The 144,179-nt window shown below is 45.7% G+C and overlaps 1 protein-coding gene and 1 pseudogene across 5 annotated transcripts; one reads left to right on the top strand and one right to left on the bottom strand.

Moving 5' to 3' along the window:
* The first annotated feature begins 13,078 nt into the window (after window positions 1–13,078).
* On the top strand, window positions 13,079–14,119 carry LOC131915646 (protein SGT1 homolog; annotated as a pseudogene).
* A 19,202-nt stretch (window positions 14,120–33,321) lies between these two features.
* Elovl5 (ELOVL fatty acid elongase 5) lies at window positions 33,322–136,096 on the bottom strand. Of its 5 annotated transcripts, XR_009380291.1 has the most exons (10): window positions 135,955–136,096; window positions 90,819–90,884; window positions 86,776–86,963; window positions 76,628–76,705; window positions 75,479–75,650; window positions 70,530–70,654; window positions 68,741–68,875; window positions 67,490–67,671; window positions 34,543–34,677; window positions 33,322–33,532 (listed from the first exon to the last, which is right to left on the bottom strand). XR_009380291.1 is itself a non-coding variant. In XM_059268261.1 (9 exons), the coding sequence occupies exons 2-8, from the start codon at window positions 90,874–90,876 to the stop codon at window positions 67,528–67,530; spliced, it is 900 nt and encodes a 299-aa protein (XP_059124244.1). In that variant the 5' UTR covers window positions 90,877–90,884; window positions 135,955–136,096; the 3' UTR covers window positions 64,515–64,623; window positions 67,490–67,527. The 5 variants fall into 5 exon arrangements, 4 of the variants coding, with proteins under 4 accessions (XP_059124244.1, XP_059124243.1, XP_059124245.1 ...); XM_059268261.1 differs by lacking the exons at window positions 33,322–33,532; window positions 34,543–34,677 and adding an exon at window positions 64,515–64,623; XM_059268260.1 differs by lacking the exons at window positions 33,322–33,532; window positions 34,543–34,677 and having other exon boundaries at window positions 65,800–67,671.
* Between the last annotated feature and the right edge of the window lie 8,083 nt (window positions 136,097–144,179).

The raw sequence follows: 144,179 nt of genomic DNA, 5'->3' as shown, positions 1-144,179 counted from the left end.
CTGATGTTCCACAACAGTGGTGCAGCCAGCTGTGGTGGGCTGTGGCAGAAGACAGGATGAGGGGAAGGTAAGAAGGGTAGAGGATCAAGAGTTTGAAGCCACAGCTTGGGCTGTTTTTAGCCGGGCATGGTAGCATGTGACGGTTGTCTGGCACTTGGGCAATTGAGGCAAGGTGATCAGGAATTCAGGAATTTGAGGCAAGTCAGCTTTGGCTACATAGTGAATTCGAGGGTAGTGTGGGTTATGAGAAACTCAGTGTTGAAAGAAAGGGGAGGGGAGGAAGGAAGAGGAGGGAGGAACAAGAAATAGAAAGGAGTGGAAAAAGGAAGTTGTTTATTTAGAACTTTTGGTTGGTGGGCACTGGAAAGATGGCTCAGCAGTTGGGAACACCTGGGTTCCGTTCCCAGCAGCCACACAGCAGCTCACAGCCATCTGTAATTCCAGTCCTAGGGGATCCAATGCCCTCTTCCGGTCTCCTCAGGTACCAGACACACATGTGGTACCCCGACATACGTGTAGACGAAACACATACATATAATGACAAAAAAACTTAAGCTGTGGTTGGTCTGTCCCTGCACACTTGCTTCCCAACTCCAAACACTTTTTTAAAACACTACAGTGGCGTTTGGAACCGTACTGGGTGTGGCAGGATGGTGGGGAGGAGACATCCAAGAACCAACGGCTGCAGCCTGAGCCAGAGCAGATGCGGAAGGAAGGGAAGCCAGCTGGCTCACGGCGGAGGTGGTGGACATCCCGGGTGGCAGGAAGGCCAGCTCTGAGTGAGACAAAGAACTGAGCAACCGGGTTTTACTCCTGCGCTTGTGTGTCCGGCAACAACCCCACCCCCGCCCCCTTTTTCTCTTCGGGAAATGAATAAGCTTTAGACTTGAAGATGTTTGGAATCTGAGGCCATAAGATGAAAGGAAGGACTGGGATGGGAACTCCGCCGAAATCAACCAGGTTAAATGTACGTCTGGTAATGAAACGTGAGGACCTCAGCCATTGCTATCCTGTGAACTTGTCCTTTGACACTTCCGGCTTTCCTGACGACACTGCGGCCCTGGAAAGAAGCAAGGATGGCCGAGGACTCCCAGGGAAGAGAGCATCTCTCTGACAGATGTTCAGCGTTCAGGAACGGTTTCATTTCCTCGACTCTTGAGGGCTTTTTGATACTGACCTGACTGCTGAAGTGGATGCCTCCTCATGAGAGGGTCACCTCCAGCAGTGAAGGAGAGAGGGAAAGTGGAAGGTGAGGGAAGGGAGAGCTACTGGGCCAGCCTTTGGTTTGCTGGTCACGTGACCCCGGGGCCTTCCAATCCTCCAGGGGGCATGAGATTAACACGCTCGCTGTTGCAGCCACTGACCACACGGTGGCACCCGTGTTCTGTGTGGTGACTCAGCTGCAATTCCTCCTGTGGCCATCGGGAGGAGAGCAAGAGCAAGCTGGGCTTCCTTAGGAGGCCGCAGTTCCTAAACTACTCCGCCTACAAATAGCTCCGCGGCTTCTGGGATGAGAGGAAGCAGGAAGCAAGTATTGGAGGGAGTCAAACATTAAGACGACTTTGTGTGTGGGGAGAGGGATGGGGAGTGGGGACGGAGTATGCCTCAGAGCATGTGGAGGCGAGAGAGCAACTTGTCCGGGTCATTCCTCTCCTACTATAAGCGGTCCCCAAGGATGGACTTCAGGTTTGACAGCAACTGTCTTTACCCGGGGAGTCATCTCTGTGGCTCCAGACAGGCTCTCTCACCGAATCTACCGCTAACAGGCTAGCTAGGCTGGCAGGCCAGCAAACTCTAGGACTTCTACCCACCCCTCTGGGGGCTGGCTCCCCGAGGATAAGAACTCAGGTGCTCAGGCCTGCACAGCAGACGCTTGGCCATGAACCCAGCCAAGATCATCCTTTGCATATGGCCTCCATACCTGTACCACAGCCTTGGGCCATCACTGTAAAACCATGTCCACAAATACCACCCCGTCTTGCCACAGCCCGGTCATGCTGACACTACCAGCTGAATTACACATATCTCCAATACGTCTCTCCAAAGGTCTCTGAACCCTCACCCTGTGGGTAGTCTTAACTTCCCACCTCACTGAATAAGTGAAGCCTCCAGTCAGCCCTTCCTCAAGTACACCGTCACATCACACTCACACGGCCAGCCTTCCTGTCCCTTGTAATAGATCAAGTATGGCTCCAGAGGGCACCCCTTTGTAAGCCTTGGATAAAAAAGAAAATACCCTCATCTCCATGGGAGCAGAGCTCCCCTAATTTATACCTTCTCCCCATGAGGATGCTGTCATTTCTGTTGGTTATCCACACTAACACACACACCCATTTTGTTATTCTGGCCCTTCGTTAGCCCCAATATTCTGTCAGCGGCCATCCCATTTCTTTCTTCCTCTTCTGACATCCCTGGGAATTTCCATGTTCGCTGCTAACTGCAAAGCTTTGACTGCTTTCTTGGATCCATCCCTACAACTAAGCTTTTGCTCAAATCATTCCAAAGAGACTGCAGGACCTCCACAGCCATGCCACAGAAACCCTCGGTCAGCATTGCCGAGCATTGCCCTTGTCCTGATCTTATCTACAGAGTGTGCTGCTCCACTTGTGGACTCCCAGGGCCCATCATCTGGCTCCTCCTTCTCTGCTTTACTCTATGGATTCTCCCTTTCCTCCCCAATCAATGAATGCCAGGTAGTCTAAAAGTCTGGTTCTCACACTCACATATAACCTCAGGCCTTTGGTGAGTTCCTTTGTCTCTCGAATACCACTTGGTGCCATGATTCCAAATTTATTTCTTGATCTAAAGCTTCTTCGTGATTTAACCTTCAACCACTCAACATCTCCACATGGTTGCTTAGCTGACGACACCAGAACTGACCCCTCCCACCTATCCCACTGCTCTGCCCCACTTCCTGCTGTAGTCTTTGGCAGGCCCCATCCTTCCTGTTTCTCAGGCCACACCCCATGTCTAATCCCATGGGAAATCTTGTTGGCTCCACCTTCAAAACAGCTCCGTCACCTCGCATCTGTAGGGCTTCAACCTGAGTCCGACAATCCAGCATCCAGTGCAATATTACAAAAGCCAGAGTGTTCCAAGCTCTGCTCGGGACTCGTACGTCCTTCCCTTCCATCAAAAGAGAAGCTCAAATTCCCAGAAAACCATACAAGACCTCATCAGGGTCATCCAATAAAAAGATAACATGACCCCCCCTCATTGCCATAGTTTACATTTCTTAGGAGCTATAATAATAAAGTCAAAAGAAATAGGTAAACTGAGGCTTTAAAGATGGAGGAAGAGGCCTCCAAGAGAGGTATGCACAGAAAATGAGATCTTCCCAGGAGAGACAGCAGCAGGGCCTTGGTGATAACCCAGTGTCACTGTGACATCACCCCGGGGTCATCCATTTTGGAATCCTGACATCCAGAACGCATTTCCTAAGGATGTCTTCCATTCATATAAGAGAAGATATTAATCATTGTCTTTTCTTTTTGGATTTATTAATTTTATTTTACGTGTGAATGTTTTGCCTGTGTACACGTGAGTGCACCACATGCATGCCTGGTGTCTCTGGAGATCAGGGCACTGGACTTCCTTGCACTGGACTTATAGATGGTTGTGAACCATTATGTGGGTACTGAGAATTGAGCTCTGCAAGAACAACAAGTATTTTCTTGGGGGGGGGGAGGGACTTTGAGACGGTGTTTCTCCATGTAGCCCTAGCTATCCTGGAACTTGCTCTGTAGCCCAGGCTCGCCTCAAACTCACAGAGATCCGCCTGCCTCCATCTCCAGAGTGCTGGGATTGAAGGTGTGCACCACCACCGCCCTGCAACAAGAGCTTTAACCACTGAGCTACCTCTCTAGCCTTAGTCATCACGCTTTAGTTACTTGGGTGAAGAACTTGGAGTCGAAGAGCACATGCCTTCTATTTGGGGCAAAACATAAGGATTATGTACACGGCTAACACCCAACTTAAGGTGGCCTGATATCAGTCACATACGACACGTAACTTTACAAAAAGATGGCACACGCAATCAATACTTTGGTGGCATTGTGCTGAGCTAAGATTAGATTGTATTACTAAAGTGAAAGGGGGGGGACGGGGGGACAGAAGTGCCCATAGGAGGTGGCTCTGCACTCTGCAGAGAGCAGCTGGTGACAATTTCTACTCTTAAGTAGGCAAAAACCCAAAACTATCCTGACAAACTAACTTAAAAAATTACTCCCCATGGGCGCCGGAGTGGCCCAACATCATCACGGAAAGCCTTGGTCCTTCAGGGAGAGCAGAGGCTTAGTAGGTGCCTGCAATCGGAGACCGAAAGCTGCCCTGGGTAACACAGACAAGGAAATGGGGAAATCAAGCAAGTTTCTCCCCGAAGACCAAGGCTTGGTGAGAAGGACTTTGCACACACCATAGAGAGCTCAGTCAACAGTGCAGTATGTGGTGATATATTGTGTCCCCCAATATATTGTGCATCCTAATAAACGTATCTGGGGGCAGACGACAGAACAGTCACTAGATAGACAGAGAAGCCAGAAAATGGTGGCCCACACGCCTTTAATCCTATCACTTGGGAGGCAGAGATCCATCCAGATCTCTGTGAGTTCAAAGCCACACTGGAAACAGCCAGGCATGGTGATTCATGCCTTTAATCCCAGGAAGGGATGGCAGAAAGCAGAAAGGTATATAAGGCGTGAAAACCAGGAACTAGAGTTAGTTTTTAGGCTTTTAGTAGCAGTTCAGCTGAAATCCATTCAGATGAGGACTCAGAGGCTTCCAGTCTGAGGAAACAGGATCAGCTGAGGAATTGGCGAGGTGAGATTAGCTGTGGCTGGTTCAGTTTTTCTGATCTTTCAGCGTTCAGCCCAATACCTGGCTCCAGTTTTGTTTTTATTAATATGACCTTCTAACAATTAGTTCTACAGCAGTAGGACGTAGGGCACAGGGAGGAAGCACCAGAGAAGACTAACTTTGAGAGTCGGATTCCTCCAGGCACTGCACTCAGAAGTAATCACTGAACTACCCTGTGAAGGGCAACCAGAGACCACTGTGGCTCATTTATAGATAGGCACGTATGCATGGGGATTAAATAATAAGCAGTTTTCAAAAGAAAAGAGAAATAAGTAAAATGTATTTTAATAATATTTTAAGGTCTTAAAGTTTTACTTATTTATTATTTATTTGTGCATGAAGACTAGTGTGACCTCTCTTCACTGGGTGGTTGGTCTGGAATACTCCATTCAAAGGCACTTGGACCAACTTAGCGACATCTGTGTCCTTTGCACACTGATGGGAACTCTGGCCAAGCATGTTCAGCTTGTTTTTCTGCATCAGACAGTGTGGCAGTTCGAATAGATGCAGCCAAGTGTGAGAACCCTGCTCTAACTTTCCCGGGTGATTCCAGTACAACTGCTAGGGACCCATCTTACCTTCAGACAGCCAATGAGGAAAAGGCAATTAATATGCTTTATTTAACCCAGTACCTCAAAAATGCTACTGTTGCCATATGAAACCCATACAAAAATAACAAACTTTATGCTTGCATTCATTCAGCCTTTCATTTTTTTTTAAAGATTTATTTATTTATTATGTGTACAGTGCTCTGCCTGCATGTATGCCTGCGGGCCAGAAGAGGGCGCCAGATCTCATTACAGATGGTTGTGAGCCACCATGTGGTTGCTGGGAATTGAACTCAGAACCTCTGGAAGAACAGCCAGTGCTCTTAACCACTGAGCCATCTCTCCAGCCCTCATTCAGGCTTTCAAGTGTGAAGTGCCATCTACTTGGAGCAGCCACACCTCAAGTAGCTGGAGCCATGTCTGGATAGAGGTCCCCGAGTTGGGTGGTGTGGCTGGAGCCCATAGTCCTCTGTGCATCTCTCAAGACGGCTCTCCCATGGCCCCCAACCTGGCTCTCTGCTCCAGCCTGCAGGCAAGCTTCAGCTTCATGGGTGTAGCACAGCCTGTCCCCTTGGTCTGCATGGCCTTTCCGTGGGTGCCCACTCAGTTATCCTTTTCATCTCCCCTGTCTGTGCACATGGCCAACTGATTTAGATGGCAGCCATTTCACTTCCCAAGTGAGCCTCAAGGTTCTCTTAACCCTTTCACATCCCCTCCCCTCCACACGCATCACCTCTGAAAGATCATATATTCCGTCATGGATCCTCTGCTTTCTCTCACCAGGAGACAAGTTCTGATGGCGATATGGGGCTAAAACCTACCACAGTGCCTGGTTCACAGTGTTCACAGTTCACAGTGTTCACGGGCACCCCGTGAACACTTCTAGACTGAATGGATTAATGAGAAAATCAATCCATCTTCCCAGAGGGTTTTCAGGCCAGGGCTTGGAGCCAAGGTTTCACATAGCACAGCAGTGGCAGTGACCTTGAAGTGGTGAAATGGGAGCCATTTCATCTACTGGCGGTCACTGTGAGGAAGGGCAAAGCAGCAGTCAAGGCAGGAGGTGTCCAGAGGCATGTGTGCAGACAGAGCTGTCCGTCACTAGGGCACAGCGGCCTAAAGGTTGGGGTTTGTCAAGAGAGACACTCAGATGGATTCCTGGGGACAGAGGGACAACAGCATGATAGAGGGCCAGCACTAGGAACAGGGGGCATGGTGGCGTCTCTGAAGAAAGTAAATAGGGCCCACGTGGTACAAGTGGGGCGGCTCTTCTTAGACGTCACGAGCATGGGGTGGCTCCATGGCTGCAGGAAAACAAAAAGATTACATTTTGTGATGTGAAACTAGCATTTAAACTTTTGTTTGTTCATTTGTGTGTGTGTGTATGCGCGCGCGCGAGCGCGTGTGTGTGTGTGTGTGTGTGTGTGTGTGTGCGTGCGTGCGTGCGTGCGTGCGTGTGTGTGTGTGTGTGTGTGTGTGTGTGTGTGTGTGTGAATGTGCATGTGCACATGCGCACATGTGTGAGTACAGATTCAAGTGCACGCCTAGCGGCCAGAGGATGGCTCTTGGGACTTGGTTCTCTCCCGCCACCTTGTGGGGTTGAGATGGAAAGGTCATCAGGTCTGGGTGTGGCATCTCCATCTGCTATGCCATCTCACTGGCCCCTCATAAAGTTTTATTAGCACTCAGCCATGCCTTTCAGGCACACATTGTCTGTGGCTGCTTTAGGCTATACTGACGGTAGAAGCCATATGCCCTACGTATTCCAAAACCCTTTACTCTCTGGCCCCCTAGAGACAGCCTGTTGCCCTCTACCACAGTTTCTCCGTGCTCCTCCAATCCTGCACCACCCCACTCATGGATGCCGTCTTATCTTGACCTTATCTCGCATCGTTATCTTTTGTCCTGTAAAGTCACCCCCCACTCATACATCAGAAGGCTTTTGTTTATCTGATTTTTAGGGGGGAAATAGGGGGTGAGGGTGGGGGGAGCAACAGGAGCATCTGGGGCTGGGAGCAGGAAGGGAAAAGAGAAAAGAAAACCTCAAAACACCCCTCCTTGACTGTCACCACCAGCAGACAGTATTCCCCTCACAGTAAAGCCCACCACCTTGCTAGACATGGTAGAGCATGCCTATAATCCCAGATTTAGAGAGACTGAAGGAGCAGGAATGGGCTCTAAGTCAACCAGGGTCACAAAACAAGATCATCTCAGAAAGCAGCCACAAATTCTGTCTCCTTTAAATCTCTGAAACCACCTTGTGGTGGTTTGAATGTAATTGGCCCCCATAATCTCATAGGGAGTGACACTATTAGGAGGTGTGGCCTTGCTAGAGTGGGTATGGCCTTGTTGGAGGAAGTGTGTCACTCTGGGGGCAGGCTTTAAGGTTTTAAAGTTTTAAGGCTTTAAGTATCCTGAGCACAGGCTTTAAGGTTTCCTGTGCTAAGGATACTGCCCAGTGTCTCGGTCGATTTCCTGTTGCCTGCAAGATATAGGTAGGACTCTCATCTATCCCTCCAGTATCACTTCTGCCTGCACTCTGCCATGTTCCCCATCATGACGATAATGGACTGAACCTCTGAAACTATAAGGAAGCCACCCCAATTAAATGTTTTCTTTATAAAAGTTGCCGTGGTCATGGTGTCTCTTCACATCAATAGAAACCCTAACTAAGACATACACCCACTTCTCTACCTATTCTGCTCAAGGTCAGAGTTCACAGGCCACCGTCATCCCTAGTCTTGGTCTATGAGCAGGCAATGTGTGACACAGCGGGCCGCTTTTTCTGCCTTAAACTCCCCAGCTCTTGAATTCCCTTTGACTCCACTCTCTCTGGGTTTTCTCCTACCTGCCAAACGTATTCTCTTTGCCCCTTTCTTTGCTCCCATATCCTTCTCTTAGAGTGGGAGGCCTTTGGGGGCTTTTCTGTGGGCTGACTCTTGCCGTCTCCTCCACCAGGTCCTTCTTCCTAAGCGCTTGCAAACCCATTTCTCTCACTGCTGGTTCACAGTCGATCCTCTCTGTCTTAGTCGTGGTTACTCCTGTGGTGCTGAAACACCATGACCAAGAGCACCTTGAGGAGGAAAGGGCTTGTTTGGCTAACCTATCCTGAATCACAAGCCACTGAAGGAAGTCAGGGCAGGAATCCAAACCTAACAGGAACCTGGAGGCAGGAGCTGATGCAGAGGCCATCAAGGAGTGCTGCTTACTGGCTTGCTCATCATGGCTTGCTCAGCCTGCTCTCTTATAGAACCCAGGACCACCAGCCCAGGGGTGTCCCACTCCCAGTGGGCTGGACCCTCCCACATCAATCACTAATTAAGAAAATGCCTGTAGGCCTCCCTACAGCCCCATCTTTTGGAGGTGTTTTCTCAATTGAGGTTCCCTCCTCTCAAACCACCCTAGCCTGTGTCAAGTTGAAATAAAACTAGCCAACACAGCCTCCATCTCTACGCCTCTATGGAGGTTCTCACTTCCTCTCCCTACTGCTTTGTGGGCCTCTCCACATCCACATCTAATAAACAACACAAAATCAACATTCCGGGGGAACCAAGCTCAGTGTTTGAGTACTACACTGCTCTCTCTCTCTCTCTCTCTCTCTCTCTCTTTCTCTCTCTCTCTCTGACAACATCTCCTCTGTCTCCTAAAAGGATCATGTCACTCCCTGGAAAAGAATATTTCAACAGAAGATGTTTTATTAGATTCCCTGGAGTGTAGAGAGCCCAAGGGTCTTCCTGGAAGGCTGAGAAGGGGTTATGAATTAGAAGATGAGCTGGAGAAATGACTTCCTAATGAAGAGCACTCATTGCTCTTCCAGAGGACCTGAGTTTGGTTTCTAGCACCCAAGTTTTTTAAAAATGGAGAGAGATCTAAGAACTAATTAGAAAATGATGACCGCCCAGGATCGAGTCGTTCCAGAATGGGTCCACATTAGAAGGTGCTGTGAAGGGCGAAGAAGGTGTAGGCAGATTGAATAAGACAAAAAGAATTGTTCAAAGGGCAGGTGAGGGAAGGCCAGGGGAACTGCTCCCTAAACTTGCTAAGTTAGTCACTGACTGATCCCAGCAGGAATTGTCTGAAGAAAGGAATCTCTTCTCCTAGCGTGTAAGGTCCGGATGTGGTGCTGGGCACTGACCTGGAGCCTCACGAGGCTCAGCATGTCTGCTCCATACAAAATAATGAAGAGTGTGATTTGATTACACAAAAGCTTCCTCATGGGCACCAAAACTTGCACTTCCCCTACTGTCTGTGTCCTGAAATATTCTTACTTTGAGTTGGGCAACCATCTGAAGACATAATATTATTCTAACTCAAGAGTCCACAAAAACCAGCAGCAAACTTTCTCTAGCCCTTCGGAAACTTTCTACAGACGACAGCTCTGGTTCGGTCGGAATTGCCCAGCCCTTTCTGGGCTTTGCATCCCACAGTCACCAGAGCTCACACGGCAGAATTCTCACCTGTCTCTCCATTTGCACAACCTGCCAGGGCCTCGGTTCTGTGTAACCAATGGACCGGCATTGTGGACTCTGCAGAATGGAAACTACTGGGCATCAGTGAGCCTGGAAGCCGGCTGACCAATAGGCATCCCCATCTGGTCAGGCAGGCGCAGAAGTGGATTCTCTCCTGGCTGACCCAGTTCCCGTAGGAGAAGCTCGAGCATGGTACATCTGTGGTGGCGGTGGGGGGCGCACTTGACTCAGGAGAGGTCAATGTGGAAGTTCTTCCAAGGTCAAGCGGGGGACCTGTGAGCACCCAGACTCAGTCAGCGGCCCCCAAGACTTCTGGCAATTGGATATCCAGACCCTGTGTGGAGTGATGACAATGAGCACAGTCTCTCCTTAAAGGGCCACACATCTAACATGGTGGCTGTGACAGAGGGATAGGGGACTCAGGTCTGGCCTGAGTGATGTGATGTGAAATTCTCATCAACCAAACTTTTTTTGTGTGCCACCACCGCCCCGCTCAACCAAACTTTCAAATGGTTTCCTAGAGCTATTTCTGTACTAAACACTGTCTCGTGGAGTGTGGTGTAGCATGCCTGTAACCTGGCACTCAGGAGGCAGAAGCAGGACGATAGTTGTAGAGCTCCAGGTCAGCTTAGTCTATGTAATGAGTTCCAGGCTAGCCAGGGCTACAGAGTGAGAATCTGTCTCAAATAAATAAAAATAAATACCCTAAATGTGCTTTTAAAAAAAGATTAAAAGATCCAAGTGCATCTGGCCCCATCAGTGCTGTAACAGAAAGCACTCGTTCCATAATGGAAATCCCAGATCCCCTCTCTCACCTGACTTTCTTCAGCTACAAGAAACCAGAGCCCCCTTCCGGGCTCAACTCTAGGCAGGCTCCTTTCTTCCCGTTCCCCGTTTCCCCAGCACCTGGCCATTTCTTCCGGGACCTCTCCTCAGCTCATCAAGCTGCAGACAGTACTGTGTCAGTACCTTCAGCTCCTCAAGCTGCAGACAGTACTGTGTAAGTACCTTCAGCTCCTCAAGCTGCAGACAGTACTGTGTAAGTACCTTCTTACAGCTCGCCTGCCTCCAGCCTGGCTGGTTAGTCAACTCTCAAACAGCAGCTAGGAAAACCCTTTTAAATGGAAACCAGGTCAAAACCCCCCATCTCCCCCACTTTCTCTCCAAGTGAAGTCCCTCTAAATGTGGCGGTTCTCAACCTTCCTGATGCTGCGACCCTTTAATACGGCTCCTCATGTTACAGTGACCCCCAGCCATACAATTATTTTCATTGCTACTTCATAACTGTAACTGTGCTATTGCTATGAATCATACTGTAAAGATCTGATATGTGACCCGACCCACAGGTTGAGAATCACTGCTCTAACGGCTTCCAAAGCTCTACTTGGTCTTGCCCTCAACACTTCTCACCTTTGACCAAATCTTTCTGGCCATCCTTTGTCTCAGTACAGCACACTGGCCTCCACTCTGCCTCTGGGATCAAAAAGGTCTGCCCTATCCTGTGCGCTGGTTGAACCCCTACCCATGATGCTTTTCCCTGGACAGCTGATGGGTTCACTTTATTTCATTCCAAATACTTAGCACTAAAATACCCTTCCCCTGACATTTGTTGAATGAACAGGTGAGTGTGTGTTGGCTGGAGAACTTCACCTCTGCATTTCCACTTCATCCCCAGTTGCTGACAGCCCCGTTAGCTCCATGTTACCTATCGATCATCGACCCTTATAAAGCCGAAGTTGCACAAATCACGTTATTAAGTTGAAAACCGAAGCCGGGGCTCAAGGTGTACATGGGACGATAAGACGATTTATTGCTTGCTAATCAATCAACGTTAGCAGACACACTTTGATCTGCAAAGGACATGGGACTGTGGTTTAGGGTAAAAATAAACAGGCCATGGTTAGGTAACTGCCCTAATTTGGTGCGTGTCCTGAAGAGTTCAGGATTCCAGCCCCTTGAGACAGATGACATGGTTTGCTAAAATGGAAATCTGAAGGAAATTCTCACGAGCCAAGGTGCTAGCAGGGAAGGGCTTCATTTCCCATTAACCCTTCCAGAATGTTTTCCCACCAGGCCCACGAGCAGTAAAACTACTGTTCGTCTTCTTTCATCAGTGCAGTCTGACTCTGTATCAAAACTCGAAGGACTCCAGCCTGCTCCGCCCTAGGACAGACTTGTACTAGTTAAATCAGCGCTGAAATGCCACAGTGGAGGCTGTCTTCCCAAGGGCAGACGAAATAAAAGGGCAGGGAGGACCCAGCTCAGGAATGCGGCTGCAGCACAGTCACCGGAAGGCAAGCAGACCAGCTTCGCCCTCACAGGCTGCGGTGCCCGCTCCGGAGCATCCTTTCCTCTCTCCTCCTTCCTCCCCCCTTAGCTCTGGGCTTCACTCTAGCTGTGAAAATTTCAAGGTGGTTTTGTTTTGGGTCTTTGTTGTTTTGTTTGTTTGTTTTTGAGGCAGGGTCGTACCTTGTAATCCAGACTGGCCTTTGGACTCATGGCAATTCTCCTTCCTTAGCTGCCCCAATACTGGGATGATGGTTGGGAGCCCCCATTACCAGTTCATTAACATATAATTTACTGGGCTGGATAAATGGCTCAGTGGATAATAGGGCTTGCTGTGCAAGCAATAGGACCTGAGGGCCCAACACCCGTGAGAAAAGGGGCCTTATGCCCGCCCAGGTACAGTGAGGGCCAGAGACAAGGTGGTCGCTGGGGTTTGCTGGTCCTCAGCCTAGATCCAGGTTCAGTGAGTCTCCAATGAATAAGGCAGAGAATGATAGAGCAAGACACCCAATATCTTCCTTGACTTTTGTGAGCATGTGCATGCATACACACACACACACACACACACACACACACACACACACACACACACATTCACACGCCACATATACAAAAATATAATTTTCATAGTGTGAGCCAAGCCAACTCTCTAGCCCTCTTTCTTGTTTTTGGAGACAGAGTCTCACTCTGTATCCCAGGTTGGCCTCAAATTCCCTATGTCTCCCAGGCTGGTCTCGAACTCATGGCATTCCCCCTGCTACAAAATAGTTATAGCTCAGGCCCCCTGCATAGGGCTATAACATGTTACTCTGTGGTTATAGAAGACAAGAACTAAAGAGAATGGTGGCCAGGAGGCAGATTGTTAAGAATTGGTAACCAGGGTAGAAAACGCTTGGGCCGAAGCTTTAGTGGCTCTTAGGGATGGCGGCAGCTGCAGCAGGACCTGCAACATCTCAGTGGTTTGCAGCAGGACCTGCAACGTCCCAGTGGTTTTTCCAGAGCTTCTCAGATGCTCTGATCGACAAGGACCCCCAGGCGGCGTTAGAGGAGCTGACTAAGGCTTCGGAACAGAATCCAGATGATGCGCAGTATTACTGTCAGAGAGCTTATTGTCACATTCTTCTTGGGAAATATCGCGATGGTATTGCTGATGTAAAGAAGTCTCTTGAACTCAATCCAAATAATCCTACTGCTTTCCTGAGGAAAGGGATGTGTGAATACCGTGAAAAAGACTATGCTTCTGCTTTAGACACTTTTGCAGAAGGACAGAAATTAGATAGTGCAGATGCAAACCTTGCAATCTGGATTAAAAGGTGCCAGGAGACTCAGAATAGATCAGAATCTGAAGTGTCTGCCTCTCAGAGAACTCAGTCAAAAATCAAGTCTGACTGCTATTAAACGGAATCTCAAGTAATCATTACACTTATGATTAAGAATATTCAGAAGAATGATGTAAATGTGGAATTTTCAGAAAAAGAGTTGTCTGCTGTGGTGAAACTCCCTTCTGGCGAAGATTACAATTTGAGGCTGAGGTTGCTTCACCCCGTAGTGCCGGAGCAGAGTACGTTTAAAGTACTTTCAACAAAGATTGAAATCAAAACGAAAAAGCCAGAGGCTGTGAGATGGGAAAATTTAGAGGGACAAGGAGATGAGACCACACCAAAACAGTCCACAGCAGATGTGAAGAAGCTGTATCCACCATCATCTCATTATACCAAGAACTGGGATAAGCTGGTTGGTGAGATCAAAGAGGAAGAGAAGAATGAGAAGCTGGAGGGTGACACAGCTTTAAATAAGTTATTTCAGCAGATCTACTCAGATGCTTCTGATGAAGTGAAATAGGCCATGAACAAATCATTTATGGAGTCTGGTGGTAGAGTCTTGAGTACCAACTGGTCTGATGTAGGTAAAAGAAAAGTTGAAATCAACCCTCCTGATGATATGGGATGGAAACAGTACTAAATAAATCAATTTGCTATCACAGTAAAAAAAAAAAAAAAAAAAAAAAAAAAAGAATTACACCCTGAAAAGAATAGAGAAAATGGCTGGCCCAGTGACGTTCGTCTTTAATCCCAGCGCTCTAAGAGGCAGCTGCGGGAAGGTCTCTGTGAGTCCAGGCTATCAAGAGCTACATAGTGAAGCCTTGTCTCCACCCCCCCCTAAAAAAAACCAAATAAATAAATGTATAAACAATTAAAAATAGAAATAACAACTATGGACTGGCCCAGCCAGATGCTCAGTGGATAGAGGTACTTACTGCCTACCAGACAATCTGAGTTCAGTCCTCAGTAGGTAAGGAAAGCACTGATTCCTGATGCCCACGCACATTCCATGTTGTATAACCACAACCATCACCACCCACAATAAATAAATAAATTTAATAAAAATAACCACGAGTAGCCAGGGATTAAAGGAGCATGCCTTTAATCCCATTACTCAGGAGGCAGAGGCAAACGGATCTCTGTGAGTTCAAGGCCAGCCTGGTCTACACAGCGAGTTCCAAGACAGTCAAGGCTACACAGAGAAACCCTGTCTTGAAAAAACAAAACCAACAACAAAAACCGTGAATGAAAGGAGGAGGGTGGCTGTGGAAAGGGACAAAAAGTCCTTTCTGAGCCCGTCATCTGGACACGATTAAATAAGGAAGGGAATGGCACTGATGAGCGACGGTATGAACAATTATGAGCAGTTATAGCAAAAAAGATTAAGGTCTAGGTTAATGAGTAAAATCTCCCTTTGAATGACATTGAAATCTTGCAAAGGTCATTTTCATTTCCAGATGCCATGACCTGGACCATGTCTGATCTGGCAGTACGGGACTCATCAGGTGTGGTGAGAAGGAAAAAAAAAAAAAAAAAAAGCAGTTAGCTGTCCAAAGTTTTCAGAACAGCCCCTGGGCAGAATAGCTAATCACACTGGTCAAAATGTAAAACTGTAAGAAGAAAAAAGGCGTTCTTGATTCCCAGACTGAACTCTGTCTCCCACCCAAACCCATTAGCCAAATGTAGTTCTTAGTGTTACGTCATAGTGGCCCCCACCCTGATCTGTGGTTCCGTTGTCTGTGGTTTCCGTTACCTGATGAAATGTGGTCTGAAAATGTCAAAGGGAAAGTTCTGAGCATAACCAACCCCACGCTTTAAGTTGCATTTTATTCTGAGCAGTGTGGTGAAATCTCTGTCCTGCTCTGACCTGCTGGGATATGCATCACTCCTGCTTCCTGTCCACCCCACCATGTACACTCTGTGCCCATTCGTCAGCTGGCAGTACCATCAGAGCATCACACCACCACAGTGCTGGTGTCTGGGTCTTGTGTCAACCTCAGCCTTGAGTGTCCACTGAGGGCTCGAACTCTCCCACCGAGGGACGTTTTAGGTAATGTGAGCTGTGAAGAGAGGACGTGACAGAAAGTGGCTATGACAGGGAGGCTGCTTTGCCTCTGTGGTAGGGGAGGCTTCTCCAGCTGACATTCTGCTGAAGTGTGAGTGTGATAGCAGCATCCGGGGCCAGGGAGAAGAGTGTTTGCAGAAGCACAGTGGTTCCAAAGCCAGGGAGTCTGAGGGACAGGAGGCCACTGCAGCTGAGGCCCGGTGTGGGAGATCCAGGCCAGGAAAGCAGAGTCACAGACCTTTGCTAAAGGTTTGGATACTACCTACCATCCATGGAGGCCACCAAAGGGGCAGTGACTGGCTATCACTTCTGTTGTTAGGACAGAATACAGGAGACTGTGGAATGTATGGACAAAGAGACTTATTTAGCACACAGTTCTGGAGGGTGGAAATCCAAGACCAGTCAGCCACATGTGGCAAGAGTCTCATGTTCCACTTTAATATGTGGAAAACCAAAAGGACCGTGGCATAGAGGACAGAGAGAGCAAGGAGCAGCCTGACCTTACAAAAACCCGCTCTCTCCGTGATGAACTCAGTCCCAGTGAGGAAGAGGTGCCAGAGGAGACTTCTCTTCCTTCCTTCAGACCATTTACCAGAGCTGCAGGGGCATAGGATGAGGGGTTGGAGAGCAGAAGAGGAGGTGGATCCCTGCGGCTGGAGCAATCTCACTGATGTGGAATGAAATTCTCTCTGTGAGGAGGAAAGCATGAACATATCTTCTTGGCAAGAAATGCTTGAGAGATTTCTGCAATACTCAAGGGTCAGATTGATCCTTCCTGAAAAGATGAGGACAGCAGTTTAGATCTGGAGACCAAAGAAACTTCGAGACAAGGCTGTGGGTTTCAGTGGGTGAGCAGCTATGGGTAGATACACGGGCCTGAAGGGCTTGTAGGAAAGGTGACTAAGCCTGCTTAGAAGTGACTGTTCGGACCTAAGTTGCTGGCAAATGACCCATCTTACCAGTGTAGACGTTTATTTACTTTCATTTTATTTGAATGAGTGATTTGCCTGCATGTATGTCTGTGTACCACTCATGTCCCACTGGATCCCCTGGGACTGGAGTTTCAGACAGTTGTGAACTGCCACGTGGGGTCCTCTTGCAAGGCAGCGGGTGCTTTTAAATGCTGAGCCATCTCTCCAGCCCAGTGTAGAACATTTTAAATAAGGTTTGCTTCCTATGGAACAATCAGAAGAGCCATGAGCTCTCAGGGAAGGAAACTGTCAATAAGACTCCAAGGTGTTTTAAGCTTGATCTCCAGGCCTGCGCAAGAGTGACAGCTGGGGAAGAGACTGGGGACACCACTGAGGGACTGTGGCTGTCTAAGCCGGTGTCCTTCCCCTGGGACTGTCAGAGATGGCCTGGCCTGCAGAAGCTGACACTGTTAACCGGCTCAAAGGTCAAACACGGAAGGCACTTTGGAGAAGCTGCCCAGGAGGGCAGACTCCCAGAATTTGGAAAGATGCATCCACAAGAATTCTAAAGGGAGGAAGTAGTGATTACTGCCCATCCCACACAGGTTGCTAAGGCTGGGTTATAATCACTCTGAGATCTCCCATTGCTCATTCACATATCCCTGTGGTATCAGCCACCAGATGTTCCAGGCCTTGTTGATGCACCCTGTGCCCCACTCTGCTGCAGAACACATTCCTCAGTAAGAGAAGCAGGACCAACGGGGCATGGATTCTCAGTCAACCGTGTGAACTTTCCCTGCAAATGGAGAAAGACTAGAAAGGAATGTGGAAGAATGAAAATATTTTCATCGGGACTGTAGGTTTCTATGCATCTGTAAAATCTGCATGAATCTTACTACTTATCTCAATTGAAGGTCAGAAAGTTAGTGTTGTTGTTTTGAAGCAGGGTATCATGTAGCCCAGGCCAAGAGGACTTTGGACTTCCATCCTCCTGCCTCTGTCTCCCTAATGCTGGAATTATAGGTCTTCCTACCACACTCAGTTTTCTGTGGTGCTGGGGTTTGAACTCAGGGCTTTATGGAAGTCAGACAAGCACTCTCCAAAATGAGCTACATCCCCAGCTCAGGAGTTCAGTGTTTCAAGCACTTGTTTACTAGCAAATGACAGCCTTAGTTCACCCTTGTCTTGGCCCATGTCTCCAATCCAGAAACTACATGTCTTGAACTAAGAGCATGATAGGGCCTGGGGTCCCCTCTACAGGAGAGAGTTGGCTAATTACCTCCCCAGCGGAGCCGGTAAGAGCAGGAAGATGGGTATAGTAGAGAGGCCCTGGGGTAAGAATCCAACCAAACTCTCTTCTGAACATGGGCAGGCCCAAGATCAACGAGGGAAGATCTGAATTTGTCCACTCTAAACGTCTTTAGAGGTTGGGCTGCCCTCTCAGGGCCCAGAGGGCTAAGGAGCTGAGACCTCTCCACTCAGGCCAACGGAGAGGCTGTGGAGGGCCCCGCTTCCTTCTTGTGCTCAGGTGGGCTCTGAAAACTGATCGGCCGGTTAAGTCACACAAGGAGAGTTTGTTATGCTCTTCGCATAACTCATGGTATGCTGTCTCAGCAAGTTCTCTCCGGGCCTCAGTGACCCAGCAGGGAAAGGCCTCATGGACAGCTAAGTGACCTACCAGTCAGAGGAAAGCCACTCACAGGAGACATGGCTTCAGTCCCCATGAGAACAGAACTGTGGGAAGAATCAAACAGTACAGAACCTAAGAGTGGGCAGGAGGGCTTAAGAGAATGCAAGTACAACACACACATGTGTATGTGCATATGCATGCACACACACAAACACATGAATGCACACATACTCCTTCCTAAGACCAAAACTCTTAATTTGTGAGCTAAAATATGAGTAAATAATTTGAAAGAAAAGATGGTCAGTGTTGAGACCCATACCCCAAGGTGTCACTGTTGTCGTCTTTTGAAACAGGGGCTTATACAGACCAGGCTGGCCTTGAACTCCTGATCCCCACCCCCACCTCTATCTCCCAAATGTTGGGATTACAAGTGTGCACCACCATTTTCCTCTTCCGGCTGTGGATAGCTTTCTGTATAAATAAAATTCTGTATAAATAAAATACAGTAGCCAGGCAGGAAGTATAGGCGGGACAAGCAGAGAAGAGAATTCTGGGAAGAAGAAGGCTGAGTCGGGAGATGCCAGCCTGCCATCCAGGGAGCAGCATGTAAAGGCAACAGGTAAAGCCATGGAACACGTGACAACATATAGATTAACAGAAATGGGTTGAGTTTAAGTGTAAGAGCTAGTCAGTGGTCGGCCTGAGCTAATGGCCGAGCAGTTTAATTAATATAATCTTCTGAGTGATTATTTTATAAGCAGTTGCGGGGTCCGTGGTACTGGGCAGGACTGGAAAAAACTTCAGCTACATCTTCCCTCCTCCTCCTCCTCCTCCTCCTCCTCCTCCTCCTCCTCCTCCTTCTTCTTCTTCTTCTCTCTCTCTCTCTCTCTCTCTCTCTCTCTCTCTCTCTCTCTAAGGTCTTTTGTTTTTGTTTCTTTGGCTTCAGTATTTTTGAGATAGGGTGTCCTGTAGGCCAGGCTAACCTTGTGCTCCCTGAGTAGATGAGCTTGGCCTTGAGCTCATGATCCCTGGTCTCTGTTTCCCTTTACACCGAGGTTCAAGGTGTGTCTTGAAATAGACATCCCTTACATTCTGGAAGAACAAAAATGGGAAAATGCCTCCTAATCCAGAGGGAAAAAAATACAAAGATATCAAAATAATGAATAAATATAATCAACGATTTTGAAGATGATCCAGGGGACCACCCATGTGAATAGCAGGTTCCTTAAAAATAATCCCTGAACTGGAAAAGCTGTGTACATTTCTAGGCAGAAGTAAAAAGAAGCAAATTCGTGTAAGACTTCAGTCAGCATACTGGTAGAATCTCCTCAGCCAACTGTGGAAACAGGAATGAAACCCAGGTGTTTGAGCCCCAACCCCAATACCCTCCAGGCTGGGAACAGCTATTTCCAGACAGTAAAGAGTCATAGGCTGTTACTCACACATGGCTTGGAGATCTCCTGTCTAGTCACAAAGAAATGGGAACAGAAATTTAAAACAGAATAAAGTTATTTCACAATGGCATGTGGTCAGAAGGGTAATGATGGAGTCCTCAGAAAAGCATAATTTCAACATAAAGAGGTGTTGTAACACAAATTGCTAAATGGTCTTATTAATAAAAAAAAAAAAAAAAAAAAAAAAAAAAAACCCGGGGCCAGGTATTGGGGTGAACACTGAAAGATCAGAGAAACAGAACAAGCCACAGCCAACCTCACCTCACCAACTCCTCAGCTGATCCTGTTTTCATGAATTCTCAGACTGAAAGCCTCTGAGTCCTCACCTCTGAGGGTCTCAGTTTTAATCTGCTCTCAGATTAAAGGAGTGCACCACCACCTCTCGGCTGGAAATCAGCTGTTTAAAACCTAGTGTTGAGTCACGTCGGTGGGTGAAAGTGGGCAGAATTTCTGTTTTCACTAAGTAGAAGATGATGGCACAAAAGGCGTTCTGAATCTGTCATTTTTATGGGAGACGATATAGCATTTATCTAAAAAAAACTGCTGCTATTCCATAGTCACAGAAAACTAACAAAATACGAGACTGTAGAGAAAGCAGAGAGTAAAAAATTACAGGAAACCATCAAGACACTGACAGGCCGAGAGAATGAAGTGCGGGGCTGGAGAGATGGCTCAGTGGTTACGAGCACTTGTTCAATTCCCTGCACCCACATGGTAGCTCACAACCATTTGTAACTCCGCTTCCAGGAGAGTCTGACACCCTCTTCTGGCTTCCACGGGTACCAGGCACACACATAGTACACATATGGACATACATATTTTATTTTTAAAATAAATTTTTAAAATATTTAAAAAGAGAGAACGAAGTACAATTTGTCAAAACTTGCAAAAACAAAAGGAAAAGAAAGGAAGGGGGCTGGAGATATGACTCAGGGGTTGAGAGCAGCCTGTTGCAGAAAACTGGGATTTGACTCCCAACCCCATAAGGCAGCGGACAACTGTAGTGTGATATTTTGTGTTCTGACAAATAAAGCTTGTCTGCAGATCAGAAGGTAGAGCCAGCCACTAGTTAACCGTAGAGGCCAGGCAGTGGTGGCACACACCTTTAATCCCAGCACTTGGGAGGCTCATGCCTTGAATCCCAGCACAATCAGGAGGTGGAGGCAGGAATGTAAGGCAGGTGGAGACAGGATCTTGGGCCCCTTTGGTCTGAGGATCCGGAGAGGTAAGAAGTCACTAGTGGTGGCTCCTTTGCTTCTCTGACCCCTCAGGTTATTACCTCAATATTTGACTCCTGGTTTTTATTGATAAGACTAATTGGGATCATGCTTCACACAATCATCCCTTTTTCCAGTTCCAAAGACTCCAGTGCCCTCCTCCAGTCTCTGATGGAACCAAGCACAAACACGGTGCAGAAACATTCATGTAGGCAAAACACTGTCACACATAAAATAAAATAAATACTTCCAAAATTTTAAGAGATGAGAAGAATTAAATAAATAGTAAACACAGTGACAGAAAAAGTTTAAATTTTATTCCAAGTAAAAGTCAAATTTTATTCCAAGTAAAATGAATGAAGCTATTAATAAGTTCTAAAAAAATATATTCCTGAAAACACCCCCATCTCTGTATTAGTTAAAAGCAAGGCAGTGAAGGGATGAGATAGCCCATGGGGCTATCTCCAGCATCCACACGGTGACTCACAACTGTCTGTGACTCCAGTTCCAGAGGCTCTGGCATCCTCTTTTGGCCTCCTTGAGCACCAGGCAGGCTCATGGTGTCCATTCATATATGCAGGCAAAACACTTCCACCCATTTTTAAAATAAAATCAAATAGATATGCCCAGGCCCTCCCACTGCAGGGCCCTTCTAAGCTTGGCTTGGTGTGATTACATAGTATACTTCCGCAACCAGCACGGCCTCTACACATTAAAAGTGCCTGTCCTGAAGAACGCTCCCAAATAATTCTGCCTCTGTTTGAATTCCTGATCATCCTTTAAATTTACCAAAGGGATGCTTTAGTGTTACTTTAGTAGGAAGTCAATCCTGAGACCTTGCTCCTCTTGTGAACTATGTCATACCCAGTGAAATGAGCTATCACAGGGTAGTGCCTATGCTGGAGCTCCAAGGCTGCCTGGGACAATTCCCCAGACATCCTCTCCTCACTTAGATGGTTCTTTAGATTAAATTTTATCTATTTTTGTTCAATCTCTCTCTCTGTCTCTCTGTCTCTCTCTGTCTCTCTCTGTCTCTCTGTCTCTCTGTCTCTCTCTCTCTTCCCCTGTGTGTGTGCGCGTGTGCGTGTGCGTGTGTGTGTGTGTGTGTGTGTGTGTGTGTGTGTGTGTGTGTGTATGCATGCAGGCAGACATATGTGTATGTGCTTATACAAGTGCATGCAGGTAAAGGCCAGAGGTCAACCTCAGATGTCATCCCACGGGTTGCATCTATATTGTTTTCTGAAACAGGGTCTCTCACTGGCCTGGAGTTTGCCCAGTAGGCTAGACTGGCTGGCCAGGGTGTCCCAGAGACTGCCTGTTTCTGCCATCTACCCAATTGTTGGTATTATGAGCATACATTATCACACCCAACATATGTGTATATGTGTGTGTGTGTGTGTGTGTGTATATATATATATATATATATATATATATATATATATATATATAGAGAGAGAGAGAGAGAGAGAGAGAGAGAGAGAGAGAGAGGAGAGAGAGAGAGAGAGAGAGAGAGAGAGAGAGAGAGAGAGAGAGAGAGCGCATCGGCCAGTTTCAGTTTTGGGAGGCAGAAACATTTCTGGAGCCCAGTTTCACACAATTTGGATACAGGTTTGATACCATGGTGCAGGTTTGAATGAGAATGTCCTCTACAGGCACAGGCATTTAAACATTCTGGTGCTGTTTGGGAAGCTTTAGGAGGTGCAGCCTTGCTACAGGAAGTACTCTACTGGAGGCTGACTTCATAATCTCACCGGCTTCCGTTCACTTGAGTTACAGGTGTGAACTCAGCTTCCTGCTCTGGTCACCACGCCTGGTGTCATGCCTCCCCAACCATGACGGCCTTTGATCCCTTCGGAACTGTAAGCTACATTATTGCTTTGGTTTGTGGTGTTTTATCACAGCAACAGAAACGTAAGTAAAACAACTACTGAACTAGACCTTGCTTTCATTTTTTAATTTTTTTTAATGTTGCTGGGACCTGGACATGCTAAGCATGTGTTCTGTCACAGAGCAACACCCCAGCCCAGAAGTGTTCACTTCAAAATGATAGCTGAGCACAGTGGCACATGCCTGTAATCCAAGCTAAATACTGAGTTCCAGGCTGGCCAGGCTTACATAGTGAGACTCTGTCTCAAAACAAAATAACAACAACAAAACAAAACAACAGAAACCAAGATGCTATCGCTTATGTTATTGCGTACAAGGGGGCCCACTCCTGCTGCAGTGCGTGTGTCCAGGTCAGAGGACAGCTTTATGATGTTAGTGTTCTCCTTCCGTCTTTACATGGGTTCGGGGGATTGAACTCAGGTCATTGGATTTAAACACAGCAAGCACTCTATACATAGGGCCATCTTACCATCCCTGTCTTTGTCTGTTTTGACATGGAGTCTCTCACTGTGGGCTGGCCTTGAACTTGTGGCAATTCTCCTGCCCCAACCTCCTGAGTGCTGAGATCATAGGTACTGTACCCCGCTGTCACGCATGCTTACAATTTTAAAAACAGATTGATAATCTATTAATCATTATTTGCTTCTTAAGACAGGATCTTACTGTGTGGAATTCACGATCTTTCTGTCCCAGCTTCCCAAGTTGCTGGAATTACAGGCCTGTACCACCATGCCCAGCATGGTAATAGATACTTCTAAAAACTCATGTTCCTGGCAGAACACTGGAGATTCTTTCCTCCGTGGTAGAAGAGACAGAAGTGTGGGGCTCAGTATGAGGTTTCTAGGTGACTGATGAGAGATTGGATGTCAAAAGACAGATTTCAAAGGCCTGGTACATAATCGCGTTTATTTGCCTCCAAAGAACTATCCCTTGAGAATTGTTTTCCTGATGACATCACATTGTTCTCGTCTTTCCTAAGTGTGCTTTCCCACTATAGTAACGCCTTTCCTATTTCCCACTGTATTGTTTGAGAACCTTGAATGCACAAGGCTCTGGCAGTGGGCATTAAGTCATATTCTGTCCTCTTTGGACGTAGGTTCTTGTGGTGAAGACAACTCCTCAAAGCTACAGACAACTCACAGTGAAGGAAATGAAGAATGGAGACGTGACGTGCCACCACGGCCCATGACAAACTGGAATTCAGGCCAGGTTGATCTTGGATGGTAGATGCTGGATGGCTGTAAATTTGGGGGTCGGGGCTCCTTTCCCTGGAGAAGTAGCGTCTACTGTCTTTTCTTTGGGCGCAGGCTCGTCCTTTGACTTGTGCTGACTAGTGGGACGCAGCATTGGTGAGGTTTGTGTGACTCCTGAGGCTGACCGCTAAAAGAACTTCAGGCCCTGCCTCTCCTGTTAGAATGGCCCCGTTCAAAGGCAGCTGTCACAGTCTAAGGCCACTGTGCTGAGGAAAAGAGAGGTTTGGTAATGCAGTGAGGACACAGAAAAGCCCAAGAGTGAGGAGACACAGAGTGAGACCCTCTGTGCTCTTCCGACCTGTCCCAGCCATCAGTGAAGTAAGTCAGGGGCCTCAGGGAACCTAACCAAAGCAGAAGTGCCCTTTGGAATGCTGCCTACATTCCTTGTTCATAGGAGCATGTAAAAAAGTCATGGAGTTGATATTCAAGTCATTACATTTTGACTATTTTACCCCTCAGCAGCAGCTAACCACAATGCTGAAGGAGGGTCTTAGTGAGGTTTGAGCTTTAGCAATCAGCAAGATTCTCAGCACAGCCTCAAGCAGTGGTTTCAGTTTTTTGTTTTTGTTTTTGTTTTTTGGGGGGGGTAGCGGGGACAAGGTTTCTTTGTGCAGCTTTTGGAGCCTGTCCTGGAACTTGCTCTGTAGACCAGGCTGGCCTCGAACTCACAGAGATCTGCCTGCCTCTGCCTCCCAAGTGCTGGGATTAAAGGCGTGCGCCACCACCTTAAGCTGTGCTTTACAGAGCCGTTGTTAAACTCGTAAGGAAGAGCAGAGGGAAGGGCTCTGACCACACGGTACCACAGGCGCCAGAAGCAACAGACAAAGATTGTTCACCTGAACAGTGGAGACCTTTGCGACTTGGGGTTGCAGTGACGGTATGATGGATTTGCAATACCTGAAAACAAAGGGATTTGAGGGCTGGGATAAGAGAACAAACACACAGGCAGCCTGAAGCATTCTCTGGCCAGGTAACCGGGTTTTCTCTCAGCCTGTGAACTTTCATCCTTCGGCTGCCCGGCTGTCATTTGACTCCAATTTCCTGATTTTCGGTGTATCATGTATACCTCCTCTAACCCTCCACCCCCACCCACCCCGCCAAAAGCTCAGCTACAGCAGAACATTGTATCAAGATAGAAGTTTCTATAGGACTCAAACCTCCACTTCTGCTGCTAGCCACACCACCTGCAAAGCCATGCCTCCTTCCTGAAAAGCCATGCCCAGTCCTGCAAGGTCCTGCCTCCCTCCTGCAAGCTGCACTAACCAGCCAGGAAGTCAGAGCCGGAGGAGAGTGCCTGCAGCTCCCTGTTAATAGTATCCACATCTGTTTGTGGTATGTTTACCATATTCCACTAAAAGGTTAATACTTTTTTTTTTTTTTTTTTTTTTAAGATTTATTTATTATGTATACAGTGTTCTGTCTGCACGTATCCCTGCAGGCCAGAAGAGGGCACCAGATCTCATTACAGATGGTTGTGAGCCACCATGTGGTTGCTGGGAATTGAACTCAGGACCTTTGGAAGAACAAGCAGTGCTCTTAACCTCTGAGCCATCTCCCCAGCCCAAGGTTAATACTTTTAATGAACCAGGAGCATCACATAAGGAAGGAAAAACAGCCCATGCCATTGTTGTGGAACTGGAGGCTCAGAAACTTTGCATTTCAGTGTAAGTACAAATTCACACTGCCATTCTGTGGTGATATTGTGCTCCCCAAAATATTGTGCACCCTAATAAACTTATCTGGGGTCAGAGAACAGAACAGCCACTAGATATAGAGGCCAGAAAATGGTGGCACACACGCCTTTAATCCTGTCACTTGGGAGGCAGAGATTCATCCGGATCTCTGTGAGTTTAAAGCCACACTGGAAACAGCTAGTCATGGTGACTCACACCTTTAATCCCAGGAAGTGAGCCTTTAATCCCAGGAAGTGATGGCAGAAAGCAGAAAGGTATATAAGGCGTGAAAACCAGGAACTAGGCTGGTTAAGTTTTTAGACTTTTAGCAGCAGTTCAGCTGAGATTCGTTCGGATGAGGACACAGAGGCTTCCAGTCTGAGGAAACAGGATCAGCTGAGGAACTGGCGAGGTAAAGTTGGCTGTGGCTTGTTCTGCTTCTCTGATCCTCCAGCATTCACCCCAATACCCAGCTCCAGGTTTGATTTTATTAAGACCATTTAAGATTCGTGCTACACCATTCAGTAACAGTAGCAAGAATGCTTGCTGAGCCTTCTAAAGAGGGATGGATTCTCCCTCTGGCCCATATCATGCAGAAAGGAAAGCCTGTGTTCTTAGAGGGCCTCTCTGGTGGAGGGCACACACATTCTTTCAGTTCAAGCCTCGCTTTGAAAAATAAAGTGTGGGGTCGGAAGAGTGTGTGTGCTATCCGCACACATCGCAGTTTCTGAAATGCTGAGCCCAGGTAAGTGCGACTGGCCATGTCCCCACAGTGTGTGTTGTTGGGCGCAGTGGCCTGAGAGTCCGAGGGCCTGAGTTCCGCTTGTAGTAAGAGCTGCAGCTTACTCGAAAACTTCAGAGCCCAGTTTCCATCTCTTTCACTGGATTGACAGGCTAGTATCTCATTGGGGATCCTAACATGCTGAGGACCAAAAGACAGGCAAGGAGGAGAAGAGCGGAGGGGATTTACCATGTGACCCTGGTCACTGGGGGTGCAATGCAGGCAGCAAGGTTTTGAAGGAGATGGAATCTGAGTGAGGGTTCTTCTGCATAAAGGGCACAGAAAACAGAAAGGATGTGCACAAGCTACCGGACACATGGGCTTTCCAGTTCTTCTTGCTCCTCTCGAAGCCCGTGCCATTACAAATGACGGTGGTGCGGGAGAGAAAGGCTGTGAACAAGGACTGACTGGGCTGCTCTTCTGCAGCTTCACCAACAGCTGGGTCAGAGCTGCCCCCGAAGCCCCGCGGAGCTGCCACTTAGCTCTGTGCCACCGAACTTGGCTGATGCGTGTCCTTTGGGACATGCTCAATTCTTTCAGCCTTTGTAGATATCCATCCCCCACCATCCCCACACCCGTTAGGATTGTTCTCGGCTCTGAATGGGAATGTCAGCCGCAGAGGGCAAAGGAGTCAAGCTATTAAGCACTCTGATCTTGCTTCTTGCAGACTGCTTCAGTTTTGGAGAAGGAATTATTTTTAGAATTCCTACTGGCTTTCACCCCATGTCCTGAGTGATTAACTCTATCCATCTCCTCGATGTTTAGCCCATCGCTCCTCCAGTCGCTCCCGGGGAAGAGAGCCCCCAGAGACTGAGATTTAAAAAAAATGAATTTCAAGCCCCCATCTCTCACCCACCCCCAATTAAGACTAATTCTTTCACCCTACAGCTTATTAGAGGCAGCAGCACTATGATGAATAATGTTTGCTTGTTGCTAGAAATTGAACTCCGAGTGTCACACCAGCTAAGCATGCAAGCTGATCTTTACTGTCAGACGCAAACCTTCAATAATGTTTAAAAGTCCAGTTTAACTCTTTCAGTCTTTAAAGTGGGTGACTTGGATGATTCTTCAAACAGATGATGGAGGTACTTGCCTGTGTCATCAAATACAGGGGCACAGGGGGTGTGGTGGTGTGCAGGTCTGTAATCTAGAACTCAGGAGGTGAGGGTGTTAGGATCATGAGTTTCAGGCTCAACATCCAGGGTTTAAAGTTTATGCTAAATTACTGTCTTAGTTAGGGTTTTCATTGCTGTGAAGAGACACCATGACCACAAAAATTCTTATAAGAAAAACATTTAATTGGGGTGGCTGGCTTACAATTTCAGAGGTTCAGTCCGTTATCATCATGGCAGAGAGCATGGTGGCATGCAGGCAGATGTGGTGCTGGAGCAGCTGAGAGACCTATGTCTTGGAGGCAACAGGAAGTCGACTGACTCTCTGGGTGGTATTCTAAGCATAGGAAACCTCAAAGCCTGCCCCTACAGTGACACACTTCCTCCAACAAGGCCATACCCACTCCGACAAAGTCACACCTCCTAATAGTGCCACTCCCTATGAGCTTATGGGGGCCAATTACATTCAAACTACCACAATTACCCTTGACTAATCATTTCATTTCAAGGGTGTGTGTGTGTGTGTGTGTGTGTGTGTGTGTGTGTGTGTGTAGTGTATGAGCATGCATGTGCAAGTATACATGCATAGAGGCCAGAGAGGCTGTTAGGTGTCTAGCTCTGTCGCTCTCCATTTCATTTCCTTGAGACAGGGTCTCTGAGTGACCCTGAGAGGGGCCTCTTGTTGTGTTGCTGCTGCATACACTGGGCTAGTTGTCTAGTTTCCAGATTCTCCTATCTCCACCTCCCATCTCACCACAGGAACACTGGCATAACAGAAGTACCATCGTGCCCCACTTTACGTAGGTTCTGGGCATTCAAACTTGGGTCCTCACACTTGCGTGGCAGTACACTACCCATTCTCAGCCCTATCTTTAAAAAAATGTGTGCACTTATTTTCACTTTGTGTTTGGGTGTGCATGTGTATGTGCCATGGCATGTGGAAGCCAGATGTTTTCTATTGATCCCATCTTAGTTTTTGAGACAAGATGGCCCAGTACACTTGGAACTCACTGATTGGCTGGATTGCCTGTCCAGTAAGCTCAGGGGATCTTCCCAACTCTGTCTGCCCAGCTCTGTGATCATAGACCCATGCTTCCATGCCAATCTGGTTTTATTATTGTTGTGGTTTTGGTTTTTGTTTTTGGTGAGTCGGGGAGGATTTGAACTCAGGGTTTGCACATCAAGCATGTTAGCAACTGAACCATCTCCCTGATTCTCTACTTTTGACTAATCTTAAAAAAAAAAAAAACCCACAAAAGTTGTAATGTTACCTCACCGAGTTCAAAACCTGTGGGCATTGTTCAGTTTTTTCTATTTATTTACCCACTGAGCCATTTCATTGCCCCTATTTTTTGGTGTTTTGAGACAGGTTCTTATTCTGTAACCTATGTTGGCCTGAAACTCACTGTTTACTCCAGGCTAGCCTTGAACTCATAGCAATCCCTCTGCTTCAGCCTCCCAAGGGCTGAGATTATAGTGTGAGCAACCACTCTAGCTTCAGATAATATTTCTTGAGAACAAATACATACAAATAGTTGTAGTGGGGGATATTTATATCTAAAACAAGGAATAGATTGTATGATTATAGTCAGTAGTTCTTAACACTGATTTATCTGATTAAACTTGTTATTTTTCAAAGAGATGTAACTATGGTGACTAGAAAAAGAACCATAAAGGAGTTGTCTTAGTTAGGGGGTTCTAGTGCTGTGAAGAGACACCATGACCACGGCAACTCTTATAAAGGAGTTATAAATGATCATCATGGTGGGACATGGCAGCATGCAGGCAGACATGGTGCTGGAGAAGGAGCTGAGAGTTTTAATCCAGATATGCAGTCAACAGGAAGTGAACTGAGACACTGAGCATGGCTTGAGCATATATGAGGTCTCAAAGCCCTCCTCCACAATGACACACTTCCACCAATACGCCCGTATCTACTCTAACAAGGCCCACACCTCCTAACAGGGCCACTCCCATCTGGGGGCCATTTTCTTTCAAACCACCACAGAGTATTGAGAATAAATGCAAAATCTCAGTGGGCCAGACAAAGTGGTACGCACTGTAAGGCTACCACCTGAGAGGATGAGACAGGAAGTTTCAGATCCAAGGCCAGCTGGGCTACATGGCAAAACCTGATATGAAAAATGAAATGACTTCAGTAGATCTGAAGTTGTGGATTTTCAATGAAAAATGGATGCATTTGGTGACACTCCTCAAACTGGCTAATATGCCCTAACACGCGCTGAGTGTTGAGGCCTGAGAGATGGCTCATCAGTTAAGGCTGCTCTTTCAGAAGACCCGGATTCAGCTCCCAGCACTAACATAGTGGCTCACAATCATCTGTAAGCCCAGTTCCAGTAGATCTGGCTCCCTCTTCTGGCCTCCTCGGGTACTACACAAATGTGATGCACAGACATACACGCAGATAAAACATCCATATAAATTTAAAAAATCTTTTTAAAAACTTGCACTGAGTGTGGTTATACCCAGCCTGGCTTGGACTGTCAGTCCTCAGGCCTCAGGTGCCAGGGATGCAGAGGGGTGCCACCATGTGGTTATCGAGGTGATAATGGTTACAGATTTAAACCAAAGGAGGCGGACATAGTGCTTAAGTAGTCGAGTGTCCTACATCTTACAGGCAATAGGACCTTGGCTATCTGTCACATTGAGTGAAGCTTGAGCAAAAGCGGCCTCAAAGCCCACCCCTACCATGATACACTTCCTCCAACAAAGCCACACCTACTTCAACAAGGCCACACCTCTTAGTAGTGCCACTCCCTTTGGGATTATGGGGGCCAGTTACATTCAAGCTACCACAGACCTTGTATAAAGGTTATCAAAGCTGGCTGTGACTCTTACTTGTTTTGTCTCCCACCAAATAACACCTCTGTTTGTGTTCAAGAAGAAAGAAATGTATGTCAAGAATACCTTCATCCTGATGCACAGGGCTAGGGCATGGTGTCAACACACACACACACACACACACATACACACACACACACACACACACACACACACACACACACACAATCTCTTCACTTCTCTAGGAAACTCAAAATAGAACTGTTGGAAACTCTTTCTTCAGCGATTCTCATGACCTCTGGACATACCAGAGCAGCCTTGGGCAAACTGCCCTCCATCCTTGGCTCCCTTCCTTTCATGACTTTGGCCTCTCCCACTGACTTGCAGACCATGGTCACAGACCTGCCTTTCTGGCTTCTCCCTGCTCCCTTTTCCTCCAGGTCTGTCAATCCCTGATCTGCCCTCCACATTTCATTCAGAGGCAACCACCCTTCCTACCAACCAAACCTTCCTGGACCGTCCTGTTGCTCAAGCTCCCACACATGCTGCAAGCACTTAACACCTCATGCATGCTCAGCATTAGAACACTGCATTCCCTTACTTAGCATTTCTTTCATCATAGTGCAAAGCCTGTCACAGAGAGAGTACACTGGAAGGATATATTGTTTCTAACCTTGTTTCCGGCACACACTGGCCTGATCATTGGCTTAGTCACTGTTCTATTGCTCTGAAGAGACACCATGACCATAGCAACTCTTATAAACCCTTATAAAGGAAAGCAATTAGTTGCAGCTCAGAGGTTCAGTCAGTTGTCATCATGGTGGCATGCAGGCAGACATGGTGCTGGAGAAATAGATGAGAGTCCTACATCTGATCTGCAGGCAGAAGGAAGAGAGAGACTCTGGAGGGCAGAGGACCAATTTAGATCCTGATTTGTGGCTATGAATCTCTATTTAACCCAGGAATGCTTTAAATTATTTTTACTGCATACAACAATAGCTAAGGGGCTGGAGAGACGGCTCAGAGGTTAAGAGCACTGGCTGTTCTTCCAGAGGTCCTGAGTTCAATTCCCAGCAACCACATGGTGGCTCACAACCATCTGTAGTGAGATCTGGTGCCCTCTTCTGGCCTACTGACATACATGCAGACAAAACACTGTATACTTAATAAATTAATAAATCTTTTAAAAAATAACTAAAATGGCTAAATGGTGATTATGTTTATTGTGTATATATCTTATCTTTAAAAATATTTTATTTTTTTTAACTGAGCGTGATGGCACCTGCCTTTATTCCCAGCACTGGGAAGGCAGAGACAGGGGGATCTCTGAGTTTGAGGCCATCCTGGTCTACAGAGTGAGTTCCAGGACGGCCTGAGCTCCACAGGGAAACCCTGTCTTGAAGAGACCAGTATCGTTTCTTTGAGAATTTCATAGATTTATATAATATCCACCTGCTTCCCCAACTCCTTCCAAATCTACCCCCATTTCCCTATCCTTGCAATTCCGTGTTCTTTTTTTCCCCATCCTTGCAATTCCGTGTTCTTTTTTTCCCCTTTCCCTCAAACGTTTGGAATTCAATCCGTGTTTCCAAATACACTCGGATGAGGAGCCTGCCATGAAGAGTGGTCATCTTACCAGGGGCCACATCCTCAAGGAAGATGACCTCTTCCTCTCCCAGCAGTATCAAGATCTAATAGTTCCTCAGCTGGGGTGGGAGTTCACGCCTACTCCCCACATCCACGCTGAGAGTGTCTACGGCTTGAGCTTACGTAGGTCTTTTTGGAGATTGTACCTTGGTCTGCAGCCAAGGCTGACTTGAACTTGCAATCCTCCTGCTCCTGCCCCTGCCTCTCAATGACTGGGATCCCAGGCCGTGCCACCCCTACCTGGAGCAGTGTTCAAAGTATTACAGTTCCATCTCAAACTCCTAAACTCCTCTCTTACTTCTTACAAGCCACCTTAGCAGATTTTGCCTGTGTCCCCTCCTTTAGGACGAGTGTCACATTTCCCAAAGTTCTAGCACATATTTGAAGGGGAAACTGTAGGACAGAGACCCACGGCACTGGCTGGTTTTGTGTGTCAACTTGACACAAGCTAGAGTCATCAGATAAGAAGGTGCCTCAGTTGAGGAAATGCCTCCTTGAGATCCAACTGGAAGGGATTCTCAGTGATCAGTGGGGGAGGGCCGAGCCCACGGTGGCCATCCCTGGGCTGCTGGTCCTGGGTTCCATAAGAAAGCAGGCTGAGCAAGCCAAGGGAAGCAAGCCAGTAAGCAGCACACCTTCGAGGACTCTCTATCAGCTCCTGCCTCCAGCAACCCGCCCTGCTTGAGTTCCTGTCCTGACTTCCTTCAGTAATGAACAACAGTGTGGAATGTAAGCCAAATAAACCCTTTCCTCCCCAACTTGCTTTTTGGTCATTGTGTTTTACAGCAACAATAGACACCCTAACTAAGATACCCATCAAATCAGCATCTTTTTGATGCCGTTTATTTTTTATTCTTATTCCACAGTCAAGTCTGGACTTGAACTTACAGTAATCCTCCTGCCTCGGCCTCCCTAGCGCTGGGATTTATACTGTGATCTACCACACCCAGCCAGAGTTGACATCTGAGACTGACTTTTGACACCTTTTAATAAACCAAAAATAAATAAACAAACAAACAAATAAATAAATAAATAAATAAATTTTAAAAAGATATTTAAGCTGAGCGTATGGAGAATGCCTATAATCTCAGCACTCAAGAGGCAGAGTCAGGTGGACCTCTGTGAGTTCAGCCTGGTCAGCCAGAGCTACACTGTGGACCCTATTCAAAAAGAGAGGAGAGAGAGAGAGAGAGAGAGAGAGAGAGAGAGAGAGAGAAGGAAGGAAGAAGTGAAAGAAAGAAAGAAAGAAAGAAAGAAAGAAAGAAAGAAAGAAAGAAAGAAAGAAAGAAAGAAGGAAGAAAAGAGAGAAAGGGAAAACTATTTCCGAAGACAGAAACTGCTGAAGTAGCCAAAGGCCCACCTCCACCCACCCTTCACCCCACCTCCTCCACCCACCCTTCACTTCCCACCCCCACCCCCGCACAGCTTGTCATGTGGACCCGAGTCTGGCACAGTCAGACCTGCTAGTCAGCTGGGAGAGAGAAAGGAACTATTTTAGAAAGATCCTCTCAGGAAACTTAGCAGGCGGCCTTTGAAGTATTGAGCCTAATGAACTCTTGAACTGGAGAGCGGACGTCCTGGTTTCTGTCGTCATTTGGAGAGCACTCAGTCTTGACAGTCCCTAAAAGTGGTGCAAAATATTGTTAGCTGCAATCTTGGCCTGTTTCGGTAAAGGAGATACATCTTTGCTTTAACCCTCATGTAATTCTCATGTGATAACCGTACACATTCATTCGGTGCAGTGTGCGATATTTAGCAGACAAATACAAGGTGCAGTGGTCAGACAGGATCATTGGTGTATCCATCATCTCAAATTTTATTTTTTTATTTTATTTTATATTTTATTTATTTATTTATTTATTTATTTTGGTTTTTCGAGACAGGGTTTCTCTGTGTAGCTTTGCGCCTTTCCTGGGACTCACTTGGTAGCCCAGGCTGGCCTCGAACTCACAGAGATCCGCCTGGCTCTGCCTCCCGAGTGCTGGGATTAAAGGCGTGTGCCACCACCGCCCGGCTTTTTTTTGTTTTTTTTTGTTTTCAATTTTTAAATAATCATTTCTTTGTGTTGGGAATTTTCAAAACTCTTTCTTCACTGAGTATGGTGGCACAGACCTGTAATCCCAGGACTTAGGAGATGGAGGCGGGAGGATCATGCGTTGGAGGCCAGCATAGTGAGACAGAGGCAGAGGGATCATGGGTTTAAGACCAGCACAGTAAGACAGAGGCAGGGGGATCATGTATTTGAGGCCAGCATAGTGAGACCCTGTCTCAAAACAGAACAAATCCCTTCTTTTCTACCTGCTTTGGAATGTATAAGTCATCGTTAACTATGTAAGTAGAAATTGGGCATCAGCACAGAATGTCTAGTTTGATGCCATTAAAAACAAATGTCTCTGTGTTAAGAGTAATTAGTATTTTCAAATGAGCACAAATAATTAGGACATTTACCTACAGCCATCAATTCTGTGTTCCAGACAACCAAGGCTGTGGATCTCGCATGGCATTTGGTATAGACCTTTCTGTGTGATGGGACACGCACTAAGACCCAGCGGTGGTTCAGTTTGCCTTTGTCACCCTGGCCAAGTCGCTTCACTGTGAACTTGGATTTCCATATCTACAAAGACCACTTACCTGATAAATGAGACAAATGTTTTTCTGGTGGCACTAAATGCCATTTAAATAGCCTTCCGATTGGGCTAGTGAGACGACTCAGCAGGTAAAGGGGCTAGCTGCCCAGCCTGAAGACCTGACTTCCATCCCCAGAACCTGTATGGTGGGAGGAGAGAACCGGATAACCGAAGTTGTCCTGTGATTTCCACCTCTAACCGAAGTTGTCCTGTGATCTCCACATGTGTCACACACACACACACACACACACACAGACACACACACACACACACACACACAGAGAGACAGAGAGAGAGAGAGAGAGAGAGAGAGAGAGAGCTATATAAAAATATATTTAAATGTTAAAAAAAGTTCTTCAATAGCCTCCCTGAATCTCAAAAGAGGTGAAAGTGCCTTCCCACCTTGGAAATTTCCGATCAGTAGCCACCAGCTGGCTGACTTGTCTGCAGTCTCCACTACTTGGAGGCCCTTGGAAGCAACAGGGCCACACGACTTTGACCCCGCTGATAAAGGGGAAGAGTGAGTGGTCAGATGTGCCAGCCCTCACCTGGCGCAGTCTCAGGAGGGAGGGTGGGCTGTGAGCAATGGTTCTAGGGAAAGACTCATTCGGGTTCTTAGCTCTTTGTGCAGAGCCCATCCCCTGCTCTGGCTCCTCTGCTCCTCTGGCACCTTCTGCCTGCTTACTTATTTCCCTTCTGGCTAACCACTTGCTCCTCGGTGGCTCCTATAGAAGATACTATACCTACGTCCTTCACCACCACCCCCAACCTTGTGTAAACATTCTGTGTCTTTAGAACCCGGATTTTGTGCAAGGGGACTCCAAAGCCCATGTGACTAAGCGAAGGATTCCCAGGCATCTGTTTCATGGACACACCTGACTGGTCCATTACACTCCAATGTTCCTACCCTACTTACTCCTAATTGGTATAGATGGCTAGGACTGCCCTCCCAGTCCATTGAGAAGCGTCTGGGAAAACTTACGGTGATATCTGTGCCACATGCCTGAATGCCATTACCACCTTTTAAAGATTAGAATGATAGGCTGAGTGAGACCAGCTGAACTGCCCAGATCCTGGGTGACAGGGTGTGCCGCTCAATGTACGACCCAGAGACCTGCTGTCTCCTGAGCTACCCTGACTTCAGGTTACCGTTGAATGGGAAGCCCAAAACATCTTCACATGGCTGGTGTGGTGCACTGCAGGAGCCGTGAGGACCGCCCACTTAGAAGTGCACTGGCCTGGTTCCGAGTCTCAGTTCTTCCACTTAGATGTTGTCACCGAGGAACAAATTAACTCAGAGCTTAGCGGCTCGAATACAGTGCCTCCACCACGGGAGCACATCCCAAGATGCCCATGGATGCTGGAAACAAAGGCTAGTACCAAACCTTGATATCTCACAAGTTTTGCTGTATACATATACCTAGAACGAAGCTTTATGTGTGAAGTACCCATAGTGAGGGACTCACAATCACTGCTAAGAAAGTAGAAAAATTGTACTGCTGTTATAATTATGAAAGCTATTTAAAATTTATGATTTTTTTTTAATTTCTGGAATGTTTCCTTTAACACTCCAGGGTCTTGGTTGACTATGAGAGAACAGGAAGGTGAGCCCACATCTCCTATAGAAATGAGTACATATTTTCTCACTTTCCATGGGCGGCATACCTGGGAATGCCTACAGTCAGCATCATGGGTCCAGTGCTGTCCTGTTCTGAGGTATCTGTCCTGTTCTGAGGTGTCTCCTGGAGCTGCTGCCATATGCAGGCTTGGGCATTGCCCCTGGGGCTTCTGCCAGGGTGACTTGTCCTGCTAGCTCATAGATGGGTGTTGGCTGTGGACGGAGGCCTCTGCTCCTCAACACATGGGTGTCTCCCCTGGTCTACTTAATTATCCTCCACCTTAAAATATAGGCTGTAGTATTATAGGTATACCAAGGCCAACACACCAAGAGGTGATTGCCCATAAAAAGATGGGCTTTACAGTTCAGTAGAGCACTTGCCTGGCATGCATGAGGCTTGGATCCCTCGTGCTACAAAAGAAAAAAGATAAAGTCACTACACCTCAAAGATCCCAAGAGGGGGAACATTCCAGGCCATGGGAGGTGGGCACTTAGAGAAACCCTAGGGCAGGCAGAAGGCAGTGGGAACAGGGCAGTACAGCTAAGCATGTCTGCTGAGGTCTCTGAGGGGAGAAATGATCAAGGCAGGGCAATCAGGTTTGGGATTGACTAGTTGGAGTAATTTCAGTGGGCTCTGGGGCATAAGGCTGTACTAGTTGACTTGTATACTGTCCTGGGATAAGTAGAGCAGAGGGACAGTGACCCAGAGTATAAGAAGGAGGAAGCTGGGATGTGGGTGCTGAAGTGGTTGGCTTGCATTTGAAAAGTGCACTCAGGGTTGTTTACTAATTCTAGGAATTAGCTAGGAGATGGGGGATGTGGGTGTGTGTCTCTCTAGGTCACCAAGGCTTTAGATACCAAAGTATTAAGTAATAAACAACAACAAAAATACAGTTAATACAGCCTTATGGCATGATGTTGACTCTGCTCAGAGAAAGCAAGGCAGAGAACAAGGTAGAACTATGGCCTCTGGGATCTGGGCTCAGCAGTCACACACTATGATACACAGACCAATCCTAACTCAGCATTGGGGGGTGTTCACCTGGCATGAATTCCCAAGACATGTGGATCTTTGGGACCATCCTGGAGGGTGAGTAGATATGTTTGGTAAGTTCCCTACATCCAAGACCCCATTTCCTCACGTGAAAAAGATAAAATAATATTTCTTGGTTGCAAACAATAGAAAATGATTTTGACTGGTGTGAATAAAATTTGGACAGTTCATCTACCAGAGGGGAGTCCATGTTCAAGGTCCATGCACCAGAAGGGAAGCCATGCCCAAGATCCTTACACCAGAGAGGAGGCCATACCCAAGATACATATACCAGAGAGAGGCCATGTCCCAGTTTCATGCACCAAAGAGAGGTGTGCCACAGGGGAGGTCATGTGCCACAGGGGATGCCATATCCAAGATCCATACACAAGAGAGAAGCCATGTCTGAGAGTAGAAGATGTGCAAGAGCTAAGTGAACAAGAGAAGTTGTGCAAGCAGAGAGCGGGAGACTGAGCTTGCTAGGGAACCAGTGTTGACATCAGTCGGCTAAATACCAGCTATTATCAGGGCTCAGCTCAGCCTGACCACTAAATAACTCTCCACCTTCTCTACCTAGAAGATCCCGTAGCAGCAGGAAGAGCATTGGCTCTATTTGCTTCCCAAGAACATAATATCCCTACATATCGATCCCATGGCACTCTCAAGAGGAAGAAACAAAAGTGTATGGAGTGCTGAGTGTGCTCAGTAATCATTAGGTATTTAATAGAGGGCAGAAAGCCGTCATCCTGGGCTAGAATACAGTGAGTTAAGATGTCTCAGGCTAGAGTGGAATGACGCCTCTCTCCTCCTGATGGTGCTCACAGCAATCAAATGCAAAGCATTCTGGGCAAGTACTCTCCTGCTGAGCCACAGCCTGACCCCACCGGTCTGACATCCAAGTTCTTAAATTGCTGAGATTTACACAAATCATAGGTGTACTTTCGCCTTGTTGCCTTGCCAACAACAATGGAGGCAGCAGGCAGGAGGTGACTGGCGAAGCAAAAGCCTGAATGACGGCTTCTTGCAAAACTGTAGATCTGGCTCCTTGGTACCCAGCATGAACTAAGATCAACCTCACCCTCCAAGTGGGTGGGGTTCCATTTGTGCTATTTCCTTTACTTTCATCTCAGTTTGAAGGGCCAAGATGTGGCAGCCCTTTCTTACCAGAAAGCCCCGGCTTTGTTAGCTGTGGGCAGGATGCATGGTTCGAACTGAGCTGTTTCATTCTGTGTTGACCTCTGTGGGTTTAACGCACTGAGGCTGATGTGTAACTTGGGCTCACGGTTCAGAAACTGTCGTGTGCACAAGGTCTCTAACTATGGTATTTGGTTTGCAATTTTTTGACATTTTGCCAATGTGAACATGACACCTGTTCGGGAAAAGCACACTTTGAATTTTGGTTTTTTTTTTTTTTGAATTTTGAATTTTCTTCCAATTAATACATCATTTTGCAACACAAGGCCCCTAACTGGACTAGTAATTCCAGCAGAGAGCAATGTGCTCTGCAGTGTACTGTCTTGCTGAGGTCTGATATTTGGAGGGTCAAGGACACTAAATTCATTTGTAACTCATCGTTTCTAGGTATCTGTAGTCAGATATATGGTGCATACCTATAAAAGGATGTTCGGCTACATGAAACAAATTTACGTATGATAGCTTAACCAGACAATAGTTAATTTTTCTCACATTCTCAAGAAGACCAAAAGCTGTCCAAGTTTGGTGAGATGACTCCACATCACCTGAGCTCGGCTTTTCCTAATGCTTCTACTCATCCTTGAAAAATGCCTAATGTCCTCCTGATTCCAAGATGGCCGCTGCACCTCCACATATAACCTCTGCACCTAAACAGGAAGATAGATGCAAGAAGCAGAAGAGAGGCATGTGTGAGTTTTCCAGGAAGATGCTCAACAGATTTGTATTCTCTCACTGGACAACACTAGCACATGCCCTCTTCAAGGGCAGTATGTGACCTTGACCATGGAGACATTCCAGCTTCACCCTCCTTGAATTTCAGGGCGGGGCCAGAGCAGGCAAGAAGCTCCACACTGGGCTGCGGCCACACAAAGAATTTGGAGTGCAAGGTGAGGCGCAAAAAGAAACATAACGTCTACATCCAAGGAAGAGCAGATTTGGGACTGTGATTTTATTGACTTTTTTGAGGGCCAATAAAAGAGCAAGAACCAGATCTGAGAGAAGGGACCCAGGTGAGCATACACCTGGACTTCACAGCCTTGGCTGCCAGCAAGCTGAGACAGAGATTCCATCCTCGGGTGGATCTGCTCTGTTTACCACAGCAGGGGTCTCAGCGTCCCTGGATCCCATCTATCCGACTCTGGCAAGCACCCTGTGCCTAGTCCGTGCTGTCCCAGGCTGTCCCTGGGGAGCTGAGGAATCTGGAAAAATTGCTTGCAGTTGCGATCCACCTGTATAGTCAAGGAACAGGCCAGGTGGGGGTGGGGTCTCACAGGCCAGAAGGTGGAGCTCGAGAGCCTGGAGAGGCGCTGTGCCTTGCAGGAGTTGGTGGGAGGGCAAGGCGCCACTAGGAGTGTCGAACTGATTTGCTCTCTTGAGTGTTCAGGGCAGCTCAAGGTCAGGAGAACTCTAGGACAGTCTGTTCAGGCTTGTGCTGTGGGTGGCTGCTATCTGTTACGCCAGCACAGATTTTCAAAGGCAAGTTCACGCTTGTTTGCAACTTAAACAGTTTGGTACCTATTCGCTTACATGGTTGCTGTATTTCACCTAGGTTAACTGCCTGTTCTCCTGACCCTTGAGTTGCAGAGAATGGAAAGAGGACGACAGCGGAGAGGCGAGGGCAAGCGGGCCATCTCCAGCCTGGACACCTGCTTTTATGTGATTTAGAAAAGCTGCAAGCCTGAGTGTCCCCTTGGGGAGTCAGTAGATGGCATCGGCTCTCCAGCAGTCCTGGGAGTGCAGAGAGTTTCAGTGGGCACCTTCAGGGTTTTGGGGGCAAGCTCCCTGTGAGGCACACAGCTTATTATAAATCCATGATGCAGGTTTACACACAAATGTCAATGTGGACAGCTTGGGCAACATGTACAAGCGCTGTGAGGCAAATGAACTTCCTGACTGGCAGAACTGGAATTCTGATGCAAAGCATGGTTAGAATACAAAGGCCTGGAGTTCCAAAGGGATGGAGATAGGTAACATTCGGAGGGAGGAAAGGCACAATGATCATGAAGCTAGGAGAAGCAAAACCCAATGGCCTCATTAGGTGCAGCCGGATAATTTCATTTACTGATAAATTTAGTGTGCGGGTGTGGAGGGATTCAAAGAGCTATACTTTTGCACATGAATGAAGATGTCTAAAAGCTGTCCCAGGTTTTAAACACAGATGCCCCAAGGTTGGCAACTACATCTAGCTCCGCAGATGTAAGCCATGAGCTGCTGTGTAAATGCCTGGCATTGGGTGCTGTGCTAAGAACTTCCTTCCTGATCCTGGAAGGCTGGACATGTTCCTCTTCTTCCTAGGCAGGCTAGGTGAGAGTGATCCTGCCATGGGACAGCAGGGGAGATTCTCAGGCAGGTAACAATCAGTACATGCAGATGTTCCTCAGCCAGGGAGTGTCAGAGACCTGTCACAGAGTGAGACGCTCAGAGCCTGGGGAGACACATCACGTATTTGCAGAAACAAATGGTGTTTCACACTTGGGAAACGCTCCTTCATAGCAGAAGAAGAAGAAAAAGGGGGGGAGGAGGAGGAGGAGTATATGAGCTTTGCGTTTGTGAGACGGGGTTTCATGGAGGAGAAGCTGCCCTTGAACTCCTGATCCTCCTGCCTCCACTTCTCAGGAGCTGGGATTATGTGTGCGTTGGGACAGTTGGCAATGTATGGTTTTTATATGATTCTAGGTTGTTAAAAACTGAAAGGAAATGGCCTCATTACTACTGCCCACTCCTGAGTGTTCTGTTTGAGTAATAACATACACACAATTCATATATCACATATTCACCAAAAATTAGTTAGGGCTTTCATTTCATTAAGTTGCTAATTATACTGTTATAATCAGTATTTTTGAGTCTTGGTTTATTCATTTTAAAACCTTTTTCCTATTTAGAAAAACAGCACCAAAAACAAAGAGAGGGTAGCAACTGAAATTGACGGTTTAATTCTTTTCCATTGTTCTGGCTTTGTTACTGAGGTGGAGTCTAAGGATGACCTTCAACATCCTTTGTGGCCAGGGCTGGCCTTGAACTTATTGATCTTCCTGCCTCTACCTCCCTAGTGCTGGGATTACAAGTGCTCATCATCATGCCTGGCTTAAAGCAGCTCTCCTTGAAACATCCTGGCCTTCCCTGCTGCAACAAAGCACCCGACCAAAGCAACCTGAGGGTTTATTTCGGCTCACAGTTGGAGAGGAAGTGCATCCCAGCAGGGTAGACAGGGCAGCAGGATGGAGGACTGCTGGTCACACTGCAGTCAGAAAGCAGAAGACAATTAGTGCTGGCACTTAGCTTGCCTTCTCTTTTATATTCACTCTAGGACCCCAATCCACGGAATGATACAGCCACAGTTAAGGCAGGTCTTTCCACCTCGGTTAACCTAGCTTAGACAATCCCTCACAGGCATGCCCAAAGTTTATCTCCTACATGACTCCAGATCATGTCAAGTTGACATTACCCAACACTATACTTTAAATTTGTGTGTGTGTGTGTGTGTGTGTGTGTGTGTGTGTGTGTGTGTGTGACTGGAGATCAAACCCAGAGCCTCACATGCTAAGCAAATGCTCTACTACTGAGCAACATCCCAAGTACCTGTATAATTTATTTTTAATTGACAGAGATAGGGTATAGTGTGATATTCCAATCCATGCACACAATGTATAATGATCAGAACAGGATCCTTGACATATTTATCATTTAGATGTTTACTGTTACTTTATGACTGGAACATTAAAAGCCTTCTCTGCTAGCTATTTTGAAATATATACTTATCAAAGACTGGACATGGTGGCACATGTCTGTAGTCCTATCCCATAGGACTTGGGAGGTGGAAGCCAAAGGATCAGGAGTTCAAGGCTAGCCTCAACTATATAGTGAATTTAAAGTCAGCCTAGAGTACATGGGAACCTGTTGCAAGATGGAGGGGGGAATGGGGAGATGGCTCACTGGTTAAGAGCACTGGCTACCCTCTCAGAGAACCTGGGTTTGATTCTCAGCATACACATAGTGGTTCACAAACATTTTAAACCTCTAGTTCCAGGAGGATTCAATGCTTCTGACCTCCATGGGCACCAGGCAAGCACATGGTACACATATACATACAGGCAAAACACTTGTACTTATAAAATAAAAACAATAATTAAAAAAAGAGGTGGGGAGGGAGATGGAGAGGAGGAAGGAAAAGAGAAGAGAGAGAGGAGCAGGTTCAGGAGAGCTAAAGAGCAGGTATGTTTTCTCTCTCTCTCTCTGTATACACACACACACACACACACACACACACACACACACACTATGGAACATTAGAATCTATTCCTTTTGTCTAACTGTACTTATGTTCTCATTAAATATCCCCTAGGTCTGCTAACCTATTTTCTACATGTCAACATTTAAAAAAAATTATGCATATGAGTGTATCCGTGTGTGCAATGCAAGAGAAAGCCAGACACACTAGATCCCTTCCTGGAGGAGCTAGAATTACAGGCAGTTGTGAGCCACCTAACGTGGGTGCTAGGAACCAAACTTGTGTCCTCTAGGAGAGCAGCATGTGCTTTTAACTGCTGAACCATCCCTCCAGCCTTACATCTTCTTTTTTAAGCCTTCACAGATCAGTACACATGGTATTCAGCTCACCCCAGGTAGAATAGCTATTATCAAACAGAGAGAAACTGCATGGGGGAATGCTGCTCCATGGTAGAGCATCCATTCAGCATCTACAGGGACATGTGTTGAGTTCCCAGAACCCATCTCCCCACCAAAGATCCAAACTCAATAGTAACAAATACCAATGTGAACAGGGAGAGGGGGAACCCTTATATGCCACTAGTAAGAATGTAAATCAGGGCTGGAGAGATGGCTCAATGGTTAAGAGCACTGGCTGTTCTTCCAGAGGTCCTGAGTTCAATTCCCAGCAACCACATGGTGGCTCACAACCATCCGTAATGAGATCTGGTGCCCTCTTCTGGCCTGCAGGTGTATATGCAGACAGAACACTGTATACATAATAAATAAATAAATCTTTAAAAAAAATGTAAATCAGTGTGGACATTACAGAAAACTGTGAGAGGTGCATTAAAAGCTACAAATAGGGCCACCATTTGATCCAATCATCCCACTACTGGGTGTACAGTCAAAATAAATGAAAATTAACATATTAAATAGCTGTTCTGTGATGTTTATTAGACTACCTCAAATTTGGAAATGAATCATGAGTTTTTCATAACAAGTATTATAGTTGGGTTGCATATGATATACTTTCGTTGTGACAGACAACAAGATCATTTAATTTTACCCTTTAAAAAAAAAATACACGTGTAGGTGTTCTGCCTGCATGTGTCTGTGCACTACATGTGTGCAGTACTGGCAGAGGCCAGAAGAGGGCATCAGATCCTCTAGACCTAGAGTATGGATGGCTGTGAGTTGCCATGTAGATACTGGCACTCAACCTGGGTCCTCTAGAAGAGCAGTCAGTGCTCTTAATCACTGAGCCATCTCTCCAGACCAGATACTTTAACCTATGTGATCTGTTTTATCGTTGCTTTGTTTTGTTTTTATCCTATGTCATTTGTACCATGATTTCCAAAATCTTTTAAAACCCTTTTGTAAAGAGTTTCTATGTTTCATGTGTACCACGTGAGAACCTGGTGTATAAGCTTCCCATCACTGTGACAATTCCCCAAACAACTTAAGACAGGGATCTTCTTTTGGCAGTTTCAGTTGTTTGAGTCCGTGGTTGGCTATGTTGGACCTATGGCAAGACAGAACAGTACGGTGTGTGGAGGAGGCTGCTTACCGCATGGTGGCCAGGGAGCAATGAGTGATAACGTGCCTATGCTGGGAAGCTTCCTCCTCCTCATTTTCTTGCACCCAAGTACCCACTCTGTAGGATGATGTGGCCACATCCAGAGTGAGTCTTCCACTTTAGGTAATCCTCTCTGAAAATGCCCACACAGACATACCAGAAGGTATGCTTTACCAACCTAAGTGTCTTTAACCCAATTACGTTAGCAATCAAGATTAACCATCACACATGTACACACACTCAAGAGTGGCAAAGCTATAGTCCCAGCTGCTTGGAAGGCTAAAAGCAAACGATCACTTGAGGCAAGAGTTCAAGGCTAAAGCCGGGCGGTGGTGGCACACGCCTTTAATCCCAGCACTCGGGAGGCAGAGCCAGGCGGATCTCTGTGAGTTTGAGGCCAGCCTGGGCTACCAAGTGAGTTCCAGGAAAAGGCGCAAAGCTACACAGAGAAACCCTGTCTCGAAAAACCAAAAAAAAAAAAAAAAAAAAAAAAAGAGTTCAAGGCTAGACTAGGCAACATAGTGGAGTGTTAACAACAGCAAAGCCCAAATAAATGGCAAAAAGACACATAAACTATTGTCAACATTCTATAGTGTGACTCTAGAACTGTAAGGTGGAACATGAAGAGAAAGGACCTGTGGCCTCCAGTCCAACAGGGAGGAAGGTTTGGGAAAGCTTAGAGCCCCTGATGCCCTGGGCTTCCTCATGCTCCACTATCTGTATGGCATCGGCAGGAACCACAACCTACCAACCTTTGCAGCATAGATGATATTTACGTTTTTTGTTTTGTTTTGTTTTGTTTTTTGGTTTTTCAAGACAGGGTTTCCCTGTGTAGCTTTGCGCCTTTCCTGGATCTCGCTCTGTAGACCAGGCCGGCCTCGAACTCAGGCCGCATGCCTCTGCCTCCCAAGTGCTGGGATTAAAGGCGTGCACCACCAGATATTTACCTTTTCTTTGGAGAAGACAGGGCCAAAGACACAGACATCCCCTGGGTTGTTCAGGGTCAGGGGCTACACTGTGCAAAAGCTGGGTGCCAAGAGACAGAGGTCTTCTGAAGCAAGAGGTCCAGGCTTTATAAGGGACAAGGAGATAAGAGCCAGAAGGATAGGAGAAAGAACTGTGGATCCAAGACAGAGGAATGACAGCTAAGTCATCAGAGAAAGGACTTGGGACTCTGAGACAGCAGGGCTGTTGGTACCTTGAGTTTAGGCGTCAGGTACTGTGGAAGAGTTTTCTGTTGTCTTAAGCCACAAAGTCGGGGTTGGGGATTTAGCTCAGTGGTAGAGCATTTGCCTAGCAAGCGCAAGGCCCTGGGTTCGGTCCTCAGCTCCGGGAGAAAAAAAAAAGGAAATTAAGCCACAAAGTCTGTAGTATGGCCGTCTGAGGCCGTTGGGGTCGGTTATGACCGTCACCAGTGATGAGTACTTACCAGGCCTGACTGGGCAGCCACTCTGCTATGGACGTGCTACAAGCATTATCTCATTAAAACCTTGTAACTGCCTACTGGTGGGTGTCATCATTATGCTTAGTTTACCCATGATGAAATAAGTTTTCAACAGGTCAAAGGGCATGACCACATGGCCAGTAAGTGATAGAGGCGTGGTTTGAGACCAGTATGTCTGACTCCAAAGAGGACCTCTCATCACCCATGAAAGCTTCCCTGCCTGCCTGGTCACATCTTGTGAGAAGCAAAGCCCATGGTTGCTTGTGGTTTCTTGCCAGTTGCTTTATAGTCTTTGTTCCTCTCCTTAGAGAGGCCCAGCTCTTTTTAAGCTTTGATTACACTTACTTGTGTGTGTGTGTGTGTGTGTGTGTGTGTGTGTGTGTGTGTGTGCTGGTGCGTGCATGCCACGGCACTCTTGTGGAACTCAGAGCACAACCCACAGAAGTCAGTTCTGTCTCTCTACCATATGGGCCCGAGGGATCAAACTCAAGGCGTCAGGCATGGTGACAATCACCTGAGTCATCTGCCCACCCAAGGTCTAGCTTGCCAAACACCTCTTCTCTAGCCTCCGACTCTTTACCATCACACGAGATATGAGACATAAATGACAATCAAGCATCTTTTTAGCTCGGGGGAACACAGGAAAATGATTTTCTTGCTATAAAGTGGTTTCCTTTTTGTATTTGAGATGGAGTTTCATGTAGTCCAGGCTGGCCTTGAGCTCAGTCCTCCCTCTATCTCCTAAGTGTAGAGAAGGATTTTCTAAGGGCACACACAGTTCTCGGCGTCTCCTGGGCCTCTAGGTCATTTGGGCTTATCTGCAGATTCAGCCAAGGTGAATCAGAAATCTGGGGAAAGCAGCTGCCCTTGCAAAGGGCAACAGGAGGTGGATTTTGCTGGTAACCGTTTTTGCTGATTTTGAGTTTGTGTGAAGACTAGCTCACTGTCACAGGGGAAATATTCGGGGGGGGGGGGAGCTTGTTTTCTTAAGATTTAAAATGTAAAATGTTCTCTGAGCTTAGGAACCTCCCAGAATATTAACCCTGGGCTCTGGCATGACTTAGGAAGCCAGCGTTTCTTTCCGTTCTAGTTACACCCTGTCCTTCTGGGACAGAAGAGACTGTTCTCTTCGTTGACAAGCTCAAAAACTCGTGTGTGTGTGTGTGTGTGTGTGTGTGTGTGTGTGTGTGTGTGTGTATGATGTGTGTGTTGTGCATGAGTCCTGGATAAGGCGGTTAGTTTTGTTAATCTTTTATTTCATACAAAATCTACAACATCACTTTACAGGCGGAAACAAGGCGTCTCGGTGAATTTAAAGGATTTTCTCTAAGATGATTCAATCACATACGCTAATATAAATGCTGTGCGAGTCCTTATGAAAACCCAACCATTCTATTTAGTGAAAACCAGAACTATTATACAGTGAGTTTTGAGGCTAATTTTAAAGCAAGTCATGTGTCCTTCCCCTTGATCTGACCCAGATACAAGGTAGGGATTCCACCTTGTATGCAAAAGCCCAGGTTAGTCAGAAGGCTCTGCACGTGCGATTTGGTTGATTACAGGAACGCACCCCTTATTTTCCAGTCTCCGTGGCAATGCTTCCTCCCCTGGGTCCCCCCCATGTGGAGGAAGCACAGTCCTCAGCCTGGACTGGCCCTACATCACCTGGCATCCAGGACCCAGGCTTCCAAGGCAGTGAGATGCTAACCTAACCTCTCACTGAGACCCTCTGAACTGCACCAACCAAAGGCTGTGAAGAAGGCTGAAGCCATGGTTGAGTATCTGGAGGACTGATCGGGAAGAGAGCAGACAGCACTGGGGCTACCAACCATCCCAAAGGCAGCCTAGCTGAGGGGCATGTGTGCCGACAGAGGGCATCCGCCTAAACACCCCCAGTTCCATTCTGATGGGCTCCTTTTCTTTTCTGTCCAAGGTTGCTTTATACCAGTTGGTTGCAACCTATGGGTCTTGACCCCTTTGGGGGTCAAACGACCCTTTCATAGGGGTCACCTAAGACCATCAGAAAACACAGATATTTATGTTACAATTCTTCGTAACAGTAGCGGAATTACTGTTTTGAAGTAGCAATGAAATAACGTTTTGGTTGGGGTCATCATAACATGGGGAACTGTATTAAAGGGTCGCAGCATTAGGAGGTTGAGAAACCACGGCTTTATACAAATGAAAGGATGTTCTTCTCCCACCCCAACCTTTTCTCCGAATTAAAATCTGCTCTGGGGAGATCTGAGTTCAGCTGCACTATGGAGAGCAGCTGCTTTCTGGCAAACTTGCCTTTGAGGATAATCTGCACCTGAAGCTGGAAACCGTAGTCACAGCCCCCTGCAATATAAGGGGCCAGGGAAGATGGGCAGGTGGTAGGACTTGATCTGGGGTAGGAGTCCTAGCCAGCAAGAAAGCCAGGGGTTCAGCAGAATAAGAAAGGGAGGAAAGGAAGATAAATGACATGGAAGCAAAGAGCAGACAACCACAAGAGCTCATGCTGGAAGCTATCTGTTTCTTCAAGAGAAAGACTGGAGGAAGCATGGAGGCAAGTTACATTTATTTACAATTACATTCATCCATCTATGCATGCCTCCCTCCATCCATCTTCTTATCCATCCATCCATCCATCCATCCATCCATCCATGCATCCATCCATGCATCCATCCATCTACCCACCCATGCAACATCCATCAATCCACCCACCCACCCATCCATCCATCTACCTATGCCTCCATCAATCTATCTATGTATCTTCCTTTTCTATTGCTGTGATAAAACACCATAAACTTCTTTCAAAGTGTGTCTAATCATACCATATAATAGTGCACCAGCTTTATGTGACTCTTGGGATTCTAAAGTTTTTACTGGCCCTTTAACTATAAACAAGAGTACATGTGCATCCACTGCCTTTTGTTTTTTTAAAGATATAAAGATGTTCTCAGCCAGTCAGTGCTTGGGCCTTTGATTTGAGGACATTGAAAACAGAGGAAAAACAAGCTAACAGACACGACCTCAATTTCTGCTGGTCTGCTGGAGAAGGAAGAGCTGAGGCTGCCGGTTTTAAGTCTCTGAGAGGGCTGTTTCCTGCTTGCTGTCAATTCTGTTCTTTCCTAGCTCAGCTCTTGCTCTGCTTATCACCTCTGTTTCTGTTGTCGCCTCCCAGCCTCCTTGTCTGGCTTTCCCTACTGAACACACCTTCCTGCCTCCTGAAGCCATTAGCAATGCCTTGTGTCCCCGTAAACCCCCCCCCCCCGTCCCCCCAGTGACTGAGAAGGTATTTCTAAGGGCATCTAATGAAGGCTTCTTGTTACACTATCTGAGGTTGTGTCCACGACCTTTGACAAATCCCTGCACCATTTTGCCTATGGGTCCATTTTCATAACAAGTGACCCTGGGAATAATCTTGAAGATTAGTAATGACAGGACCTTTGGATTTCTTTCGGCTCTCTCTCTACAGGGTCTCGTATAGCCCAGGCTGGCCTCGAGCTTACTATGTAGTTGAGGATTATTCTGAACTCTCAATTCTCTGGCCTCTGCTTGAGGGTTGGGATTACAAGAATGCATCAGTATTCCATTTTTATATGCTGTGGGGAATAAAACCTAGGGGTTTGTGCATGCTGGGTAAGCACGCTACCCACAGCCACATGCCCAGCCTGTGGCATTTCTTACTGGATTGAGTTCCCATCCTCCAAATCTCTATTTTCTTCCTATCAGGGGTTGTTTTGTGATTCTAACAACTGAAAAGATCTGGGATGAAAACCATTGCCAAACTACAATTTGAGAAACAGATGATAGAAGTAATAAAAGTCAATAAACCTCAACTGGGTATCTGAACATCAGTAACGTGCCCCCCCACCACCACGCCACCTCATTTGCTGCAGGTTCCAAAAATAGTTTCCAATGCTGTTCTTCACCTTCACAATTATTCTTGTCTTCAACTCTAAATGCAAATGGCCCAAAGCAGCAGAATCTGTGTGTTGTTTAGAGGAAACCAGAAAGTCCATTAATTTGAACACTGGCCAGATCTGACTGGTCACCGTCATGTGCTCATTTTGAAATAAACCGGGGTGCACTTTTCTGAGATGATTAAGGAGTTTTACTGACAACCTTGAGGCTATTAAAAGCACAACACCCTTCATATCTGAGACAAGGTGAATGTCCTCAAGGGAGGGTGTAGGTGCTATCTACACAGACCAGCTCAGCTCATTCATCCATGTTAACTTACTCAAGTATTTAAGGCTCATCTGCACCAAGCCAGGGTCTTCTCAAAGGAAAACAAAGAATAGGAATTGTAAGGAGGGCAAGAGGAGGCTTTTAGATTTGGTCACCAGGGAAGGTGGCATTTCAGTACAGGGACAGGCCACCCAAGTATCTGCAGAAGAGCAGGGCAAAGGTTCCTGCATTGCAAGCAGTCCCTCTAGACAGCCCGGAGCTGAGTGTGGTTGAATGTGGGAGGGAGAGGAAGGCAAGGTCTGAGAGTGGGTGGGCCAGCTCAGGGACAGCATACAGGGAGGGATGGACTGGACTTTACTCCCCATGAAGCAATCATCCAGAGGTGGCCCGAAGGCAGAAGGAAGCATCCGTTAGGAATCACAAGGAAAAGTTCCAGGCCTTGGGCAGTGATGCGGTCTCCCAGGTCCACCCTGTTGGAGGCTTCACCATTCAGGTGAACTGCCCTGGCACCCGGTCAACTGGAAGCAGACTGTAGTATTTTCCCTCTGTGCCACTGACTAGTTTTCAACCATCTGATGTCACCACTGAGGGCTGCACGGGGATCAGAAACCTTGGGTCTGTCCATGCGAATCACGTAAATCCGGGCATAGTTTCTCAAATGCCAGAGATCTTTGTTGAGGAGGTTAAGTAGGTTGACAAGGAAGGTCACCCGGTTGCTGAGGGATGAAAACATTTAAACTCAGCTTTAATTGGCTCGACAGCCTCTTTCTCAATGTGCACGATGGTGTCCAGTACTTCCCAGTTGCCTCTATTCATTCTTCTGAACATTTCTTAAAGCCAGAGCGGCGATTCAAAGTTTATTAATTCCAGCCTTAAGGGGCAGAGGCAGGAGGATTTTAATTTTGTGGCCAGCTGGGCGACCCTGATTCAAAACGTTTTTATTGAACATCTGCTATGTGTTGGGTGCTCTGCTGGGCATACAACGGTGGTGGAGGGCTGAGTGACAGAGTCCCCGCTCTCAGGGGACTTGAGTGGAATTGAGTGTGTTGTCCAGAACCTATTATCTCCCCCAGTATGGTATAAGAAAACTCCCACACACATACACATACAATATACACCATTTCAGATGTTCAGAAACAGATCTATCATCTTTCCCAAGACCTTTGCCAGCTATCAGCTGGAATACGATGTGGCTGTCATCTGTGCCTCTGCTGAATCATCTGTCAATACATTTGTCATTTTGTGACGGGAGCTTAGCCGCATACGTTTTTACCGTAATGCTTAAAAAGAAAACACTATACACGTTTTTTTTCTTTTTTGAGGAAGAGTCTATGTAGTCCTGGTGGTCCTAAAACTCATTATGTAGATCAGGTCAGCCTCAAACTCATAAACATCCTCCTGCCTGTGCCTCCCAAGTGCTGGGATTAAAGGTATGGGCCACCTCACCTGGTACTATATACTTTTTGGTAAATGTTTGGTTTTCAAATAGGATTATGAACATGTTATGTGTTTGTTTTCTGAAAAGACTTTATTAGATTTTGCTATTGTCTTTTAGTATTTGAATATTTGCTCTCAGTGGCATCACAAGATGAAGCATGAAATAGCATGATGAATGAAAAGTCCTTCCAACATACCCAAGGACTGATGTTGGATCCAGCAAAGGTGAGGACACATGCCCAAGTGGCAGAGGTAGGAAAGCTGTGAGGCCAGCCTGGTCTACATAGTGAATCCTGGACAAGCCAGGGTTACACAGCAAGACTCCTTCTCTTTATTTGTTTTTTTTTTGTTTTTTTTTGTTTTTTTTTGTTTTTTTTTTGTTTTTTTTTTGAGACAGGGTTTCTCTGTGTAGCTTTGCGCCTTTCCTGGGACTCACTTGGTAGCCCAGGCTGGCCTCGAACTCACAGAGATCCGCCTGGCTCTGCCTCCCGAGTGCTGGGATTAAAGGCGTGCGCCACCACCGCCCGGCTGACTCCTTCTCAAACAACAAACTCTCTCCTAAAACTCAGCTCCCCGGCAATATCAACAAAGAAAACAACTATCGTTTATATGCATCGAGAATAAAATTGCTGAAAATGAAATCTAGAAACCAATCCCATTCATAATAGAAATAAAAAATGTAGGAATAAAATTGGAGAGATGGTTCAGTGGTTAAAGCTGACTGAGCCTACATGGTGGGAAGATAGAACAGACTTAGACAAGTTGACCTCCCAAAGTGTGGCATGGTACACACACACACACACACACACACACACACACACACACACACACGCATGCACACACGCACACGCACACACGCACGCACGCAAATACATACATGAATAAATAAATGTAAAAAATAAAAGTTGTAATAAATTAAAGAATGAAGTAAAAAATTTCTACAATGGAAACTATAAAAGAAATTGTAGAGATCATGCATACAGACATATGAATGCATAAATGGAAAGTCATCCCATGTCCATGGAACAGAATTAATATTGCTAAAATGACCACAGTACCCAAAATCATCTATAGATTTAAAGCAATAATCCATGAGAATAACAATCGCTTGTTTTTACAATAGTAGAAAAAAAGACATTCATACAGAATCACAAAAGATCCAGAATAGCAAAAGCAATCTTGGAGGTGTGGGGGAAGGGTTATAAAGTTGGAAGCAGCATAATATCCGATTTAAAAATATATCACAAAGCTATGGTAACCAAAACAAGATGGTATTGATGTTAAAACAAACCAATAGATATGTGGAATAGCAAAGAAATCCCAGAAATAAAAACATTGGCAGCGAAATGATTCTCAACAAAGGCACCAAAAACATACATTGCACAATGAATCCTTAACAGACAGTGCTGGGAAAACCACGTGTTTGCACGTTGAGGATTAAAACTTGACCCATACATTGCCCATACAGAAATCAATCAATGTGATCAAAGACCTAAATTTCATGCCTGAAGCTGCTAGAAGGAAACCCACCGGAAACACTTCAAAGATACAGGAAGTACTTCAAGGCACTTCTACAGATGATAACTTTGTGGACAGGACCCCAAAGAACAGGAAATGAAAGCAAAGAGACAAACTGGACTCATGAAACTAAGAACCTTTTCTAAAGCAAAGGAAATGAGGTGAAGGGGCCATCTAAAGGAGGAGAGAAAATGATGTGCCAACCACTCATTTACAGGAAGGTTAGTTCAAATTCCACATGTACAAGAACCCACAAAACTGGCCCAACATATCCTCCAAAACACAACACAGAAAACCCCCCAAAGAATGCAATTTTTAAAACAGCCCAGTGGTCTCAGTGGCTGGAATGGACACAGCTCTAATGTGCCCAGAGGCACTGGTTGGCTGGTTTCTCTCACTACCACTGGAGCAGGAACTGCTCCATGATTTCCTTGAACAGCCATTTCCTCATCCACAGTAGGAAAGTACCAGTACCTAGACAGTGGTTCTCAACCTTCCTGATGACGCGACCCTTTAACACAGCTCCTTGTGTTGTGGTGACCCCCCCCAACCATAAACTTATTTTCACTGCTACTTCATCACGGTAATTTTGCTACTGTTATGAATCGTAATGTAGATATCAGATGTGCAGGTATCTGTTATGTAACCCCTGTGAAAGGGTTGTTCATTTCCAAGGGGGTCGAAACCCACAGGTTGAGAACTAATGACCCAGACAGGACAGTAGTTCCCTCAGCAGGAACTCATGCTTGCATGATTCTCCTCTAAAAACTTCCTGTCTGAGTCAGTGAGCCCTGCCAGCAACTTGGATGGCCTCTGGGAGCGCACCCCTGCTGAGTGCAGATCTGAGGGAAGTTCCTGTCCTTAGGACACTCTTTTGTCCATACCCCTTCTGCCCTGAACTCAAATTCTCAATCTTCCCTCTACACTACGCTATCTCCACCTCTGCTTCAGAAACCTCACTGCAAATCCCACTACTGGGCCTAGGACCCAGTCTGTGCTCCCTTGCTCTAGGCCCTATTGATCTCATTCACCAAAGGACCACATTGATAACCTAGCAATCCTAGCAGTTGACAAGTGGGGCAGGAAGATCACAAGTTTGAGACCGGACTGGACTACATCCCCACCCCCACCCCCATCTCCACCCCCCAACCCCGGGCTCCAGCCCCCGTCCTGGTAACACAGGCGAGGCAAAAGTGTCCAGAGGGTGCTGTCAGGGTGAGGGCTAAAGTTTCCGGGGTACATTCTTGCTTCTCCTGCAATTTAAAGACTAAAAGGGCAGGAAAAGTGAGGGTTCAGCATTCTGCCAGAATTTGATTGAAAGCATATAGCAAAGCACACACAAATTTCACAGAGGGCTGGAATCCCAGTCTGCCGGGACTTTTATGTGTTTGGGAATGAATTCTTTCTCCCTATGAACAATGCATAATCCAGACAAAGGGAGGTTGATTAGTTCCGACCACAGGAGCCCCCCAACCCCAACACCCTGTTTGAAAATCCTATCGAACACTTCCCTTTGGAAGAGAAAAGGGAAAGCCCACCAAATCTGTCCTGGAGAGGAAGCAGCGGCAGGAAGTTGGCCATGTTAAATATCTAAGTGGCCCAGATCCTCAGAGAATCCAAGGCTGCCAGTCTGTCTGCAATTTACACAAATTCAAAGCTACCTGGGCTACATTACATGAGATTCTCTTAAAAACAAAACCAAACAAAAAACCCCAAAACCAAATTAAAACATGCTGTGACAAAGTTATACAAACCGTCCTATAAAATGTATTCTATCAAACATTAAAAATGAATTGAAAAGAGAAGATTAACAGGAAGATATTTAGTCCAGGGGGATAGGTCCGTAGTTAAAGTGCTTGTCATGGAGCAGAACTTGAGTCTCCTGCACCCATGCCAGGTGGACGTGGTGGCCCGCCTGTCATTTCAAAGCTGGGCAGGTAACATAGAGGACTCCAGAACAAGCTGGCACTTCAGGCTAGTCAGACAGACAAATTGTGGGTTCCAATGAGAGACCATACCTAATCAAACATGATAGACAGCAACTGAGGGAGATGTCCAATGTCACCTTCAGGCCTTCATACACACATGCACATACATGTACTCATAGCTGCTCACACAAGCAGCTATGTGAGAAAGGCATTTTTAAAGCTAATTTCTTATTTATTTTTATTTTGTGTGCATTGGTGTTTCGTCTGCCAGATCCTTTGGAACTGGAATTACCGTCAGTTGTGAGCTGCCATGTGGGTGTAGGAGTTGAAAACTGTGTCCTCTGGAAGAGAAGCCATTGCTCTTAACCTCTGAGCCATCTCTCCAGCCCCTGAGAAAGGCATTTTAAGAATTATTTATATCTGCCGGGCGGTGGTGGCACACGCCTTTAATCCCAGCACTCGGGAGGCAGAGCCAGGCGGATCTCTGTGAGTTCGAGGCCAGCCTGGGCTACCAAGTGAGTTCCAGGAAAGGCACAAAGCTACACAGAGAAACCCTGTCTCGAAAAACCAAAAAAAAAAAAAAAAAAAAAAAAAAATTATTTATATCTTAAATATTTAATACAAATGAGGTGATAGGTTTTTGGTTGGTTGTTCAGGCTGCTTTCCTGAGAAGTGCTTTAACAACTCCATAAGGGACTGCTGACCAGATAGAAACCAGGAAATCTGCCACGGGCTCCTTATCTCTCAGCCATCTGGGGTAGTGTCTTAGTTAGGGTTTCTGTCGCTGTGATGAAACACCACAATCACAACAACTCCTATAAAGGAAAACATTTAACTGGGGTGGCTCGCTTACATTTTCAGAGGTTTAGTACATTATCATTATGATGCAACATGGTGGCGTGCAGGCAGACATGGTGCTGGAGAAGTAGCTGAGACTCATATCTTGCAGGCAACAGGAAGTGGACCGTCTCACTGGGCATGGCTTGAGCATACACACACACACACACACACACACACACACACACACACACACACACACACACGAGACCTCAAAGCCCGCCTCCACAGTGACACACTTCCTCCAAAAAGGCCATACCTCCTAATAGTGCCACTCCCTTTGGGGGGGGGCATTTTCTTTCAAACCACAGCAAGGCATTTAGACTCCTTTCATAGTTGAATAGGAAAGCAAGGTTAACTTTCCTGAGGTCCCCATAGAGGCCTCTACCCTACAGGATGCTACTCTGCCACCAAACTTGAACGGATGGACCCCTATCTAGTATGTGTCCTTTCAACCCCAGTTCCAAAATAAGGGGGTAACTCCCTGTCTCACTTAGGGCCGTCATTTTTCTCCTCCTCTCCTCAGGGAAGCAGTTTTGTGTTCAGGATTTGGCTTCTGAGTGTTTCCTTGTAAGGGCATGCAGTGGCTTTTGGCCTTGTTCTTAAAATACCTTTAACCCAAATAGCATAGGGCAGAGAGCCAAAGCTTCACAGTTGGCCAACCCGACTTCCTCAGGACTCAGAACCGATGCCTGAGGGACAGGGTAGGGCCCACGTGTGTTGGAACCTGAAGCTGACCCAGTTATGAATGAGCCTTCATCTCACTGGGAACACTCGCAGAGGAAGGCATGCAGCTTGCCGAGAGGTGCCAGCCTGGTTACACCTCGGTCAAACTCACTTACGAAGGAAAGCCGCATCTGTGTCTGTTATTTCAACCAATCATGCTAGCAGAATGTTGACGGAACCATTGAACAATTTTTCGCTTACAGTCAACCCAGAGCTGGCTTATTTACAAGCCATACACCAACTATCCCCTTCAGGTGCACCACGGATTCAGACTTCAAGTGTCACCTCGAGTTAGGAGGGATTCTCTGGCTCCGATAAGCCTTCTGTAGGTTGGCAGCTGATGTACAAGCCATGGCAATTCTCATCAGCACCAATTCTATGCTCCTCCTCGGCACTGATGGTGAGGACATTCAGCACAGGCAGAATGACTCTTAGAGCATAATGACCCCTTTCCCTCTGGAAGGCTGAGTAAGACATACCTTTCATCCATGAAAACACCCGAATTCCACCCTCCTCTCGTTTTCCCTAATAATTTTAAAAACTAGCAGTTTCACCCACACGCCCCCTAACTCCATGCAATGTGCTCTCTGCCTTCTACACATTTGCGAATGTAGGTTCCTGGATTTGAAATGCTGGCGCCCATACAACCTCCTGCCTCCATCTCCATAAACCCAGACTGTCTCAAGGCTCAGCTGAGAAGTCCTTCATCATCATCATCTTCACTGGGAGAGCCTCCCCTCCCTGCACTCCCAAGGAGCTGGCACAAGCCACAAGCCATCTTACACTTAGGGCCTCAGTGTATATGCTCTTGGTCCTAACTGAGCAAAAGCTCCACTGGGGACTGAAGTAATTTCCCACAGCACCCTCATCTGCTGCATCCACTTAACAGTGCCTTGCAGTATTCTCTCCCAAGAAACAACCGCCCAAGTCTGGCCACCCCAGTGATGAAAGCGGGCGACGTGACAGAGTCCAGATGATCTGAGAAAGGAACAGCTGTCACCACATCACTGGCTCCCTGCCCCTGCTGCTTGTTCCTACGACTTCCATCCTGGACATCTTCCATGGCCTCACCAAAGTTAAGCCCAGATGTCCTGTGTGGACTGTGGCAAAGATGGGCATAAAAATGACCCCTTAGAGATGAGAGCCATAAACATAGCCGAGAGGAGAAAGATAGATAAGCTGCAAAACCAAACAAAACGACGACCACAAAACGCCATCAAGGATGACAATCACGGGCTTTAAATCTTCCTGGAAGAGGTGGTGGTACCCAAAGAGTCGGCGTAAAGAGTGGAGAGCAACCCCAGCTGCCCTGCTGTTTCTCCACAGGAACCACCACTCAAGTCTAGAAGTGTAGATAATAAACTGGTTAGGTAGGTCCAAGAGGACAGTGGGATCCATTTGAGTTTCTGTCAAACACACCTCAGGCATCGAATAAACCTGACTGGAGTGTTGCTGTCAGAGCTCTGGGGATAATCACCATCAGGCCAGACTGATAATCATGACCCTGTCTGCCAAACAGCAAAGGAGATTCTAGAAACATCCAGAATGTTTTGGCACTGAATGTACTGGGGCTGGAGAGAGGGCTCAGTGCTTATTAATGACCTGGGTTCAATTTCCAGCACCCCCGTGGCAGCTCATAACCACTTCTAACTCCAAGTCCAGAGATTCAAATGCCCTCTCCTGGCCTCTGTGGGCTCCTGAATGTATGTGGTGCACATAAACTCACCAAGGCAATACACAAACGCACATTTAAAAAAATCAAAAATAATAGTAAATATAGAATATGGAGATGGCATAGAGGCAGGATCTGCTTGAGTCTTCAGGAAATTAACTGGGCAAAATTAGATAACAGCTTTTAGACAAGGTAACTGACACCCAGATAGCTTTGGATTTTTAAACCAAGGTAAAAATGGAGAACTTTACAGAGCAAGCAAGTCCAGAATGCACCCCAGGGAACTATATTAGTTGGGAAACGCCCTACTCCCAGAGGGAAGGAATGCCAAGTACAGACTGTGGGAACTATGGATTAAGATGGAGAAGCCCAGAGAATCTGAACTGTTCTTTCAGTAAGGGAAAATCTACAGATCAGAAAAAGAAGGAGAACGGGGAAGACAGGAATAGTGATACCGGGCAGAGGGAAGAGATGCCAGGAGAACCTCATCTCAGCTCTCGACTGGGCAGCCATTGTACACCATCTTAAAAAGACCTTTGCTGGGTTGGCAGCTAGGTGTCTGGAGAGCCTGTGACCCATATGTACTCTCAGCAAACTCAAAGCGAGTGTCAAGGATGATAGACCAAAAGGTGACCAGCAAAAAGGTTCAAATCTGTAGGAAAGGAGGTCTGAAGGAAAAACATGCTGTGTTCAGTGAGGTAGAAGCCTGGTTGGAGCCAGAGTCTGCAGGGGAATATCATGGGTTCCATGTGGTACCCCTGAAAGCCGAATAGGACTGCCTAGGGCAGGGCCAACACTGACTGGTGACCTCACTGGTGAAGACAGGAACACCATCTGTGAACTCAACCTTGCAATGACCTTCTTGGGACGGTGCGAGCATCCCCAACCAGACTCCTATCGAAAGGTGTGCCCAGCATCAGTGGCAGAACCACACAAAGCCAGCCCAGAGGTGAGAACATTACTTGTAACTTGACTCCTGACTCCCGAGACTCAGCCTTACAAAGGAACACCCAGGGGGTTGTGACAGACAGACAGACATCTGGAAGTCAGGGAAGGGATGCAGAGGCTCATACTGGAACGCGCAAACAGGCCAGACGGTGTTCATAGTCAGTTGAGAGGCCCTGCTGGTCCGAGGTTGCAGTCTCTCATGGCCTGGCAGCTTTCCCCAAGCTCAGCAACATGAAGTCCCCCCTCCCCAGCGAGGCTTCCTGCTCCCTACCTGCCCTTATTTGGAGAATGTCTCTAGGCTCGGATGCCTGACTCATCTCTAGCCTGACCCTTGGCATAGTTCCCTGAGAGCAGCTTCCCCCCCTGCTGCCCACATGGTAACTAAGACTCGTACTAGGAGCTTTGCTACAGGACCCTGCTTCCACAGACGAAGAAGCCTTATGATAGGAGCGTGCCACTTAGTGGAAATTAGGGGTTGTCCCAGGTGTCCCAACCCTATATATTTCCTATACTCTGGCATAAACTTGAGTTGTCTCACTGAGGTCATCTCCCAGAGGGCTATCTCCGTCATATCCACAGCTGTCCGAACCCTGCTCCCGGCTCCCTCCACACTAGCTGACCAGCAGCAGATGAGCCTGAGGAAGAAGAAACACACTAGCCTGCAGGCCCCGGGAGCTCCCTGCTCTTCACATTTCTCCTTTGTGTAACACTATTTCATATCCAATGTCACCTTGGCAGGCCAGTAGTTCTGCTCGGCCATGCCCTCTTCTTCCCTGTCCTTTAAACAGCTTTCCCGAAGAACAAAGGCCTGTCCGGTTCGTGGACGTCCTGCAGCTCAGCCTCTCACTTTACCTGTTTCTCTACCTCTTCATCGTACTTTTAGCTCAAATGGCATCACCGCTCCCCCCTAGTCCACCCCCCCCGCCCCGTCCCTCCCACTCCCCTCCTATTTCTACTGCTTCCCCTTTGTTTCTATGTCCTTTGCTTTTCTCTGCAAACCCCGTATTCATCACTAGTCTCGCTCTGCTTTTCCTGTTTGCACCCATGCCTGCCGGAACTAACACATTAGTGCACACGGCACCATCAGTGTTACTTCATGAAAGGACCGATGTTACGGGTGATTGTTTTCTATTTCACTGTATTTTTATAGCTGTCTACACTTTTGATAAATGATTCCCCCCCCCCCCCCCCCAGACAGTATTCGACTCTCACAGAGTACTGGGGATTGAGCCTGGCGCCTTGAACACCAATCCAGCAGAGAAAATGACTCAAGTCCCTCTGGAGCACTGCAGATGCTTTCACTGAAATATTGGTGATACTCCTGAATGAATTCCAAGAGAACACAAACAGCGAAATGAAACAAGGAAGTCTACATATTAAAAACATAAATAATCAACTCTATTTTAACCCTTGAGGGTTTCATCTAATTTACTTTTATTGGTGCTCCATTGCTCTGGGATCATTATAATTTCTGGAGAAGTCATGTAGTCTTAGATTTTATACTGTTTGTTTTCTTGCATTGGAATTGTTGCATATAAGGTTAGGTCAGGGGTTGAATTTTTTGTTTATCACCAATTTGATTAAAAAATATTAGATATAAAGACACAGATTAACCCTAACATAATAAAAGTAGGTGACTTCAGTACCCCAATTTTACCAACAGACAAAACATCTGCATTAAGCAACAACGTAGATTGAATGGTCCTAACAGACACCTATGGAAAATCTCATCAAATAATGCAGAATGCACAATATTTCTCAACAAAACCCAAAAGCAATAGATGGAAAGAAATAAGATCAGGGCAGAAATTTAAGTAAAACAGAAATAAAACAAAAGAGAATCAATACCAAAAAAAGCTGGTTTGTTGAAAAGATAAACAAGATCAAAGAACCCTTATCCAAACCAACCCAAACAGAGGAGAGTCAAATTAATAAAATTAGAGATGAAAAGGGAGACATTACAACCGACACCAATGAAATTCAGAAAACCATAAACACGTAAGTTAGAAGCAATATTCCGCAAAGTTGGGAAACCTGAACTGTAACACAAGTTGGCAAACGGTCTGCTGGCATCTTGCTGTTCCTTCGGCGGTGGCTAGCATCTCCCTCCTACCCTTTCTTTTTTCTGTCTATCTGCTTAGACTTCCCGCCTGCCTCTACGCTGCCTTGGCAGCTTTATTTATCAGCCAATCAGAGCAACACATATTCACACCGTACGGAAAGACATCCCATAGCACCGGGAAACCTGAAAGAAATAGATGAATTTCTTGATGGATACTGACCTACCAAAGTGCAGACAAGTGTGGAAAAGAACTTAAGCAGACTACAAGCAATGAGGTTGAACTAGTAAGGAACGATGTCCCAACCAAAAAAGTCCAGAACCAGAAAGATCCACTGCCCGATTCTATCAGACCACACTCATTCCTTCCAAGAAGAAGAAACAACACCAAAGTACTCCATACAACAGAGAAGGAAGGAATGCTACAAGGCTTTTTGTAAAGCTAGTATTGCTCTAATGCCAAAACCAGGACATACACATTGTGAGAGCCACAGTTACATTTTAAGGTTTTTTTTGTTTTTTTTGTTTTGTTTTTTTTTTTTTTTTTGGTTTTTCGAGACAGGGTTTCTCTGCATAGCTTTGCGCCTTTCCTGGAACTTGGAACTCATTCTGAACTCACAGAGATCAGCCTATCTCTGCCTCCCGAGTGCTGGGATTAAAGGCGTGCGCCACCACCGCCCCGGCATATTTTAGGTTTTAATTACTATACCTAAAGGAACCATGAAACAAAAATGCCTCTGACCTGTAAGCCCCTTGTTCAAGGACAGATAGTTCCTGAAATGCTGGAAACTATTGTTTATGAGAGATACCAAGCCACATGTTCTCACTCTCCTAAACAAGTTTGCCCCATCTGTACCAGATGTGCTTGATCACATGTTGGCAGGAGATTCACAGGCAGGAAATACGTCAGGATGTGTGCTTGCCTGTGATTGGACCCGATGAGAAATGTTGTGAATTGTGGGGTTTGCCTTTTTAAGCCCCTGTGAACCATGACTAGGGGTTATTTTCTGGAAATCCAGAGATGGACCTGGCCAGAATTTAATTAAAGCTTGCTTCAAATTTGACTTTAAATTGTGGTAGTGGGCTTATTCTCAACTGGTGGGATTAACAACACACAAAGAAATTAGAGACTAATCTTCCTGATTAAAGGCAAAAATTCTCAATACTTACAAACTGAATTCAAGAACAAATCAAAAGGATCATTCATCACGATCATGCTGGCTTCACTCTAAAGATGTGGAAATAATCCAACATATTCAAATCATCACATAAATGCACTCAAGGAACATCTCAATAAATACAGAAAAGATTTTTGGTAAAATCCAACATCCCTTCATGACAAATGCCCTGAAGAGACCAAGGGAAGAAGGGACTTCTCAACATCAAAAAGGTTTTACACAACAAACCTACAGCCACCATTCCACTAAATGGGGGAAACTCGATGCACTTTCACTAAAATGAGAATCGAGGGTATGAGCTTTCTCCATTCTTATTCAATAAGTGCTTTAAGACAAGAAAGGAAACAAAATCAACAGCCTTCCTGTATACCAAAGGGAAGTGCAGTAAGAATTCAGGGTAGCGCCGGGCGGTGGTGGCGCACGCCTTTAATCCCAGCACTCGGGAGGCAGAGACAGGCGGATCTTTGTGAGTTCGAGGCCAGCCTGGTCTACAGAGCGAGATCCAGGAAAGGCGCAAAGCTACACAGAGAAACCTTGTCTCGGGAAAAAAAAAAAAAAAAAAAAAAAGAATTCAGGGTAGCAATCTCATTCGCAAAACAAAACAAAGCATATGAATTAGAATTAATATTGGCTATACTACTAAAAGCGGTGTGCTCATTCAATGCAACACCAATGAAAATTACAATGGAAAAAAAAATCAGTCTAAGACATTCACTTCCACCAGGCGGGGTGGTGGCACACACCTTTAATCCTAGCACTTGGGAGGCAGAGGCAGGCAGATCTTTGTGAGTTCAAGGCCAGCCTGGTCTACAGAGCGTGTTCCAGGACAGCCAAGTAGAATCACACTGCCTAGGGAAACAAAGGAGACTAATGGGAAAAAAGACATAAAGAAATGTGGGGATGAGGGAATATGGTCAATGTATTATATATACTTGTGTGGAAAAAAATTAAAATAATAAAAAGGGAAATCTGGCAAAACTGGGAATGCAGACTGAACATTTTGACTCATAAGGCTTTCAACACTGATTCAACGAAAGAAACGCCATCCCTCTGTGACACGGTACTGGAGCAGCCAATCAAGGCCTCACGAGTAAAGCAGCAGATTGTGCTGGATAGAAATGAGTGGGGTGCTTGGAGAAGATCAGTCTTAAGAGGCTAAGAGCCCCTGTGATCCCCAAGTTATGCTTTTCCAGTTAGGCTCTGTCACCTTCCCTGTGGTAGGAAGGCTGCCGGGGATGATGCTCCTGTCTGCAAAGGCTCAAGAGAACTCAGAGAAGAGAAAAGGAACTGGCCTGGCTCTCTCCCCTTGCCCACTCTCTCCTCCCAGGGAAGGAGACTGACAGCTAGCTCCAGGAGATGAAACCGAACACTGTCTTGGGGAGTCAAAGGTCAGCAGGTCAGAATCTGTAATAAGGAGAGCCCACGCAAGCCCCGGGGCTGATCTTCCAAATGTTTTGATTACCAGTCCAGCAGTGGAAGAGAAACCAGTCACCACTGGTGTGATGGTGGCAGCCCTGAGTTCAGTTCAGGACATTGTTGGCCAGGGAGCGCTAGACTGTGGCTTAACAATCTGGTCTTTTCAGCGAGATGTGCCAGTTCGATCTCTTCTCTCATCTGTCTTCTCTCTCCTCTCCTCACTTTTCTTTCGGGATGAAAGGGGTTTTCTATGTAATCCTGGCTGGCCTGGAACTCTAGGCTCGCCTAGTTTGCCATCATCTTCCTCACTCTGCCTCCTCTGTGCCAACAAACATGGCTGTTTTGCTTTCTATTACTCTAATTCCTGTCGTTTACCTCTGTTCTAGACATAAAGGGGGAACTGCTGATTTGATTCGATTCTTTATCACCATTAACCAACCTCCAATAATTCCCTTAGTAATCTTTTTTTTTTTTTTTTTTTTGGTTTTCCGAGACAGGGTTTCTCTGTGTAGCTTTGCGCCTTTCCTGGAACTCATTTTGGAGACCAGGCTGGCCTCAAACTCACAGAGATCCGCCTGCCTCTGCCTCCTGAGTGCTGGGATTAAAGGCGTGCGCCACCACCGCCCGGCTCCCTTAGTAATCTTTTAACATGCCATTTACTAGTGTAGTTTTCAGGTGACATTTGAAAGTATTACTGACATATATAAAAGCTCCAGCCTACATTTCAGGCTGTGGTGTGGAGGGAGCAGCAGTCGGCCACCAGTCAGTCTCCCTGCGAAAGATGAGGCATTTAGATCATCCACCTCACTGTAAACAGGGATGGGAGAGGAAAGCCTGGGGCAGGCTGGGAGGATGGAAGAGAAAAGCCTGGGACAGGCCGGGAGGGGCAGGAGTTATGAAACTCGGGGATGAAGGAGGGAACCCATCACTCTCCGGCACACTCAGCAATCCATGGCACAGGTCTTCTGTTTTGTACATGGAGTGTCATGACAGCCACACCCACTCACTTACATGCCTGTGGCTGTTTTGTATTCCACAGTGGCTCAGTGGAGTAGCTTCCACGTGGACTGAGATGTTGTCTAGCTTGCTCTTCACAGAAAAATGTGCACGTACAATCTACAACGAGAAAAGTAACTCAGCCCAAAGATGAAGGGAGTGGGTGGGATGCCAGGAAGGATCCAGGAATGTGTTCAGAGCTGGAACCTCTTGTGGGGGTGAAGCTAGGGTTGGGAGATCCTGTGCTTTATCCTGTGGGGTTCTTCCTCGTGGGAAGCAGTAGCACACTGGGATGGCAACTCTTGGTTGTCCAGTAACTAAAACCCAAATGGCTGGGCACACCAGTGAGGGATTTTTTTTTCTTTCCTTTTTTTTTTTTTTCTGGAGCTGAGGACTGAACCCAGGGCCTTGCGCTTGCTAGGCAAGGGCTCTACCACTGAGCTAGATCCCCAACCCTGATTTTTTTTTTTTCTTAATTAAATCATTTGGTATCTGGAAAGATGGCTCAGTAGTTAAGAGCACTGGTTGTTCTTGCAGATGACCTAAGTTCAACTCTCAGCATCCACATGGTAGCTCACAACCATCTATAACTCCAGCTGCAGGAGAGCCAACACTTTCTGACTTGATTGGGCACATGGTACACATGTGTATGTATACACACACACACACACACACACACAGAGGCAAAACATTCATACACATAAAAAATAAATCTTTAAAAAATAAAAAATTTCAATTAAATCACTTGAAGTGGGAAGACTTACTTTTAATCTGGATCTTTGAGGTGGACAGATCATCATCATCTTTAATCTGGACCACACCTTCTGCTAGCAGCCTATATAAAGGACATGGAAGAAGGAAACTCTCTTCCCTTTGCCTGCTTGTCTCACTCTCACTAGCAAATCCATTCCTTCACTGACATTAGATCCTACTGCTTCGGGATTTCGGTATATACTGAAGAGCAGCTGGGACAGCCAGCCTAATGGACTTAACAACTACTGGATTCTTGGGTCTTCCATTTGTAGACAGCCATTGTTGGACTAGCTGGACCACAGCCTGTAAGCTATTCTAATAAATCTAAAATGTGTATGTATGTATGTATATATATGTACGTACGTACGTATGCACACATGCATGCATTCTGTAAGTTCTGTTCCTCTAGAGAACCCTGACTAGTCCAACCACTTCCCATATGGCATTACTCATGTCCACTCCCTAAGTGCCTATAAAATGATGGAGTTGACCAACCTCCAGTCTTTCAGAACTGGCAGCACATCAACAATGAAAACACAGCACTGGTAATCAAAAATGTTTTAATGATTAATGTTTAGACATTATTTAACAGTGTGGGTATATCCAGACAAGCTAAGCACACGTTGACAGCACACTACTGAATGTTATAGGTTTTGCACTGAAATACGTAAAGACATCTGCATACTGGTACCTAGGATGAAGACACACACACATATACACATTCTAGATTTCATACGGTAAATGTAAACAGATGCTGCAACTCCTTCCAAAAAGAAAACCCACAAGACTAATTAGGACCAATTGGCTCCTTATAATTGAATGTGCAAAATTAAAGCATGGTAAACTGATATTTACATAAATATCAAACCCACAATTAGTTTATACATTGTCAATCATCTGCTAAGATGTGTCGTGAGTGGTTCAACAAAATTTTTTTCAATGCAGAAGGTATTCAAAGGCTAAACTTTCAACACTTTAAAAACGACACACGTTTAAGAGTCCTCATCTGTGTGATCACCGCCTCAGGTGCACGAGACACGATTTTAAGATAAGCAGTCTGTTACTTTGAAACAAGCGTTTGAAACCAATCTTTAGATGCTAAGTAGAAAAAAAAAATTATAAATGCTGCCAAGATATACACTGAATAAAATCACTCCCCAAATGCCCGGTTCCTTCATGCTCTAGCTACCTCTTTAATTTTACCTCAAAATACTTAAGGTGCTTCCTGGTCTCTTGGTAAATTTTGGTAAATTAGGCACATTTTAAAAGGAAGTATATGTCAAAATAGCACTACAGAAAAACAATAAAAAATTTGGACCCAGACAACCAGTTCCCCATCGCTGGTCCGTGTGACGGTCACATGGTGTCTAATCACCCTTCCTGAAAGGTATTTCTCTTCTTTCCAAATGCAGGGACGGAGAATGGACTTTCTGTCTCCTGTATAAAAACACTAAGCACTTCAGAAGTGTCAAGTGGCCTGCTCACCCTACAGTCACCCTAGACTCTGGGGGACCAAGAAGAGATATGCAAGTGTCTCCAGACTACTTTGGACCCTTTCCCCACCTCTTTAAAACACATTAACAGTGGCGCTCAAAATAAAAAAATAAGATCTGTTAAAAAGTTAAGCTGACCATTCCACTAGACTTGAGCCTGCCTCTTCAAAGCCAGCATGAGAAATCGGAAGGTGCTGTCCATCTCGCATCTCCAAGTCACTTGACGTTACACATCACACGCTGGTTTCATAAATCACATATTTGATTTTTCTAAACAGAGCTATTACAAATGAATACAAAGTTGAAACATACCCTAATTAAACTAGTAAGCTTTGGGCCCTGCTTTTTTTAAGTCTTAAGGCATGTGTGTTTTTCTACTGTTAACAACGTTGTACAAATTTACATTTACAATCACATGCATGGTCTACAGTTAAAAAAAAAAAAGTTTGGATTACAGTGTTTTAAATTGTGAACCACAATTCAGCACCTATCGTGTTATAACTAATAAGGCAACAGCAGTGTCGTATACTACAATAACATTCCCTTTCCACAGTCTAGCGCGGGGGTCGATGAGAGCCCAGAAATGGGAGAAATCGTATGCCTACTGTATAATCTGTATACATACATACTCTAGGGGTTTGGAATTGATGAAAAAGGCCCTACCTAAATCACACTACAGTAGGCCAGACTAGTGACAGCAGCTGTTACGAGCGTCAGGGCACAACTCATACTGTGCTTACAATCACACGCCGTGGTCCGGAGGGGTCGCCTCCGCTTGTCAATCCTTCCTCTGCTTCCTCTGCTTCATGCTGTTTTCCAGGGAGGGGAAGCTGTTGGTGTGGCCGTTGACCGCAGTCGTGGACCCATTCTGGTGGCCCTTCAGGTGCTCTTTCCTCCGAGAGGCCCCTTTCTTGTTGTAGGTCTGAAATGTACAAGGCAGATGAGTGCCTGCTAACCAGGAGAACTGTACTAGTCTGCACCTAACTAGGCCTGCTCTACTTGTATGATAAATCTTATTAGTAATTCCTGTGCTCCAATAACCATTTTCTATTTCAATCACACTTTTTTTTTTTTTTTTTTTGAGGCCTAGCTCATAGGTTCTCTGACTCCGAGGTCACAACAGAAACATTTACGACACAGAGTTTATGTTCACTGTTTTGCCTCTTCAGGACTGGATGGTAGAGTGACCGGCTATGACCAAACTGGCTCCTCCCACCCGACAGTAGCTCCTCTAACACAGATGTCACTGCTTACCTTTAATTTTGTCTTATTGCCTCGGCTACTACCTCAGCCCTCTTGTACGAAGTACTATACTGCTAGGAGCAATTGGAGAAAGGTCCCCCAGTCAGGCCCCAGCAAAACATGAGTCAACAAGTCACACGCAGGTACACGGGGACACAGAAGAGAAACAGTGGTTGAGCTTCCAGGTGGCCATTCCATACTATTGGCCTTGGCTCAGGACCTATGACCTTTGCCCTTGCTCCTGACCTTCTGCCCAGGTCAGTGGGGACTGAAGCCACTGGGCACTGGCCACAGAAGCAGGAGAATCATCAGTGTATGCCAAGTGGTCAGGCGCCCCCAGAGACAGTCTCTGTGTGCAAACCTCTATCACTTCATGAGACCAAACTCATGCCGCCAACCTGAGCAGTAGGCATGTAAGAAAAGTGGGACAAATGGTAGGTAGGTTTCAGTTATAGCAGAGGACTTCGATGGAAATGTCACTTAGTATGACAAGCAGGGTAGTGGGCCTGAGACTTTGATTGAAAATCACCTCTATTTCTCTGCACTAGGCCAGAGGGAAGGAATAAAGCACACTGCTCGTCTCCCACCCGAGCCCCAAGATGCCCAGCTCCAGTGTCTAGAGCAAAGCGGGTGGTCCCTCCATCCCTACAAAGGCTCCTTCGGAGCACAGTGCCAGCACCAGCAGTGGCTGACAGAGCCCTCCTGAGTGAGAGGCTGAAGGTCGGCTGCCAGCAAAAGGCGAGAGTTACCTGAATGTAGAAGTTCGTGAAGAGGGCAATCAGGGAAATCATGTATCCAATCTGGAAATACAACCATCCGAGGGGGAAGGTACATGGCCAGATGACTCCACAGCTCGTCTGGATGATTGTCAGTACAAACTGGACCTAGAGGAAAAAAGGCCAGGGCTGAACACAGGTGGGGTTCCAACCAGAACTGTGTATCAGAGCTTCCACCCAAGTTTGGGAACCGGCATTTGCCAGCCTTCTAGACCACATTTTATCCTAAACTGTATGTGTGTGTCTTCTCTAAGTTCCCCCCCTCTCCTCAAAGCTATTAAACCACCTTCATCCCTTTGTGGGACTTGGTACCGACAGATACAAGAGAGAGGTATGAGGTATGTGTTTGAAGGGGCCAATGATGTCACTTGCTACACATGATCTGACTGATACGCTTCCTCCTCAGGATCTGTGTTCACTTAGATGTGGTGAAAGCTGTCATGAACATTGAAACTCTTCCTGGCCAAAAGGCCAGCTCCACAGATGACTCCTGATGAATGACCTTGAAAAACGGTGGACCCGTGTAGACATACACTGAAAAGGTGTTAGGGCCACCTGACTAGTAAAGCACCTTCAGGAGGACCAACGGGTGAGGCCAGCCCAGTGACGTCTCTGAAGCTTCCACCAGCTCCCTGGTTTCCTCTATTTCTTCAGGCTAGTCCTCCAAGATAAGACATAACTAGGCAGATGGCACACAGCCCAGCAAGATGTCAATGCCCCACGGTGTTCTTCCACATTCTGTCTGCCAGAGCCCTGACTACGGCATCGATCCATCTCTGCATCCTTTCTCCCCTGGTAGCAGAGGAGGCCAGAGAACAATCACCCTTCCTCACAGGTGAGAAAAAGATTAATAAGGACTGCAGAGCAGCTGGCAGAGGTGATAATGAAACACCAAACACAGAAGGAGCATCTCAGAATGTTATTTTTAAATTTTGAGACATCAAGATGGATTCAGGGGATCTACATTAGATTCATTTGGAACAAATGTGTATGGCAAGCCTGGGCTGGGGGGCTCAGTGCCTGCCCCTGCAGCCAGCTTTGGCCTCCTGCCTCAACGTGTTCAACTACAGAATGGGGACAACATTTGAAACAACTCATACAAAAATCATTTACTTAGCACGAGTACTTGGCATCCAGAACAAAAGGTGCCAGTGTTGATCAACAGTACTATTACTAATCAGCTCAGGAAGACTTCATGAGGGGGAAGGAATGTGCACCAATAATATACTGACAACTGGCCAAGGTTTAAGAAAGAACGGTGAGTAGAACCATCCAGACCAGACAGTTGCTGGCCTGCTTCTGCCAGGGCCCATCATCTGAAGCAGTGTGAGGTGCTCTGCTATATGGGGTCAGAGTAGTCATCTTGTACCCATCTTAGCCAACAGGCTCACTGTCTAGTAAGCTACAAAGGCTCTGGACTCAACACCTTGGAAGTTCTACCTGAAACTCCTGGGAACACAGATAAGCAGTTTTCAGCTTCATTTTGGACATGAGAAAGCACACACAGGTATATGTGTGCACATTATGTGCTTACACACACAAAGTAAGAACTAAGACTGATCTGAAGTTGGGAGCTCAAGACTTGAGGCACCCCCAGTCCAGTCCAGAGCAGTTTCTCCATCTACTAGAAACAAGAGCATCCTCTGATCTGCTGATGAAACTGGAACTAGATCAACTGGATTTGATTAAACAACAGTGTGGCCTGGAAGAGGGCTGTGGCCAGCAAGGAGCCACTTCTGGGCACAGTGATTAAGTTACTCACCAGCTGCCCCTGGGTGATGTACTTCTTCCACCAGAGGTAGGGTCGCATGGAAGGGACAGAGGACAGACCATAGTACGAGTACATGAGGACATGGATGAAGCTGTTGAGTGTCGCACCAAAGTAAGCTGTGGGAGCAAAGAGGATTGGGGGAATGCATTAGAGTTTTGTAAATAACAGTCGGGGGAAATCCAAGACACTTTGGAGCTGGAGAAACTCCTCTGAAATTCCAGAGGACAACAACCACTGCAACTATAGTACTACACCGATGTGTAATGAAAAGTCAGTTTCCACTCAGTTGGGCAGGGCAGGCAGCCACCAGGACACCTTAACCCCAGTGGTCAACTGAAGCCCCCATGACTACTCATGCCCCAGCCCTGGCACCTGCAGGTGTGGCTGGTGGGGAGGCGGACTCCTCCTCCCAGATGCCTACGAGGTGCCATTCTGAATACTGGGGGAGGCTAGGGCAGCATGCTATTTCCATCCCTTTGCTGAGGTCTAAGGAGACTTGGAAGTTACGGTTACTCCTTAGGACTATAGTTATGGTTGTGGTTAACAACAGAATCTAGAGTCAGTTCCTTCGAGATGAAAGATCCATTTTATCACAACTTTCAATTTCAAGTACAATACATTTTTTTACACTTTCATCCTCAACAGTGACTAAGGAACCAAAGCCCCACCCCTACCCCACCCCCCAGATTCACGGACTTATATTAGGAGGAGTTTCTACTGACTATGACAGAAGCTGGTCTTGTACCCTCGCAGAGGTCATGTATACTCTCTCTAGTTTTCCATGGGCCAGGTGGGGCTAGCTGTCAAGATATGTTGAAATGTAAAATATTCTTTGAATGTAATCAAATGCAGGGCGGTCCCTACTAGAATTTGGGCTAGCTTTATCCACAGGTGGTAAGGGATGAACCCTAGTTTAAGTGTTTAAGCTTACCTAGATGTCCCTCAAGCAAAGACTTGATAAAGAAAATGTGGTACATTTACACAATGGAATATTACTCAGTGGTAAAAAACAATGACATCATGAAATCTGCAGGCAAACAGATGGAACTAAAAAAAAACATCCTGAGTGAGGTAAGCCAGACCCAGAAAGACAAACACAGTATGTACTCACTCCTAAGTGGATATTAGATGTAAAGCAAAGGATAACCAGACTACAATCCACAGACCCAGAGAAGCTAGGTAACAGGGAGAACCCTGAGAGGAACACATGGATCACCCCCAAGAAGGGGAAATAGATGAGATCTCCTGGGTAAACTGGGGGCGGGGGGAATAGAGGGAAGGGGATGGGGGATGGGAATATGAGGTATTGGGATGGCTGAGCTGGGACAGGGACAGGAAAGGAGAGCAATGAAAGAGATATATTGATACAGGGGGCCATTAAGTGGTTAGGGAGAAACCTGGTACCAGGGAAACTCCCAGGAATCCACAAGGATGACCCAGCTAAGATTCCAGCAATAGTGGAGAGGGTGCCTGAACTGACCTTCCCCTGTAATCAGATTGGTGACTACCCTAAATGTCATCAGAGAGCCTTTATCCAGTAACTGATGGAAGCAGATGCAGAGATCCACAGCCAAGCACTGGGTTGCGCTCCTGGAGTCCAATCAAAAAGAGGGAGGAGGGATTATATGAGCAAGCAGGGGTGGGGGGTGAGGGTGGGGTGCAGTGTCAAGATCATGACCGGAAACCCACAGAGACAGCTGACCCAAGCTCATGGGAGTTCAGGGACTCTAGACTGACAGCTGGGGAACCTGCCTGGGACCGACCTAGGCCCTCGACATGTGGGTGACAGTTGTGTAACTTGGTCTGTTTGTGGGGCCCCTAGCAGTGGACCCAATCTGTCCCTGGCACATGAGCTGGCTTCTTGGGACCCATTCCCTATGGTGGGATGTCTCGCTCAGCCTTGATGCAGGGGAGGAGGAGCTCGGTCCTGCCTCAACTTGATCTGCCGCCTTGGTTAACTCCCACGGGAGGCCTTACCCTTTCTCAGGAGTGGATGGGGGTGGGGAGGGAGGAAAACTGTAGTTGGTAAATAAAATAAAATATTAAAAAAGAAAGGGGGCGGGGTTTGAGCTCAACCCATCCTCCCAGGGTCTCACTTATCTCCCAAGCGCAAAGGCACTGCATTTAGAAAATTTTGTCATTATACACCTGATAGAGCTGTGAATCTTGGTGGGCAGAGTTAATCAGCAACTATGCTGGGGGCAGGGGAGAATCCATGAGCAGATCCCAAGATTCTAAGTCAAATTCTTCAATGTCAGGATAAAAAACCACATGACTGAGATATCTGTTGGGATCCTAAGTGGAACCTGAAGAGGCAAATGCCAGCACCATAACCAACCTTAAGTTCCACAGCGAACTTCAGTGCATGCTATGGAAACCGCTCTGGTAGCCCCACTCAGTGAGAGGGTATGGGGGGCTTCATAACGTGTGCCGTAGCCAAGCAGGCCTTGCTCCCTGATGCACACCTGCCACACTAGACAGAACAAGGATTGTGGGAGTTGGTTCTCTCCTTCCACCACATGAACTCTAGGGGTTGGACTCAGGTCATTGGGCCTGGCAGCATACACCTTTGCCTGCTGAGTTACTTACCTCACCACCCATCCCCCACTTCTTAATGTAACCCAGGCTGGTAGTTCCTTCATTTTTACCCAATCAGCACACGACACTGGCTTCTAGAGAACGTTCTGTGCTCTTAGGCCACACAAACTCATTAAAGGCAAACCTCAGGTCCGCTTCACAAAGTCCTTGCCTATTTCTGTATCTTGATGCCTTGGGTTTCTTTAGACAGGTTCAGAACTTCCGGTTTTACTTTATAGCCTCTGGCCTATTTAGGATTGATTTTTGGGTAGAGCAAGAGATCTGTGTTCTGTTCCATCGTTTTACAAGTGGATTTCTAGTTTTTCCAGAACCATCTATTGAAGAGGCTTGTCTTTTTAATGATTTCAATTCTAAATTAGCATACAAAATAATGGGTTTCACAGAGGCATCTTCCTACATTTCTGTCACTGTGCTTTGTTCTTTTTTTTTTTTTTTTTTTTGTTTCTCGAGACAGGGTTTCTCTGTGTAGTTTTGGTGCCTGTCCTGGAACTCACTCTGTAGCCCAGGTTGGCCTCGAACTCACAGAGATCCGCCTGGCTCTGTCTCCCGAGTGCTGGGATTAAAGACGTGCGCCACCACCACCGCCCGGCTGTACTTTGTTCTTGCTTGCTCCCCTTCCTGGTGGTGTCCTTCCCTACTCTTGTCCAGGTAGCTTTCTACCTTCCCTAGTAAGCAGTCCCCTCTGTCTTACATACACTCCATTACCCTCATTATTTCCCATCTCCCTTGAGCTCTCTTCCTCCTCTCTCATGATCCTTTTCCTAGTTCTGTGACCTACACATTAATACATGCACATATACAATTTTATATTTGGGTCCACATATGATACACAACATGCAGTATTTGAGTCTGGCTCATTTCACTTTGTTCTGGGATAATCTTTTTGTACACTGTGAAGATGTGTTTTGCCAAAGAACCTTCTAATTGGTGTAATAAAGAGCTGAATGGCCAATAGCTGGGCAGGAGAGGATAGGCGGTACTTCCAGGCAGAGATAGGAACTCTGGGAAGGAATCAAGAGAGGTAGAGATTTGCCAGTCAGACACAGAGGAAATGAGACACATGGTACTGAGCAGAGGTAACAAGCAACATGGCAGAATGGAGATTAATATAAATGGGTTAATTTAAGTTTTAAGAGCTAGTTGGGAACAAGCCTAAGTTAAGGCCAAGCTTTCATATTTAATAAGTCTCTGTATCATTACTTGGGAACTGGCGGTCCAAAGAAAGCCTGGCTACATTCAGTTGCCTCTATTTTCCTGCAAATGCCATGATTTATACCTGCATAAAATTCCACTGTGCACTGATGACCTTCATCTGTGCATGGCCATCCAGGCTGGTTCCATTTGTTGTCTATCGTGAAGACAGCAGCAATAACCCTGAATGTACTTATATCTCTGTGGTATGCTGACTTGGAGTCCTTGGCTATTTACCCAAGAGCAGTATAGGAGGGTCATATGGTAGTTTTAGCTTCAGTTTCTGAGGAACCTCCCTCCTGATTTCCACATCAGCTCCATGAGGATACAGTGTCACCGGAAGTGAGTAACAGCTCCTCTTGGCCCATGTCCTTGCCGGCATTTTGCCTCTAGTGGTATTGAACCTAGGACCTCACTGATACTGGTCAAGTGCTTGTCACTCCGCTATATCCCCCATTGGTTTGTTTTCTTGAGGATAACCATTCTGACTAGAGTGAGATGGGGTCTCAAAGCAGCTGTAACTTCCATTTTCCTTGTAGCTAAAGGATGTTGAGCACTTTTTGAAAGTAATTATTGGGCATTTGTGTTTCCTTTAATGAACTGTGTATTGAATTCAACAGTCCATTTACTAATGAATAATTTGTATTTTGTTTTTTTTTTTAAAGCAATGAGTGTTTCTGCTGACACCTTTGTCAGAGATTATGTGGTAGCTGTGTGATTTCTGGTCTTCTTTCTGTTCTATTCTTTGAGTCCACGTGCCCCTTTTGTACCAGTACTCTACTGCTCTTGTTACTATGGCTTTGTGGTATAATTTGGGATCAGGCCTTGTGATATCTTTAGCATTGCTCTTTCTGCTTAGTAGATTACTTTGTCTAATATATGTTCTAAGAAAGTAGAAGGGGTAGAGAAAGGGAACATGAGAGGGTAGTCGGAGGAGAGACAAGTGAGAAAAAAGTATAATGATATGAAAACGTCACAATGAAACCCTTTACAATGTATGCTAACTAAAACAATAATAATAAATAGAAAAAGAAAAAACCTGAACACAAATTCAAAGCTTAACCTAGGAATTTACAGAGACAACATCTTTGCTGAGTGCCTAAGTTTCCAGTCTGTCTCTATCACATGTTCCCAAACACCCTATTACTTACAATGGCCGCAGGGAACCCAGTTCATCACAAACCACCAAATATTCAACATGGAGGCGTGGTGGTAGACATGTAGGACTGTGATCTGGTGGTTGTTCTTGCGAAGGATGAAGAAGAAGGTGTCCATGAATTCTATGAGTTTGGAGAAGTAGTACCACCAGAGGACGCGGACGATCTACAAGCAAAGGGTTTATGGTTTTTCTCCATTGCTTTTCTGGAATGTCACCTGGGACATGCTACACACATGTACACTCAACACAAAAAGCCAGAGAACCCCGCTGGCTCCCAGTGCCTTCAGGTGTCTGAGCTCCGGCCACTGTGGGTACCACCCTTTAATCAATGAACATGCTATCCTGGGAGTTCTGGAAGGACAGCAGGGATGTCTCCAAAGTGCTCCTGACACTCTTGCATACTCTAAGAAGAACAGGAAGCGCACACCTGCAATCCTGGGATTAGGAGGTAGAAGCCAGAGAATCCAGAGTTCAGGATCATCTTTAGCTACATAGAATTTGAGGCTATACAGGATCCCATCTCAAAGCAAAACTAAGTCAACACAAAGGCCCTGGGAAGCTCCAGCCTCAACAGCACTTTTTTGAAGTAGTGTGCAGAACTTCCAGGAGGGAGAAGGATGCTCTGGGCTTGAGGGACTGGTGTGAGGTAGCATGAATCATGGAAGAAACGGAACCAGAATGTGCGGTACCCATTGCTGGTCCAATCAGTATGTCCAAAGGAAATGCTGGCCGGGCTGAACTTTGACTGTAAGCCTTTTGTGAAAAAAAACCCTTCAATCCTCAGAGTGGAAGCTGGATTTCACCTTTAATACTACCACTCAGAAGGCACTTAAAAGAATGATTTGAAATCCAAATGATCTTTTATGTAAATATGAAACCTGATAAACACAATCTTCCCCTGTCAACTGCTCACAGAATTTCTTCTACAGAGAGGGCGGCTTACATTTTCATTCTCTTTATGCCATTCATGTTCACGTTTTCCTACCACACACCCAGCACTTCTTTCTTTCTCTTTTCAAAATGTCAACAGGAATTATCAGGATTGAGAGGGTATGGTCTTTTTCGCCTTTTGTATAAGTTCTTTATTGAAAAACCAAACACACACAGACACACCCACCGACACCCACCCCTGAAACAGTACCTTCATGTCTGATTCTCCTGCGCTGCGTGTTCCCTGACAGAAGAAGTTGTATTTGCCTTCCCACACACCTGTCACCAACTGAAAAAAGAGAAGAAAAACAGTTACCGCGTAGAACCCTGTTCAAGTGAACTTTGTTCAACTGAACTCATTTGTTTCAAGTATGTGGAAAGTTACTCCGGGCTGTACTGAAGCAAGTTCAGGAACTGTGAAGAGAGGGAAGTCTAACACTGTACCTTCATTCACACAGGGTCAGCACACTGGAAGGCTGAAGGGGAGCTTGAAGTCACTCCCAGCCTGCTGCCCTCAGAAATTCCCTCTGCCTGTTTAGCCTCTAGCCTCAGCATGCCTGAGACCAGTCCAACTCCAAGATGGCATCCTGTGTCCGTATGCCACTCTCCCTAAGCCAGGGTCCTCAAACCTGAATGCACTCAGATGTGAGTGTGCCAGTTATGGACTATCTGGGGCATGGGGGCACAAGCATGTGTAGTTCTAACGAGTCCCTAAATTGTGGTACCAAGACCACTGGCCTGGAACCACACTTTAAACACCAGGGGCAATGCAGTCCATCTTCCTTATTCCTTGCCACTTCCTGTTGCTGTGTCTGTCACCCTCTGGACTCACAGATGAGCCATCTGCACACACTGTGGTGTCACAGAAGACCCCCAGAACCAGGTGCAAGCTTTTGTTATAGTCCTGCAGTTTTCACTGGCTCCCTTTCAGGGCCTGTTTCCTCAGCAGTTTCCACACAGCGAGATGGGCAGCCTACGAGACCTGAAGACCCACTCCAATGGTCAGGACAGGAAGTTTATTTGAATTACTCTATTTCCACGCTGCCCACCTGCTATGTTCCTAACACTCAGGGGATGCTATCTGTCTATGAAAACCACAGCTCCAAGCTTGTTTACTTTCCGTCTACAGTCTGGAACACTCTTGAGTGTGCCTGATAACCACAGAACGCCAGGTGCTGAGATGGTATGCTTTAAGTCTCCTCTCATGCAAGCACGAAACACACCCAAGGACCCAGTCACTAGTTATCAAAGTGTGTATCCTCATCCAGCACTACCAGCGGCACCCAGGACCCCTGAGAAATGCATTCTTGAGCTACTCCACACCTTCAGAATCTAAAACCCTAGATCACCAAGGCTGGCATTCAGGGACCCAGATCACAAATTCTAGAGAATCTAATGATGTTGGTTCAAAGAACTGTCCCCAACCGCAGAGTTGACACACACACCCCAACTTGTAACAGTCTTAGGCCCCACCCTGGATCTCATAACTCTGAAATTTATGGGCAGGAAACCCAATGTGGTGTGTGTGTGTGTGTGTGTGTGTGTGTGTGTGTGTGTGTGTGTGAGTGAAGAGGTAGGGTCTCAGGTAGCCAAGGTTGAAGTAATGATCCTCCTGCCTCCACCTCTTGAGTGCTGTGATTTACCAGCTGGCCAGTGTTTTAACAGGTGATTCTGATCAGATGAATTTTGGAAACAGCTGTGGGTCCCATTGTAGCTGCACAGCATGATCACCTGGGAGCTTTTAAAGAATTACTAATGCCTGGCCTCACCCTGACCATGAAACAAAACCTCAAGGGGCCTCTTGTAAAGGTCTCAAGGGAATTCAGTGTGCAGCTCAGACGGTAAACCGGAAGTTTCCTGCTACTGATCTCAGTCAGAAAGGGTCTGAGGGAAGGGGTAACCGAGACCCAGGATCCAGGAGGCTTCAGGCCCACTGCCCTGGAGACAGTTGCTCAGCCTGGTGAACAGTACAGATGCCCTACAGTGAGCAGCATGTCTGGACAAGGACTGAAGTCACACTGTCACATTTTCATCCAATTTAACGTGAGAAATAAAATGCCAGGCCTGGTACACTGGTACATGGATGCCGAGCTAGCATCTGGTGTTTCTTCTGACTTCCTTTCTTATGTTTTCCTTCTGTTTTGTTACTTTCTCCACATGAAAACATTCAGAGTTTACACAGTTTTCAAGGCCAAACAGAGCCCTGTGGGTTGGGAAGGTCTGACGGGCAGCACTGTGCTTTTCACTGTCAAAGTGAGGGTGGACTCCATTATCTCTAAGTGGTTCTCTCTCCAAGTTTTCAATAATTTCTACGCTAGACTCTGTTAACAGACCACACACAATGCTATTTTTTCTAGACCAGCACAATGAGGTAACATCCTAGGCATGCATATATTTTTGGTCTTATGTCTTCTTTCAAGGCCAGTTAGGTCCGTCTCTCACAGACCTGTCAGAACTTTCAAGACTGAAGATACAAAACCAGAGTGAAAAGAGGACCAGAAAGCAGGGTGAGGAGGTGGGCTTGGTTGGTGTCTGCAGGAGACCTAACCGGAGAGAGGGCCAGCCGTCAGAATACAGTGCTTACTGTCCTGCCTTCATCCTGTGACAGAAACGCTAGATATCTTCTGAGATAATACAGAGAGGAAATGCTCCTTGCCAAAATCTCACAGACAATGCAGTAAAGTTCCCACGAGGATAAATATGTGCAATAAAAAGAATGTGCTATTTGTTACCTTCATTTGCTACATCTCTTGAAATTTTACCATATTAAAAGTTGTCGCATTTAGCAGGGTGCAGAGGCACACACTTTTAATCTCCCTTGGGAGACAGAGGCAAGCAGATCTCTTTTGAGTTGGTGGCCTGGTCTATGTAATAGGTTCCACGGAAGCCAAGGCAAATAGTGAGATTGTCTCAAAAACAAACAAACAAACAAACAAAACAACAAAAAATAAAAAAAGTCACATTCTAGACTCTACCATCACTGTTTTCCCCAGCTACCATCTTGGTATCCTGGGTTGGACAACCATGAGTACCGACACTTATTCAGGTACTGAGGACTTTGACGCTACCTCCTTGAGCAGGGGCGGGGTGTTCTTTAGGGAAGAGCCTACCTCTTGGAATTCTGCAGGTGCCTCTTAGCAAGGAAGACTCTTGTTAATGGAGCAGCAGACCCCTCCAGGCATGTGCCTCTGTTTTCATTTTTGTTTCTAAAGGAACCCAGGTGGGACTTCCTTCTATAAGCAATGTGACTCAGAATCCTACTTGCCCCTTCCTATGGCCTGGGATAAAAGAGGAAAATGAAAATCTCTACATAAAACACCTCTGGAGGATAAAGAACTCGGGTGTGGGAGGGCACTGGGTGGTGAGCTCAGTCAGCCATCAGCCAGCTCCGTACAGCATCAGCTGCTCCTGTGGTGGCCACGCTCTTGGCCTGAGCTTGCCGTTCCTCCACCTCTCCTAGTCCTTGTGAGGGGAGGCCACCTGGACTGCAGCCTTCTCTCACTGAGACTCTCAAGATGTTGTGTGTCAGCAGACTTGGTGCATCAAGAGGGCCCGAGAGGATGGACAAAGCGACGCATTCAGAGAAAGGCCTGCCATCCACCCTGAGCTTCTGAGGCGCAGCTAAGGGACGGTTCCAAGGACAACAAAGAGAGGATTTCTTACGTGGCTTCCCCGAAGTAACCAAGACACGAGCAGCTCCCACTGTAAAGCCATATGCGCTTTCTCCTTCCTTGGAGTAAAGCAAACCTTAATTAGGCCAGGAGCGTGTGAAGAGCTATAATTAAAACACAGCGAGCAGCTTCCTTCTCTCCTAGGAGACAAATTCAATAGCCAATGGAGGTTCTGTGTATCTTTTCACCTTAAGAAAAGTGTAGGTGAGCATCAGTCACAGCGAGTTCTGCTTGATGTAAGAAGGGAGCGAACGACCTTTAATGGTGAGAACTGACTTCAAACCACAAATGAAGTCTAACCTTCGGCACAGTACTTCCTGGAATGCTACCAAAGCCTCTTGGGAAACAAGGTCATTTGAAGCCCTTGAGTCTAATTGGAGAAGCTCTTTCCTCCCGGTTCTACCCCGTTACCCCAATGCCCCAAGATACTGGGAGGGCCGTCTGGTTTGGGTGGTTAAAGGTGGGTAAGTTATGTGGACATCGTTCCCTGAGCAGAGACCAGTGAAAGGCCATGAAAGCAGGTCCTCAATGCTTGAATACGACAATATCACAGCCCAAGGGACGCTCCTAAGAGCCGTTAAGACATTTCAGAGATTTGCTTGCTGGGGTGTGTATGCTTTTATATCTGCTAAAAGTGAGCATTTTAAGTGAGGAAACCGAGACACAGAAATGACATGGGTAACTCACACAGCAGTTCTCTGCCTTCCATGCCTGTTTCTGGGTTCTTGGCTAGTCTCTCCATGAAGGATGCTGGGGGAAATTAGACCTTTACCTGTATCTATCTCCTTAGCAGACATCTGATTTATAAGTAATCAGAAGCTATCAAAGACACCCATTTCCTCTACAGTGTATCAGTCCACTTTGGACATGATTACGAATGGAGTCACAGCAGCAGGTAGCTTTCAGTCTGCAATCTCATGTCCAGAGCACAAGGAAGCCTATGAGGATACTTTCACACCCAGGCCCTTCAGAAGTGTTTTTCCTTCTATGACCACGGACACAGCTGAAGGCACCTCCCTTGTTTACCCATGAGGACCACTCCTGCACACTTGACCAATCTTTAGCACAGAGCAAACAGGCCGACCCGAAGCAAGTATGCCTGGCATCTTCTCAGTACCAGCCCCTGCCCTCTTTAGGCTGGAGGTCCTTTTTTTCTTTAAACTGTTTATACAGTAAAAAAAAGAACAGGACTATGGAGACCGAAGGCTAAATGAGCAAGTCTGGAGCACAGCCTTTCGTAGGGACCACATAAGTCTGATATGATTCTAGCCAAATGTATGGTATTTCTGCTTCCAGTACTTGAGAATCTACAATCAGGGTGGAAACAGGAGCCCTTGCCAGTGTCCTTTATAGGTTAAAACTCTCCTTCAGCCAACCTACTTCATTTGGTCTTGCTTTGCAAAGCCCTGCTTTAATCAGGAACTGGGAAGGTGGACATGGTGGCACACACCTTTACTCTCAGCACTGGGGAGACAGAGGCAGGAGAATCTCTGTTCTAGGCCAGCCTGGTGTACATAGACTTTATCTCAAAAAAGAGAGAGAGAGACAGAGACAGACAGACAGACAGAAAGAGAGGAAAAAAGAAAGAGCAGCCTTGGCCTTCCCATATACTAACTACTTCATTACTTTGTAGCAAAGTTAGGTCTGTGGAGTCTGCAGAATCAGGTCCAAGGCTTCCTCTCTGGCAAAGGCATTCCCTCTCTCCCTTCCTCCCTTCCTCCCTGTGTGGGTGAGGAGGGAGGAGGTGCTTGGACTACATCCTCCCTTTCCTCTCAGAAGAGCTTCAGACAGACTGAGGGGCAAATACTATTCCCTTACAATCCCTCGGGCGAGTTTTTCTGAACAAGGAACTTCAGTTGTAAGGGAACAAAGTGTCACCAATTTTGGGCAACAATCCAGCAATGTCCAACCTACAACTGTGCACCCCAGAGATAGCTATGAATAGACCCCAACATAAATCCATAAACATAATTAGAACATTCAGACTTTCTTGCATTTTAGGGAGGAGTTGATGATTTCATGGTGTGAACTTCATAGGCAACAATGTCTTGTCACAAAATCAAAACGCTGGGCACACCTAGCAGAGCTTTCTTACAGACACTGGTCTCTCCAGCTGAGTCAACTTCTCTACACCCTCCTTAAAGAAGGCAAAAGCAAAAACCCTTTTCAAAGTATTCTGGGAAACAAAACATGTCCTCCAAATCCTGTTTTTCCCACAATAATGTTATCTATTTTAGGAAAGCCTGAACCAAAAGAAAAAGAGTTTGGAATATAATACTTCCAAAGCAATGGCTCCCAGGCCACATCAGAGTCCCAAGCAAGGCAGAGCCCAGGGGTGCCTGGGGAGGTGTTTAACAGCTTCCAATGACAGACCAGGAGGCTCCAGCACAGTGCCCAACCCAAACACTGCATCCTCTACCTCTCCAATAAAGCACCATGACTTTCAAAGCCTGGTTCAAAGAAAAGGCAGTACGAGCTCCTGGCAACCTGAACAAAGGCAGAAACCACCCAGGTTGGACACACATCCGCACAACACACACCCAACTCTACCTCTTAACCAGGAAGGTTAAGCTGGTTTTGCCCTACCCACCTAGTTGTTCTTTGGAAGTCTGTATTCAAGTTCTTCCATCATCTTTCGGACACTCAGGGGAAGACACTCTTCTCACACAACCTCAATAATGCTATTATGGGATGCTTATCTGGGACATTCAACAAACACTTCTGTTTTAAAGTTAAAAAAAAAAAATAGCATAGGCTAAACCAGGACTTCAGAAGCATGACCTCGGAGAGGTAGCTAGAGGATACTTTTAAGAAGTTTTGTTTCGAGACAGGGTTTCACGTGTGGAAGGCTGGCCTCACACTATGTAGCCAAGGGTGGCTTTGATCTGATCCTCCAGCTACGACAGGCATGTGCCACCACACCCAGTGTGGGTTCTTTAAAAAAGCTGATTTGGGGATAAGGAAACGGCTCCGTTGGTAAAAAGTACTTGCTGGGCAAGCATGAGAACCTGAGTTGGGAACCCTAGAACCCCTGGGAAACCCAGGAATAGCCGCATATGTATGTAAGCCCAGCACTGGGGGGGGGGGGGGATAAGGAATAAGCTTGGTATGTTAAACCAGGTTTGTCTTCTCAGGAATAATTCTTTTTAAAACAAAATTTTAAATGTTCTGATGCTGGAAAGATAATTTGATCACATTTTTTCACCACCATACAGTTCTACATACAGCTACTAGAGAAAAAGGCATATTCAAAAAGTAATTGTTTATAACTTGTAATTTGTATCTGACTGTTAAATAGTATAAAAATGTGGTTCTCGTATCTGACTTTTCCCTGTTCCTATCTATACAAGGATAGCTTTTGTGGTGTAAACAACCAAAACAACAGTGAAGAGACGTAGAGGGAACTCACAGGTTGCCTGTGAGTCCGGGCTGGGATGGAATGAGATATTGATGGGTGTACTATGAAAGCTCTTCAGTTGGGAGCAGAGATACTGAAGAGACTGGGGGGCAGGGAAGAAGAATCCAAGGGCTACAGCCGGTGGGGTTTAGGCAGAGCTGAGCAGGACAGCCTAGGGGAGCCCGGAGCGTGTCTTCTGGAAGAGAAGCATCCCTGGGGCGACCAAAGGCAAAGGCTGTACGGCACGGACCCCGCCTCCCTGATAGCTGCAGAGTCCTGATCAGTGTGTGAGGCACAGGCTGAGCAAGAGGAACGTGCCCTTTCAGACGACATCAAACCACACAATTAGATCCACTCCGTGCAGGGCCACAGAGGTCAGAGGCATAATGGGAAAAGAGCAGACACATCAGAACAGCTTCATGTCAGAACAGAGCAGCTGCCTGAGAGGGGCACCTTGTGTCACACTGGAACAAAGGAGCAGAAGTCACCGCGATAGCTTACTGCCGGGCTGACAGGGAAACGCAGGTCCAGCTGCTGCAGGAATAGACTATCATGAAGGCAGGGGGTTTGTATTGGTTCCTTTTACCTTACAAAAGGCAGCATGAGGGAGGAAGCGTTTATTCTGGTTCAGTTCAGAGTCTGCATTCCCTCATGGTGGTCAGAGTGGCTTGTTCCACTCTGGGAGCAGGGAAAGGCAGGCCTTGGTTACTGAGCATTGTGGAACGGCTCTTACCGAGGCATAGTCCGTGTGCTCCCTGCCCCCTGAGAGTGTACTTCAGCTGAGCAGATGTGCCACTGTGTGTCAACTATCCACGTCAGTGGTCACGGTGAGAACCCCATGCTGGTAAATTCTAAACATCAGCTTGATTGGATTAGGAACCATCTAGGGCACTACTGAGGCATACTTTTGGGTGTTTATGGAGAGGTTCACGTGGGAGGAGGCCCACCCTGACTGTGAATGGCAACATCCCTGACCTGAATATGGGGAGGTGGGGGGGGGAAACACAGGTGAGTGATGGCCTTCCTTTCCCTGCAGTCATTACTTCTCTTTGTACTGACCCAGAACTTCTCAAGGCAGATTGGTAATTAATAAACAAAAATATCCACGACTACATATTTGCTTTAAAAATTCTTTACAGCCTCAAATATGTCAATAAGCAGGAAGGTAACTGGAGATGGCTGTGCATGGCACGGCACCCCACAGGCTTCAGGATCCCCTCAGCTTAGCAGCTGAGGCTTCAGGGCTGCCGTATGTGTCTTGTTAGTCAATGGAATACAAACGCTAGTTCCAGAAAAAAACCTGAATTGAAATGAAGTGCCAGACTTGACAAGGGACACACTACAGTCGAATCACTGATGAGCCTATGGAAGAATCAAACAAGAGCAAGCACACACGATGATCACAGGGTTTATCACTCAGGCATAAGTGACTAGAATATAAATTCACAAACCTGATTTAATACAAGTAAAGCTGCCTGTCTTGTGTTACCCTTTATGTCCTGTAAGCTTAGGGGTTAAGGGTGGGATTTCCCTCTGTATATTTCTTACATCTCTTCTCTATACATGGGGCTTAGATGGTCCTCAAAGAACTCCCTCACTCTTACCACAGTGCCAGAGGAAAAACTGTGCTTTTGATTACAGGCTGTCCAGAAGCCCCTAATCAGATGCACAAACCGTCGTTTATATAGCAATTTTCTTCTTTACTTCAGAGATATCTGTATAGGACGCTAAATTACATAATAGCTATGTCGTTGGGACTTGTGAAAAGTGAAACATCATGTAAGGCAAACACTTAGGTCTTCTCAAATTCAATCACCTTATTTCCTTCTAGAATATACTATGTACACTATTAAAGTCTATAGAAGCTTCCTTAAAGAAACGACTCTGTCACCTTTCAATGATGTGAGAGACAAGTCTGCTCTGGAACCTGACGGCTGCTGCAATCTGTCCTTCCAGCACAGAGAGCAGTGCCCAGCACTGGGGCCAGGAGTCATGCCCGTGTACTGTCCTGCCTCTGGGCCTGCAATCTCCATCCTGGAGGCTGAACTGCCTTCATTCTAGAATGGGCCAGAAAAAAGGCGTGCGCGCACGTGCGCACACACACACACACACACACACACACACACACACACACACACACACACAGAGGCATTTCTCTGAGTGTTAGACACAAAAGCAATGCTAGTGCTGCTCTCGTCCAGTCACACCTTGGCAGAGGGATGCACACATGAGGAGACAGCAGCTCTTCAAGCTGTATCTCTTCCAACGGTCACAGGAGCTTCTACTAGCTCAGTGTGAGCCAGGAAGTCACCAGGGCAATTCATCCCTCCCCCTCCCCCCTTCCTCTTCTCTACTACCCCCTGGAGAATTACAGCCATAATAAGAGTAGCTGGAAGTGTCCATTCTGTGTGTAGATATAAATTCTCTGTCCAAGGGGGTTTAGCAATAGGTTAATGTGAGTCTGGAAAATACAGTCCTTCCCAAAGACGCAAACTGTGCTTATCAATGGTGGACAACTTTCCCCTTCCTTCCTAGCTTTACTACCCCTTGTAAAATGGGGAAAACTGAAATGTTGATTCTGATTATTTGCCTTTGAAGCAAAATACCTAATCTGAACGTTCTAGTCATATAAAAGTATTGGGCCTGAATTCACACAGCCCATTAAAATTCTAAATGAGGATCTTACCATTCATGTGTCTCAGCTTTTAAAATCAGCTTATACACACAGTGTACGCTTGTGTAAAAGTATCCTCGTCTTAACACAGGGCCAGGTACAATGAATATGCACAGCAAAACTTTAAAAACAAAACTTGTGAGACCTGACAAGTTACCAGATCAGAACAAAGGCTGATTGCCACAGAATTTACCAATGTGCCACCCACTTCCTTCCCCCTCCACCTCCCTCCACATGATAAAGGAGCATTTATTAATAAATAATAAAATGTGCACAGATCTGCTTTTCACATTTTGTTCATTTTCCAACCTGTACTTTGCATGCATATGAATGTTTTTTAGGATATTTAGTTTAGTTCCAAATGTCACGTGAAACATGAGTAACAAACAAATCAATAAGAAAGGCTTCTACTTTAGGTATTCTAGGAGACATTTGTACAAACAACTGTTTTGTTTTTTTAAAGATCAGTTTTAAAACCTACTCAAAATGCATTAATAGACTAGCTGCCCAGCTCTCTCCTCGAGTGAGGCAGGTGCCTTTCCTCATTTAGGGGCACAACTCAGGACAGTAGCGCCAGCAGAGCAGTGGAAGGAAGCCCTCGTCAGACATTGACCTACCTCATAGAACATATAGAGAGACAGCAAGGTGAGTCCAAGGTTATACACCACTAGGATTCCCCGGCAAGAGAATGGCTGCTTATTCTTCATATACTTTGGCCCCAGCCATACAATTAGTAAATAGATGACAGAGCAGACAAATGTGGGTATGTAATTGTCCAGAAGAAACCATCCTTTTACTCTTGTATCTGAAAAACACCAGAAGAAAAATGTGTGGTGATTAGTAAGATACGCATAAGAAAACCCACTCCCAATCCACCTGACACTAATGTTGTATTTAATCTGCACAAAGCAGAATACATACGGATACACATCAAACAGAGCACAGCGTTTTGATACAGGTTGAGAATGATTTATTACTTGTGTTTCTACTACGTAAAATAGTAAAAACGTGCTTTCCAAAAACCTGAAAGAAAATTAAAGCTAAATTACCCACCAAGATTATTATGTTCATTAAATTAACATGGAGTCATGAAACAGCTCAGTGAGTGCCCAGCATGTGCCTAGCATGTGCAGGCACAAGCTATGTGCCCTGTAGCCAGGTTAGGGACACTGCCTGACTAGAGGGCCAATGAGTAAAAATACTGAAATGCTACTGGGTCAGCTATGATCAGACAGGGACTATTTAAGGGATTTAGAGCACTATAGGAACTTGAGACCCACACTAACTCAAAGGGGCTACCTGTGTAGAAGAGGACACCCCACTCTTATCCTCTCACCTAGGCCCAGGTACCTGACAGCAACAGCCTACAGCCCTGTCCTCTGGCTGGACTGCCATGCTCACCCCCCTCATTTTTTTGCCTTGATCTCACAGTTCAATAAACCACACGCTCCCTTTGGTGAACTATGTGCCAGTCTTCCTTCTGTAGAGACACTCTGAGCCTTCCCAGCATCTTTCATGGCTTGCTTTCTTTGGCTTCAGAAAGAGATGCTGCCTCTACATCCTCCCCACCAGAGTGGTGGCGGATGGTACTGTCAGTTCTAAGAACCGTCAGTTCTCAGAAGTCCTTCAGGGAAGTGGCTACAAAGGAAGGCATTCCTAACACCTTTTGTTCTCAGCTCTGGGCCTTAGCAGTCTATACTGAAAAAGTAAGTTACCACTTAACCAGCTAACATCTTCTGTGTGCATATATATTATAAATGCAATGAATACACGTAATTACCTACAAATTGTTCATGTCCTTTTACTTAAAGGTACAGTCGAGCACCTTGCTCTGTATAGTATATTTTCAGGAAGTACCCATCCTCCCTCCAAGGGTATCTATATCAGCTGGTCCCAACCCTAGCCCCAAGCAAAGGGTTCCTTGGGGTCCAGCTGATCAGGGTAGCTCACTGTTCTGTGTGGTAGCCAGTCCAGAAATGGAGATGTGGAATAGTTGTGACCACTAAGCTTTTAGGTGAAAAGCCTTCTTTGTTCTTCAACTCATACAATGAACAAATGTCTTCTTCCTATGTTGGATGTACAGCCTGGAGCGGCTGCCGTCATAAAGGAAGCCATCCTGAAGACTACGCTGCTCAGATGAGGATGACAAAGTGGATAAATATAAAGAACAGGGCTCTTGGCAACTGTCAGAGAACCCTTGAAATAGCACAGTAGTTACTCTTCCTTGCAAAGCAAGATAATCATTTTTATTATTATTTCAGACAACTAAAAGTTGGATTTTCTGTCTCTTATAGCCAAGAAGGCGCTGTCTCGACACAAGCTGATGCAAATGCATCTGTTTTTTTTCTTTGTCTCTCACTGTACAGCTTGGTACGTCTTGGAACTTGTTACACGGATGTGCTACTCTCCAACACATGATCCTCTTGCTTTGGCTTCCTGAGTACAGGATTACAGGCTTGTGCCACCACTCCCAACCTAACCTTTTTTTTCCTTCAAACTGACCACCCTCTCCTTTAACCTGTTCCTAATGGGTGGGCAACTAGTTAATGCCCAGTCTTAACAATTCTGAAATGAGCATTCTTCATGTATCTTTGCATAACTGATCAAGACTCACTGTAGATATCAGCTCAGGGTCACTAGTCACATGCATTTTAACTACCACAGAAGAAAAGAGGTTGTACCAAGTTAGACTCCCCACACCCTTGTGGCACGAATCCTAAATGGTCTATAATAGAAACTCAGAGCCAGATATTGGGGTAAATGCTGAAAGATCAGAGAGAACAAGCCACAGCCACTTCTCACCTTGCCAACTCCTCTATGAATCCTTAGACTGAATGCCCCTGAGTCCTCAGCCTTAAGGGTACCAAACTCCTGTCTCCTCCTGCCTTATATTCCCTTCTCTGCCCAGCCATATCGCTTACTGTCTCAACCTTCTAGTGCCCGGATTAAAGGTGTGTGACTCCCAAGTACTGGGATTAAAGGTGTGTGCCACCACTGCCTGGCCTCTATGTTTATTCTAGTGGCTCCGTCCTCTGATCTTCAGACAAATTTTATTTGTTAGAGTACAAACAAAGTATCACCACACACCCTTATTCCTATCACAGATGGTATCAAACACCATTTCATCTTTGACATACTGAGATGAAATTCTTTGGTTGTTTTCTTCTACAGTTTAAAAATCGTGAGTGAAACTGAGACTCTTTTGGTCTGATAGAAGATGTTCACAAACAGCTCCCTGGTTAGGGCTTTGGGCGAAATGACTGGACTGTGAGGTCCCTGATGTCACTAATGGATGAATCCATCACTGGGTTCACTGTTGACTGGACTACTGAGAGGCGCTGAAAACTGTAGAAGGTGGGGCCTGACGGAGAGTATAGGTCAGTAAGGCTTCCCTTGGAGGGAACACCTTAGCCTGGGGTCTGTCCTTACACCCTCGGCCATGCTCTTCCAACAACGACAGTCAGCTTTGTCTCACGCCCAGAATGACAGGGCCAGGATGGACTGGGACTTCTGAAACCAGGAACCGAAATGGCCTTCCCTCCTGTAAGATGACTTTCTCAGCGATTCTGTCCCAGTGACAGAAGTGTAATATATCTCTGTGAACCCCTCAAAAAGTTCTTTTCTAAAGAAGACACTATAGGTAATACTAAAAGGCCATGCAGAGCTGATTTACTTAAAAAATACCAAGAGATAAGAAGACTAACACGGCAGTATAACAAGGGATTTCAAGGGTATGACATGAAGTGTTATGAGCTATAAACAAGTCCTTAAAGCACTATTAGAGATGTGGGAGGGGACAGAAGAGAGGGTAAACAAGGGAATGAATATAAAGCAACACCATTCTGTAGACATGGAAATGTCAAAATGAAGCCAATTACTTTGTACAAATTACCAATGCTAAAATAAACATGATAATTTAAAAAATTAAATTTTTTTGTTTTTGTTTTTTCGAGACAGGGTTTCTCTGTGTAGCTTTGTGCCTGTCCTGGAACTCACTTGGTAGCCCAGGCTGGCCTCGAACTCACAGAGATCCGCCTGGCTCTGCCTCCCGAGTGCTGGGATTAAAGGTGTGTGCCACCACCGCCCGGCTAAAAAATTAAATTTTTAAAATGAGAGAAAAAGTTCTTATGTGCTTATTTATATCATAGCTCAACAACAGAGCACTATCCAGCCCACATGAAGCCTTGGGTTTCATGCCTAGTACCGTAAGCACATACTTCTATTTGGGTAGTGCCGCACACACAGTCCAGCACTTGGGTAGCTAAGGCAAGAGGAACCCCATGGGTTCAAGGCCAGCCTGGGTGATACATCAAGACCCGCTTTTCAGGGAAGAAGCCCTTAAACTTTTCGTCAGGCTAAGTGTGCGTTTGGAATGCTCTGGCAAGATTTAAGAAAAGTGAAATACGTTAATCACAGGCTGCAAGCATGGCAGCTGAAGCCAGCAGAGAGAAGGCCACAGCAGCTGAGTCTCTGTCCCAGGAGCCAGGGGGAAAGCATTCAACTGCAAGAGAACTTGGCAAGGCCCCTTGTTACTGGGGATAAAGTTTTGATCTCATCACAGAAAACATTTTCTAAGATCTCCTCATGCAATATTTATAAGAGGCCATAAAGAGATGGGAAGAAAGCCATAGATGCTGAACAAAACCAAAAACCACCTTACCTCGGGGGCCCAGTAATGCCTTGAAATAGGTACTGAGTGATGCATCAAAATGTTCCATTTTAAAACCTATTAAAGAGAAAAGGAGACATTGATTAGTGTCTACTCAAAATACTTCTTATATGCATTTTCCTAAAAGAACAAGAACAAGCCATTTTCAAAGGTGCAAAGGGAAAGGTTGAATTCCTCCTGCAAAAACAAAACTGCTCTTAACTCCTCCATGCAAGTGATATGCTAGGTCTAATTTGAAACTCAGAATAACAATGCATCCTGTGAACTCACATCAAAAACAAAGTCCCAGTTTTCTGAACGTCTTTTCTCAGTTCCATAAAAACCATCCCTGTGATGCTGAACCTCCGTGTGAAGGATGAACGGGACTGAAAGGTGGCAGACATCCATCCCCACAGGGAAATCACACTCAAGGACAACAGGAGAGGAGTGCGCGTCGTCCTTGCTTGTTACTATATATACATAATATTGTATATAACATACATTGTATATAACATATACCATATAATTTAAAATATTCCTATTGTATTTATTTAAAGGGAGAGCAGGGGTATGTACATGGAAGGCAGAGGACAAGTTCCAGAATTGGTTCTCTCCTTCTACCGTGTGGGTCCATGGGGCTCAAACTTAGGTTGTCACACTAGGCAGCAAGTGCCTTTCCCTGCTGAGCCATCCTGCTAGCCCAGTCCTTCCCCCCAGGGTTGTTACTATAGCATTCTCTCTGTCTCTCTGTCTCTCTCTGTCTCTCTCTGTCTCTCTCTCTCTCACACACACACACACACACACACACACACAGCTTCACAGCTGCCATCCTTTTGCTGGTCCCCTTCCTCTCTCCCAGTCATATATACTCCAATACCCATGTTCGATCCTCTCCCCACCTTAAAATAACTTGTGCTGTAGAATATTAGTCTAAGATGTGTTACATTTGTTTGTGCGGTGGACCGTTTGTTTAATGATGCGAAGATGTGTTGCATTCTTTCACATTGTATTTGTTTAACTCTGTGAAGCTGTGTTACTCTGCCTGCCTAAAATACCTGATGATCTAATAAAGAGCTGAACAGCCAATATCGAGGCAGGAGAAAGGGTAGGCGGGGCTGCCGGGCAGAGAGAACAAATAGGAGAGGAAGAAGGATCAAGAAAAAGAGGAGAGGAGGATGGCAGGGGCCAGCCATCCAACCACAGAATAAGAAGTAAAGAAAGACATATAGAATAAAGAAAGGCAAAAACACCAGGTGGTAGTGGCGAATGCCTTTAATCCCAGCACTCAAGAGGCAGAGCCAGGTGGATCTCTTTGAGTTTGAGGCCAGCCTGGTCTACAGAGCAAGATCCATGACAGGCACCAAAACTACCCAGGGAAACCCTGTCTAAAAAAAAAGAAAAGAAAAAAAGAAAGGCAAAAGCCCAGAGGCAAACGTAGTTAAAGAGAAACTGGATAATTTAAGTTAGAAAAGCTGGCTAGAAACAAGCCAAGCTAAGGTCGGGTACTCCTAAGTAAGAATAAGTCTCCATGTATTTATTTGGGAGCTGGGTGGCAGGCCCCCAGAGTTAAAAAAAAAAAAAAAAAAAAAAACCAAACAATAACTTGTCACCTTTGTCATTATTTTTAAATACTTCATGTCTACGGGGGAAAAATATTAAACACCTTGACCTCCAACCACAGTCCACTGACTCCAAACAGAAGGAAGACAGTGGTAGTATTAGAATAAACTGTTCCAGAAACAGCTCCCCTTTGAGCACAAAAAAAAGTCACGATAAACAGATTTTTATAAGTTTGTATTGTAATCCATTGGCAAATGACCAAGCCAACTTAGCATTAAAAAATAATAAACTGATCACAGCGGTGAGTCAGTGCTTCATCCTTAAGACTCTGGATTAATGCTGGGTGTGGAAGTGCACACTTTTGAGGCAAGCAGAAGTCTGAGTTTGAGGCCAGCCAGGTCTACACAAGGTTCTAGGTCAACCAGGGTTACAAAGTGAGACCCTGTCTCAAAACAAGCAACAAGAGCCAGGCAGTGGTGGTGCAGCCTTTAATCCCAGTACTCAGAAGGCAGAGGCAGATGGATCTACAAAACCTGATCTACAAAGCAAGTTCCAAGACAGCCAAGGACAGTTACACAGAGAAATCCTGTCTCAAAAAACCAAAAAGAAAAAGAAAGTACCTTCTAAATGAATGGCTTAGGAAAAAGTTACTAAAAAGTTCTAAAGTTACTGGCTTTCAGGTTCTCTCATATCCCTCTGTTCTAAGTCATGATTTGTGATATTTTGTGTACCTTTTTCTCAAATAAATAGTCTTCTCAGAGTTTACATTTGAAGCCAGGTGTGGTGGGTTAATTTAAGTATAAGAGTTAGCTAGTAGCAAGCCTGAGCTACCGGCTGAGCATTTAAAAGTAGTATTAAGCCTCTGTTCAGTTATTTGGGAGCAGTTGGTTGGGACAGGAAAACTCTACTTACAGATATGATCAAAATATACTCTATCAATGCATGACATTTTCAAAGAATAAATACTGTGTAAAAAAGAAAACATCACCAACATTATAACTTCCAAGGGCAAAAGCAAAGCCAGTTTCAGTAACTGCTAATCATTCAGACTTCCTTCCCGCTCTTGGCTTGCCACACTCAAGTATGTGTGCTCTCTGGCTGATTTCCAGATAAACAACTTTATGCATGAAAATATCTGATAGCTCTAGTATTTATAATTATGTCAATACAGCTGGAATATGAAGTGGGGCTAGGAGAAACCACCAATGCTGGAATGCAGCAGCTCCTGAGCTGTGTCTGAGTATCTCTCCTGCTTTGGGAAGGCACTGGCTCCCTCAGCCTGTGGTAGAAGCTGGCAGCATCAACCTCCATCCCCAGTGATAGGCCACTGGTTCGGAAACAAAGACTATGACTACTCAACAGTCTCTTTCCCCCAAGGCATCTTACCTCTAGACTTACTACCTAATGAGCACTCTTACTCAGTTAATGATGGGTCACACTAAAAGGATACAGGCACAGTTTAAGCTGGCCAATGAGTGGGTTGGGGCTGGGTGCTTTAAAAGGCAACTAAGCCTTGAAACTCATTTCTCTACTTACTCAAAATGTGGCAGGCAGGTTGTTTAACCTCCTATCTGTAAAGTGAGGGGAACAGTGAAGTAACTACCTCAACGACTGGATGATTATAGACAGTATTTATTTACTACATGTAAGTCCTTTAAGGCAGTGTTGGGGCGGGTAGGGAGCCCTCCTATGTCTGCTACCAGTCAGCCACAAATGTCTGTACTGCTCTGGGTACCACTGACATTCTGAGTGACACGATCATTGCCCAGTACCTGGTGGATCATTAACCCATCCCTGGTCCCTGTCCGCTAAACAGTATCACTGAGTCTCCAGTTCTTCTGATAATCTTCAAAACCATTTCTAAGTATTGCCAAACTGCTGGGGGAAAGGTGGGGTGTGGGGATGGGTAATAGTTCAGGAGAGGAACTTGAAAGAACAAGAGATTATCTAAATAAAGTCAAGACTTTTGAACGAAAACACTAAATATCACCTGCTGTGTCCAACTGTGTGCAAACAGGGATGAACATTTAGAAGCATCACCCAGATGTGCCCAGAAGGTGTAAGGAACCCCAAACCAAACCCAGGTCTTAAAGACAGCAGATGTTAGAATGCACCTCCATGATAGCTGCATGCACACATTCAATGCTATGCTGTAGGAATAAAATTCAAATAACAGCTTCTAACATCAGGAATAGTTCCCAGAGAGACGTGAGGGTACAGTACAAGAACCGTTCTCTTTGCTTGTTAGTTAAGAGGCTTTACAGAAGGATGCAAGATTTGGTTTCCTAAGCAGAGGCCGAAGGAAAGCTGGAAACAAGGGTGAAGAAAGGTTTTAAATGGTACAATGCTAACTGGTTGTGTGTGTTGGGGAGTGGGGGAGTGGACAGGGCAAGAGAGCCATTAGTGGACTGGGAAAAAAAAAATAAGTTCCGGGAACTGCTCTGAATGACCCATTATTCCAAGGACAACAGCCTAGGACAGAGTTCAGTTTGAGAATCTAGGCTAACGTGGCCAGAGAAAAGCAGCTTGATTAAACGTAAGGTCAAATTCCAGTCCAAGAGTACTGAATTCAGCAGTGGGATACCGAAAGGACTCATGTTTCTAGTATTTGGAGACACTGAGGTCAGCACTGGAATGGATAATCTGTCTAACCTGCTCTGCTGTGAGGCCTGCAGGAGCTGGCATGCACAGGGGCTCCCTTCAAAGCACACCCAGGAGGAGACTGCCAGAGTGCCACATCTGTTCTGAGGACGCCTTTCTTCTCAACTGCATGACCCTTCCCTTAGATCTGCAGAACTTTCCCCACCAAACTTAGGAACATAGGGAAAAGCAGCCAGACAGTCTTTGAAAGAACAGACATGGGAAATAGTCAAGAGGGATGTAGTTCACACAACAGTTTGCTGGTCCTGTGATGAAGGGAAGTGGGGAGGTGCACCTGTGACACAGGCCCTGATTATGGGGGAGGGGGTAGACCCATGACTCCCATATGGGTGTGTCCATATGCTCTTTAGAGCTGAGGCTGTTTCTTCTTAGAAGGTACAAAGACAGACATCACCAAAGGCACCAAATGCCATACTTCTGCTCACAACTCACCGATCCACGCCATTCGTGTTTTTCATTTACACCTACACTTACTGTCTACACCAGGTGCTAGGCATGAAGGCCTTAAAACCCTAAGAGCTACAGTAGTTTAGAAAACAGAACTCAAGGTGAGGGAGAAAGAAATAATATGAACAAACAGCAATCTAAATGGTTTTAATGACCTGCAATCACTGCAGTCTGAAAATATTAAAGTGAAAATAGAAAAAAATAATTCCTGGTTTTTGACTTGTAAAATGCTCTGAGGAAAGAGCAACTCACATCATCCCGTCTGGAGCACAAACTGTTTGGTCCAGGGCATCCCCACCAACTACATGCTACCAACGGGGCAAGCGCTCAGTCACATCTATTTATCAGACTGGCTGTTCACACGGCCTGTATTTACTTATGGACCTAGAGAATACCGGTGCTGGCAATTTGGAGAGGTCACAATATGCACTTAAGGTGTGCTTTAAGTGAAAAGGTCAAAGTTTGTTACAATGTGGGTGGAAGAGAGAAGGAGGGGGGAGGAGGAGGGAGGGAGGGAGGGAGGGAGGGAGAGAGGGGGGAAATATAGTATGTATAGGGTTTCATACAGTCTCTGGCTTCTGGCATTCAGTGGAGGTCTTGAAGTAGACCCAGATGCATAAGGGGAAACAACTGTATTAATGACAGATACATACATGAAATGTGATATACTTTCACAAGAAGACTAAAGCAGGGGAAAAGGGACGGAATGAACCTCAGAAAGGGATTTATTTTCAAAAAACGGAGTTAGAGAGGGCTGCCCTGAGAAGCTGGCACCAACAGGGGGCCTTAATGTATGTGCCAGTGTCCATCAAGAGAAAGGGCACCGTGCTCACTACAGAGGAGCTCAGAGGCTTGGGTGCACTTGGCCCGGTTCAACAGTGGGTAGTCACATGGCACACCTTGCAGATGGCACACTAGGAAAAGTAGAGAGGTGCTGATCCTTAGCTGCTCACACCACCTCTGTCTGGCTGCAGGCCATCTGCCGGCACGGGGCCCTGTCGTTTCCTCTCCCTCACTAAGCCTCATCTGCTATGCCAGGAGCAGTAAAAAAGGTCTTCACTGCCAGGCTGGACTGGCCCACTGCTGAGTGGCCTGTGGGCGATACCCTTGTATAGGTCCGGGACCCTGAAGGACCCTCGACACTTGGCCTAGCTGTTGCCATGACCCAATTTGCGACGACGTCCAATCATGTTGCCAGGTCTGCAGCCTGCCTATCTTCCGGGGTTTCCAGCTTCCAAGCTGTGTGGCCCAGTGACATGACTTCTCAACTGTGCCGGACCAAGTGGGAACACAGCTGCTCTGTACCACGGTGCTGGCAGGAACCAAGCCAGGCACTGGAACCCTCTAGAGGAGGAGCTTTGATCCTCTGTGTAGCAAACAGTAGGCCTTTCACTGATCTGCCTGGCTCCCCACAAATCCACAAGAGGGATATGACAAGAATGGATTTACTATCCCCAGAAACGACACCCTGCTGACACCAAACCAAAGTCACAGCCTCTTAAACCCAGAGTCTCTGCCCTCCACTCAATCCAGATGGCCTCATGGAAACTGCAGGCCATAGGTATACCAGAATCCATTTTAAAATTCCAACCATAACAGTACCCCAAAGCTATTCTGGAGTTCGAGAGCACACATAAAACACGTGGACAAAGGAAAAAAAAAAGTGAGTGAGGGATGGTAAGTTAGAATAGATCTCAGGAAATCTTTTCTGTCAGTAACAGACAAAAAGGCCTAAGGTGCCCTCAAACTGGAGATCTTCCTGCCTCAGTCTCCCAAGTGCTAGGAAAACAGGTGTATACCTACCACCCACCAGGTGCTGGCGGAGAATTCCTTTTTTTTTTTTATATGTACATTTTGCAGTAGACTCTCAGCTGAGTCATTTCTCACTACAAAATTCTGGACTACTTTCGGTAATCATGAGACTGTGTTGTGTCACATTTTAAATATCACACGACAGAAAACTGACGGAGGCTGGCACTCCTTGTATTTAAAGGGGCAGCTGAAAGAGAGCATGAAGAGAGAAAAGAGTTCAGCACACATCTAAATCACTTTCAGCAAAGAAGGGCTTAGAGTTCAGAATCCTTAGGCCTGAATTCAAAGAAAGATCAGAAGCACCACAACATGAAATACTGTAAACTCTGAACCCAAGAGGGCAAACCACATTCCCAAAGAGAAGCCCAGCTCTGCAGGTGTGGAAAACCTACCCTCCATCTATCTGCTCACTAGCTCCCTTCGAATGTAGTGTAAGCCCAGGTGAATTATATAGCAGAGTTACCAGAAGCACGTTCAAAAACTGAATAATTACCCTCCATCAGGTTTTACAGTGAACCAGTCCCCTCTGCCTGCTTCCCACTGGGCTCCCAAGGACAACAGAAGTGTGGCCGTGGGGCTGAGATGGTAGCAGCAGCAAATCTGACGTGTGTGAGCTCTCCCGGGAAGAGTCTATGTGTCAGAGAGAGCAAGACAGGTACCAGGCAAGGAAAGGAAGGGGCTGGGGTGAAGGCAACCTGCCTGGACAGGTAAGGCTTAATATAACTACAGCCAAGAGTTGGAATACAAACCACAGCAAAGACAGTTGATGCCCTAAACCCACAACCAGGCCACCTGCTGACCCATCCATGCCGGGGACATTCTGGAAATCTGGCTGCAAAAGGTAATAATACTGCCAGGCGACAGTCTCCTTTTCTGTGAAATCAGGCCAGTCAAATTCCTTTTGGCTTAAAATGTATCATGGAAGTTTAGCTGTCTACTATGTAACCTCATCACCTTGTGTTTTATTTTTCTGAACTGTCAAAGTTCACCTACAAACAGCCAACTAAGCTGAGCTAACAAACCTATGCCCTGAGAGGTAGCAGGCTGGTACCTAATAGCCTGCACTCTGGCTTATCCATCCCTTTTAATGGTCAACTTAGGGTCAGGAGACATGGAACACTCTTCATGTTGGCTACACACACACACACACACACACACACACACACACACACACACACACACAGAGCCATAGCCACAATACATGATCCCCCTGAATTTTAGAGGTGTTCTATACTGAGAACATTAGCTCCCGGAGAGAACAAGCAGCAATTTTTTTCTTTTAAAGAAATGTTAAAACACAGCCTCAGGGCATGGTTGGTGCTCTGTGAGTTGCCAGCCAGCCTACTCTACATAGGAAGGCCTGTCTCAAAAAAACAAAAATAGAAATGTTAACTACACAAGTCTCCAAGGGGAAAAACACACAAGTACTAACAAGCTTTAGGACATGAGTATAACTTAATAACAAAATCCCTCAAAAATTCTGGCATTTAAATAATAAAGTTGGGTTAAATCTTGGCTACAAAAAATGACCTGCCATGTTAGCTCCATGCCTCCTCCAACTGCATGTCACCATTCCCACATATACAAAGCTACATTCTTTGTCTACTCTAGAAATCCCATATGCTCTCACCCAAAGACCCTAACTCTCATTACCAACCCTGGTAACATCCTTTTTTCTGCCAAACATGAAGAAAACCAGCACAGCCCACTCAGGGTCTCAGATCAGTAACTCTAAGAGCAAGACATGGATGTGTTCTTCAAACTGGGGTCACAGACCAGAAGGGAAAGCCTCCCTACTGTTAGGATATAATGGACAATTTGGGGACAAACGCGTTTAAAATGTTGCTACAATCAGTATTCCTTTGCAATAAAATAAGATGAGATGTTTCAAATGGGAAGCCTCCATCTCCAATTTCTGTTGCTGCCGGTTAGTATTTTAAGAAAGAAAGAAAGAAAGAAAGAAAGAAAGAAAGAAAGAAAGAAAGAAAGAAAGAAAGAAAGAAAGAAAGAAAGAAAGGAAGGAAGGAAGGAAGGAAGGAAGGAAGGGGGAGAGAGAGAGAGAGAGAGAGAGAGAGAGAGAGAGAGAGAGAGAGAGAGAGAGAGAAGAAAGAAAGAAAGAGAAAGAAAGAAATTATTTTAGGGGCTGAGACACACTGCATTGACAGAGCACTTGGCTAGCATACATGAAGCCCTGAAGTACTTGACCCCCAGGACTCATGAACACACCATCACATAGAAAGGAAGGCGCAGGGGTACTTACTATTCTTAACTCAGCTAGAGGACACTTTTCTAAACTAACAGTTACTCCACTGGCTTTGCTTTTTGTTGTGGTCTGTGATAGTAGTAGTTTGGAGGTGTTTTTGTTTGTTTGTTTTGAGACAAGGTCTCACTATGTAGCCCAAACTGGCCTCAAACCTCATGATCCTCCTGCCTCAGCCTCAAAGCACTGGAAGTGCAGGGGTTTACCACCTGCCTGGTTATTCTGTTCTTAGAGAACCATCTGCAGCCCTCCTTCCTACTCTGGCTTTCTTCTCACTTCCAACCCTTTCTCTTTCCTCCAAGCCTCATTAGGCATTCTCTCTAGCTTCCCATAGCTCTGCAGTCTGGACCACTCATTCAGCACTCAGCACTGTCTACACAGAACCTGTTTATTTCACATTAGGTCTTAGGAAACACAGCACGGTACCACCTTAGATTAATTCATTCTTTCTTCTAATTTGTTCGGAGCAAGAGAGTCCACAAGCAAGACACCAGGGGTGGAAAGATACACTTGGTACTACAAAGGAAAGAAGGAGGAAGACCCACCCACAACAGCAGCTTCCTAAAAGCCTAGTTACAGAGGCATTTTCCCAGGGAGCCCTTCCTCATGGCCACCCCCATGACTGGTTTTGCTTCTAGGCTTCATGGTTGCCTTTCATGCTACCAGGCTTTATTTCTTGAGTTGCTGTATGCAAAGCAGTGTAGTGCTTTATTAGCAAAAGGACAGAGGCAGACAGGACTCCGCCCTTCTTAAAACACAAAAGCAATGTGCTGGCCAATCAGGACTGAACAGCAGTGGTGACGCACAAACACTCTGCCGCCAACCAGCCAGGGTTCAAGTGCCTGCCTCGCTCGCCAGCAGAGTGACAGAGGAAAGGTCACTTAATCTGTTTAGTGTCTTAGTTCTCTGGTCTGTGAAACAAGGCTAATTATACCTTTGTGTGACCCAGTGAGTCAACACAGGCAAAAGGCTTAAACTAGCGTGTGTCACACCGTGTCATGAATTTCTCTGGGAAGAATGCAGATCAGGTTCCATCTCATCCTTAGTACAGAGCATATGTAAGTCTGTGTCTGACCTGCCTCTTAATTCTCACAACCAGCAAATGTGAAGTGCATAATGAATTTCTTAGTTTTCTATACAGATGGTCCCTAATTTACTATTTTAATTAAATTAATTTTAATTAGTTCAATTCCCTAATTAAACTCCGGGTGGGTTTGCTTTTGTATGTTTGTGTACCTGGTATGAGTTAAGGTGCATGTGCACAGAACGCTGGTGTCAGAGGGTATCAGGGGTAGGGCTGCAGGCAGCTGTAAGCCACCTGAGGTGCTGGGGACTAAACCCTGGGCCTCTTCAGGAACAGTAAGTGCCTTTCACCAGGGCCATCTCTCCGGCCAAGAGGACTCCAGTTCTTTGACATGGTGATAGTGTGGAAACAACCCTCAGAAGAAACTGTTTTCAATTTTGATCTTTTCCTGACCTGGTGACAGGCAGTGTGACATTCTTTCCCTTTGATGTTGGGAAACAGCAGTGAGCCACGACTACCAATCAGCCATGCGCTCTTACAGGAAAACATGAGTGGACTGGGTCCCTTGGCCTCATTTTCCAAATCCACCATCATTTCCATTGTATTTCAACCAGCAATAAAATGGTGTTTTATCTGTAAAATGTGATTATTACTTAAAATAAAACCATCTGTTCATCTGTCCACAGTTCCACTTAGGCCTAAGCTCCTCAAGAGCGAAACCTCTGGAATTCACTATGGTAGTTTAAATGACAATGGCCACAAAGGCCCATAGGGAGTGGCACTATGGGGAGGTGTGGCCTTGTGGGAGGAAGTGTGTCACTGGGGCAGCCTTTGAGGTCTCAGATGCTCAAGCCAGGGCCCCTGTGGCATTCTCTTCCTGCTGCCTGCAGATCCAGATGTAGAACTCTCAGCTACCTCTCCAGTATCCTGTCTGCCTGCATGCCACCATGCTTCCCGCCATGATGATAATGGACTAAACCTCTGAAGTATAACCCTCACTTAAATATTTTCCTTTATTCTTGTATAATATTAGAGGGACCAGCCTTAATATTATACATCCCAGGGGCTCAGGAGCGAGAGAACTACTAACAGCGAGGACTATTTTGGGGAAACAGAATCTCAGCACACCGAGCTCTATAGTCCACTTGCTTTAATTCCTCTGGGATAACATCCTATTTACACAGCTTCAGTTCTGTTCTCGTGCCTAGCTCCTTTCTTGCCTGATTTCTCTCTATATTTATCTACCTAAATCTCCTAGGAATCCAGTTATAAACCCAAGCAATAGCATTCCCCTGGTTGAGCAAGGTCATTAGGCTTGAATTCTACAGGGTCATAAAGGCAGGTAAGAATTTTCCTCAGGCTTTCTTTTACAATCCAAAATGGGAGTGGTAAAAGGAGGTCAACTGAGTGCTAATGACCAGTTAGTATATCAAAAAGGGGATCTATGTGCTCTGTCTACATTCCAAGAAGTGGTTAGGTAAGAAGTTAGGAGTCTGTTAGTAAGGTTGTATAAGAAAGGAGGGTCTCACCCTAAACTGCAAAAGAAATAAAGCTATCCGCCTGACCTAGGAGACAGGTGTTGTTTCGTTTGGCCTTAGATGCTTGATAGGCATTTTAGATAAATACACTGTTCTTGGAAGCACACAAGAAAATCATTTTAGGAACCAGCTAATATATATACAAAAGCTAAAATATCACCAAGACTCCTTAAGCTATGGCTTGACCTTTGGGGAAGTCCTTGACTTTTCCAAGTAGTAGCTTTTGTGATAGTAGCTGAATTCCATTATGTTTTCCTGCGGCTTGCAGCACTTTATAAGAGTTGCCATGGTCACCGGGCAGTGGTGGCGCACGCCTTTAATCCCAGCACTCGGGAGGCAGAGGCAGATCTCTTAGAGTTTGAGGCCAGCCTGGGCTACAGAGTGAGTTCCAGGACAGGCTTCAAAGCTGTCTCGAAAAACCAAAAAAGGGTTGCCATGGTCATGGTGTCTCTTCACAGCAATAAAACCCTCAGTAAGACATTCACATCTGTATCTTTATAGAGAACCTGTATGTGCATGTAACTGCCCATGTAAGCCCAGACAAGTGAGGAAATGAATATGCCCTCGTGACTTCCCAGTTTCCTAGCAATAGCTTTTCAAATGTGGCTGCACCTCAGTCACCCAGAAGCTTTAATGGACAGATGTCTGGAACCTATCCCTAGAAGTTCAGAGTCCTTCTGGAGGCTGAGAAATCTCTCGGAGCGGCTCCACGGCTCTCTGAGGAGCGGTCTGCTCTGGTAACTCGTTCATGAATGAATGGGCTTCTGAACTCTCAACAAAGTCCCCACAGTTACAGCTGTTGCTGCTTAGTCACCCCGCTGCCTCCCTCCCTGTATTGTATCACCCCGACAAAGCCTCCTCTCAAGGACAAGCTGTTTTTTCTTCCAGCAGATTCTGGCCCCATTCCTTGTTTGCTGTAATTTTACCAGCTAAGAGGAAGGAAGACCACTTCTATTCAAACCACCTCTGCAAGTGAAACAAAACCCTACCCACGGGGAAATTATTTCTCACGTGTGCTAATACCGCCCCGCTTCACACATGACATCGCCCAGCATGCACTTTACAGCCCCGCTATCTATCCTGCCAAGTCCCCAAACTGATGTGAAGTTCCGTGAGAAGCCCCCCCCCCAGCTTGTATATGTTAGCTCTTTAAGCCAGAGAAAGAGAATCTGAATTATTTTGAAAAAGAAAACTTTCCATCTTTAAAAAGTTTTCCGTGCCATTCTGTGTTATAACAACAGCAATTCTCTTATTTTTAACAGGGAAAAAAAAATACAAGTTGTTTCTTTCCCCTTCTTTCCCAGAAGCAGTCAACTGGGTTCACAGGTGACTTTTAACCTAAGCAGAGTCACTGTGGTGGTCACACCAGGGGGGACCGCAAAGCAGGGTTGCTGTAACAGCCCTCTCTCTTTGAAAAGATCCACATAACAGACACCATGATAATCTATACTAAAGCGGACAAAAACAGGTACTGTCAAAGGTACGGGATATTTGTCGGGGATCTGTTGTCCAGTTTGTTGTCGTTTTGTTTGGTTGAGACAGGGTCTCACTACCCAGCCCTGGCTGGCCTGGAACTCACTATACAGACCAGACTCCCTCGATCCACCTGCCTCTGCCAGGCTCAGATAACTAAAACTGACAGTGATACAACATAACGGTTTATGTGTTATGAAAAACGGTTCAGCAAGTTCTCAAAATGAGAAAGAATTTCACCGTTGCCCAGCAATTCTAGATATTCACCCAAGAGAATGAGAACCTACGAGAGAGATTATTCCTAAAGCAACTCAAGAGTCTATCAATTAACTAACAAATCAACAAAATGTGACGTGACAAGATGGAACAGAAAGGCATGAAGTATGTTACTTGGTACAACACACAAAAAGCTATCTATCCCTTGGTTCCATTATGTAAGCTCAATGTGGGGAACGGACAAAAGACTAGAGACACAGAGTACACACATGGCTGCCAGTGGCATGAGTGGGGTGTGTGTGTGTGTGTGTGTGTGTGTGTGTGTGTGTGCATTTTTTTAAAATAATTTTATTAAAGTTAAATTTTTTTTTAAAGTTTTAAAGGAGGTACTTATATGCTTTAACTTTTTTGGTATTTATGTAAACTTCCAGAAATCAATACTAAAGAAATAAAAGCAGATGTGTGTTACAATTTCTCTAAAGATCATCATCTAGGTAATATTTAGAACTGCAGAAATATTGAGAGAAGAGCCAACTATTAAAATTCTATCTGGAAATTACGAACTATAAAAACTACTGTAGCTGGGCGGCAGTGGCGTACACTTTTAATCCCAGTACTCAAGAGGATCTGTGAGTTTGAGGCCAGCCTGGTCTCCAGAACGAGATCCAGGACAGGCACCAAAACTACACAGAGAAACCCTGTCTCAAAAAAACCAAACAAAAAACCCACTATTATAAAGACCCACAATTACATACTACTCTGTTGCCAAAATGAACTTACTGAACACTGGGAGAAATGAAAACTTGTGTTCCCATAAACACATGCAAAGCAGCTTTATCATGGTAAGTCAAACTCAAGTAACTACGATGTTCTTTAATGGGTGGACAGTTAAACAGCAGAACGTCCTGTCCTTAGCATTAACAAAATAAATAAATAGATAAAATAACAGGCATGGGATACTTCCCATGAGTTGTTAGCCCGGGTGGCCTCCAAACAATGCAAGGAAGCCATTATTAGTGTTGCTCTTGGTTGCCCAACAGACTGTAAGATATTGTTGAAGACACAACACACTTTGATTACAGGACACTAGAGAAGTCAAGCTGGAATTGAGCTAAAACTCTGTCCCCTGCTGGCTAGTTTTCATAATACCAGAAGATGCTGTGGACCACTGGAGGAGAAACATTATCAATGGTTTTATCCAGCAGTAAACCTTGAACGGGGTACTAACCAGCCTGGCAAGATATGCCTACTAGAAAACAATGCATCAAAGTTTTGGAGGCAACCAACCCCTTTCCGATTCAATTGGAGCCCTGCTCCAAAAGAGGGAAATGTGGTCAAAAGCCCATGGCTTGGGGCGGGTAATTAAGGCCCCGAGAGTGAGGAGGCTAAATGGACATGTTTTCAAACTGCCTCCTAAATTAATTACATTTATATCCATTGATAAGTGCTACTTTCTACCTTGGCCAGAGAAGTTTCTTTCTGCAGTTAATGCAGCAACTGGTTAGTTAAGCTGCTGATAATGACTGTGAGCACTCAGCCCTAAATAGGACCTATCACCCTCTAACGCTCAGGAAACATCAGGGAGGAGGAAGAGAAAAGAATGTAAAAGCCGAAGGATGGAGAAGGATGCTGTGAGTGCTATCTTCGGGACATGGCACAGACATGGCATGAATGGCACTCATGAACTCGCTGAAGCGACAGTTACCTGCTCAAGACTTGCCAAGGGTCAAGTCAACATCAGCAGTCAATGTTCCAGCAGGCAGCACTAACTCGATTTGCTGGGTTACAAAAGGGGAGGACACGAAGATGGGAAGGGGACATGTTGGGAGACATCCAGGGTTAGTAGGAGAGGAGGCTTGAGGGGGGTAAGAATCAAGATATACTGTATTCATGTACAAATCTGTCAAAAGATAAAAGACATTTTTTTTAAAAAGCCTATTGATATACCAACAACCTAGGTGAATCTCCAAAGATTTAAACCCAGTCAAAGAAGTCCACTTATATAACATTCTGTAATGATGGAATTACAGGGCTGGTGAAGAGTGAAGAATTACAGTGGCTGCCAAGGGTAATGTGGAGGGAAAAGATGTGGCAATCAGAGTAAACTTTCACTGACGACACCATCCCATGCCAGACTGCGCCAAGGTCAATGTCGGCAGGGTGTTTTCCCTGAGGAACCAGGGAAAGGGTGGTCAGGATCCAGGTGCTATCTCTTTTATTTATTTTAAATTAAAATGTAATTTGATCATTTTCCCTTTTCCCTTCATCCTCTGCCATGTGCCCCTGCCCCTAGCTCCTTCTGTGTGTGTGTGTGTGTGTGCGCGCGCGCGCGCGCACATGTGTGCATGCATATGTGTGTGCGCGAGCACTCTCTTACAGCTGCATATGAATCTATAACCCTCTCAAAAAGCTCAACTTTTAAAAATCTATAACTGTTAGAAGAAAAACTAACCTACAAGCAAGGCTAAGCATTTATCAGAAACAAAAGACAAAACACCCACATCCTCAATCTACTCTACATGGAGGTGACTTTAGGTGTAACTCGAAGTAAAAAGGGTACGTGTTGGAAAAGGAAGAGGGGTCCTCTGAACTCTGCCCCAGAGTTTCCACTGCTCCATGGCTGTCTCACCTAGCTTCATTTAACACTCACCTATCCAGACCACAGGGATGGGGAGCTAGCATCCAGAAGCCTTGGTTCTGCTTCCCTTCAGGGAGCCCTGCTTTGCACACAGGCTACTTTTCAAAGAGCAGGGAAGTCATGGGACAAGTAAAGCCTCCCTGAATAAAATGTCATCTTTGAGATTCAGAGACACACTGTGGGCTGAACTACTTCAGTCATAACGACAAATGCAAAACCTCATTTTACAGGACTGTAGATGGGCAAAGACACCAGGATAAATCTGTACAGCTCCAGGGCTTCGTTTAACAGTAAGTGCAAGCCAGGAGTTTGTCACGTCCTCTCTCAAGTGGGACACCCTTCCCTCACCTCAGTCCCTCCCCTCCCTCTACTGCGGAGTGAACGGAGGATCTCGCACAGTGTTCTACTGCTGAGTTATAGTCTCAGCGTCCCCCCCTTTTTAAACAAAAATCCTCTCAGTAGTTTTTTATTGTCATATCCTAGGTGTTGCTGTTAATAAAACATAAAAGTTCATTGCATTATTTAAAAACTAAGATTTTTTTGATTATCTAATTAATTTCTTATCAACTCCAGTAAAAATGGCAAGAATAAAATATTTTATCTTGCATGGTGCCACACAACTTTCATCCCAGCACTCAGGGGAAGTGGAGGCAGTTGGTAAGTTCCAAGCCAACCACAGGCTACATAGAGACCCTGTCTCAGAAAAAAAGAAGAGAAAAAAACAGAAAAGACAAGAAGAGAGCAATTTTACATGTGGAGGGAGGGACTCCTGTCACTATGTGACCCAACTTCCTGCTGCCACCTGGCTCTGCACGGAGGAGCTACTCAATGGGCACGACCCCGCTGCAGACTGAGAAGGCTTCCGAAGCCGCCTCTGGAAACTCCATCTAGATCCAGTCTCTTCAGGCAACGCTTTCCTGTCTCCACCAGGTGCATGGGTGCTTAAGTCCTGACAAGTATATAGTTAGAAAGCTAACATTAGGCTACATGACTGCACCTGAGTGGATCTACTAAAGCTTTCCTAAGTCACAGCAATATGAGCCGGTGTTCTGCGATGGGTCCCTTCAGCCCAGCTCTCCCCAAGCAGCAACATTCAATTCTGAGCTATCAGAAAAACCACTTTATTGTAACAAAACAAAGGAAAGCCCGCGATGACATTAGCATGAAGTCCATTAAGGATTAACTAACAGGTCCCCACAGGAAAATTAAGGAGATGTAAGAGGAGGAGACCCCATCTGTGTATAGAAGTTGTAAATAGCCTTTCCTAGAGAAGTCAATTGGGTAAATTTTAATAAAAGAAACTGTAAAATGCTCTCAAAACCTGCCTTTCCTCGGCATCAGATTTCTTCAGGAGTACAGCACAAGGTGGTGATCAAAAGTGCATGGGACTCCTTATTATCCACACTCAGCACAAATTCACAGAGCCCAACACAAGACAGACAGATGGATGGACGGACATACACTGAAAGCTAAAACTGACTACCTACCTGGCAGGTAACAGAAATGAAATGGTGCATAAACAGCCTAGTTGGTTTGGAAAAGCTATCACATATTTCCTTGTGCACTAAAAGCTTTAAAGTTGAAACTGTTCAGCAACAGCGTGTCTAAAATAGCCTGTATTTCCACTCTGTCACACACACGAGCCTCTAATGCATTCCAACCAACCGGAAAAAGGATACAGCCATCCTGGGCCCTGTAACAAATACTCAAGACTAAAGGGCTTATTAAACCATTTCTTTCTCATACTTCCAGAGGCTAGAATGTCCAGACCTTTTTCTTTTTTTGTTGTTTTGGCTTGGTGAGACAGGGTCTCACTATGTAACTCTGGCTGGCCTGGAACTCACTATGTAGACCAAGCTGGACTTGAACTCACAGAGATCTCTCTGCCTCTGCCTCTGGAGTGCTGGGATTAAAGGTGTGCTTGACCACACCCAGTTCTTTTCTTTTTTTAAAGGTTTATTTTTAATTATATGTATGCCTATGTGTGGGTAAATACACATGGGTACAGTGCCCATTGAGGCCAGAGGCATTAGATCCCCTGGAGTTGGAATTGCAGAGAATCGTGAAACACTTGGTGTGGGCTATGGGAATTAAACCCAGGTTTCCCATAAGAGAAACAAGGGCTCTTAACAACTGAGCCACGCCCCCCCCAATTTTTTTTTTTTTAATATACACACTCTCGTTATGTAAAGGTGTATCACAGATATTCATTTGTCATCTGGCTTTTGAAAATGTGGACTGTTGTTTAAAAAAAAAACTTGGGGGGGGGGTCCTCTGAAGCACCAGTCAATTTGGTCTGTGAGAGAGGATCATAAATCTATTTTTTAAAAATTCAAACTTCTTCATGTATTTAAGAGAACACTACTCTTCTGGTTGATTTCCTGACTGTGTACATAGCACTCTGCAGAAGAGAGGCCCTGGTGATCAGCAGCTGAGTCAGCCAAACTCTGTTTATGCTATGAGTTATCAGAGGGACTAAAGCAATGTAAAACAGCTTGATTTTTCCAATCCTTGTGCAGGTGCTGATGAACAGTTAGGAAAATATTTTGACTTGATCACTGAGAAATTTTATACCCACATCAGCGGACACACCCTGAAGTGTTGTCTACTTGCCACACACAGAATAAAGCTTGGGATACAACAGCTTCAATTTAGAGTTGTCTAACTTCTACCTGGGTCACAATGGCCTTGTGGTGACAAGTGGCCCCTGTCTGAGAATTGTCTCACTGGAGGAAACTGGCAAGTAGGGAGAATTGTTCTGGGTTTAACAGGATGAGGTGGCATGAACTCAGGCCTAATTTGTTCCAACATCAAACAAATTCTGCATCATTATAGTCTGTAATGCCTCACTAATGAGGTAAGAAGATTTCATTATGAAGCCTGAATGCTCTTCCTTGGGTGACTCTGGTTTCAGGATGGGACCCTTAGTTACAGAAACACACCAATGACAACAATCCTAATAGTAACCACCACTGTGCACTTAGGACTAAGAACCACACCACGCAAACTGTTCGATTTAATCTTTCCAATAGTCCTTAAAGGGTAATTTTCTTATTTAAAGAAGTGGAGACTCACACATTAGAAACTACAGAGCCTACATGTACCAGGTGGAAAACAGATCCAACTCTGGCTGCTCAGGCTTTTAACTGCCACTAAAATTAGAACAGGTATAGCCTAGTCTGCCAGGAAAACAGGAGCATGCATCAAATGAGTAACCTGTAGACACCTACCACAAACCACGGGATCCAAGTCGTAAAGTTTGGGATGAGCGCTTTATATATATACAGGGGAACCTAATACCAAGACAATGATTCTGTAAGATGTCAGAGAACCAGCCGTCGGTGACAAGCTCAGGTGCACACACACTCTCCTTCACTTTAAGTTTCCATTCTAATTAAGCATCAGATTGACTTTGGTACCTTGGAGGCAGCAGGAGTTAGGACCTACCAATTCTTGGGCAGTAGGCCTGCTTCAAAATGGTGAGCAAGTACATACATACAGTAATGATGTGACTTTAGCAAGGCTGTGCCGACAAGTCTCAAGGAAGTTCTCATTTATCTTGGAGGATACTATGACACAAGGATGTCCACTGTGCTCAGCATGCAGCACTGAGAACAGGATGAGCCACAAGTCTCTCCCATATTCCTTTAATAGACTTTATAAAGGGGCTGGAGAGATGGCTCACTGGTTGAGCACTGACTGCTCTTGGAGAGAGGACTTGGGTCCCATTCCCAGTAGCCACCCACACGGTGGCTCACAACCATTCATAACTATAGGCACAGGGGAACCAACACCCTCTTCTGGCTTTTGTGGGCACTGTGTACACATGGTGCACTGCTGTGGAATAATCCTCTTGCACACTGTAAAGATTTGTCACTTGAAATGGTTTAATAAAATGCTGACTGGCCACACAGGAAGTATAGGCGGAGTGACCAAACTAAGGATGATGGGAAAGAGAAGAGTGGAGTCAAAGAGTCGCCAGCCAGACACAGAGGGAGAAGGAATGTGCCATGCTAATAAAGGTACCACCATGGGGCAAGCATAAATAGAAATATGGGTTAATTTAAGTGTAAGAGTTAGCTAGTAACAAGCCTGAGCTATTGACCAAGCATTTATAAGTAATATTCAGTCTCTAAGTTGGTTATTTGGAACTGGGCAGTCGGGACAGGAAGCGTCCGTTTACAGTGCACAGATACAAATACAGGCAAAACACATACACACAAAATAAAAATAAAGTGTGGCATGAAGCACATAAGATTCGATTATAAAACTATAGGAACTAATTATATATCTATATATTTAAGATGCACATCTAAAACATGTATTAAATGCTTAATGGCAATCAAAAAGACCTATAACACGGGGTCAGAGATTAGCCCTAGATTAAGACAAAAAGTAGAGGAACAGGTTACAGTAAGTTTTAAAAACTTTCAAAATACATTTCTGTTTTTACTTGGTGTTGTGTATGCATGCATCAACTGGTTATTGACTTCCACTATGTGGGTCCTTGGGATCAAACTTTGGGCCACTAGGCTTGAGGCAGGCACCCTCACCCACTGACCCATCTCACCAGCCCACTCTAAGTTTTTTAAATGTGTGTCTTTATCTCCCAAGCTGGCTGCAAATAAGAAAAATTAGCTTGAAAAACTTTCAGTGAAATGTGCAACCAATAGAAAGGCCAGTGGAGACAGTGCATACATGAGTCCCCACCTTGGTTCAGTGGTTGGTAATACAGGTTAACTTGGGGCCAAGCACTACTCAGGAACACTGATAATCCTGGCCCCATGCAGACTAAAGCAAGGTAGAAATGCACAATATTAAACGTCACTGGTTTCTGTGGCATGGCCTCACACTCAAGCCTACTTTCTAACCAATAAAGATGTCCTATCCACTGTTAAATTTTTCCAAGAAAGTCAATGTGCAAACATATCCTACAAAATGCCACCTGCAAATCACATTACCACTCATTAACTTCAAGTGTCCAAGTCTACAAGCGTCTGTTTAGTTGGGCATGGTGGTTCAGACCTTTAATCTCAGTACTTGGAGACACAGGCAGGTGGATCTCTGAAAGTTCTAGTCAGCCACATAGTGAGTTCCAGGTCAGGGATACATAGTTGAGACCCTGTCTTGGGGGGCAGGGAAGGAGTATTCACGTCTATGGCAGGAAATAATGAAGCGGGGGTGCCATCTGGGTATTTTTCAAATACCAACTATTCAAAAGTGCTGTTCTGGATGGAATGACCTAGGCAAGCTCTCCATGTCTGGCACAGCACGGACATGTATCAGATCAGTGGTAAGAACTGGACAGGCACCCAGCAAGACACAGAACAACAGAGGGTAAAGGGCTGCTGCGTGGAGGCAGGCAGCCAGGCCAAAGGCATTGTGGGGATTCAGCAAAGCTTCCCCTGCCACTTGAGATGCTGGCAGGTGAGAGCAGGCAGAAACAGTTCCCATGGAATGGAGGTGGGTGGAGGCTGCTGTGTTCTAGGGAGAAATACACTGCGGTGGGGCCTGCCACATTTCAGATTCTGCCTCAACGGCCGTGTGTTGAATCTGCTTCACCAGAAAGCCAAGTCAGCACTGGCTAAATCAGCACATTAAAACATGTGGACATGCTTAAATATTTGTTCAGTGAATTAATTCCAAGAAGACCATAACTCGTGGCATCCAGCCGAGTCAGTAAGAACTTTACAAGACAGAAGAGCCTTAAGACAATGCTGGAGGGTATCTAAAGCACTGGGCACAGCATGGGAAGAGCCACAGAGGCATGAGAGGAAACAGCAGATGGAAGAGTCGGGGCACTGGTAATTCAACCATGTCTGGGCCTGTTATCTCCCAAGAACTTTGTAAAACCCAAGTCTTCCCACCTGCATCCCCACCACACCAGACAGAGCCATTTTCTTTTCTTTTTCTTTCTTTCTTTCTTTTTTTTTAAAACTATGTTGCCCTTGCTGCCCTGGAATTTTTCTATGTACAACAGGTTGGCCTTTACCTTCCTAGCAGTAAGATTAAAGGCTTGTGTGACTGGCAAGTCCAATTGCTTTCACATGAACTCTAAAGTGGCTTCAGACAGTTATTATTATTATTATTATTATTATTATTACTATTATTATTATTATTATTCCTCTTTGAGAATGGCTTGCTATGAGCCCAGACTGGCATTGAATGTACATCGCTGTGCCCCGCATCCTGTGTGCTGGGATAAGCATGTACCACCAGCATTGAATGCACAATCGCTGTGCCCCGCATCCTGTGTGCTGGGATAAGCTTGTACCACTATACCCACTGTAGGGGTCTATTCCTGCTCTTGCCTATCCATCAACAGATTGTACCAGTGTGTTGTTTTTAAACTACCCACCCACACTAATAGGACTGCTCCTGCCTAGAGCCTTTGTTCCCCCTGATCTGTGGACAGTGAGCGAGCCTGTACCCCTGCTTTGCCTTAGTGGCTCCTCTAAGCTCCGGCTAACACCAGCTTCCCAGCCTTCTGTCCCCAAAGCTTTGAGCAGGGGCATCTCCTTTTCACCAGCGGTGCGCCCTCACCTGAGGCAGAGTCTAAAAGCTTTGGCAAGTCTTCCAGGCTCCCTGCTTCACTCTCATCTACACTAATGGGCAACGAATGTGCACCAAACTGTACGCTCTCCTGGGGACTCCTCCCAAAAGCTCCAGCCTGGGTTAGATCCCACCGTCCATTCATACTTTAGACACAATCTAGTGAGCATCAAGACAAAGGCTGTGGCCATCATCTGACCCACCACAAGCACACAAAGGATGCCCACTACAGTCCTATGGATGAATGGCAGCTGCACAGTAACACTAGCAAGCAGACTGGGAACACAACAGGGCTGATCAGTTGGCCAAAGGCACCAGCAGCTACGGCTGACTCAGTTTCCCTTGCCTTCATCAGGAGGTAGAAAATAACTCATCAGGAAAAATGAACTGCTTCCAACTGACTGAGAAGCCCTCCAAGCAGGGGGATTGTCACCCAAGCTTCCCACCTTGTTGCCTTTAAACCTTGGAGTGCCCGTCTGTGTACTGCAGTAGAGAGTTGGGGTGCTCCCCATGGTGCACAGCAGAAGAAAACAGCCCGGTTTAGGTGAGCTTATGGTTCCACAGGTATTCTAACTCAGGATCCCACTATCCAACCTGAAACTGGATACCCCTCTCTCTTTAAACACAAATTCCTAGCCGGCCCTTCCCCTCCGGGGCTCTCCCAGGGATTCAGTCTGCTTTGGGGAATGTCTTTGGTCCCACCCATCCAGCTTTGCTTTTCTAGTCAGGCTAGATCCTAGCCTGCCGTTCCAGGAATACTCTCGACACCACACCCAAGGAGCCTTACTCCCAGGAAAAATATTAACTAGTAGCAGAACCATACTTCTGCCAAACTCAGTGTCCATATGACTAGCACTCTGTCTCCAAACATCACCATCACACAACAGAGAGGATGAGCCACAATGTGCACTGTAGGAAGGCATCAGCAGGCAAGTCTGAAGAAATGGGGCAAGTGAGGTGGTCGGGGTGGGGAGCAGGGAGCGAAAGAGCCGCGGCACAGACTCTCCGTTGGGAAGAGGGAATGTTCTGCAACAAGATAGCACTGTCTGTGTGGTACACTGAGGATAACATCAAACCCCGCTGTACTAAAACTTTAAAACCTTTAATTGTTTTCTATGTAAATTTCAGTAGAAATAAACAGGTTTAAAAAATTCACTCTTCCCCACTGTCTATTTTAAGAGCACCTTTTTTATTTGTAACAGACATAACAACTACACACGTAGAAGGTGCAGTGTGACATTCTGCACACATAAACATGTGATGATAGAGTCATGGCATCTATACGCATCATCTAGGACGGGCCACTTCTTCACACTAGGAACACCCCAAATCTCCAGTAGCTACTTTTATTATATATGTCACTGTAGTCAGCCATGGTTGTTCTGTGCTGAAGAACGGGACAGGATACTCCTCCTACCCAACAGTACCTGTGAACATTCTCTCCACGTCCCTCTCCCCGTCCCCTTCCTGGCCCTTGATAACCTAACTAACACTCTCTCCTATGAGATTAACATTTTAGCTTCCTGTCGACCTGAGAACATGTAGCAATTGTCTTTCTGTGCTTGACTTATTCCTCTTAGCATAATGTTCTCCAGCTCTATCCACATTACAAAGAGGCTAAACAGTACTGCACTGTGTGTCCAGATCTTCTTTGCTTTAGTCATTGCTCAGCTGATGGACAGTTGGGTTATTTCCACTTCCTGGTGCAGCAACAGACTCCCGAGCACAGGCTCTCCTCAGCACACTGATCTCCTTCCTCTTTGTACCATCAGCGTGGGACTGGTGACCTGTTCCACAGAGTCTTTGCATCCCTCTACTATTGTCTGGATTCTCTCCCTTTCAAGAACGTATTCTCTCCAAAAGCTAGGCTGACCCTGCCCAACCTTAACAATTGCCCTCCAAAGCTCATTCTCCAGTTCATAATCAGACTTGCTTTTAATTTCCTGTCTCTCCAGTTCCAGTCTCATCAATAAAGCAAACCAGACAGTAAAACATACTTGCTACGGTACATCTGAGGGGAACAGATGAGTGGACAGGGTGAGCCTTCGCAAAACTGAGGTCAGTGGTGAGACAAGGAAACATCATAAAGAGCTGCTGGTAGGGACAACCAGGCAAACGGAAGAAAACACTCCATGAGGGATTGTCCCAAGTACAGAGAACTCAGGCACTCAACCACTTTTAAAAAGTGGGAATATTCACTTCAGCACATGCGCTACAACTGGCTGAAACAAAGATCAGCTAGGCCCTTGTGCAAGGACAACACTTATTTGTGAAATATTCCTTATGTTTATTAATCCTCTTTTCAAAAAGTAGGCAAACAATCTGACTAGACATTTCTCAAAAGAAAAATGGCAAAGAAACATTAGAAAAAACACTTGGTGTCACCAGGGAAACTGAGAAATCACACCCTGCCAATCAGAATGGCTGTGACTAAAAAGATAAAAGTAAACACTAGTGGGGAGCGTGAGAGGGAGCCCTAATACACTCTTGGTAGGGATGTGGATAATGCTGTCACTAATAGAAAACAGCAAGGAAGAAGATCCTCAAAAAACTAAACTCACAACTACCGTATGAGCCAGCAAGCCCATTCCTGGGCAGATCTCCAAAGGTAATTGTAGCATGAATCTTAAAAGTTCTTATTAATAAAAACAAACCCGGAGCCAGGTATTGGGGTGAATGCTTGGACGATCAGAGAAGCAGAACAAGCCACAGCTACCTCACCTCGCCAGTTCCTCAGCTGGTCTTGTTTCCTCAGACTGGAGGCCTCTGAGTCCTCATCCGAATGGGTCTCAGCTGAACTGCTGCTCAAAAGCCTGAATGCTTAACCAGGCCAAATGCTTCTAGTTCCTGGTCCTCACGCCTTATATATCTTTCTGCCTTCTACCATCACTCCCTGGGATTAAAGGCGTGTGTCACCATGCCTGGCTGTTTCCAAAGTGGCCTTGAACTCACAGAAATCCCAGATGGATTTCTGCCTCTGGAATGCTAGGATTAAAGGCGTGAGTGCCAACATTTTCCAGCCTAAGTATCTAATGGCTTTTCTGTTCTCTGACCCCTGATAAGTTTATTAGGGTACACAATAATTTAGGGAACACAATACCACCACAGGTAATGAGATAATCAAGCCATAGGGCTGAGAATTTGGCTGGTCACAGAGCATTTACACTCTGCATGTAGGATGGCTGAGGCTACATCCTCAGCAAGACAGACAGACAGACAGACAGACAGACAGACACACACACACACACACACACACACACACACACACACACACACAGAATTACAAGCCAGTAAATCCAAGAGCTACTTGCACATACATGCTTACAAGAACACAATCCACGAGAGCTAAGATGGAATGCACAGATTTCAGTAGATAGATACATGGATGAAAATACAATGGTTCACATACACAATGGGGTATTACCATGCCACAAACAAGGAAAGCAATCTAGTCATCTGTGGCAGTGTGGGTTAAAAAAAGCGACCCGTAAACAGTTCAGGCACAACGAGAAGACAAATACCTGGTGTTTTCACTTGTGGGATTTTAAATGTTAATCCCATAGACAAAGAAAGTTAGGAGGGTGGAGCATGGGGAGTGGACGAACTCCTAAGGACACACTGTTGACATGAGCCTGGCCACATCAAAGCGGCCAATGCCTCCACCATGGGAGTGGCAAGGCCGTCCGCTGGTCCTAGTATAGATATTGACAGTGTGTACTGAAAATATCAAAGCACAACTTCCTTCTACAAGATGAGTGCAGGCTGAGACTGCTCCCCTCCAGAGCCCGGCTGAGTTTCAGGGCTGCTGCTGGTTCGGCATCAGAATGCATGTCCTACCTGATCTCAGCTTTTATGGATGTATGTGTCTGTCATTTCTTTATTCCCTACTTTCATCCCCTGGTGCTTCCATCAGGTCAACCCCAAAGCCCTTCAGGTAGCAGCAGGGGGAAGAGTAGACAGAAACAGAAGGGATACTAGGTACCAAAGTACAGTCAGGTGGGGAGAGTAGCTTCTAGTGTTCTGTAGCACAGCAGGATGGCTATAACTTACAACAATTTATATTTATATATTTTAAAGTAACTAGAAGAGTTTGGAGGTCCTCAATAACATGCTTATATTTGTATGCATATATCGAATGCCTACAGTATACTTTTTAAATATGTACAATAATTGTTAATTAAAACTTAAGAAAAGAAATAAACAGACACTCTTTGGCTATGTAAATTCATTAAATTAAATTAAAACAACAACAAAAACCAGGCTTGGCTGGTGTAGGGTCCCTGAGGAGAAGTGTTATGTAGCAGTTTCCTTGATGTTGAAACATTCCCTCCTACAGGGAAGTTCAAGACAGGAAATAACTCAAAACCACTTCAGGAAGTCCCTGAAACTGAGAGGATTCACTATATTCCTCCCTCCTCAAGAGTATAAACAGTAATCCCTCTCAGGAGCCAAGCTCCAAAGGAGACTTTAAGACATGCCCAACCGCTTGGAAGAAGAGATCAGTGAGTTGTTTGAAAGGGCTCAGACCAGCTGAGCCGCCTGGGAAGGACACTCCCTGTTGATCTGCCTGCAGGTGACTATGCTCCAGGTTCCCGGCCCTGTGAGCTGTCACCCGTGCTGGGGTGGGCTTTGTGATACAGCTGTCTTTGAGTCATTTCTGCTCCTGTAAGTGACCTCAGTGAAACTCACTGGTTCAGCAAGTTGGACTTTGGTGGTAACTGTACTTTGATCTGTCCTGATCTCCCTAACGTGTGTGTGTGTGTGTGTGTGTGTGTGTGTGTGTGTGTGTGTGTGTTTCTGTGCACACACTTCATAACATTTCCCCAGGAAAAGTCTGTCACACAACATGGAGGCAGGCAGATCTGTCTCAAAAATAAAACAAACAAAACTCACTAAAAGTAAACGTAAAAATTCATTCAGTTCCTCAGTCACATCAGTCACTTTTCAAGTCTTGGTGACAACATGTAGCTGGTGACTACTAGACTGGGCAGTGCAAATATAACCAACAGAAAAGCTCGTAACCACAAACAGTAACTCGCTGCACTGGAGCCCGATTCAGTACAGAATTAGGAGACTTGCAACAATGACTAGGATCCAGAGACCACACACTGTAAAAAATAAATTCCCTGTAACACAGGGAATTAAGGGTTAAATAGTTACACAAAGCAAGATCAAGGGGACGTGATGCAGCAGTTCTGTATTAAAACAAAGGCATTCTCCAACATCAACAGTGAAAGATACCAAGCCTGAATAAAAATGACACTATGTATTTTTAAGTGATGTTCAGCCAACTTTAAGGTCCAAAGATTATAAAGCAAAGATATTCCATGGGAAGGGATAATTAAAAAATAAAAGTAAAATGAGTATTTTTTAAAAAGCAACCTATTACGGCTATAGTGACATTAATCCTTTTGCTCTTTAGACAGGGTCTCTTTTTGTAGCCCTGGCTGGCCTCAAACTCCGAGATCCCCCTACCTCTGCATCTGGAGTGCCGGGATTAAAAAGTGCACCCCAACACACCCACATCATGACCTTATTTGCTCCTTTCTGCTCGGATTTTCCAGTACTTACCAACAACCAGTACTGTGAACAAATTAACAGTAAATCTTACCCTACCTAAGTAAGGTCCTCTACAGATACATTCATGTCATTAAGTCCAAAATGGCTGTCCACCTGATGCAGGTAAAATGGGAAAGAGTGCACACATACCCTGCGGCGTACGTCAAGAATCTTAACCGGGAGGAAATGATGGCAAGACACACAGAAAGAAAAAATGAAAAATGATTTTGTAATAATTAAGGAGAAGGCTCCTCTTTAAAAATACAATATGTAGGGCCTTTTGTGGCGGGGTTCTCAACATGCAGTCCAGTTGCCCATAGCCTCTGGACTCTTTTCAGTACGAAATAAACTGTTTTCATAATACTCAAAGGTTACCTCCCCATCTCCCTCTCAGTGTGAGATCCGAACCTACTGAATGCAGGAGACTGAGAGGATCCAGGCGTCTTTCATCAGCCAAGTATTTAAGAGACGGGCAAAACCATCAAGCTTTCTAGTCTGCACTAATGTTTTGTTGTTTCATAAAGCACATTTTCCACAAAGAGGCTGTTTATGCTGTCAGGTAACAGGAAAAATAGTATCTAAAAATTCAATTGCAAAGTAATTTTAAAAAATTAGTATCTGACAGGCTAAACATCAATAGATATAATCTGAATAAACTAGAGCTCTATGAAGCTCAATAGTTTTTTTTTTTTTAAGTAATATAATGGGGTCAAAAAGTTCTGACAGTTATTGTAATAGGGGCTATGCAGATTCCTTCCCCCAAGGTTTTATTTCCAAAAGATACTGAAAATTTAGTTTCTAAACTTAAAATATCCACCCCCCCCAAAAAAAAAAAAAAAGAAAACTCAAAAAAAGAATGATGGTTCTTTTAAGGTTTATTTTATTATTTGTGTGTGTGTGTGTGTGTGTGTGAGAGAGAGAGAGAGAGAGAGAGAGAGAGAGAGAGAGAGCGCACTTGGGAAACAGGGGCAGGCAGATCTCTGAGTTTCAGGCCACTCAGATCATTAGAGCTAGTTCCAAAACTGTCAGGGCTACAGAGGGAAATCCTGGCTCAAAAAAAAAATAAAGAAAGAAAATGCTATAATAAAACACATTACTTTTTATGCTAACTTAATTTAAAATTTCAATAAAAAAGAATGTATTCAATTACTAACCGCTGCATACATGAAGTACTCATAGTCAAATACATCCATGGAGAATGAAAGAGGAGTGTAGGGAGAGGGAGAGAAGGAAGAGAGATGGGGACAAGGAAGGGAGAGGGAGGGGAAGAGGGAGAGGAGGGAGAAGAGGGAAAGAGAGAAGGAAAAAATGGGAGTGAAGAAGAGAGACAGGGTAAAGTACACGACACTGTCTTTTCCAACATAAGAATTTGCAAGTGACACTTCATCTCCCCGAGCATACCTCTCAGGTTTGGGAATGGATTCCTTTGCAAGAGTGCAGCGTCATGAGAGCAAAACACTGTGTGTGCATCCAAGTGCACACGCTCCCCGCTGTGCTGCGCACAGCACATCCCTTGTGTTAGGAACCAGAGCTCAGAACGTTTACCACCAGGGCATAGCCACAAAACAGACATCCGCGAGTTTCTCAACACAAGATGTTTTTTCTTGGCTTTCTTAGTTTGGAAAATATTACAGAGTGATGCCTATTAGCCAGGTACATTATCATATTAAGGGAAAACAATGATTTGAAGATAGAAGAAAAAATCTCTTGACTGTTCATAGAGAACAGTACAGCTGACATATTGGCAGTGAAGAGCAGGCCCTTCCCGCATCCTGGCTCAGCCTGGCTGTGCTCAGTCTATGCTCGCAGTGTGGCTAGGGAGGCTCTGTCTCACAGGGACACTGATTACTGTAATTGACAGCCCACTGTCTACAACATAGAAATCTTAGTCAAGCAAGGCAAAAGGCAAAAGAAAGAGAGAACAGGAAGTTGAGCTTGTCACCTAAAAATGAAGTAGCTCTCATTTCAATCCTATTTCCCTTTCTGGAGAATAAAATCGCAGTAAAGATGATCGTAATTAAAGTGATATTCACATGTGGCGTATGCAACTGCTTTATTAATAACATCTCCAGATAGGTAGACAGGCAATGTGGTGCCAGAGAAAATAAGCTCTAATGCCCAGACACTCTGCAAATGCTCCCTCCCCCCTTTTCTTGGGGAACACTGTAGTTTTAATCACTACATCCACTTATTTCTGAAAAACAAAGGGGTTTAGAAACCGCGAACTTAAAAACAGATGTGAAAATGTTGTAACAAGTAGCGCCCATTTCCCTTCTAGCACAAGTCATCAAGCTGTGATTTCTTTCCTCCATGACTCAACTGGTAAAGCTCAATAATATTGAGCCCAGAGGGCAGAGCCTGTGACCTTGAGCTACTCAGAGAGGGGACAACCAAAGCCAGAGCGGCTTCTGGGAAAACCTTGCAAGCACACTGAACATGAGCAGCAAAGAGCCACGGAACTGCCATTTTGATTTTATTTTAACTTACTAATTAAGTTGCATTTACTTATTTTCTTATTAAAAAAAAAAAAAGGGGGGGGGTTACTATCATCAGAAGTGAGGCCAAGATGCAAATGTGGCCTGGTATCTAAGCAACCCAGGTTTTTGTCCCTGACCCCTAGTGGCCTTGGCTGGGCCACTGCAGCAGCTGCATCTGCAGGCTCAAGATGTCTACATCAGAAGGAAGGGCCACAGGACCGGGTCTTCCTAAGCGGGGCGGAGGGCAAAGGCAGGCAGACCAGTTTCGGCTGCCAGACTTAGGTCAGCTGCCACAGAACATAGGCTCAGGGCTTTAAGGAACTGAGGGGCAGGATGATGGAGAAGGGCAAGTACATGGACAGGAATCGCAGGTGAGAACTTGCAAGTGACCCAGGAGCCTCTGGATGAGGTTGAATGAAATCGGAGACCCATGTGGAAAGCATCTGAAACAGAACAGTCAGCTCCCTCCACCTGCAAGGACACGATTTTTCTATCATTTGAGAGGGACGAGCAAGAACCTTCACTGACAGAAGAGGGTTGGAGGATGGGGGATGTCAGGACAGCCTTTAAATGCAGGCAATAGATTCCACAGGCTACAGTCAACTCCATGCAGCCTGCAAAGCCACTAACCAAAAGGCTCCGAACATCGGTAATTTGGTCTGTTTACAAACAGTTATGCTCACCACAAATGGTAAGCCGTAATCTTATTTCTTCGAGTGATTTCTGGTCATAGTGAAAGAAACAGGCAGTTTCTCCCTGGTCAGAGATAGGACAGGATTTAGAGCATCAGTTTTCAACCTGTGAGTCTAGGCTCCTTTGCTGATAACTGCATATTTATCAGATATTTATATCATGATTCATAACAGTAGCAAAATTACAGTTACAAAGTAGCAACAAAAATAATTTTATGGTGGGGGGGGTCACCACAACATGAGGAACTAACTGTATTAAAGGGTCGAAGTGTTAGGAAAGGTTGAGAACCACTGATGTAGATGGTAGTGAGGATGCATCTGGCTTGTGAGGCACAAAGAGGAAGTATTCTGAAGTCAGAGGTCTGCTGTCATGGGGTGGGGACAGCTCTGCTCTTGTAGGACCCGATTTCTATATGCATTTAACTAACTCCAGATTATGGTATGTTGGAATGAGGGTGGGGTGTCATGCAAAACAAGACTTTGGAGATACTCAGGAGACGGGAAGGATTCCTGGAGAAAGTGGCGTCCTAAGCTGAGAGCTCAGGGAGGCTGGACAGCTAGCAGAAATGGGGAAGACAGGGTGTTTCAGGCACAGGCTAAAGGCATAACCAACAGAGAGACCAGGAAGTAAGAGTCCAGGCTGACTCAAAATATAAAAAGAGCAGCCGGGCGGTGGTGGTGCACGCCTTTAATCCCAGCACTCCGGAGGCAAAGGCAGGTGGATCTCTGTGAGTTCAAGGCCCCCGTCTCGAAAAACAAACATACAATCAATCAATCAATCAATCAATAATGAGAGCAATTGTAACTAGTGAGACTCAGGCCAGGCATGGTTGTACACACCTTTGACCCCAGCAGCCAGGAGGCAAGGAGATCTCTGAGAGTTCAAGGGCAGCCTGGCCTAGAGTTCCAGGAAAGCCACCAGGGCTACATAGTGAGACCTTGTAGGGAGGGGGAGAAAGAGAAGGATGGAGGAAGGAAGGGAAGGTGGGAGACACACTCCAGACACACACACACACACACACACACACACACACACACACACACACACACACGAGAGACAGGAAAGCCAGGGCTCTTGAGGTGGATGAGCCAGTGTACACATCCTTCTAGAGATAACACACTGGGCTCAAGACTGGAAAAATGGGTGAGGAACCAGTGTGGCAGAACCAAACAAAGACGAGCTCATCCAGGGCATAGACGTTCAGCGGCTGCATGCTTCTGGCCTTTGAGATTCACAGGCAGTGGAGAAGCGGACAGACTGACAGACAGGGTCAAGCTGTCTCAGGATTGAGCCAGGCTACTGAGCACTCAGCAAAACCCAAGCCGAGGCTCCTGCTTCTGCTCCCTAGTGTGGACAGTGGCTGGAGCTGCTGCAGGAGACAGACAACACAGTTTTCTATCTGAGTCAGGAGGGCCCTGCTGTGTCCCAGGACCAGGCTTGTTAAAGCCTTCCAATGTATCTGAAAGCAATCGTCTTTGAGATTTGATAAAGATTTTTGCACTGTGGGCTCTATACTATTCTCACTTTTAGTTTAAGTCTGGCCCAAAGTTTGGGCTTTGATTTTAGTAGAGAATAAATAAAATGTTCAAAGATATAAAAAGGGGGGGCTATAATGTAAACTACAAAAAACACAATTTAGACTAAACACGAGGAAAAAGGGGGAGGGTGGTTATCCCATATGCAATCACCTATCACAAGCAATCACTCTGTAAACAAACATTTACTGGGGAACTGTACGTCCCGAAACAATGGCAACCGCCCGACACATCTCACGTTAACCACATCGCTTTACTGTATTCGGGCCACGTTGAGTGACTGACTTAAGTTTTCGCTATGACCCACCTTCTTAAACTAGAGGTCACATACTGAACACGGGAGTCATGAAAAAGTTGGTGACGGTAAAAGGTTTCTGAATACGCGATGACCAAAAATTAACTCCACATCAAACGTGGAGTGAGTCCAAGGTGTTGCTGCCTGGAACCCTCCCCTTGCTCCATGACCCGTCACTGCGGCCTTGGTTCTGAACATACATGTGAAGGCTGCACAGCCCACAGCATCATGCCTCACAACCCCAACCAATGCCACCTGAGAACCCTCGGAGCAAGACTACGTACACTACAAATCGCATTTCTGCTGTACCAAGTCTTCTCCTCTTACAGAAATGTAATCGTTTACTTACGGAAAACAAAGACGTTTAGTATTTTCCCAATATCATTCCTCAGCATGTAAATACCAAATTAGTATATCTTTGGATGCTATTGTTTTAGTATATTCTATTTTAAAAACTGCTGTTGAAGCTGCTGACGTGGATTTCATTAAAACCAAAACAAAAAAAATTGCTGAATGAATTTTGGCTTGGGGTTAGGACAGATTTCCAACAATTTCCAAAGTGGTCCTAAATTAACTTCCGCCATTTTGGAGTACATATTCATGCAAAGCAGAACCCTCAGGACTGACGATGACACAATAACCCAGTCAACTCTGAGAAACGCTGAAGTTGCTCCTACTGCTGGTGCTGTTAGACCTCTTCCTGGTGTTCAAGGATACTCACGATTCCTGGAGGTATCCGGTATCACCACAGCATAGAACTAAGGGCATGATCTCACATGCTGCTCTCCACAGTAGGCCCTCCACAGAGTACACCCTCCTCCATAAGGTAAGCCTTCCACACAGTAGGCCCTCCACAGAGTATACCCTCCTCCATAAGGTAAGCCTTCCACACAGTAGGCCTTTCACACAGTAGGCCCTCCACAGAGTACACCCTCCTCCATAAGGTAAGCCTTTCACACAGTAGGCCCTCACCACTCTTCTCTCCAAGTTATTCTCAGCTCTAAAGATTCAGATGAAAAGCCATGCACCTCCTAAGTCATCTAACTCTCCATGCCAGAAACAAATCTGCTTCTTCAAAATCCCACAGAAGTTGCAAGTGGTAGATCACTCCTATAAATCCTAGGCTGAGGCAGGAGGATTGCAGTTCCAAGTCAGCATGAACTACATAGAGACCCACTCTCAAAAACATCCAGTGAGGGCCAGAGAATATTCAAGAGGGTAAAATGGCAACCTGAGATCAAGCCCTGAAACACACTCTCTTACTTTCTCTCTCTCCTCTCTCTCCCCAAATGTTAAATAAATAAATAAATAGATTAATTAATTAAACAAACTAGCCTGGGACCCTGCTCTAGCTGCTAGTATCACTTTTGGCTGACTACCATTGACGCAGCCCGCCCCTCTCATTGGGGAAATCCCTTTTGTAATGACTGGAGGTTAGATACAGAGACTCACACTAATCAAAGTACAGAGAGTTAGTGACGATGCTGTGCTCGGCCCTAAACAGGACGTCTACATCACCTCTCCCCCAGAGGCTCAGGGAACGTCACAGATGAGGGAACTCTGAGATTCAGAGTCAGAGGTTGGGCGGCTGTAAAACAGTACCTTCCGGACATCAGGCTGTTGTGCTCGGGAACTCACACAGCTGTGGCTGCCTGACTGAGATCAAGCCAGTCAACATTCCAGCCTGAGTAGGGGGGGAGAGCATGAAGCCCCACCCCTAGAAAGGAAAGTCAGTTCTTTTTCTGGGATGTGGCCCCCGCAGGCGGCCCATGCTCCAATGGGCCTACACCCATGCGTACACTGTGGGCACTAAGGGGACTCCGGGATGTAGTGAGGGTGGGAAGAGGAGGAGGTATGGTCAAAACACTGAATGTATGAAATTTTCAAAGAATAAAAATAAATAAAATAAAAATACCAGCGTCCACAATGCCCTATTCTCCCAAATTAGCACATTGGCCAAGAGACATGAAAGAGGTTTAGACAAATAGTTTCCCATATTGCTTCATTTCAATTTCTGTGAAAACTCCAGGAAGCCATTTAGGCTTCCACCCCGGTAAACTTTAAGAGACCAGATTATTTCTAAATTCCTCCCCAGTCCCTAGATTCTATAGATTGTTAAAACTTTATCTACTTCCACCAAAGCCACTGGCTAGCTACCTGAAGCTAGCTCCACTGTACTCCCGAAATCCCCCTCAAATGCGGCTGCTCTACCCAAGTCTGGCACCATCACTGCCAGGTGAAATCTCTCAGGAAAATGTTCAGACTCCTCCGGGTGGCCACAGGGCCCACAGTGACAGTTCCCTGCTCCATCACTGGTCCTCCTGATTCTCATTCCTCACATGACCCTCCATCCCCAAACAGCAAGGCTCTTTCCTCTTCTACTAGCCTGATTCCTGCAGCATCCTGGCTTTCCAATCTCATGAAAGTATCCTTGACTGGCCCCTGGCTCTCAATACCATCCTACCTCGGGCCTCAACATTGAGTTATCTGTTCATTCAGTGTCCTCCATCAGACTCAGACTGGCCTAGAATTCACTACACAGACCAGGCCGGCCTCAAACTCAAGAGATCCACCTGCCTCTGCCCCCCAGTGCTGGGATTAAAGGTGTGCTCCACCACACCCAGCTAGGACTTGTGTTCCCAGGCTCTACAATGAGTGACTATGCATGATCAATGAATTGAGTAGCCTTGTGGCTACTTAACCCAGCTCTGTCCACCCTTCCCCTGGGCATGATGCTAACCAAAATAAGGTTAAAAAGAGTGGCAAGTCCACTATTATTTTAATAATGGATATCTTCAGTACTCAGATACCAGTGTCGACTTTATTCCTTCTTTGGGAATAGTAACACCAGACTGTTCTAGCGCAAGCACATTCAACCTTGAAGCATACAGTGTGATACGCAAATCAGCACCACCTTTAAAATAGCAGCCATCATCACCCCTGGTCCTAGGCAGGTGGGATGAATGTCTAGCGATTGGAATGCTCTGAGGGCCGCTGCTGCTCTCCTCTCTTGGCCTGGAGACATGCCCCAGCCCTCGGATCGGGTGGGCTCCTCAACTGGGAAGAACCGTGTAGTAGTCCAGTGTTCTCAGGGATCTATCTCATCAGCTTCACACAGCCACGTGCAGACTCAAGCACACGTCTGAAGGACACTTTGGAGAAATGTTTATGCAAATATGTGCCAGATCCCTACACTACACCCAGAAAGCACACAGGTTCTGAAACACAGGGAAAGTCTTGCCAGGCAACTGGGAAGAAGAAAAATACTGGTCATTCTCGTTTTAAGAAAAAAACTGAGACACACAAAAGGGTAAAATGTTGGGCCAAGCAGCCAAGAAGGGGTGAGAACTCACAATTCAGCCAGAAGAATCAAAGAGGTGAGGTTTTGCCCCACGAAAAACAAGGCTTTTCTATTATCATTTTGCTTTGCTTTATAAATAGTGGGAATAGATGCAGATATTAATGAGGAAGCTATCCAAATAAAACATGAAGCAGAGACAGGGGCAAGTGAACATAAAGTCTTAAGTGTCCAGATTAAGAGGTACACGCAGGCCATGGGGTCGAAGGATGGGCTCAGGAGGCCTTTAGGCCAGACTAAAATGATCCTAATGATGTGTCAGGAAGCCACTTTGGCAGCAGAATACAAGGGGGACAGAAAGGAGGCAGAAAGAAACTGCAATCATCTAAGAACTAAAGTGCTGAGAAAGCCAGGCAGCTGATAAGGATGGACCAGGCCTGAGCGGACCATACCCAGCGGCTGATAGCAGTAGGTGGAGCGAGGGTGGCTGATGGGAGGGTTGCTTCTAGCTTGATGGCTTAGGCAAACCGGTATGGACTGATGCTCCCCACCACGGTGTACAATAGCAGAATCTGTAGGGACAGCCACATAGACTTTGATAAGGAAGTTAGGAGCCTGGAGGGCAGAAAAAAAGAGGTGGACTAGAAAGAAATAGCTGACAGGAACAATCAGTGAGTGGGGAGAGGCACTGAAACCCTACCAACAGACAGCCCAGGAGCTATGGGAGCGTCTACAAATGTTTACCGCACTGAAACCCTACCAACAGACAGCCCAAGAGCTATGGGAGCGTCTACAAATGCTGACCTCAAGCTTAGACTCTGGAGGCCCTTAAGTTATATTAGCCCCACGAAAAGTTCTATAGCTCAATAAAAAGTATGTGGGCTAGGGCACAGTGGTACATACATATCTGAAATGTCAATACCCGGGAAGCAGGAGCAGGATAAAGGAGCCTGCCATCAACAGGAGTGATATATGGAGTTTCAGGCCAGCCCAGGCTGTGTGTGAGACTCTGTCTCCCAAACAAAACACAATAGCAGCTACCTTACACAGGGTCCTGGATTCAGTTCCTAGTACCACCAAAAAGAAAGCGGGGGAGGGAGGATGGGGAGGAAGAAATGGAAGGGCTCAGTGTTCTCCAGTCACAGCCAACCTCCTTTGGGGTCACTAAGCCTACTCCAAACGCTACTTGTTTTGAAAATGAAGCCACTACAGTAGTCACTGCATTTCTAGGGACAAGGAGGTCCTGGTGTATCTGAAGAGTCTCCTTGGAGAAGCTCCCACCCATTCGGAGCAATTACTTCCTTGTAGGAGGAGCCCTTGAACAGAAGACACCAGCCAAGACAGTCAAGTGACATCAAGATAACGCCACTGCCTCCTTACAGCAGCTGCCTTAGGGGCTGGGCTTGGTCTGGGCTCTAGCTCAGCAGAGCCAATGATACTGGAAACCACACAGACTGCCATTGCAAATAGCTGGGAGACCAATTTTCAAGAGGCTTTCAAGCAACATTTTCTTCTCTGGGTAGCTACTTAAAATTCCTATCTGACTGCAGTCTCATGGTTGATGTGATTACTTGAATATTCAAAATAAATTTTAATGTTCTCCAAGCTAATTTGTACCAAGCGCACAAAGGCTGCATCACAGCCCAAGCTAAAATAGAGAAGAAGGCTGTAACAGAGTTCTACGATCCTGCAACAGAAAATGGCTTAAAAGGTTTCCATCCGAGCCTGTGTAACCTAAGCCGTGCAATACGAAAACACGGTTCTTCCTTAAAATTCAACTAAACATCTATATCGTAACTATTATTTGAGTGTAGGGGTGAATGCAGTATGGCCACAAGCAAAATGTGCAGGCTGCTGCGATGTGCCATTAAAAAAAAAAAAAAAAAAAAAAAAAAAAAAGCAAACATAATAGTATTCATGTATTCATCTCTTCTGCAGATCGTGGCCAAGGTCAGGATGGTTTTATTATCCGATTCCTGGCTAATACATAAGCCATCATATGACTTGTGATTTTATTTTCGGAACGATGGTACTTTCGGGTCATCACAGTCCTGTCAGACAAACTGAGTGACTCGGTGCTCACCTAGAAAGAAGTAGTGCTGAGAAGACAGAGGGACCCCAGGAGAACGGAAGGGGGGTGGGGGGAGGTGCTTACGTCTGCAACACTGGCTCAGCACAGCAGTCCTAATGGTGCCAGCAGCAGGATGATGACCTAGTGTTCCCCAAACGCTCAGGACTTACATGTCCACTCACCGAGCACTGAGAGGATGCTCCCCGGGGACTCTGGGTGTCTTTCCTACCCAGTGCAGCCAGGGCCACACCAGGACACCAAGGCTGGATTCCCGAGGCCAAGACAACAGGAGACGAGGCTTCTCAACACAGGCTTCTGAGACCAGTAGAGACGTGTCTGCACTCCTTTCTTTCTCTATTCCCCTCCGTACTGAGAGGAGGCCGAGGGCCCTGGGCACGCTTAGGTGAGCGCTCTACCACTGAGGCACTTCTCTAGCGCTGCCCTCTGATGCCACAGACAGAGCCGCCTGAAGACCAGAATATCTACAAAAGGAGTTAAGGGAAGAAAGGGAAGGCCACCCTCTCGAGCCCTGACCACAAGCGCTATTCCTGTCCACTTCTAAAGCTTTGCTGAGTTACTGTCAACAAAAGCTTTATGCTGTCACCAACCTCCCGGAATGTGATGGCTATGACCCCCACTTGCCTTCTGAAGCACAGCTACCCATCTAAGTGACTGGGTCTTAGAGGCCAAGGCACTGCAAAGCCCTAGCAGGCTCTGCAGCACCCTTCCGGACTTGAGACCAGGCTCTACTAGCTGTGGAGCTTTAAAGAGTGAAGCAACATTCCTGAACCTTAGTTCTCTTTTGTAAAACTCAGGTTCTTATAAGGTTCAGTGAGCTGTTCACTTCTGTTGGGCACTTCATCAAAGTGGTCTATGGTGAAAAACAACTCCATTTAGCACACACCAATCGGTGTATTCCCTTGCCAAGCGATGGCACAATTTATTCTGCTGCAGGACATCTGCCGTACTGGCTCTTCTAACCTGTTGCTATTATAAACAATGCTTTGAGTGGTGTCCTGTACAGAGGGAATTCTGTACTGCACTTACCAGTCAATACCCTACTTAACTTCCACACATAAAACTGATGGTTCCAATGCCATTCAAAGTGGTTGTAGTAATTATCCAAGCTCTCTACGTAAGTTGGGATCTTGGGAAAGTGGCGTAACTTACCTGCCACAATCCACACCAGTAAGTGTGGAACCTACATAGGTGTGTGGCTAACTTGGAAGCCACTGCTCTAAAATGCTTCCTACAGCCTGCCTTACTTAGCTGCAGACAAGATGCGCCTCAGATCATAACGTCAATATTTCCAAGTTCGTTCAGAAACAAATGCTAATTTTCAGTTGTGCGAATCAACTAACCAAGGGCTGACTGAGGTGTCAGCCACCTCTGTAAATATTAATTTGTTTCTTCTCCAAAGAAGCAGGTGTGCCTTGAACACTAGCCCTGGGGACACACCATATTGCTGAAGTCCCAGAGAAACAAATGAGTAATTACTGAATTTGGTATCCTGAGAATATTCTTTAAAGAAGGAGAATTCATAACAATCACTTTGTCCCAGCATTTACTGTGCCAAGACAAAGCGGGAACAGCACTCTTGGTTCCAGAAACTCAAAGCTCATCCCCTGACCAATTCCCCACATGGTTCCAATGAAGCCTGTCCAAAATGGCTTCCTAAAGTTAGTAACAAGAATCTAAGTGTTAAGCAGGGGAAGAGGAAGGGGCAACAGGGGAAATCAACCAGTAGAAAAACCACAACTAGCATGTGTGGGGACTTCTAGCCTCGTATAGGAACTAAGAATATACTTAAAAATCACAGGTATGTTTCTAGAGAAATGGTTATTCTAGTTAGAAAAAGCAAGACAGAATCAACATTGAAAAATCTTACAACAAAAATAACAAGCTATGTCCTGAACTCCAAACAATGTGAGATGGTAAGCCCAAAGCACCGAAATCTAACTCCCAATGAAGAGTACTAGGGTACCCCTTATTTCCTGAATACAATTCCAACTGAACGTCACACACAACAGGAGGGAAGGAAGGACAGGAAATTAGCTGTTTTGTATATTTGTGCACATGTGGGCTTGTGGAAGCCAGAGGACATCATTATACCATTACTCCTGAGCCCCTTTGAAGGGGGGCACAACAAGGTCTCTCATGGGTGTAGAACTTTCCCAGGCATCAAGGCTGGATGGTCAGGGAGTTCCAGGAACCTGCCAACCAACGTCTCCTAGTGCTGAGTGAAAATGGGTGTCGTCACTCCCTGCCGGCTCGCACCCCCAGCCACGGGTTCTGAGTAGCTAACTCAGTTCCTCAGGCTTGCCATCTCCCTAATTAAGAATTTAAATCTCTAAAAACTTACCAAGTAGGACTGTGATAAACCCAGGGGCCACACAATTCTTAAAATAGATGACTACAAGTCAACAAAAAAATGTCCCCATGGGAACCAAAGTTGGGTGACAGTAACGTTTACGGTTGAAGTCAGGGACCAGGAGAGAGGGTCCTATCTCAACACATGGTCAGATAACAAGTTGCTTCACCAGGCTGAACCCTCGTCTCCTCAAGTAACGCTCAAGCTCCAGAAGCCAACACCAGCAGCAATCTGCTTCCACGGCTGCAATTTTACCTCCAGTTATAATGTCTAAGACCTAAAAGATCTCAAGTTTCACTCTCCAGCCACCGCCAAACAGAAACAAAGGGTTGATTCTTGGCAAAAATGAAACTAAGACATGTTCACTTCTTCCTTTCACTTTTAAAGAGGGAGAGGCAGACCAGTTCTCAGAGCTGATGTCTCATGTTTGGCGGCACGTGAAGATAAGGAACCATGCGGTCGGTCAGTTAACACACCAATGCTGAAACACCCGTGCCTTTTCACACTTGAACGCTGGTTAGCATGTGTGTGCTTTACTCAAACTCTGCGTCCCAAGCCTGTGTTTTGGTCTATCACATGCACTATTATGTGAGGTAAGGCAGACTGTCACTTCTCCACATTCTCAGGCCCTCTCCACATCCCAAGCCTCCACCCCAGCCAACCCACCCTATACATGCTGATAAGATTCCTATTTCTTAAGCATAGCACTCAATATATTCCTTCTAGTTTAAAAAAAGGAACCATTGTAACATTCTGTTGCTGAACACCTCAGAAGAGAAAACAGGATCCAGCATCAGAAACTTCTAGGCTGCATGAGTCATGACCTTGGACAAGTATCTAAACTGAGCATCCTTTTTTTTTTCCCCTCCCAATTTATACGCATTGGTGTTTTGCCTGCATGAGGGTTTCGGGTACCCTGGAACTGGAGTTACAGGCAGTTGTGAGCTGCCATGTGGGTGGTGGACATTGAACCCAGGTCCTCTGGAAGAACAGCCAGTGCTCTTAACTGCTGAGCCAGCTCTCCAACCCCAAGCATCTTATTTTTTTTTTATGTTGCTTATGTTTTGTTTTGTTTTTTTTTTAATTTTTATTTTGCAATACAATTCAGTTCTACATATCAGCCACAGATTCCCTTGTTCTCCCACCTCCCCCCCCCTCACCTTCCCCCCAGCCCGCCCCCCATTCCCACCTCCTCCAGGGCAAAGCCTTCCCCACAGACTGAGATCAACCTGGTGGACTCTATATAAAAAAAAAAAAAAAAAAAGAAAAAGGCATCTTATTATTAAGTGAGAATTTTCTGGTATCAATTAATGAGGCCTGAGGTAGGTCCGCTCTCAGGAAGTGATCTAATAGTCTGATAGAACAACTCAATAATTTAAGTTGTTATTATAGCAAAGCCAGACTAACGTTCTACTTCTGCTGTCTTACTAGCTTCGGTCACCTGCACTTCCTTCTTGCCCAATGATTCCCCACATGTTCACTCTCCAAACTTCCCCTAACTTAATTTTCGACACACTGGTGTTAATGCAAGCCCTCCCTAAAGGCACAGCAGCCAGTTAGGTGTGGCAAGAGTCAACCCACTGTTGGGATGGATACCAGGTTATCCAACTCTTCTCAGTTATTGCTTAAAGTGGCCAAGGCTTAAGTTAAGCACCTCAAGGGGGAATCCAGACAGTTCGCTGGTAGAGTCATCTTGCAAAATGAGCCTAAGGACAGAAGCTGTATCTCAGAGGGCTGTAGGGAAGTGGAGCAAAGGTCTTGCTTTCAAGGCCCTTACAGGGGTGTGAGGTTAAGCTAATCTGAACTGGGTTTTCTCCCTGCACCAAAAGCATCCTGACCAATTCAGCACTGCTAGAAACTGCAGTATCTGACAGACAGCTGTGCCGTGAAGCATGCAGACACACGCCCCAGAAATCTACCTCCGACTCCCTTTCGTGTAAAGTATAAAAGTGTGTACAAAAAGGCTCAAAATGTAAGCCAAATCAAGGGCTTTGGCATCAGGAACCGCTTCACTCATCTTTGGCTGCAAACACCCCATCCACGCACACATTTCATACAAACCAGCTAAAGAAAGTCAGCAAGTTAATAACAATAAATCATGGATTGGGGCGATAGCTGGGTTGGTAGAACACTTGCCTAGCATGCTGAACCCCACCCAGGGTTCCAACCCCCAGCACAGCACAAAGCAGATGTGTTAGCCTAGGCCTACTATCCCAGTACTCAAAAAACAGAGGCAGGAGGACCAGAAGTTGAAGGTCACCTGCAGAAACTGGTAAGCAGAGGCAAGCCTGGACTACATGAGAGCCTGTCTTAAAACAAATGAATCAAGGAAAAAATAAATAAATAAACATATTTCAGGCAGCTTTGAGAAACAGCCGATTGTTAATCCTGGATGGTTTAAGGGTTTTTAAAGTTACCAAATACCACAATCACATAAATGACATACAGCTGACTAAAGGCAATCCAACAGCAGCACAAGGATGTGGCTGGGGTGGGAACACTGCTTGAGATAGACAGGACTGTGTGAATTTAGAAAAATCAACATCTCTAGGCTTTAGCTACCCAATTTTAAACAAACAAACAAAATGGTGGGTGATAAGACTCCCCAAGGGGACCCTGGGATGTGGAAAGAAATACTTAGCAAATAGGTTCTCTTATCATTAGTCCATGAAACAGGGCTGATGAAGTAGCTCAGAGGCAAGGTTTGCTGAGCATGTGTGAAACTCTGGGTTCAACTCCCAGCATCAAGAAAGGCAGGGAGAGAGGCAAGGGGGAAGGGCAGACAGGAGAACTGTACCTGGAAGGGAATGCATGTAGGGAAAGTCAGACAGCTAAGGAGGTGGTCTATGGTTACCATGAGTTGGCAGGCCAAAGTAGAATCATATATATGTATGGGGAAGGCTAGTGAGTGGTAGAGAAAAAGGCAACATACATGCTCTACTCTGCCACAGTCCCTGGAAGACAAGGTAAGCAATTTTGCCTTGATGTGTGTATACACTTCACGTTGGAAATAAAACACAAGAGTGAGTACTTCACCTCTAAAAGCAGCACAAGCAGTAATTATGGCTAAAGCAGAGGAGGAAAGCACTGGGGGGAAGGCGTCTGCTAACAGCAGACATCCCAGGGCTAAGATCCTGGCCAAGAGAAACACTGTGAATCCCAGGAAAGTAAAACATTTATCAAACCACTATTTAGCAGACCCCCAGTTTGGTTCTTTCATTTATAGTCTCTCAAAAACCACCTAATAAATTAGCAACATGGAACCCGGTTTACTGACAAGGAAACCGAGTCGAGTACAGTGTTTGAACTTACTAGACACCTATTTTGAAAAATCTGACAGCCATGCTTCCCTTCATTTTTCTTTCAAGTTTACCCTACATTCTGTGAAAGTGTGTAACATTTCCCCTTTTGTCTTTAGTTGGAAGCAGAAAGAAAATGCAAAATGAGATGGCGTACAGAAAGTTCTCCACAGTGATGTTATAATCAGGAGAAAAATCTCAAAAGGTACGTAAGTAGCATTTCTTTCAAGGTCGCTGGCAATACCTGGGCTGAACTGATAAATGATCCGCTTGTGGCCAACCGTACATGGAAATCTAAAGTGTGCGTTCGTTCACCTAACGCAAAGACAGCTGTAGCTGTAGATTCTGACCCAAATGCTGTGGCCTGAGACTTGCAAGCAACAAAAGCACAAACCAACAGGTTAGAGGAACAAATTACAAAACCAACAGGCAACACTTGGCCCTCCCGTATAACTGTATGAAACACTTCCTGCTACCGGCCCTGACATTAAAAAAAAAACAGAGACTCGGAGCTAGAGAGAGGTTGCTCGCTCCCCACAATTTCTCATCAGACACTTCTCGGGTGTCCAGTTAATGAGTCACGCATTGCATTCTTTCAATCGCCCCCTCCCCTTACGAAAAGTCGGCATCCTTCAAATTTGCAATCAAGGAGCCTAGAGATGAGCATAACTCACAATCGTGAGCGGATACGCCACCAAGTTCAAAGGTGCCGAAGGGCTTCAAGATCATTTAAAAAGAACAACTCTCCCTCTGGGCGTTACTATCTCCACCCCAAGGATTGGGGAAGGGGAAACCTTGCTGGCAGGGAAACAATTAAGGGCACTTTTCCTAAAACTCCGAGCAGCGCACACTATGGATCCGCTGACTCCAGGCCGCTGCCTACAGCGCAGCGCCTGAGTCTCCACCCTCGCGCTGCAAGCAGGGCTGCAATTGTAAGGCAGAGTGGTCGCCGGCTAACGAGGGTCCCTGGCAGCTGCAAAGGAGGGGAAGGCAAGGAAAGGCCGGCGCGCGGCCCGGGGCGCCCGGTGCCGCCCGGACCCGCGCGGGCTCCCGCTCAGCAGCCCTTGCTGCCGCCTGGAGAAAGCTCTACGGAAGATCCTAGCGCGCCGCCATCCCTCCCTGCGATCTCCGCGCCTGTCAGCGCGCCAAAGTGGCTGCCACCCACGAACAGGTGCGACAGCATCCCGGCAGAGCCCCGCTCGGCCCGCGCCCCGCGCTCGCCCGTCCCCAGTCGGTGCCTGCGGTCCCCCACCCCAATTCCCCCCCCCCCCCCCGCGCCCGCCAGCCCAGCTCGGACCTCACGGCGCCAGCAGCCCGGCCGCGCCCCGGTGCCACGGCACCCGCCAAGTTCCGAGAGCAAGCGGCTCACCTCTCGGCCTGAGCGGCGGCGGCGGCGGGGAGCACCGGGCGGGAGCAGGAGCGCGCGAGCAGGAGGATGTGCAAGCGGGCGCGGGAACAGGAGCGAGCGGCTGCCGCGAAGCAAGAGGAAGGCGCCCGGCAGCTTCAACCCCGGCGTGGGCTGACCGTGACGTCACAATGGCGCGGCCAGCCAATCCGCGCCCGGAGGCTGGATCAAGCGCTATGATGTCATGCGGCCTGGAAGCCAATCCTGGAGCGATAGAACTTTCGTGATTGTAAATTCCAGAATCCGATGCGGTGCTCAGCGGAGGCCGGGGTTGGTCCCCTGTGGTTCACGTGTCTCGGAGCAGTTTTTCTGGCTTCTTCCTAATAAGCCTGCGTGGGACGCAGAGTCTGCGCAATAGCCTTAGTGAAGTTCTAGATGCCCTGAACTCTTTCCAGCAGCCGGGGTCAGGGTCCTGGTGCGGCGTTTTTTTGGCAGGTGCCCACCTCCCTAACGGGCTTCGCCACCCTTCTGAAAGGGACCCAGTTCACAGTTTTGGGCTGCGGTTGAGCAAGATGGAGCAACAATAAAAATCACTTGGAACTTTGTAACGGTAATTCTTGCATGGATTGCTCACACATTATTGGGAATCTTGATTCTTCCACGCTACGAAACTATCAGTCTTGTAATGGAGAGGTTGGTAGAGTAATGTCTTTCAGCTGGGCAAGTTTAAACATTTAAAAGGGACTCAGACACAGACATGAAAGTCTTTCTGGTTTTTGCTGCTGTTTGATAATGCAAGGCCTTCTTCATCCAAGTATCATACAACTCCCATTTCAAGCACTAGAAATTTAACCTCGTGTGTGTGTGTGTGTGTGTGTGTGTGTGTGTGTGTTTGTGTTAGTTCACAGTCCCACACCTATTGACACAACACAGCCAACTATGCAATGTAGGCACTTTGGTTTATAGGGTAATGTTTATCATGTACCAGCAATGTTCCAAGACCCAAATAGTACAGATCAACTATATACACATTAGATAATTTAAACGTACACAAATTGCTGTTGTAACAGTCGCCATTCACTTTTACAAACACTAAGGACCACCTTCCCTGAAACAGTGCAGAGTGCTAATCATTCAAAAAATGGATATCTACATACACAGAGTGTTATTCAAGTGGCATGTGAAGACAGTATTTTGACGTCACAGGAGTAAATTTCCTTTATTATCACTCTTCCTCCAGTCTCCTAAGAGCTGGCTAACTTTTCTGCCCTATATGTTCTTTCCTTTTTGAGTTTTAAGTTTTCAAATTGAAATTAAAATTCAATCTCAAGTTTTATACCATAATCAACTGTTTATATTGTCTCCACGAATAAAATGTTTTAAGCCCATACAGCCAAAATATTTGTATTTACTTTAATTACAAACAATAAGGAAATACCTGTCTTAGGGTTTCTATTTCTGTGAAGAGACACCATGACAACAGGAACTCATAAAGGAAAACATTGAATTGGGATGGCTCACTTACAGTTTCAGAAGTTCAGTCCATTGTTGTCATGGTGAGACATGGGAGCATGCAGACAGACATGGTGCTGGAAAAGTAGCTGAGAGTCCTATATTTTGCAGGCAACAGGAAATGATCTGTGACACTGAGCAAAACTTGATCAAAAGAGACCTCAACGCAGGCCCCCACAGTGACACACTTCCTCCAGCAAGGCCACACCTATTTCAAAAAGGTCACACCTCCTAATAGTGCTATTCCCTTTGGGGGGCCATTTTCTTTCAAACCACCACAAAATCAAACACCAAATAATGCTTTTCTTACTTTGAAATAATAAAGTTATATTTTCTTCCCATCATTTAAAGGATGTCTTTGCACACACAGCCCATATTTGTGGTGATATTTTATTTGTGCTGAAATGTGATGTTTTATTTGTATGTTAATAAATAAAGTTTACCTGGAGATCAGAGGTCACAGCGAGCCATAAACAAAAGTCAGGCGGTGGTGGCACATGCCCTTAATCTGATCACATGGCAGGCAGAGTCTCTGTGTGTTCAAGGACACAGCCAAGTGTGATGACACACGCCTTTAATCCCAGTACAAACCACAGAGAACTGAAGATCTGTATAGACAGGCAGTGACAAGGAAGTGTGGTTGCTGGGCTTAGAGCCAATGAAAATGCAGAACAGGAAGGCAATAAAGGTGCAGGTTAAACAGGAAGAAGCCTCTCTTGGGAAGCTACGGCGGGGTGGTGAGCTAAGGTTAGTTGGTGCCTCTTGCTCTTCAGCTTGCACCTCTGTATTTGGCTCTGTGTTTATTTATTATTATTTTTTTGTTTTTGTTTTTTCGAGACAGGGTTTCTCTGTGTAGCTATGCGCCTTTCCTGGGACTCACTTGGTAGCCCAAGCTGGCCTCGAACTCACAGAGATCCGCCTGGCTCTGCCTTCCGAGTGCTGGGATTAAAGGCGTGCGCCACCACCGCCCGGCTGGCTCTGTGTTTATTTAATAAGACTGTTTAGAAATTCGTCTACACATATTCATTGTAGTTGTTCCATAGCTGTATTGTCTCAATCTCCGGGGTGCTTTAAAGATCACGACTTGTGATTGTAAACAGCACTGTAAGGAGAAACATGCTAGATTTGGTGCATTACCTGCACAGACCTTAGCAGTCCCTGGTGGGTGATAAGAAGTCTCTAACTTTGTTTTGAATGGGTGAAGGATAAAATCAGCAGTGTCACGCTCGCTCCTGTTTCAGCTCCACTTCCCACCCTATCCAGGATTTGAACTCATCTCAAAGCTATTAGAATGGCCATACTCTCATCTTCCTCAAGCAGAGCCTTAGGGTTCCCAGTATGTCGATGGTTCTCAACCTTCCTAATGCTGTGACCCCTTCAATATAGTTCCTCATATTGTGGTGACCCACAATCATAAAATTATTTTGTTGCTACTTCATAATTCTAATTTTGCTACTTATATGAATTGTAATGTAAGTATCTGATATGCAGGATTTCTAATATTTGACCACAAAGGGGGTCTTGACCCATAGGTTGAGAACCACAGCAATAGATACTTACCTATGCAATCAGTGGCAAGCAGGGTCTTCTCTGCCCCAGCAGCTAAATTTACACCACAGAGTGTGAAATGACCACCCTCACAGCTATGCTCCTGGTAGTTTAAATGTAATTGCCCCCCATAATCTCAGGGAAAGGCACTATTGGGAGGTGTGGCCTTATTGAAGTAGGTGTGGCCTTGTTGGAGGAAATGTAGGGGTGGGCTTTGAGGTCTCCTATGCTCAAGCTATGCCTAGTTGAATTCACTTCCTGTTACCTGCCATCAAGATGTCGGACTTTCAGCTTCTTCTCCGATAGCATGTCTGCCTGCACACTACCATGTCCCATCATGATGATAATGGACTAAACCTCTGAGCTACAAGCCACCTCAATTAATGTTTTCCTTTATAAGAATTGCCGTGGTCTTGGCGTCTCTTCACAGCAACAGAAACCCTAACTAAGACACCCCTGTTTCAGTAACTTTGGATTCAAGTGTAAATCTGCAAGAAAGGCACAGAACTGGTGTAACTTCCCATCTTAACTATTTTTTCCAAAATAAAAACGGACCTATGATCAATGCCAGGCTTCCTAAATAATGGAATTCCAGGGAAGTGTTTTGGGTACCACAGAACTGAGTTCTTGGCCATTAGAACTATGAGACTGTCCTGAAGACATTGCTGCCCTTTTACCCATCTTATGTGATCCAAGGTAGTTCCTTGGTAAAACTCACGTGGTAACATCAAAAAAAGCATCGCATTTTCTCCATTAAATACTGATTTTCCTCTTTATTTACTTTTAAATTGTGGTAGCACCCCCACCCCTTAGTTTTTACCACTGGGTCTAGATCTAAGGAAGAGATTATTTAATATCCTGGCCAATTTGTTTTATTGCGATAGCAGCTGCAGTTGAATTAAAAATTCAATTAACAGTTTCATTATAATACAATTCTAATTACTAAAACTGCTACTGTCTCATTAGGAGATATTTGCATGACATAACAAAACCTGTCTTTAAAATGTCAGTCTCTGGACATTTCAAAGTTGCCTAGAATCTAGGACGACTGTTGTTTTTTACTAAGGATAACACAGATCCATCTATTGAGCTTGCTCTCTTGCTCCTCTTCCTTCTTTCTCTCCTCTTGACCTCCTCTCTTTCTCTCTTCTGTCTTCTCTCTGTTTTTCAGTTCTGTTCAGTACTACCAACTTCATATCTCAACAGAGAATTAAAGCCCAAATCCTAACAACTGCCTTTGGACTTTAATTATTTAACATGTTGCTATTTCTCTATCCTTCTAAAATTATCTGCCTTCTGTGGGGAGCCAAGAAAGGCTAGAGTGAATGTGTAAGGAGTGGATGGAGTCCTGAGTAAATGTGCATTATTGACAAGGCCCAATGCCTCAGACCCAAGGGATCTGGCAAAGCCTTCATCTGGGTGAGGCTCAAAGGCATGGCAAGGCCTTTCTCTGGTCCAAGTGTGAGTATGTATGAATGACTAACCAGTGTGTGCAAAAATTAGCAACCGCAGCTTCCTCCTCCAGGATGACTGCAGATTGAGACTGCTCCCATCCTGAGACCTCCTCTAAGAGACTAGATAGCCTCTCCTGTGCATAATAAACAATGCAAGGGAGGTCCCAGGTTGATAGTTGGTGCGGGTCCATCAAAGGGACATGTTCCATCTGATCCAGTTTTTCTGTAGGTGTGTCTGTCCATTCTTCATTCCCTCATCACCCCTGTCAGGTTTCCAGGACTAAGCCATGACGGACACTGTGGTGTTTCCCAGACAATAGCCTCCTTCTTACTCCTTGAACTGAGCAAGCGCAGACCACTTCAAGAACCATGCTCTTGTTGGTTTCTAAGCCTCCGAGGATTTAACCTAGAAATCCCCAAGGCTTGCAACTTTGTTTCATTGTGATCTTGGCATAAACACCACCTCCTCGGGAAGCAAGAGACATTTTTCTGTCACTCCATCCTGTCGCCGTCTTTGACTCCTGTTTTCTGGAGCCTTTCGTCTGGACTGGGTTTTTCTCCTTAGCACCCATCACTGTTTGACACACCACATCTGCTTTTTAATATGTATTATCCTGTCGTCTAATAAGCTTACGGAAGGCACAGCCTCTACTCTGTTTCAGACTGTATCCCGGACTCAAAGCAATACAATTAGGGTGATGTCAAGATTGACAGAGAGATGGCTCAGCTCTGAACATACACTTGCTGCTCTTGCAGAGGACCTGGGTGTAAATCCCAGCAATCACATCAGGCAGCTCACAAACATCTGTATTTCCAGTCCCAAGGGATCTGACACTCTCTGGCCTCCTCACACACATGCACACATGTAACACACATTAACTCATGTGAACACACATGTATATACCCGCATAAGTAAAAATACCTTTTTAAAAAATCTTAAATTTGTATTAATTTGAATATCAAGCACTATTATATTTATTGCAACAATTGGTCAAATTTGGGGGGCTGGAGAGCTAGCTCAGCAGTTGTGGTGGTTTGAAAGAAAATGGCCCCCAAAGGAAGTGGCACTATTAGGAGGTGTGGCTTTGTTGGAGTAAGTGTGGTCTTGTTGGAGAAAGTCTGTCACTATGAAGGAGGGCTCTCAAGCCATGCCCAGTGAGACAGACCACTTCCTGTTGTCTGCAAGTCAGGATGTAGGACACTCGGCTACTTCTCCAGCACCATGTCTGCATGCTCACCACCATCTTAGACCATGATGATCTTGAACTAAACCTCTGAAATAAGCTACCCCACTTAAATGTTTTTCCTTTTTAAAAGTTGCCGTGGTCATGGTGTCTCTTCACAGCAATAGAAACCCTAACTAAGACAGAAGTTAAAGGCACCTACGTGGTACCTCACAACTACCTGTAAGTCCAGTTCCAGGAGACTGAACACTACTTTCTGGCCTCTGCAGATACCAGGCATGAATATAGTGCATATAAATATACGCAGACAAAACACTCACACATGTTTTTTTACATTTAAATAAAAATAAACTAAAAAATGTACCAGTTCTCTTTTAATACTGAAACATTTCTAAGACCTTTCCCAGTAAAGGGAATTTTACTTTTGATTGCATTCTTTTTTATCATTATTCTGTTTTATGAGTGTGTTTGTTCACATGTATGTCTGTGCACCACATGTGTGCCCGGTGCCCCAGGAGGTCAGAAGAAGGCATTGGATACCTTGTGGACAGTTCAGAGTCACCATGTAGGTGCTTGGCCTTGAACCCCAGCGCGTGGTAAGAACAAGTGCTTTTCACCAGTGAGCCATCTCTCCAACCCCTAGTCGTCTTCTGTCAGCAGTGTGAAGACGAGAAAATCGAGCCACACAAGACTAAAGTAACATACTCGTGGCTGCAAGGCCAGGTGGCAAAAATTAAGTCTTGAACTGGCCACGCTCAGCCCTCAACTTCTGTATACTTGGCTGAATTTTGTGGTCAATAAATCGTATCTCAATAAAGTTGTAACTGAAATGAAAATAAAGCTTTCAACCAGGAAAGATTATCATTGGGTCTTTTACTTTGCTGGATTATCAAGATAAATTTTAGAACTAATTTATTTAATTCAATACCATATCAAAGAGCTAAAGATTAGATAAAAGCCAGTGATAAGCTTACTGTTAGCCAAACAGTAGCTGTGTAAACTGGCTGTTAGGGAGGCTACCCTGGTGAAGCAACATGCTTTCAAAGTGATTTATATTCTGTTAGAGCTAGAGACATACACTCGATATTCTTTGCCCTGGATCTCTCAATTATAAAAGCAAGTTCTCTAAAGTTTAGCCTTCAAAGATGTAGTCATTCTAGGTCATGGGGTATTTTAGTTACCTGAAAAGGTGTTTCATCAAAAGCCTTGCTTATGTGTATCTGTACTATTAGACATACTCTTCCATGTCAAAATATGATAGTGCAATTTCAGTTCACTTTTTACCACTTAAGACTTTATAAGTTTGTGTGGCACCTTGATTTTTTTAATGAGTTTTATTCTTTATTTTATGTGTATAAGTGTTTTACTTGCATGTATGTACATGCACCATGTACATACCTGGTGCCCTCAGAGTTCAGAAAAGGGCATCTATCAGATCCCCCTGGAACTGGAGTGATCGATGGTTTTGAGCCACCATGAGGGTGTTGGGGACCAAGTCCAGGTCCTCTCAAAAGGCAGTAAATTATATTAACCTCTGAACCATATCTTCAGCTTAATTTTTTGAAAACTACTGCTTGCCATTGGATTGCATAGCTACATAATCTCTTATGTCAAGGTGCTGTATTGTCTTCTAACCTAAATGATTACATAGCATGCTGCCCTTTATCAGATTGTTTCAACAAATACAGAAGCCGGTAAACAGATTCCCTCTGAGCATAAATTTGGAGCAATTTTTAAACTGCTTAAACTAGGAAATGCAGAATACAATGTTATTACTCTGCATCTTATTGATACATAAGATTGACTTCTATAGAGTTTCAATGTGCCTATATTTAATCATTTTTACTTTCCTCTCTCCCTAGGCTTTGCTCCACAGAATGTAAAGCAGAACAAAATGTTTCTTTTTCACCTTTTCCCAAGACCAGAGCACTCTGTACTCTTTTGTATCACTTACTGTTTCCAGTATTTCTTTTCCTCAAGTCAAGGGCAGAAACTTCTAGTATGGTGTTGGGCCCGATACATAAAAAGCAAAAAAAAAAAAAAAAAAGAAATAGATGTTTATTAAAGTTGACTAGTGAAAGACTGTATACTTAAAACATACACAACAAAATCCCAAGAAGACCATTTACTTTCTTCATAATCATAACAGCAAATTAGATTTAGTCGGCTGTTTCAAGACACAGTAAGACTTTGGGAGTCCAAATTCATGCTATGAGTGTTTGCTTATTTGCCTGTTGTTTTCTTCATTTGTTACTGCGGATGGAGGCATTGCAGGTAACTATGGTAACACAAAAATCGAACACAAACATCCTATGGGGTGCTGTGCTTTCATCTCACCGAGACAGTAGTTTATGGGTCAGCCAGTTCAGCAGTTAGACTTGAGGGCATGAACGCCTAGAAAGCTGTGTTGTTGTTAACTATTCAAGAAAGCCTTCCAAAGAGCAGGGATGAGGAGTGCCACCCTGAGTGTGTGGGATAAGCATAAAAAGATAAGAATTGATTTTCATCGAACATTCACCAATGTGCCATGCGTTTTAAAAATTATCCTCTG

This window comes from Peromyscus eremicus, chromosome 7, assembly GCF_949786415.1.
Source record: "Peromyscus eremicus chromosome 7, PerEre_H2_v1, whole genome shotgun sequence".
In the NCBI taxonomy this organism is placed as follows: domain Eukaryota; kingdom Metazoa; phylum Chordata; class Mammalia; order Rodentia; family Cricetidae; genus Peromyscus; species Peromyscus eremicus.
The sequence above is the reverse complement of the archived record's forward strand: the minus strand, read 5'-3'. Positions and strand labels throughout refer to the sequence as shown.

Bases quoted from the DNA above. Each gene is read 5' to 3' on its own strand.
- Elovl5 (XM_059268261.1), bottom strand. From the start codon at position 90,876: ATGGAACATTTTGATGCATCACTCAGTACCTATTTCAAGGCATTACTG. The intron at 70,655-75,478 runs GTAAGTAATAGG...TTGCTCCCACAG, and splicing joins CTGGGTTCCCTGCGGCCATT to CTTACTTTGGTGCGACACTC. The intron at 68,876-70,529 runs GTGAGTAACTTA...TTTTTCCTCTAG, and splicing joins ACATCACCCAGGGGCAGCTG to GTCCAGTTTGTACTGACAAT.